This window comes from Toxotes jaculatrix, chromosome 24, assembly GCF_017976425.1.
Source record: "Toxotes jaculatrix isolate fToxJac2 chromosome 24, fToxJac2.pri, whole genome shotgun sequence".
Taxonomy (NCBI): Eukaryota; Metazoa; Chordata; class Actinopteri; family Toxotidae; genus Toxotes; species Toxotes jaculatrix.
Genome location: NC_054417.1, coordinates 6028825 through 6146311, shown reverse-complemented (window position 1 = coordinate 6146311; position 117487 = coordinate 6028825). Strand labels below are relative to the sequence as shown.

Genomic DNA, 117487 nt, shown 5'->3' with positions numbered 1-117487 from the left:
CCCATGAGCTTAATCAAATTCTAACTTATCTAAAATACAGATGATCTAGTAAGAAGACGTATGATTTTACCAACAGGGCACTTCTGTAAACTTTTGTTGAACTGAACTTTCCTTAATCACTATTTAATTGTAGAACTATAGAAATCTTCAGTAGCATTTAAGAGGGAAAGTCTGTCCTTTGTATTGGTCTGATCTGTTAAATGTCCCAGGATGAGATGTTTATGACCCCCAGAGACTAGAAGAAGCATGTCAGAGAACACGTACACACTCGAGGGCAGAACCCTGTCCCTCCATCTTAAACCTGACCTGCTCTGAAAGAGAAGAGAGGATGTATACTGAGAATCGGAAAGGGGAGTGAAGTGGTGGATGATAGCGAGACATGCAGAGAGGAAAAAGAAAGATCAAACATTTTTGTCTGGTGACCTCTGACATTTTAGCTCCTCCCTCTTCTCTCTGCAACCTGCAAGCATGCTGGGAGCAACAACAAGGGATTCTGGGAAAGACAGGAGGAGGGCTTTTTTTTTTTTTTTTAAATATAAACAACATCTGTGTGTATGTGTGTGAGGCAGATAGAGGGGTACATGTATTCAAGCACTGGTTGTTTTTTTAATTATTATTATTAGATTTTTTTTTTTCTCTCAACATTTATCCCAGATTTAGTTGTAGAGCAAGCTGTGGCACAGAAATAATTTTATTGTGATGAAAGCAGCTTTTTTAAAAACATGATTCAATGGAAAGTTAGTGTCCTTGTTTGGCCTTCTTGTGGGAGACTGACATTTTTTAGCTGTGGAGACAGGGGTCCATGGAAAGTAGCAGTTGCACTTGGCTGAGTAACAGACAGTAAAAATCAAATAATCAATAAAATAAAGGGCGAATGAAGGAAAATAACACTTATTACAGTCCCCTCATCTGACACTCAGAAGAAAGCTAACAAGCTTTATTCCTAAATTGTCAAACTATTCCTTTAAAACTGTCCTCAGTGAGTCACATCACTGCTTTGGCTGACATGTTTCTCCATTATGATTAACACATTGTTTTGGCCTTTGGGATCAGTCATGGGACAGCAATATAGAGTACAGAACAGGCCTTATCCTTTAACCAGAGCAGCCTTTATTTTCTGCCCTTGGATCCTTTGACAGGACTTATAACTGTCATGAAGATTAAACATGTGACCCTCAGGTTACAGCCAGCATTTCTCATATTCTGAACTCAATCTGCCAGCCTGTGCATCCGTCAAAATTTTCCATTCTCAGGGTTTGGTCTGCAACAGATTGTTTAAAAAATCCTCTATTCTTCTCCGTCTGTTTGGGTTTTTATTTTGAACTGTTGTGCATTGGTAAGAGGACTTGTATTTCAGATATGGATTTATTCTCTTGTTTACATTTAATCAAACGTTGCTCTTGTTGACTGAGCTCACAGCAGGAGGGGTTAAGATCTCAGAGCTGCATCAGCATTGACTCTCACCAGTTCATGTTTGTATTGTGTGTAAACCCAGACCTGTATTTGGTGTTCTGCTGCACTCCGATCCTGGATTTGGCCTTTAAGTCAGCTCCATATTGTGTTTGTTTCATTAATGAGAGTCAGATGTTATTGGATAACTATTGCATTACTTTTCAGGATCAGAAGCAGATGTGGAGCAACATGGAAAAAGGCTCTCTGATGAGGAAACAGACACACAGCTGATAGAGGGCAGAGGAGTACTATCATTTCTCTTTAGCGCTTTGATGAAGTTTTCAGCCGGAGTTTTGTTTGTGGGCTTGTGTTGTGTGTTGTGGGCGGTCAAAGTTAATGACCTGCAGCTGACCATCTGTTACAATAGAAATGCGTCTACTGAGTATTCAGTAGACGCATTTCTATTTTTAGCTTGATATTACAGTGTACACTATCTGAAGCTGCACATATATCAGTTCATTTATACCTTGTACTTTATATGTACATTTATTACATCACTAATCTGAATTTCATTAAATTCTTTGGATTTGAATCCAAACACCTAATCTATACATCCTGCTTCAAACAATGCAAATCAGAATGTACTTACACAATACATTGCATTGTCTTAATCTGTCCATCTGCATTTCACGCTGCTATAAATAGTTCCCTCTACACTGATGACAGTTCGTTGACATTTTATGTCAGTTCTGGACACAAAGTCTTGTTACTAGAACTCAGCTGCCCTGACCATAGCTCTGAGAGCGATTTACAGCACACTGTCATTTGCACTCAAGCACAGTCACGTAATATACAAGGAGGCTTTAGCGGCAGATGTAGATGTAAATTACATACGATCACACACACTCAGATGGATGTCATGACAGATGTGAGGAGAGCAGTAGATGCCGTCACATCACTGGGTCGCTGCTGGCAACCATCTGCTGTACGAGCTGACCCTTTACTCCATCTGATCTGTCTCTGACTCTTTCGCGCTCTCACTTCCTCTCTCATGTTTTATCCCTGTGCTGGTTTTGTCTCTCGTTTTCCTTTCAGAGAGAGGCCAACACCATGTTTTTTTTTTTTTTTTTTTGTTGTAGATTTCAAAACAAGAACTTGTAGTATTTTGTGTGTGCATACAGTATGTGTATTAATATGGCAGTTTTTAAAAGGAGACTTGTGTGTGTCTGTGTGCCCCTGGGCAGCATGTGTTCAACTATGCCCCCACCACATGTCAATCATGTGCTTACAAACACACATGCTCACGCACAGCTGCTCATTGTGAAGCCCATGTGGTTAGTTGGCCTTAATTTACCGATGTCTCTAATTAGTGGCAGGTTGTTTGACGTGTGTGTGAAAGAGAGAGTGAATAATTGAGGGAAAGGCAGGGAGAGATGTGACTGGTCCAGTGTGTGTGTGTGTGTGTGTGTGTGTGTGTGTGTATTTTGAATCTGCTGACACTGGTCGTGGCCGATACACTACTGCAGCGTATTTAAATTCCCATCTTTAAATTTTTTATGCAGTAGTGTGGAACAGGCTCTTGCGAGTTGAAAAAGCTTCACTGCAGAAACTTGTCTTAGTTGGAAAAAGATGCTCTGTTCAGAATTTATAGATAGACCGACAGATATAGATGATTATTTAAGGCTGCTGTTACCACAGCAACCAATTTGTGTGTGTGTGTGTGTCTGTGTACATGTGTGCACACGCTAGCTAAAGTGTCCTCCACATGAACCCTTTGCAGTTACTTTCCTTTCTGAAGGCGATGCCCATCAGAGACCTCTTCACACCTTTCATATTTACTTGTTGCTGTTTTCTGTGCTTTCCTGAGTGAAAACGAATGAAATGTTTTATGACTACATGAACAAGCCAAGCCATTCATAAAGATTTGTAATTTCTAAACAGTGATCGTAGAATAGCTGACCTGAAATGTAGAGCACTGAGAGAATCCAGAGTCAGTAAAACACACCTATGCACGCAAGAATTTCCAATAACTTTGTAGAGATTTGTTTAACATCAGTGCGTCTGCATTATTCATCAGCTGTTCTTGCTGACAGAACCTTTACTGAAGCTGTCACTCATGATATTTCATGCTTGATTGTGGATTTTGGCCTAACCAACTGAAATTATTAATAAGCTTTATACCCTGCATGTTAATATCAATGCCAGATTGTATTGTTGTGATTAGATTAGATTAAGAATTATAAATATAGAAATTGCTTATACTCCAAACTCTACCAGCGAAATTCACATAAATAAATGCAAAAGGAAAATCTACAGCTTCTTAGCCATTGTCATTGTTTTAGAAAAGACAGTGTCATTGCTTTTGGAGATATATTTCATTCCTTTGTCACTTAAATGAAATGTACTTACATTCAGCTGCAGCTGAACATTATGCACAATGGTGATTAGCTGTGTCATAATTTGTGGACTCTCATTATGCTAAAAGACAATCTTTGTACATTATCTGAGACATTCAGTACATTTTCTCCTCCAGTCTTTTGATTTCAAACTTCCTCTCCACATTCACCTTCTTCCCTCTGCTTCTCTCCACAGTGTTTCATTAAACATGAAGTTTAAGGCACACTTCTCGGGAGCTTGCAGCTCTGATGAGGAGAGATAATGATAGCGTGAAACTCTGGTTTCCCCTAGGTGGTGAGGCACACACACACACATTGTGCGTCTAACTGTACATGGCACACATGGCAGTGTCATCATTATTGCTCTTAGCGACACTCCTGAGGAGGTGTTTTATTGATGCGGCCTAACTGAAAATGGCCATTCAGCAGAAAAAAAAGAGCATGGAGAGAAAGGAAGTTTAATCTGCCATGTCAGTGTTTCCAGAGTGTGAATGTGTGAGAGAGAGACAGGATGCAAAGCCAAAAACATGGAGACCAGACGCACAGGACCTGATAATAATTTCCCTTCCCTCCTGACTGTGTCTAAAAACATCTTTCACCTCTCCTGCTATCTGATTGCCATGGTTACCTCAACACCTGTCACGTGCAGACACACACACTCTCATTCTAAAATTAGCAACTTTGCAACCATAGTCTGGTAGAAAAGCTAAACACTCGATCATTTTCCCCTGAAGCAGCAGCTTTTTTCAAAAACATCCTGTTTAGGAAATGTGATAATGATAAACTTCAGACTGTCTAAATTTTGTCACTGTAGGAAACAGAGACGCACACAGTCATTCTTATGTAACAGCATGTGTGAGAACTTCGTGTCCTTTGAACTCAATCCCATTGCAGCACTAAAAAACACAGCTGTTATATACATCTTATATTTGTTCTTAGAAAAAGAGGTCAAACAGACGTGGATCAGCCTTATGTTGGCTTTATTTGCATTTGTTCCTAGTGCAGCTCTAATTGACATGAGAGCAGATTTTTTTTATGTTGTGAAAAAGTCATAGATCTGAATTCAGGCAGATTGTTGTAGTTTTGGGAAAGAAATCTCTCAGATTTGAAAATATGAATGGAGAGCAGCTAAGAGCAGTGGTGCGGCTGTGAGGGAGTAATGAATGAAGGCAGGAGGGAGGCTGAATGAAGTACTTTTCCTGATTGAACTTTCTCTAAGCTCCATTCTAAATCTTAAGCCCACATTACGAACAGAAATAGATTAAATAATGACAAGCACAAAATCCTTCTTTGACATTTACAATAAAGATAAAGTGTATGGGATTACATTTATGTTGTGGTTTGCTCATTCCTGTGCACTCTAAATATTTACCACATGCCTTTAGCAGCGTAAATCAGAGGTTAAAGGTTGAGCAGTTTGAAAGAAAAGCTGCACTACTTGACCAGTAGCAGTACAGCAATCACTGTAAGTGGACCACTGATGCCACGCTTTACTTCATCACAGGAAAACATGATGTGACTGCAGTGTTTCTGGATATAGGAAAGTTTTTTTTAATTGTATGTATTCTGCATCAACACATTAAGAACTACAGTTGAATACTGCAAGTTTCAGCAGTTTTGTTTCTGTAGTTTGTTGGTGAAAAGTATTCTGGGAAATGTAGGAAAACATAAAGTTAGGGTCAGGGAAAGTGGATTTTCTTTATTTTATCTTTGCAGTAAATTTATAACATGTTTAAGTACAAATATAAAATAATCCATCGTACAACAAAACATAATTGACTGACGTAATTGATTTTTTTTCAGTCAGGACAGAAAGACTCATGCATTATGTTCATGATGACTGTGCATACATTTTTATTTTTCAAGCTGCTGAATTATAGATGTCGTTTCCATATTAGAATTTTACAGTGTGTTTATCATGCCTGTGTGACTGAGGTGATATTTCAGCCCTCATCACTTCCATATCCTCTGCCAGGTTACGAGCTGTTATCTTGTCTTTGGCTCTCAGGTTCGTGAAGCATTCTGTGCACACAGGAATCAGCGACTAATTACATTCTGATTAGATTGTTATGTAACAGGTTGCACGTGCGGGCTATATTAAACTGAGGCAGCTTGGTGATTCATTGCACACATGGATAAGTAAATGGCTGAAAGTCAGAGCAGGGAATGAAGTGTTACGCAATGTGAATCCAGCGCACACTTGTGCTTGATCTAGTAAATCGGGCTAAAGAAAAAAAAATCCCTCATTCACCGACAAGAGCTGCATGTATGAACGTGTGTATGATTGTTTGTGTGAGTGTGTGTGTTTGTGTGAGCGCATCCAGCTCTGACTGGCAGATTGTTCGCAGTGAAATGTCAGCTGCCCACAACCATACAACATGCTGTGCTGCTGCTATGTATATCCGTATCTGTGTGTGTGTGTGTGTGTGTCACTGCTTCATTCACAAGAGTGTGTACAGGAGTGACAGGCAGACAAACAGATGGGGAAGAGACAGCAGGGAGGGGAAAAATCAATACATAATGTCACAAGATATTCATTTTTCATCATATTTAACTGATACTTTGACGTGTAAATGACTTTTGACACAGATTTATTCCTCATCAAACATGTTAAATGCGGTTGTGTCCGTCGAGTAAATAAAATAAAAACGCCCAGCTTCAAAATGATAAAGCGTCCTGCAAATCCTGGATCAGATTGAATGAGTTTTCCAAAAACGAGGCTTTTCTGAAACGGCCAGCCTACAACAAAGTGTAATCCACAAATACATTCACGTGTGCTGATATTCAAGGCTGGTGAAAGAGATGACTGACTGAATTATCTGTAAATGTCTTGTTTAGCTGAAAAAAGTTTCTGCAATTTAATAACAGATCACAGATATTGATAGAATAGAAAGATAAATGGAGAGAGGTGGTCGATGCTTAACATCCTGTTCTTTTGCTGCCTCTGATCGACATGAACTTATTCACACTACGTCTGTCTGTCTGTCTGCCTTCTTAACACACACACCAGCACACTGTACTGTGTGCGTGTGTGTGTATATGTGCTGCTGGGGATACTGCTGGAATGGCTTTATTGCTAGATGGGGTGTGGATTGTTGTCATGGAAACTAAGTAAGGGGGTTAAGATAGCAAGTGTGTGTGGTTTTTTTTGGGCACTTGACCCTTTTCCAGCAGGAGTGTCTCTTTGGGAGAGTGTGTTACAGCATCGCCAGTGACTATTCTCTGTCTCGACACACATTGTGTTGGTGTGTTGTTTTATGTAAGTGCTTGTTTGTGTTTATTGAATGATAGTCGAATAGCAGAGAATGAGAAGGAGAGAGAAGATCAGGGCTTTCTGTGCCTCAGAAGACTGTTATTGATTTTCGTTTTTAACAGTCCGTTTCTGCTGACCATGTGTGTGTCGGTCTGCGTGTGTGTGTGTGTCTGTGTGTGTGTTTTTAGTGAAAACGTCCATCCCTCCCCACCGCAGTAAATCCATCTCTCTGGCTCCATCATCATTAAGAGGCTAAGATCGGTCCCTCAGGCCCCAGAGAGAAATCCATGCTCCTCTGTGTGTGTTTGTGTCTGTGTCCATGCATTATGTGTGTTTCTGCGTTTTGTTTTGGGTTTTTTTTCCTCATTTAAATCCATGCTCATGCTGTTTCATGTGTGTGGCCAGTGAGATGATCCACCAAGGCTGTAAGAGGAGTCCAAATCTAAATTCAGGTTTTTCCACAGCAGAAGCTCAGAGGGGATCTGGAAATATTTTAGTTTGCATCCAGCGTCATATTGGCCCCTAGAGACCCCCAGCTCAAATCCATTTCCATTCCTCTGTGCGTGCGTATGTGTGTGTATGTCTGTGTTCGAAGAATCCATCTGCTCTTTCCTTGTTAGGATCAGCCCCTGAGGGCCTCTTCAGCACAAATCCTCTCCTCCTTGCTCTCTTTTACCAGATATCAAGGAAAAGGAGAAGCATCTGCCTCAGTATGTGACTCTGTCCCATCTTTACTGCCTTTGATTGCATTTAATTTATTAAAACAATTTCATATAAAAGAATTCATCCAGGTTAGTTACAGTAATATTAATGAAGCAGACAGTTTAAAACATCTTACAAAAATAGAAATGTTTATTGCAGCTCAACAGCACACAGATGAGTTTAACCATTTTTCAAAGCAGTAAAAATTACTAATGCACAATTGCCCACTTGCTAAAGCCCCTCTACAACACAGAAACAGCCAACTAGCTGTGGCTGGTAAAATCTGCCTGCGGTCACTGTCATCTCAGCTTGCACCTGATATAACCTGTCACTGGTTATATCTACCGCTGCCTGGAATCAAGTTTCAAAAATGACAAAGGATTTTAAACAGTAAATCTGCCACTGTTATCATTGTAAACTGCCTGTGTGCTGTGTGAGATTGAAAGGGTTAAGAGGCATAATAACAGTAAATAAGGGTGGTGAATTCCAGTTCTTCAAAAACTGTGAATTTACTGTGAATTTACCTAAAGTAAAGTCTGATTTTAAAAAACAGATTCTATAGAAACGGTTTGCCCACTGTGGCCTTTTGCACTGCAGTCACAAACTGACATTAAGCAGAAAATGTTCCTCGACTGCGGGGACAAACCGACCCAGAGAGAATTGTAGTCTAACTTGTTAAGATCACAGTGAGGTCGGTCAGGACATTCCACGACTTTCATTTCACTGTCTTGCAAGTTGATTGTGTGAACAAGAAGAAGCTTCAGATGTTCTTTCTTTTGAGAATGTAGCTCAAAGCAAAGGTCAGAGCAGGAAAGGATGACAGTTCAAACTTAGATAAGGCCACACTTTGACACAGACACACACAATTTAACTCTATCTTGGGACGAGTTCGCAGATGCAGCTGTACACACCAGCGCTCCTCAACATCTCCTCTGTTGTCTTCCATGATTACTACTTTTTCTTTCTTTATCTCTCTCTCTCTCACACACACACACACCACCATGCCAGCAGTTTAGACAGTATACAACTACACTTCTACATCGTGCATGAGACCTTGTTGCTAGGCAACAATGGCATATGTCAAAATGTCCCTGCGTGAGAGATCAGGCTCTGGGAATGCAAAGTGTGTGTGTGTGTGTGTGTGTGTGTATGTGTGTGTATGTGTGTGCGTGTGTGTGTGCGTGTGTGTGAGTTGTGTGCAGGGGACATGAGGACATCTGTGTGTGTGATTTGTCACTAATCTGGATTTCTCTGTATTGTGTATCTGTATGTGTGTGTGTGTGTGTAAACTGCAGAGAGTAGAGTGTACACTATGTTCCTACATATTTCCTCTGCTAAACTTTGCAACAAATAACAAAAAATGGACTTTATTTTGAAATCTCTTCAGTGTATTATCTTTTTTATTTTTAGGGTGTATCTCTGTTGATGCTGTGGATAGAGACCAGCTGTCAGTCAAACAATGTGCTCCAGTGCCATGGTGTCCTTTGTGACCCTGTCCTCACTGGAGTTTAAAAGTTCTTGTGAATGAAAAACAGTGGTGATTCAGTCAGGCCTTTACAGTAAAGCTAGCAACACCATGGCCATAACATTTGCCCTTAGACAGGACATTTTACTGAGAACTTAACTAAAATAAATGGCTTTGAGTTGACCATGCAGCCTGGAAGGAGAACCTGCAGACACAATCCAGGGAAGAGAAAAGCACCACTTATTCTCTGCACAATTTTGGGGTGAAAATTAAAAGACAAGAACATTAGAATCAAATATCAATCAAAGAAGAAGACGGTAACACTGTGCAGTTTGTGGTCAAGATTCAAATACAAAATTGTCTATCATGAAGTACTGTTGATTTAAGTGGTTAGTGCAATATTACTATTGATTTTTTTTCTTCCCTGTTTGTGCTTCTGTGTGAAAGTCTGTTTTAGTGCCTGTCTCTTCAGAGGCCCCCCCTCCTGAAAGGCCCAGTCCACTTTGATTCAGCTCCCGCAGGCCTGAGGAGGAACCGCCCACAGACTGTCGTGTTTCCGGTCTTCTGCATCAGTTCCGCCAGTATCTTTTCAGCTGCACTTCTACCGTGACTACCACAATAACAACGCGAGTTGATTCTGATTCAATATCAGGGATAAATGAAGAACATTGGTTGCCAAGATCACAGGTTTCCCCTGTATTATCCTCAGGTAAATACTGCTGTCTGTCACATAATGTTTAGTATTTATGCATAAACTCTTCAAACCATAAACATTCATCCTGTTTTACGTTTCTCTTTATAGGAACATATGAGAAATGACCTACAGAGCCCAGTGAAGTAGAAAGCATTTGTTGTGAGGAGCTACAGAGGTAGCGTGATATCAGAGATATTAGGATTCCCAAAATACAGCATGTAAACACTTACAGTAATTGTCAGGATGTTGGGGTTAGAAAGTACGCTATGCAACGATGGAATATGTGAAACCCCATGTGTTGGGGTCATATATATCAGTTTTATAAGTATTGAAATGGTCCAAAATTTAGTTTTTAGTCAAATAACATCAGATTTTCCCCAAACCTCCTGACCAACGAGTTTTCAACCCTGATGAAAACCTGATAACATTACTGATAATCACAATATCAGTCTCTCTTTCTCATTCCTCTAATTGAAGCTGTAATCCTTAGCCAGATTAGAGTGATGTGCAGGGCCTGTGTGCGTGTGTGTGTGCGCGTGTGTGAGTGTGTGTGTGAGAGTCTGAATGAACGATGCATAGATCTCTCAGAGATTACTCAGTCATCATCAAACTGAGGAATCCAAATCCAATTTACTCTCCACCCAAGTTTAATAGAACAAGGAATGTGATCCAGCTGCTTGTGAAGCAACTAAACCAAACCACTGAGCATTTCCTCCATGACAGAGATGCTGTGATGTTTGTTGTTGATTGATCAGTTGTATCTCTTGCTGATACTGGTGCTGATTTGGATCCTGTTTGCTAATTGTACAGCAGTTTTAGGGTTATATAAAAGCCTGATTTCTGAAATCCTGCCTGCTCTCTCTCTGACACAGGTTGGCCTGGTAGGAACAGGCTTTCTAGCAAATGTTTGACCTATAAATAACTGTACTCTAATACTTACAGAAAAGCTAAATACTAAAAACAATGGTGTCATAATATTTTTTGTTCAGCTTTCCTGTACCGGCCCAATGACCACATCATCAGAAAAATCACCTTGTCTTTTCAAGGACACAGTGTATTTCAGGGCCATTATGTGCTGCGAGATTAAAGGTAAACTTTATAGCTTTACTTTAGGTTCTTGCAAACAACAGGCACACTGAGGTGGGGCTTCCAACTCAAGCCACAAACCTTTTGGTTCCTGTTAGTGTATCAGCGGAACTAATTAAATATATGTTTGTATCGCAGGCAAACTTTGTCCAGGTTTGAATGAGAAACCTACATTCTCTTCTCAGTCAGTGCTGGACTCCTATCAAATGCTATTATATCTAGTAGTATCAAACAGTAATAAAACATAGGCAGTTTTAGTTTGATTATTAAACACTAAATGCCTCTAAGGTACACTTGGTCCAAAGTTCATGACTGTTAGAGTACGACAAGGGCAACTGCAGCGGAGTGGAACATTTACAATATACCTTTCGTTAGACATTAGGACCAGCTAAAGAAAAATTCAAACGTACTCTCACCTCAGTCGCTTGCAGCCAGAAGCAATGATGAGTTTTAGCTTTGTAATGAAGAAAAAGTCAGAATTCAAAAAACCTTGTTGATGGACAAATTATCTCTGCAGCAAAGTAAAAAAAATGCAGGACAGTACAAAAAAAAAGGATATCTAAGTGATACAGTGTGTTTGTTAGAGGACTGGTTTACCCAGTTCACAGAAAACATATTATCTCATGTCCCGCTTGTGGTATTTAACCATGCATATACTTTCATATTCATCCAGTGAGGTTTTGAGATTTGGACAGATATCTAAAACCCTCCATACGCAAAACCCAAACTGTCTGCATGTTTAGATGCCACAAGATGCAAGTCAGAATATGTTGCTTTCCAACCCTTTAACTTCAGTTGTGACCACAGCTTTAGCCTGGAAAAGAAAAATATCTATGATGTGCCAACATTGGTGTTAAACAAAAGCCTAGACTACATTAATTATGGAACTGAAACCTCAGCCACATGAAAAACTCTGAGGGAGCCACTTAGGCTCAATCATGGTTTGATGTTTTGGTTTTATTGATGCAGGACTGAGACCACCGCTGTGTGGGAGGTCGATTTCCCAAAGACTTAAACATGCTCAGGTACAAATCCTGCAAATTAAATGTGTGTGTGCAAATGTATTTGAATAGAAGGTGTGGTCACATGTCATTTGAAGCCAGAGAGACAGGTAGTGGAAGTGTGTGCTTACACATCTATAGCTGCTGACAAGATGTATTGTGAAGCACATGTTAGTTAGCAACCCAATGAATTCCAGCTGATTATCACGACTTTCTGCACCACAAGCCAATTTCCTTGGGATTCCATTATGTTGTGGTGAACTAAACTATTATCTGAGTGATGTCTGGGTAAGAGGAAAAATAGGTTTTATTTTGTTTTGGGTTGAACTGTCCCCTTAAGGGTTTTCTCAGCCATTCTCTGTTTCTTTCTGTTCTCTGCTGCCATGGCAGGTCCTCTGGACTTGTGTACCACTAAAGCAGCAACAAAATGAGTTGCATTCATTGTACAACAGCTAAAATAACTGAGTATGCACTCTCAGCTCTGTCTTTTTTCGTGTCTCCTTAATTTCCTAGAATTCTTGTTCTCTCATTTTGCACCCCCTCTTCTTTTTACCCTATTCCTCTCCATCTTTTGCGTCAGCATCAACCCCCTCTGCACAGTCTAATGACTGTAAATACTTCGAAGTTTAATACAAACATGTCCAGCAACCACCACCAGCCAACCAGCAAGGACAATCCCTCTTCCTTCCTGCAAGTTTCAGTTTTCAGTTTCCAGTGATTAAATGATGATGCAGAGAACCATGGATGTAAAACTGTTGCTGATATATTCATGAATGAGATGCAAACTCATTAGATTGAATTGTGGAATTATTATTATTACACGTTAGAAAAAGGCATCAGAAGTTTGCTATAGATGCAAACAGGATTATGGACAAACCAAAAGACAAAGCCCTCATACAAGTACACCAGGGTACATTGACTTTAACTGTCAAGCTTTTGATCAGTGCCCATTAACGCAGCATGGGAAGCTGAAGTACAAATACAACCCATAATCCAGTGAAAGACAGGTGCAACAAATAAAGTTAATAGACTGCACCTGCATGTCACTTTTCAGTTGAGAACAGGGCAGAGAGCTTTACAATGGTTCACTTCAACATTTGGACAAGAGAAGGCAGGGCTAAACTCACCAGCACTATGATTAATCGTCAACCTGTTGAACCAACTTACCACATCCTTATTTTATTTCTCTCTATTTGGTTTCTCAGAACTCCAATTCTCCTCCTCCCCTACTACCCCCCCCCCCCCCCCCCCCCCCCCCCCCCACCCCGCTGCCCAGTCCCCATCTCCTTCTCTCTTTTTCTCAACTCATCTTTGTATCAACATCCGTCTTCTCCCTCTGGTGACTATGAGCCATCGGAAGTTTACAACAAACACATCTGAAAACCCACACCAGGCAGCAAGGACATTCCCTCCTCCTCCCTGCAGGTTCGGTGAATAGGAGGGGAACTTCTCAGGTAGCCCTTGGTTCTTGGTAGATCTGTGATGACGTTGTGACTGAAGTGTGTTTTGTGTTTGAGGAAACACACTGGACCATGATTTACCGTGCCTCTCTCCTGTACTCCTCCTCTGCCATTACTTCCCACGCCACAGCATGCCCCATCCCCTCCCAACACTATTACTCACCTGCCCAGTGTCACTCCACCCCCACCCCCCCTCCTCCAAGCTCCTCAACTCAGGGCAGGTGCACCAATTGTGGGTATAAAGGGATGCTAATGTGGAGCAACCCATCTTCTTTGCTCTGGAGAGTGCAGAAGACACGGGACACATCAGGGCTGAGAGAGAGAGAGAGGGTGTGTGAGAGAGTGGGGTAGGAAAGGTGCACTTTGAAAAGACAGTTGGATTCCTTGTTCTAAGATTTACACTGCAAGAATGGGGCTGGGAGTAAGTACTGGAACTTTGTTCATTGCATTTTGGCTTGGTTTTTAAGAGTCTGTAAATTTAGGTTCAGATGAGGCTGGCTGCCTCAGACCAAAGTGACTGATGGGTCATTATTTTTGACCTACCACTCCAATAAGACTAACTTACTGGTCACTAGGGATGACAGTGTCTGTCCATTCAGCTGTCTGTCCATCCATTTGTCCAAATATTTCATTAAGTTATTCATGGATTGGTATATTTTTTTAATAGACATTTGTGGTCCACAGATTGAGTTTTGATTTTCAGTGAAATATCTTGAAAACTGTTAAACAGATGTCTGGCAGGAATCAGGAAAAAGTCTTACTTTGTTTCACTTTGTTCAAATCAGAGAGGGAAGGATGATTACAAACTGGCGGCAACATCGGATGATGGGAACAAGAAAGTCAAACGTGGCAAGAAGGATCTTGAAGATCTGAAGAAAGAAGTTGACCTGGTGAGTTCACAAACAAAAATGAAACCTGTCATTAATTATGTTTAGCACTTGCCTGGGGTAATTTCAGTGTAGCAAGATGATATGTAGACACTTAAATGTGACTTTTTGAATGAGTTATAAAATGTAGTAAATAGATTGACTTTCTTAAAGTTCACACCTATGTCCTATCATACACATTGCTTGGCTCATAGTAAATGACGGTCTATCCTGATCAAATGGCCGATCTCATCTTTGTGTTCCCTTTCTCCCTCTGGACGTCGTCGACAGGACATTCTTCTCATCCTCAAAGGAGATAGTATCTGTGGTTTTAAAGTTATAGGGAATTTGGTTTGTTTTAAACAGTTTCTCACAGTCTCTCTCTCTTTATATCTCCATAGAATGATCACAAGTTGACCTTGGAAGAACTTCACCGAAAATATGGAACTGACCTAACCAGGGTGAGCACTATATATATATACATGTGTGTGTGCTTCTTTTTTTTTTTTTTTTTGGAGTGTGTGTGAGCCTATTACAGTGATAGTGCCTCGCTGAAGTTATCGTACTGGCCGCTGGTGATAGTTTCACCGAGGCAGATGGAGTTGGAGTGCAAAATGCAGACACAGAAGATTCATGTTACTTTGCTTTGACCTATACTATGTTATCCTCATGTAAATGTGGACAAAGACAGCTTTAGTGAAGCAAGGCAAAACACTGTTTTACACAGACATAATCTTACATGTGCTTCAGGCCAGACAATTCTCCATGTCTCCTCTTTTCTGTCAGTCTGTCACGTTGGTGTGGGGAAGCATGTGCTTTTAGCCAACACACACAATTAAACATTTTTCTTTCATCCTTGTGTCTCTTTTTAGGGTCTTTCCTCCTCCAAAGCAAAAGAGATCCTGGCCCGAGATGGGCCAAACGTCCTCACTCCTCCTCCCACGACACCTGAATGGGTCAAGTTCTGCAAACAGGTAAAACTCACTTCTTGGGTGAAGTTCACAGCTGGGAGTGCAATACTTTCCAAAACACAAACTTATTTAGATTATTTACATTTTTGGGAATGCTAATTTTTGTTTGCAGCTGTTTGGTGGTTTTTGCATCCTGCTGTGGATCGGTTCTGTCCTTTGCTTCCTCGCGTTTACTATCCAGACTATCTCAGAAGATGAACCGGTCAACGATAATGTGAGACAGAGTTTCTTAGCATATATGTAATTTCTCTACAAAACAATTGAAAGCAGTAATGTTTGCAAGGATGACCTGACGAAAAACCTTTTCTCTCTTCCTGTAGTTGTACCTGGGTATTGTGCTCGCTGCTGTCGTCATCATCACTGGTTGCTTCTCCTACTACCAAGAGGCCAAGAGCTCCAAGATCATGGACTCATTCAAAAACCTGGTCCCACAGGTGAGTTTTTTTTTCTTATTTTTATACCTTTCTATCTGCATGGTGATTTTCTTCAACAGGAACAAATGTCATTGTTATTTCCCAAATAGCTTATTTTCTAGCCTCCAGTGGTTTAAAATGTCGCTTATATAAAATTTAAAACAGTAACAAATAACACTTCTGTATGTACTGAAAACTGTGTGTAGCACAAAAGTAAGGAGCTGAGTTACTTTATCAATACTACTGATCTGATAACATGTTTTGCATTCATCATCTGGCCTCTTGCTGTTATGTTCAAATATTGCCCTAAAAACTGATATTTCACCTTCGATCTCGTAGCAAGCCCTGGTCGTCCGTGACGGCGAGAGTAAGAGCATCAACACTGAGGAGGTGGTGATCGGAGATTTGGTGGAGGTGAAAGGTGGAGACAGGATCCCCGCTGATCTGCGAATCATCTCTGCTCACGGCTGCAAGGTTCATACCTCAAAGACTTATTTTAATGTCACTCGACAGACATTATAGAGCTGTGGTTTGAAACAGCATTTATAACTTAAACATATGTTTATGTAGACATGAAATCATGATTTACTCCCACTGTCTGTCTGTAAGTCTTGTGGTGGTTAAAGTTGCTTAACATCTGATGGGAAATACAGTATGTTGACAGATGTGGTTTATTAAACAGGAGTTTACTTCCTCTTAATCACTTTAGGATTTGATTTTCTTTTACTCCCTTATACATTATAAACATGTTTTTTGATTCTTATATTAAATTTCTTTTGACCAAAATGTGTCAGTTTCTATTTTCCACTTGATTTTTGCATTGACCTGAAGACACCATGTGAATTTTCCTTTACAGAATATCTTTATTTCTTTCTTGCTTTATTTTCCCTCCTTCAGGTGGATAACTCCTCCCTGACTGGTGAATCAGAGCCCCAGACTCGTACTCCTGACTTATCCAACGAGAACCCACTGGAAACCAGGAACATTGCTTTCTCCTCCACTAACTGTGTTGAAGGTAAACAACTGGTGGTTGAGACAGATATCACAGGGCTGAAATTAATTTATGTTCAGTTCCAAAACTATAGAGAATGAAGCTTGCAAATATTCCATAAACTCCAAAATTGCTGGGTACATTTAAGGAGCAGGACAGTTAAAGATGTGAGATGAATTAATATAACATATTTAATGTCTGGTGTTTTTTTTTATGTACCACTGAAAAAATCTCTCCAGGTACTGCCAGAGGAATCGTCATCAACACTGGAGACCGTACCTTCATTGGTCGTATCGCCACCCTGGCTTCCACTCTGGAAGCTGGGAAAACTCCCATCGCCATTGAGATCGAGCACTTCATCCACATCATCACCGCAGTGGCTGTGTTCCTGGGTGTTACCTTCCTCATCCTCTCCCTCATCCTCGGATACACCTGGCTGGAGGCCGTCATCTTCCTCATCGGTATCATTGTTGCTAATGTGCCAGAAGGCCTCCTGGCTACTGTCACTGTGAGTTGTGGTGTCTTTGTTCCAGCATCTCTGCACAAATCACATTCTCTCATTGAAGTAAGCACTGACGACAAGGTAACTGTAACACTTGATTTCTGTCTCTAGGTGTGTCTGACCCTGACTGCTAAGCGTATGGCCAAGAAAAACTGCCTGGTGAAGAACTTGGAAGCTGTGGAGACCCTGGGCTCCACCTCCACCATCTGCTCAGACAAAACCGGCACCCTGACCCAGAACAGGATGACTGTGGCCCACATGTGGTTTGACAACCAGATCCACGGGGCCGACACCACCGAGAACCAGAGCGGGGCCAGCTTCGACAGGAGCTCGGCCACCTGGGCTGCCCTGGCCAGAATTGCTGGACTTTGCAACCGCGCCGTCTTCCTGGCTGAGCAGGGCAGCGTTCCCATCCTGAAGGTGAAACGCTGATTGCAGCTTCCTTTAAACACTTTTGGTGACTAAACTCTAAATGTTTTGCTCTAGTTCAATATTTTTTGTTCCCTAAAACATTTTGTTGAATCGTGTTAGAGGTGTCATTTCCGATTCAGGTGAACACAAACTGCTCTACAAATCTTTATGAAAAGCACTCAACATAATTAAAGGCTTTTTCAGAAATATATAGCTGGTGCTATAGCAAGAAGTGGCCAGACAGACCCATTGATTTATTTCTTAATGAGTACTGCCAAGTATATTTCTCTCTCGCACTGCACAGTGGGGTAAGAAATAAATGTGGCAGGGCTTTTCATTGCAAAATAGCTTATCAAGCATTTATTTAAAGAATTACCATTTCATTAGATGAAATATCTGTTGTTGGTCAAATGGTGATATCTTCTAATAGGGGAGATCCAGATTGATCCAGATCATCTACCTGCTCTTTTCTTCTTCAAAGAGGGTGACTTTTATAAACCCACAGTAGGGCCTACGAACAGATCGTAAAACTCTTGTGTAAATCAACAACAAACTTTTGTATAGACTTTTTGTCAGTGTCTTGCAGTCTTGTATTTTCAAATAATGTCACTTCCAGTGGAAATGAGGAGAAAAGCATTTTCAGTTTCAGTTTATAAATTGATGAGACAGTTCAGTGGTTCTAACAGTATGAAATATTTTCCTGTCTTTGTTACACTGGTCGTCATGTACTATTCTGACTCTTTTCAATAAACCCACAGAGAGATGTAGCAGGTGACGCCTCAGAAGCTGCCTTGCTGAAGTGTATTGAGCTGTGCTGTGGATCTGTTAGTGGCATGAGAGACAAATACCCCAAGATTGCTGAGATCCCCTTCAACTCCACCAACAAATACCAGGTAAACAGTCCACATAGTTTCCAGTGTAGTCATGGCCACACTGATTCCAGTGATTCAAAATCAGTGCCACCACAGTTGTGTTTTTTTTTTTTTTGTTTGATAGCAAAAACAAAACAAATATTTAAAATCCATCCTTCCACAGCTTTCAGTCCACATGAATTCAACTCCCGGGGAAACCAAACACCTGCTGGTGATGAAAGGAGCCCCAGAGAGGATGTTGGACCGTTGCTCCACCATCATGATCCAGGGCAAAGAGCAGCCACTCGACGACGAGCTGAAAGACACTTTCCAGAACGCATACATTGAACTCGGAGGACTTGGAGAGAGAGTTCTGGGTATGATCTAACGTAGTTATAATGTAATGTAACGTAATGTATAATAACCCTTGTGTTCTGAGCCCTCTCGTTAAATGAATGACACACATTTTCTTCCTTTCTTATTCAGGTTTCTGCCATTTCAACCTGCCTGATGATCAGTTCCCAGAGGGCTTTGCTTTTGACTCTGACGATGTGAACTTCCCCACTGAGAACCTGTGCTTCATTGGCCTCATGTCCATGATTGACCCTCCTCGTGCTGCTGTTCCTGATGCTGTCAGCAAATGCAGGAGCGCTGGAATCAAGGTATGAAACTGTTTTTATAGGTGTCAGAGGTTTCAGGTTTCTGCAAGACATTGATTTATAAAACTTGCCACAAAGATCCACAGGTTAAGTGTTTTGTCTTACCTCCTCCCCCTCAGGTTATCATGGTCACAGGTGACCATCCAATCACAGCCAAGGCCATTGCTAAAGGTGTGGGTATCATCTCTGAAGGCAACGAGACTGTTGAGGACATTGCTGCCCGTCTGAACATTTCAGTTTCAGAGGTCAACCCCAGGTTAGTCCTCTTACTGAGGCCTCACTTCACTAGCATCATGTTTTTAAAACACACACAGCAGTTATATAAAAGTTATATAAAATCTTCCCTCTAAATGTGGCCCAGTTGTTAAGTTTTGCCTAATAGCAGTACTAATAATGCAAAATTAAATCAGAGTTGGCCAAAGAGGCCCTGCAGTCTGCTCAGCCAAAAAGGCTTTTACCATTAACTCACTGCAGACAAATACGTCTAGATGTGGCTCTGAGGCTCTCGTCAGGCTCTCATCAGCGAGTTTAGTCTGTGGGTTCAGATCCCAGTCACACTGTAAAAATACCGTCCCAAAGCATGTGCATTACAGTTACTGTCAACCTGGACAGATTCCTCCTGGAGGGGATTCTTGTTCCCTGACGATGTGACTCTGATTGATATGATTCATCAGGTCACAAAGACACAGAGGACTTTTCTGGGACCATTCTAAATTAAGAATCTAAAATCTTGCTGATGAGTCCATAATTTTTCTTTAAGGTTGCCAAGGCTGAAGCTGTTTTCTGAGGGAATTTCCAATTTTCGCAGTTTAACTATTCCCTGTGATTTTCTTTTTGTGTTGCCCTGATTATACCACATTTTCAGCTCCCCTCTCAGAAACAGGGTGTTGTCCTAATGCTGCTGTGATTTCCTCTGCAGGGATGCCAAGGCCTGTGTTGTCCATGGTGGTGAGCTGAAAAACATGACCTCAGAGCAGCTTGACGATGTGCTGAAATATCACTCTGAAATCGTCTTTGCCAGAACTTCCCCTCAGCAGAAACTGATTATTGTGGAGGGCTGCCAGAGACAGGTATTTATGACGTTTTCACGGGGATTAAAAAAAAAAAAATCAACTTGCACTAAGTGGACATTTGAACACTTATTTCTTTTCTCTGCAGGGAGCCATTGTGGCTGTGACAGGTGATGGTGTGAACGACTCTCCTGCTCTGAAGAAGGCTGACATTGGTGTTGCTATGGGCATCGCTGGATCTGATGTTTCTAAACAGGCTGCTGACATGATCCTGATGGACGACAACTTTGCCTCCATTGTTACTGGTGTGGAAGAAGGTGAGACCTACAGCAAGACTCTGACCTGCAGAAATGTTGAAATGCAAACTGTAAGAAGCATCTTTGTTGCTGCTCGATTTGATCACCATTTATTAATTTCTTAATAAATTTGTCAGGTCGTCTGATCTTTGACAACTTGAAGAAGTCCATTGCCTACACTCTGACCAGTAAAATCCCTGAGATGTCTCCGTTCCTCTTCTTTGTCATTGCTGGCATCCCTCTGGCCCTGGGAACTGTCACCATCCTCTGCATCGACCTGGGAACGGACATGGTGAGCTCTTTGAATGATGATTTGGTTGATTTGATTTGTCATGCTGCCCACTTTAGAAATATTCCCTGACAGCCATGATGAGATCAAGATAAACAAAAGAGACGTAATGCAGATTTGGGTGTTCAATTTCCTTAATTTCCTTCTTTTTATTTACTTGTTGTCTCTCAGATCCCTGCCATCTCCCTGGCTTATGAAACAGCTGAGAGCGACATCATGAAGAGACAGCCCAGAAACTCCAAAACAGACAAACTGGTGAATGAGAGGCTCATCAGTATGGCCTACGGACAGATCGGTAACCAGAAGTTTTTTAATTGATCTTAAAGATGTCAACGTCTTGGCTCTGCAGAGGGTAACAGTGTGTGGAGGGTTATGGTCAATGACATTGTCAGTGCCAATGACAATATTCAGCCACTGCAGTTTTCCATCAGCTTGTTGTTGTGGAAAAAACATCAAACCTAACGTCTCCTTCATCATGATTGGTCAGCAGAGACAGGCACGATTGTCATTTCTTGGAAGCACAATGCTGTGTCTAAAAAAAAACTCACTAAAGTTGAACTGCTCTCCTCCTCTGTTAGGTATGATGCAGGCCGTAGCTGGGTTCTTCACATACTTAGTGATCCTGGCCGAAAATGGTTTCTACCCCATGGACCTGCTGGGGCTCAGAGTGCTCTGGGATGACAAATGTATTAATGACATGGAAGACAGCTATGGACAGGAGTGGGTCAGTGATGCAAATGTTACTTGCAATAATTTGGTCTGTCGTTGTGCTTAAGCCAAAATTTACAATGTAGATGACTCAAATTTCAATTTACGAAAGTGAAAACGTCTTTTCATTTTCTATTTCCCAGACATACGAGCGCCGGAAGATCATGGAGTTCACCTGCCACACAGCTTTTTTCATCAGCATTGTGATCGTCCAGTGGGCTGATCTGCTCATCTGTAAGACCAGGAGGAACTCCATCGTTCAGCAGGGAATGAAGTATGTACACATCAGTAGTTACTTTCATACATTCATAGAAAACATAGCTTCATAAAAATATGGTGTCGACTTTGTTAACTCTTTGCTTCCACAGGAACCGCGTCCTCATCTTCGGACTGTTTGAGGAAACGGCTCTGGCTGCATTCCTGTCGTACTGCCCAGGCATGGATGTTGCCCTAAGAATGTACCCCCTCAAGTGAGTGAAACACATACAACAATATACCCTTAGTACTGAGTACGGAGAGGACGCTCAAAGAGATTGACAGAAAACATCCATCAGTACAGAATCCTCATATTTAAAACATTTCTGCCTTATTTTGTGTGCACCAAGCTGCTGAATTAATTCTAATAGTTGGGTGTCAAAAGCCTGATGATCAGCCCCAAAGCTTTTCATGTGCTCTCAGCAAGACTTCAACCATCCATAATGGCATAAAAGTCTGTGTCTCCCTATTACTCACTACCTCAGCCTCTCATACAGGCCTTGAAGAGAGCTCTTATATGTTTTTGTCACATTCAAGTTGTAACTCAGTCTCTCTCTGTCTGTTCATCCAAACCTTAGGCCATGTTGGTGGTTCTGTGCCTTCCCCTACTCCCTCCTCATCTTCCTGTATGATGAAGTCAGGAAATACATCCTCAGACGCGACCCAGGCGGTAAGACACTTACTGATTCTACTTTTTGCTGCCGTGACTTTTTAGTTCAATACTGATATTAATGTAAGTGTGTTACTGTTTTACCAAGAAAACAAAGCCACCAAAATCAGAAATATTGAAATTCTGGCAGTAATGAACACTGTATTTAAATAATGACTTTATACTATGTGATCACTCCTCTCCGGGTGTGATGTTACAGTCATTATTACAAACACTGACTTTGTACAGAGATCAAAGGTAGTGCTCGTTTGGAGAATAGCGTGTTAGAAGTTTTGTGGCCAATAGTCAATATAAGAATGACTCACAGGTATGCATGTGTTCAGCATGAGTGCTGCTTTGTGTGTGTGTGCATGTGTCTGTTATCACTGCCACAACTGTGTCTCCACACACACCAGTGAACTATGGCAGGGCCCAGTGGGATCTGAACCCTCAACCTTGCCATTGTTAACGCCTCGTTCCACCCACAGAGCTGAGCAGAACCTGTATGCAGGCCTGGCTCTGATACAGCTGTGTTTGTGCATGTGTGTGTGTGAGAGAGTGTGTGTCTCCTACATCTGAGCCCCACAGCGCACAGACTGTGAAACATCCCATTGCTCATCCATGGTGAATAATGTGTTACAATGAGACACAGAAAACAAGTTAAACTGACACAGTATCAAACAACTTCTGTATCTTATGAAAGAAATAGGGAGACTAATATATTTCAAAACAAATTAGCATTTATTTATTTTAATATAGTTATTGCACACTTTCCACTGTGTGCATGGCCCAAAGCTGACTGTCCACCAGATTATTTTTAACCCTGGGCTCAGTGAGGTTTCACACTTTCACTCAGAAGTGAAAACATGATTCCAGCCCAGTGATTTTTTTTTAATCTCTGTCAAATATCCACATTGCTGAAAGCCTAAAAATAAAAAGTAGCTTTGGGCCATGTAAAAGGTGCTAAATCACATAATTCAGGCGTCCACACACTGGAACCACACTGACTTCTAATAAGTTTTATTAGAGAGTGTGAACATCTAATGATATAGGACCAATACACAGACGACTGCTTGAGCTACAGGGTCAGGTCAGTGTCAGCTGCTCCTTTTAGTCATTTCTTCATGATATCATCATGAAGACAGAAAGACTAGTCATGATATCATCATCTCATGAGCATCTGCAAGACAAAAATGTCACCATCTTTTTGTCCCTGCAGAACAAATCTTTTCATGTCAGTGTGGTGATTGCTCTAAATTCTGTGAGTGTCTTCCTCACGCTCTCCAGTCCAGTCTGATTTCTTGTGGCAGCGTGAGGGATGATATCATCCTGCAGCCTAAAGTTAAAGGGTGTCTCTAATTCAGTTTCCTTTGGTTTCTAGGTTGGGTGGAGCTTGAGACATACTACTGAGTCAACATAACACAGTCGCTGAGGGAGCATATAGTGTTTCATTGTTATTTACTGCCGTGTTACATATCTGTCTGAGACAGGCAGACTCCAAAAACGCACACAACATGGATAAATTAAGAATGTCTTGATGTATAAGTCGCTGAAAATAAAAGATCTCCGTGCCATTGTACACAGGAGCTGTTTGGACGTTTCTTTTGCACACACTTTTCTCTGACAAATGGAAGATAAAAACAAGGTTCAGTAGATTTGTACCAGTGAGTCAGGTCCCATGCAGTGGGATTATCCACCTCAACAGTTCCTACACTTCAGTCCTGGGATTGAATATATAGAGCTCAGAGGGGGAGAAGAATTTAATCTACATATGAGTAGCTTAATCAAAAATGAAGCACAGAAGTGATCGCGTAATAATTCAGAGCTGAGTGATAATCAGTTGATAGGCAAAATATGAACCATAATCATCAATCAGTCGTTGCAGGATTGGCATTAATCATCAAAATGAACAATCATGAGGAGACTAAAATACCAAATCAGTCAATCAATAAGCCAATAATGATATCAAAGCTAAAATCAATTAGTAAAAATGCTTAAAAAGTAACAAAGGAAGAAATGCTTTCTAATCAATCAAAAATGTAATCAATGAAATGATTGAAATATCTTATTAAATAATTATGGTAAAATTATGTTTTTCATATTACAGCAAACAAACAAAGCATCCATCAAATTCATTAACAGATTCAACACATTCATAAAACATGAGTCACAATTCATCTGAATAGGAAGTCAGCTAAGTTTAAAGTCAAGCAAAGAGAAAAGTAAAAACCAAAACACCGGACTTTTTTTATCCTCTCTGGACTAGGACTGGTCCAACGTTTGTATGTGTCTCCATTATCTCAACAGCCAGTCATAGTGGTGTTTGCGATGGATTGCTCTGTTGAGCACCAATGCAAAGAGGCCCTCAGTGAAAATTAACAGAGACCACTCTACTGCTGTCTCCTTGGTGTTTACCCTGCTCATTATAAATGCCCCTTTCTTCCTCATTAAGTGTTGTGTGTGTGTGCGTGTGTGTTGATCACAGATGTTCAGCTTCACACACACTTGAGCTAGTAGACAGAATATGGCCACGTAATGTACATCATCATTAGTTTACATGCTGCACGGCAAATCAGTTGAATGTCTGCATGTTCCACTCCAGCCAGTTTTTCTCTTCAGGTTTTTCTCCTTCTTCACCTTCACAGACCTGATTCCTTTCACAGCAGAGGGAGCTAGTGTAAGACAGAGAGCAAGAGTCTGCAAACAAAAGGATGGAGGGATGTAGAAAAGGAGGAAGAAAAGGAGAGTGAGGTTGATGGATGTTGAGAAGAAAAATTAGACGACTTGATATAGGTGAAGGAAAACAGCCATAGTAAGAGAGTGATTTTTTTTCTGATGCGTCGCCATGCCGATAAAACACTTCAGGTGAGATGGACTGAGCAGACAGAAGCTAACAGTCTCTTCCTGAATTTGGTTTAGATTGTGTTTGCCCCAAATAGAAGAAGGGATGGTCCAATAGGCAAGCAAAGAGTGTGTGTTCGTAAAAGTTAAGAATGAACTGAAGTCTCACAGTGAAATATTCCTGTCACTGTTTGATCCACAGTAAGATTTGCCTTTAATTTAGTACGATTTGGCAGATATAAGACAAAAACTCAACTTGATTTAACCTTGAGCCGCAGTTTGTTACAACTAAGTGTAAAATTAAATGGATAAAAAATTGAAATGGGTGATCTAATATAGCAAGGCACCTGCCAGCCTTAGGTCAATGAAAGTTTAGTCCATTGGGAGGTGGTGTTGCTTTGGAAGGGACAGGCTACACTCTCTGTCTCTCTCTGCAGCTTGTACAATGACAGAGGAGGGTCTTTGTCCATTTAACCGTCTGTCAGCCTTTCAGGGCTGTTGAGAGTGTAAATATTGGTGTTGTCACGTGTGTGTGTGTGCATGTGTTGGTGTGCGTGTATGTGGTGGAGACTTAAAACTTTCATGGTATTTTAAGGCATATTATCAAAGACTCTGTTTCTCTTTCCCTTTAACAGCACATCTCTCTCTATCTCTATCTCTCTCTCTCTCTCACACACACGCGCACATGCACGCTCTCTCTGTCTTTTCCCATGATCCTTCTGTCTGCTGCTAACACAGATCTCGTTGTGTGCGTCTTTGTGTGCGTGTACTGGTAGTTTTCCATGAGGGAAGGTTGTGAAGGCCCCAGGGGGAAAGTCTTCACAGAGGGGAGGAGTCAGCAAAGGAATTCTGTGTGTGTGTGTGTGGTGTGCAGCGTGTGGTGTGCGTAGGTGTGTGTCAGGATGATTATGATAATGAAGAGGAAGAGGGAATGTGGGGGGAGGGTACAGGTGTGTGTGTGTGTGTGAATGAATGTTGAGCAACGACAGCAATAAAGCGGAAAAAGCGGAAAACTCCAAAGTACCGAGGAGCTTCTGAGTGTGTGTGCTTTTTGTGTGTGTCAGGAAATGAAGTGACATTGTGCAATAGTGAAGTCGCTCATGTCTGTGCCGTGAGAGCTGAAACCCAGAGACAGATCCTTTTTAACTTTTCAACAGGAGAGAGCAACAAGTTTTCTGACGTGAAAAGAAAAAGGCTGTGGAGAGACAGAAAGAGGACGTGAGAGATTAGGACGTAGGAAGGAGAAATTGAGGGAGATGCGGACAGATAGGACAAAAGACAAAGAAATCGTTTGTTTTGAGATGCCAGTGTCCTTTCCAAGGACAAGCAGACATGCCACTACAGTCATGTGAGGAGACTCCTCCTCCTCCTCGTCCCCTCCTCTGTCTGTTCAGCTCCTCCCTCTCCAACTTCCACTCGTCTGACTTTCTCCTCTGCTCTTAACTCCTCGTTATCCAGAGGTGAATGAGAAGGTGAGAAAGCCTACAGCGGTATCAGAGACGTTTTCGTGTAGATTTAAATCCCTTTCTCTCACTCCCATAGATTTTCTCTCAAAGTATTCCTTCAGTCATTCAGTTTTTGCTTCAGTATTGTTCTGTACACTGTGGGTTTGGGGTTATTTACCCTTCAGCAAGCAGTGTAATGCTGGTGGTGTCGTCATGACAAACTAAACCTGTGCAGCGAGACTTTGTTCAAAACACTTGGTCCGACAATTATTTTAAAATCTTCAAACTTTTCAAGGATGCCAAGTATGAAGAGTTTTACAGAGTTAAACTGAAAGAGAACTTCACAAATGTTGGTCAGCTGTCAGTCTGTTCCATGCCCCGCAGTCAAAGACAATGGTTTTCCTACTATTCCTACTAACTCAGTGACCTTTGACCTATTTAGTGAGCAGACGTCCTGCCGCTGCTTTCTGTCAGGGAAGGGAAACAGCTTCGGTTTGAATGGCAGTTACAAGCAGGGGTGTTTTTCCTGAAAGCCTCGCTCAGCACACGCAATGTACCACAGCTCTGACTCAAATGACAGGAACAGTGCACGACCAGTGAAGGAAAGCTGACAGGGATGAAGTGACTCATTGATTAGTTATGCTGTATTTCTAAATACGCTTGCACTTCGCATTTTTCACAAATTGTACTTTTCCTAGTTGTCACAGTTTAGGACGTCCACGTTTCTTTTACTTTATTTGACTTGGTGAAACAGGCAAGTTGTGTCGTGCTGACTTCAGGTTTTGTTTAGCTCGATTTTATGTCGTAAATGAGCGGTTGTACTGTAACACACAATGAGTTTACTTAGCACTAAACGTTGGATGTACACGCTTACAGACATTTTCAGCTTCAGGCAAAACCCTTGTCATAACACAGCTGGCACAAAGGTAATCTCGGTTTTAAGATGACAATTACGTGTAGTTTTGTTTTGGTAGGTGAAACCAAAATGAATGAGTAGCAGCGTGTTTACAATTATGGCAAGTCATAATGACAACTTGCTGTATAAAGTAGGCAGCGGAAAGCCTGAGCTGTGGATGTTGATTTTTTGATAGCGGAGGAAAGATTTCCGAGTGCAGACAATTAAGCAACGGCTTCGCCTTATCGGGAGGCTGAGTTCATGACTCCTCAGTAATTTGCAATATTTGATGCTCATTTCAACACATTGACTCCCATGAACCTCTTGATCTTTTGACCCCAGTCTGAGTCACACCCAGACAGATGGAGGTGTGCAAAACTGAACCAAATGACAGACTGGCATTGCAATCCCTAAAGCTATGCCACTACCGTAGCTAAAAACCTTGCTGGTAGGTGGCGCAGGTTGAACTGGAGCTACAGGTGTGGAGCGCAGGTGTCAGGCCTTAATTCAGCATGACTTTTCTATCTTTAGAGAATCATCCAGAAGAGAGAAAATCACACAGACATTTTACACTTCTGCTTGGTCACTTTGTTGTGCGTCTGTCAGCTGGCTTGTTCGTAACAGGTTTACACAGTACAGTATGCGTGCATGAGTGTGTGATAGACAGAGTGAGCAGAGACAGAGGCTCTTTGTTGTCGTTGCTAGGGTTTTGGATCAGCCAGGCTGGAAGTGCCTACAGTGACTCTTTCTTTCTTTATCCTCTCATTCACTCTTTCACTCGTTTTCTGTGTCGCTGCTCTCCTCTGCTGCAAATAATGAAGACTATAAAACTATAAAGTCACGTATCCAGTTCTGAAAACATGATACTGAGCTCTTGCTATTTATTTATGCGTATAATGGAGAACATTTTAAAAGATCATTTGTACAGTTGCAAGGTTTTATCAGGATTTTCTGCACACAAGTTCTGCTCTGGTATTTCTTTAAGGACAGCCTCACTGTGAAGGGGTATCACACCTCTCCCTTGGCTGAGAAACAGATATTCAAGAGTTATAATTAACACGAGCAGCCAAACCTGTTTATTTTCACAACAGGATGAGCTTCAACATCTAGATCAAGATGAGCACAGAAATATAACTGAGAAGTGACAATCTGATGAACCTGATGAAGGCAGTGCTCTGTTCAAACTGTTAGCTTATTGATTTCAATAATGAACCTGCAGTCATGAAGAATAATGATACGAGCCGACCAGGGTGAGATGATTCACTTTTGTTTTTGTGCCACTTGCGTCGCGAATGCTGCACATGCAGGAATCCTTAGAGTTGATTAGATTCCACCTTATATCCACATTATGAATACCTGTTTGCAACTTTGACCGTGACCTTGCAATAATACTGACAATCACAATAATCAGAGTTATAAAAATACATCTCTCACCCTGTCTTTCCCTCCCTCCATCTCTGTTTCTCATTCCTCTAATTGCAGCTGTAATCTTTAGCCAGATTAGAGGGATGTGCAGGGCCTGTGTGTGTGTGTGATGCATAGATCTTTCAGAGATTACTCCCTGTCCCTGTCATCATCACACGGGTTGAAACTGAGGAATCCAAATCCATTTTGCACTCTACCCGTGTTTAATAAAACAAGGAATGTGATCCAGCAGCTTATGAAGCAACTAAACCAAACCACTGAGCATTTCCTCCATGACAGAGATGCTGTGGTGTTTATTGTTGTCGCCTAGTTTAATACAGTTTGATTGATCAGTCGTATCTCTTGCTGATATCCTGTTTATGGATTCTACAGCAGTTTTCCTCTGATATAAAATCCTGCCTGCTCTCTCTCTGACACAGGTTGGCCTGGTATGAACAAGCTTTCGAGCAAATGTTTGGGCCTATAAATAGCAGCGCTGTCTGTTTCTTTTGTGTCTCTCTCCTTGTCTCTCCTGCAGTCTGACCTGGAAACATTCTTACTCGGTGTCAGTTGCACTCTAACGATGAAGTTATAATTTCTCTGATGGGTTTTAGTTCATTATGGGATGACTTTTCATTGTCTTTTCAGTTGTCATGTGATGAGGGAGCAAAGCTGCTACATCGAGATATGAGACATATTGCCAAAAAAAATGCACCCAAGATGGAACTTTTATTTTTACCTATGCAGCCAGATCCTCAAACTTATTTCTGTCTTGCCTCCGTTTCATCCGACTAGTTTAAGGAATTTGTGTGATTTAGCTCTAATCACAGTCGTATCGTTGGTACTGCTGCGGAAATTGTCATGAGGGCCCCTGATGACATGACCTAAAAGGACCATGTGGAGTGAGAAGGTTCCCGAAATTTATTGTTTAAAAAAAAAAAAAAAACTCTTTAAAAAAACGTTTAGCAGTGGATTCTCGTCTCCTTTTTTCTCCAAACATCTGAATGTTTTCCCTGAAGATCGTCTTGTCTCACAGTAAGTACAACCTTGTTATGAGTAGTTATTAGTTAGTTAATTAGCAAGTTTTATAATAATTAAACAGTTTAAATGTCTTCTTTTTTTTTTCTAGACAAACATTTGAGATGTGTGTCCGATTTTTCAGTTGTCCTGACATGGGTGACAAAATACAACTAAGGGCCACTCAGTAACATCACATTTATCTGACCTCAGATATACGAAGAAAGGCAGCTGAAGATGAGGGAGCTCTTTATCAGAACCAGCCTGGGTAAGAATGTACTGTTTCCACTTTCTGTCTGCACTTTTATCTGTGTTTTTCAGTCCAGGAGAAGGATGTTGGACCTTGACACAAATATCCCTGGTTGCAGATGAGTGAGAAGACCGGGGTTGATGGAGTCACATGTCTGGTATCAGTGCTGTCTCTTTCTCCTTCATCTCTGATTTTTCTCTGTAGAGGAGGAATATTTGAGGCTATATAGCATATTTTCATGCAGCCCCTGTGTCTTTGTGCTGTTCTGCTGATAGACATCTGCACGCAAAACAAACCAAATTATCAAAAAAGTTTAAAGCTGAAACTACACATGAAGATGTTAGGCAGCAAGAGTTAATAGAAGAATTCAATTTTTTTTCAGGCTTGAGACAAACACCTATGTTGGGAATTTCAAGTAGATGTGTGAATCCTCCTTTGAGGAGTTCAGAGCTTCTGTTGGAGATTTCTAGTCCAAGTCACTTACCATACTGCTCAGTAGAGCATTTTACCAGTCTGCTCTTAAAGGTTCCTGGCTCTCAGCATCAAGCTTGCGTCTGGCAATAAGAGCAGTGTGTGTCAGAGAGATGCTGTCTTGGGAATTGCAGGTGTCATCAGCCAATACTTCAAACTTTGGCGAAGCAGTAGCATTGACAGGGAGTTCCTCCGGAACACTGTACATGTTTTCAAGCTTTACTTTCAGAGAAGCAGTCCTGGGTGAAGTCTGCGGCTGTTTTGACATTTTCAGTTCCATCCTGTTTGGTTTGACGCACCAGGAGTAAAGCATGAGATGGTATTTAGTTTTACACTAGGGAAAAGTCAGTAGCATGTGTCATCCAAATCTCTGACATGAGAGATATTGTGAGGTTCAGTAGGTCCACAGATTTTCTCATCCTCCTGTATCTAGTATAAGACAAGTTCTGCCTTCAGCTGCTGCCATAGTCTGAGAACTCTCTGTATTTTGCTTTCCAAATTGCCTGCAATCTTGACTCCCAGCTTGACACAGCCAGTGCACTCGGCAGAGGGAAAAGAGAGAGATGACATCTTGTTCAGTGTGATATAAAGCTCAAAGTCCTGTAAGAGACTTGCAGTGAGTGCAAACATGTAAGAGAAAGCACAGAAAGTCTCAAGATATCAACCGTAAATGAGCCTAAAATATTCAAAGGAAAATATTCAGATTGAGCCAAAAAAAAAAATCCATAAGTGAACTTGGATTCACCTACGAAATAACGCACAAATACGCTGTGCTGATGACAGATGGATTTACAGGTTAACCTTTAAGATGAAGGTATCTAGAGCATCGCGGAAGGTGTTACAGTTCACACACACACATACAGTATGTGGAAGAGTGTAATACAGGTCATGAGCACTGTAGTGGTTCAGAGGAAGCACAGAAAATCAGTGTGAAGAGGTCTTTGGGACAATTTTCCGTGAATAAAGGCACATTTTCCAGCTAGAAAACTCATTTAAGAGCGAAGAAAAGGCTCCTGTCTTTTGATATTTTGAAGTCTAAAAATATACAAAATGAAATATGTGCCCGGAAAACCTTCAGTGGAAGGCACCCAGGGGGCACCTCAGCCGACTTCTTTCGGTGCAAAGGAGCAGAGACTCTATTCCAAGCTCCCTCTGGATATCTGAGCCCACCCTGTCTGTAAGGGTGAGCCCAGCCACCTTACAGAGGAAACTCATTTGGCCCACTCGTGTTTGAGATCTTATTCTTTCGGTCACAGCCTAAAGCTCCTGACCAAAGGCGAGGGAACGTAGATCAGCTAGTAAATCGAAAGCTTTGCCTTTCAGTTCAGCTCCCTCTTCACTCCATTTTACCCTCACTCGTGAACAAGACCCTGAGATCCTTAAACTCTCTCACCTGAGGCAGCAGCTCACTCCAGGCCCAAAAGGAGCAATCCACCGTTTTCTGGCAGAGAGCCTAAATACTGAATTGAATTTAACACTTCTTGGCCTATTTCCCATGTCCTCTTTCTTCCTGTGGTGTGCTGTGTGGTGCAAGAACCTTAGGGGGAAAATCCATCAGAGTATAAAGAAGAATTTTTAAAAATAAAACCAGACAGAGTATAAATAAGAATGAGTTGTTACCAAAGTCACAGGTTTAGTAGTTGAAATCTTGTGATGGCTACTGGTGGAGACAATGGCGCTTTGTCTGTGCAGGCTCCTCTGGAGGAGGAGGAATGACTTAACAAGGCAAATTTTCTCCCCACATGAACTCAAGTTTTCACTGTCCCCAGCAGCTCTAAAGCAGACAGGAAAAGCAGCTCAACAATGGAAGTGTCACTCCACTTGTATTTCAGATTAAGCCAGCCACACATGTAGTGTGCTTGTGAACTGATGTTTTCCAAAATGACCGATCCAATGCGTTTTTACCGTATCTCAGAGAACAATCATGCTTTTGGTACATTAACTGACCAGATCTTTTATTGATATAGTCCATGACACCACTCACAGGAGACAGTGTCTAGTTAACATTTTTGAAAATATACATATCTGTAGCTGTTATTTTGGGATCTCCATTGTTGAGTGGCAGCTTTGTCATTGTGATCAGCTCAGGAATATAAATAGGACTTGAGCATGTCCTAATATAGGCTCAGTTTAAGGACCTTTGTAACAGTTTTACTGTAATGCATTTGGTGTAATTTGTCATGGTGCATTCTTGGCTTGTGTTCAAGCAAGTCAAGACACATAACAGAGTCCAGTTAAGCTCTTCAGCACCTCAAAGATATAAATTTTTCCATGCTGTATATGGCCAATGCACAATGTTTGTTTTAATAGTAACTGAGTGACACTAAGGCAGTATTCCAGCATGAGGGAAGCAGGTTCTGTAAACACACACTTGTACAGCACAGCTTGTAAATGTAATGTCAGTCAATGGTGTTGGAGTCATCATTCATATGTTTGGATAGACGCTTGCTATTTCTGGCTGTATTTACCCTCCTCCCTTTCCCTGTCTGTCTCTCTCCTCTTCAGTCAATCAGTGTTGGACTTCCGTCAATAGTAACAGTTATAAAACAGGCGCTTTTGGTTTGATTATTAAACATTTTAAAATGCCTCTACGTCACACTCGGTCCAAAGTTCATGACAGTTCGAGTACTACAAGGGCAACTGCAGGGGAGTAAAACATTTACACTGTACCTTTATATAGACATTTGGACGAACTAAAGGAAAATGAAAATGTACATTCTCTTCAGTCTGTAGCAGCTGGAAGAGATGATGAGTTTCAGCTTTTTAATGAAATGAGAAAGCTGACATTTGAAAAGCATTTTTGTTACCGAGGGGAAATTCTCTCTGCAGCAGGGCAAAATATAGCTAATACAACACAGAGGAGGATAGGAAAATTACATTTCAAAACCTCAGTACACAAAACCCAAGCTGTTTGCATGGCTATGTACCATGAGAGATAAGTCAGGAAATGTCTTCTGGTTTGTGTAAGTGCGTATTTAGCCATTAAATGGTAGTTATCCTACGTCACTTGCTACTAATGTGTTTCTCCTAATAATATTACTATTACTCTTTGTGCTCACTGCAGTGACATTCCAAAGGCCATGTCTTATGTCTCCGGGTCACACACTGTTTGTGTATAGCAGAGCATTGTTTGGTGTTAAACAAAAGCCTAAACTACATTAATTATGGAACTGAAACCTCAGCCACATGAAAAACTCTGAGGGAGCCACTTAGGCTCAATCATGGTTTGATGTTTTGGTTTTATTGATGCAGGACTGAGACCACTGCTGCGTGGGAGGTCGATTTCCCAAAGACTTAAACATGCTCAGGTACAAATCCTGCAAATGAAAGTGTAAACAGAAATTCTCAATGTGTGTGTGCAAATGTATTTGAATAGAAGGTGTGGTCACATGTCATTTGAAGCCAGAGAGACAGGTAGTGGAAGTGTGTGCTTACACATCTATAGCTGCTGACAAGATGTATTGTGAAGCACATGTTAGTTAGCAACCCAATGAATTCCAGCTGATTATCATGACTTTCTGCACCACAAGCCAATTTCCTTTGGATTCCATTATGTTGTGGTGAACTAAACTATTATCTGAGTGATGTCTGGGTAAGAGGAAAAATAGGTTTTATTTTATTTTGGGTTGAACTGTCCCCTTAAGGGTTTTCTCAGCCATTCTCCATTTCTCTCTCTTATATCACCATCGTCTTTCTCCTGGATCCATTTCATTTTCCTGAATAGATTTGGAACAAAGTGAATTCAATACACTGTCAGCTCTATTGCCATGGCAGGTCCTCTAGGCCTGTATACTGCAAAAGCAGCAGTGAAATGAGCTGCATTCATTATAAAACAGCCAAAGCACTAACTGAGAATGTTTCTCTAATGCCAATTCCTCCTCTCACTTTTTTCATTTTTCTCTCTTTTTCTACTTTTTGCTATTTTTCTCTTCCCCTCCTCTTTTACAACCTCCCCCCTCCTTCCCCCACTCTTTCTCTCTCTCCATCTTTGTATCAACATCCCCTTTCTCTCCTGCATGGTCTAGTAACTATAAACAGTTGGAAGTTTACTACAAACACAACCCCCACCAGCTAACCTGCCAACAAGGACGATCCCTCCTCCTCCCTGCAAGTTTCAATGAACAGGAAAAGCACACTCCTTGGTTTCATGAGGGACTTCAGGGTCACGAGTGTCCTTTGATGCAGCTAAGGTGGCCGCCATAGATGTGAGATGACATTGTGAGTGAAGTAAGACCCATAGCGCTGGGTCAGAAGAGCCTTTGTCCTGCACATCTCGTGCACAAACATGCACGTCATATTTTTTGGCACTTTCCAGTTTTTCTGTGCCAACCTGAGAGATCTCTGTGTGTGTTCAAGGACACGGTGTATTTCAGGGGCATTGTCCGGCTCAATCATTCATTGAAACCCTCTCTGTTAAACTTTATGGCTTTGATTTAGATTTCTACCAGCTGCAGGAACAATGAGGTGGGGCTTCCAGTTGTAACTGCAAATCTTTTTTTATTCCTATTAGTGTATCAGCTGGAGCATGTATTTGTATGCATGAGGGGTCAGTAGCAGCCAAACTTTACCCAAGTTTTGGCTGTGAAACCTGAATCTCACCTGAATGCTGAGAGAACTGCAAATTGGATCTCAGATGGGATTTTTTTTTGTTTTTCTCAAGATGATTAAAGTATATCAATCCATTAGCCACTGTGTGGGAGTAGCAGGCACTAGGCCAAGAGCCACTTTAAGCTCATTCAGTGTTGCAGCAGTATAAATCCATGCTAAATACAATGGTTTAGCATTGTGAAAGACATTCCAGTGCTGCTCTTTTGACTTTTCCTCAGGTGAGAGGACTTCAAAATCAATTACAAAGTCGTTTTTTGTTTTTCTTACAGGGCACATTGACCTCAGACAGAGAGGGGAGGCTAAAGGCTCAGTGGATTCCTCCCTTTGCATTCCACGTGTTATCTTTGCTGTGAGCAACAGTTTTGTCCAACCTCTTTTTTTCCCCGATCCCTCACAGGAAAAAACTCAGTTTTAATCAGCTTCTCACCTTTTCCTCTTTCAGCCTTTGTTATTCAAATGCCTTGTTCAGCTCTGGGCAATCAGTCACCTGCAGAACTGGACTTTCACCTTTCTAGCTCTGGCTTTATCTCTATCTGTCTCTCATTCACTGTTCCACCGTGTTGCCTGTCTTTTTTTCCCCGTTTGTACTGTAAACGAAGCACATGCAGACAGAGAAAGTACACACAGACACAGGGATTCACTCGGGTTTCTCTGATCCAAACCACCTACCTGTTGCAAGTGACGGTTGAAATTAAACTTTCTGGAAAGAGAGGAATGGATTGAGCAAGGGGAGTAAATGAGTAAAGAGTGAAAGAAGACGGGAAGCGCTGAGAACAAAACAGGGAAGTTGAGCAAGAGTTACCCCTCCCCTTTCTCCCATACTCCTCCTCCACCAATACCTCCCTCCCCCCACAGTGTACCCCCTTCCCTACCACTACTATCACCTGTCCAGTTTCTACCACCCCCCACCCCCCCACCAGCTGCCTCCCCTCTCCCAAACTCCTCCTCTCAAGGCAGGTGAGCTAGTTGTGGATATAAAGGTATGGAAATGTGAAGCAGCCTATCTTCTCTGCTCTGGGGAGACACAGGACGCAACAAGGCTGAGAGAGAGAGAGAGTGTGTGTGTGAGAGAGAGAGAGAGAGAGGCGGAGTAGGAAAGTTGCAATTTAAAAAGACAATTGGATTGACTGTTCTCAGACTTGCATTGCAACCATGGGGCTGGGAGTAAGTATTGTAACTGTCACATGTTTTGGCCTGGTCGCTGGTAGTAAGAGTCTTTAGATTTAGGTTAAGATTAGCCTGGTTTTGTTTTGTTTTTGTTTTTTTCACTTTTGAGCTGAGACCAAGTTTTGGTCACAAGTTATTGGTTAAGCTTGACAGTTGTGGATTGCCTGAAGTACTTTGTACCTTAGTTTCGAAATCTGTTGCCGCATACCGTGTCTTTCTTTTTGTACAGTTTGGAACCTGTCAAACTTGTCAAATTAGAATTTTTTAAGAGAGTTATTCACAGTCCTAACAACGATTAAAGCCTTTACAATATGTTTGAACAGCAGAGTTGACACTGCTTTTTTGCTCTTACTTGTTCAACAAAAGAGGAAGCTGAAGAGCAAATGCAGGAATATGTGCTCTGTCTTATTCGGGATCTCACTATGTCTCACTTTCTTCAATTCAGAGAGGGAAAGAGGAGTACAAACTCGCAGCAACCTCAGACGATGGGGTCAAGAAAGGCAAGAAAGGTAAAGACAAGAAGGATATGGAAGATCTGAAGAAAGAAGTTGACTTGGTGAGTACACAAACAGACCATCATCCTGACTTTCTTTAACTTCACTACCATGCCCTCCCATACACATTGCTTGCCTCATACTTAATGACAGTCTCATTCAGGCCATGTTAATACTTTTGGTCACTGTAAGTCGCTGCCATTGGTCACAGCAATGATACAGTCACAGCTGAGACGAACCTGCTTTGACCTAACGGCTAGTCACATGAGATGTAGCTGTTTGCCCTTTGTATTTCATAAAGATTGCTACTTACACTACTGCATGTACTGTCACATGTTATTAAGAAGCTCACAGCTATAATTAACTTCTAAATCATGCTTATCCAGATTGGCTTTCAGCGCTGAAATGTTGGGTGAGAGGTTCTGTTGTCATTATAGAGTTCAGCTTCTCAAAACATATGAACTAGTCCCTTTTCTGCAGCCAGTAAACATTTATTATTCTGCTTTATTTTACTTTCTAACTCAGATCATGGCCGCAGTCTCTAGCTGCAGTCACACAGATACGAAACTTTCACTGCGCTTAGCTCCTCTGGATGCACAGACATATGCAGAGCTGAAAAAGTTGCACACATAGAGGTGTAGTTGGGTTTGAAATGTCACGTGTAGATTAGTAGTTGACCAGTTTCCACTAGTGTCAGCTGTTTCTCTGTCTGAATCTGTAGCTGACTGAGGTCATTTCCCAAGGTCAGAGAGGCACTCGCTTTAAGTTCATCCCAAAGTCTACGAAAAGGGCCGGAGAATAATTTCACACCACCAGCTCTATGTTAAAGTGTGCAGTGAAGGCATTTTATAGGCAGTAATGCATTAATTAGAGTTGTTACGTGTAGTTAAGGTTTCATCTGTAACTTAAATTCTTTCTCGTGGGAGAAGTTTGTCATAACTCTTCTCATTTCTCTGTTTTTCCACAAACTACCTTTAAAATTGCCTGTTAAAAGTTCAAACGACAGAGCGCCTTTAAACATTTGTAGGACAGTGTCCTTGACAAGGTCAGTCCACAGAGATTCAGGTCTCATGTTCATCTCCGAGCACTAATAAGACATTAACAAACATGCTGTGCTAAAATGTCCAAATAACAATTCAGTAACATCAGAAAAGTGTCTAAATATTCTGTAATTTTTCAGTATGATGTACTGTAGATGCATACAGGTCCATGACTTTCACAAGGTCATTAAGTACAGATGGATGCTCTTAGTTTATTGCAGATGTGCTGTGTGTTTCTAATGCAATGTTTCAAAAACTACAATTACAGTACTACAATTATAGGAATATTAGTGCCATGGCTCGTTGCCATTTTTATAATTAGTCGTTTAATTACTGCAACAGTCTCTGCCCAAAGTCACCCAGCAGGTCACCGAGTCCTGCAGGTTATTAGGTAATAAAATTCCCATCTAGGTGACATATTAATGATTATTGTCCTCCTTACGTCTTAACTAGATCTCAAAGTCCTGCCGCCGCTGAAGGACATCTCAATGCCATAGCAACCGTATCACCTGTCTGCCATAACCTCCTCAACTTAGCATATCATTTACTGCAATTAACAGCAGGCACTGTCTTTAATGCGCCCCCCCTGCTGTTGTAAGTGCATTGTACGTCTTGAGAAAGGCTTTTTAGTTTAAAAAAAAAAAAAAAAGTTTGACTTTGGGAACAGAAAAAGGGCGACTGTGGTTTGCTGTCATGTATTGATAATCCACAGGTTCCAGATCTGAGCAGTCGTTAAAGTGTAATAGCCTATCGGGCAGTAGTGAAACAGTAGTAAGAGTGTAGGTGGGTCTCTATGGAGTCCATGAAGTTGGCATGTTAATGATTATTGCACCTTCATACTTGTATCATCATACAATTAACTGAGGCGTCAAAGTCCAGTTTAAGACAGTAGAAACTATTTCCATAGCAACATGAAGCAATGGTGATTTGGTAAAATGTAAGTCCCAACAGAAAATGCTAAATATAGAGCCATGTTTAATTCGAGTGACTGTTGTGCAGAATTTATTTATTTGTTAAACGAGTCCATATCAGTGTGTGGGCATCAGTGTGTGGTTGGCCATACAAACATGATCCCAATGTGTGTGTGTGTGTGTGTTATGTGTTGCAAGGCGTGGAATCAAAGCTTGTGAAGGCATTTCCTTTAGAGGCTTCAAAAGAACTGCTGACTAACAGATAAAAAAAGCAACAGTAGTTTGGGGCATGTGACAGCACATTATGCATGGCACATTTGGTATGGAACACTTTGCTTGCTTATTATAATGAAGAACCGTGACAGGCCAGGCAGAGCTGTGCAATTACACCCATTTTCTGCACTGACTGTACGGAGTGCATCTAAATGTAAAGGGACTCACGTCAGCCACTAACAGCTGAGGACTTTCAGCTGTCAAATGAATTTTATGCAAATGTCTAATTTCATACAGAATTTATATATACACTCCAAGCTGTGCATGACTGGGACATTAAACTTTAATAAGGTCAAAGTGAACTTGTACTTACATAATATAATGGGACACTGTAACTGACACTTCACTCGTTTATTCATTCATTCATTCAGTCACTCACTATGATATAAAATTAGCTAAAGCCAAAGCTTTTACTGCAGATCATAGTGTTTTAAACAAATAAGCATGTTGTTCATGAGACAAGCTAATGTAAACTCATATGATCCAAACTGTAGTCACCGATATTTTCCCCTCTGTTCCATGTAATAATAAGAATGAATGCATGCAGATGCAACCAGACATACTTTCCATGTATGTAACGATTCACACATTGCTGCAAAGCCTGTATTTCACAGAAGAGAAGAGAATTAATACCAGACTGAAATGGAGAATGAATTGAGATTATTATTCCTTTAGTGGTGTATTCAGCAGAGTTTGTCGCATATTTGAGGTCAGTGTATCACCACAGAAACCAGTGTGAGCATCATTACTGGGGATCTTTCACTCTATTGCATTTTGTGTAAAGATTACAATACTTTGCTGTTCCACGGCACCGCAAAATGGAAGGTGGGAGTCAGATATTATTGCAGATCATCCAAATTACATTGGAAGAATCTCTATTCATTCACTCGCTGTAGGCGTTATTCCAAAAACACAGTGTAGGCACATGGATGTGTCAGCTTCTCTGGTTGTTCATTTGCAGATCCACTTTTATTTGCATTTTCCCCCTTTTCATTGCTACTGGATGAAAACTCTGAAACCAACACTTCACCAGATAAAATTTTCCTTGAAATTCATTTTGTTGATGCTGATGTGAGTTCAGCGATGAGTCTAAAAGAGTGGGCTCCTCTCCTGGTAAACTGCACCGAAATGTCAAACACATGAGCAATACGCTCGGGAGCAAACATCAGTATATCAGTCGGGTGACATTGATTCGGCTGGATGGGCTGTTTGCTCACAGCAAACTGACTGTTTGGAGCTCACGTCGGCTCAGCCTTCGCGTTTGACTGCGACTTTTTGTGAGACTCTAGTTTTACTCGAACGTGTGCTTTGACTAATCTTAAAATGACACTGTATGGACCAGCATGCATCCATAATCCTGATCAAATAGCTGATCTCATCTTTATGTTCCCTTTGTCCCTCTGGAGGACATGACGGGACATTTTTTTTTTTTAATCCTCAAAGGAGATAATATCTGTGGTTTTAAAATCACAGGGATTTTGGCTTGTTTTACACGATGTCTCTCAATTTCTCTCTCAATCTCTCTCTCTCTCTCTCTTTATATCTCCATAGGATGATCACAAGTTGACCTTGGAAGAACTTCACAGAAAATATGGAACTGACCTAAGCAGGGTGAGCACTCTACATATATGTGTGTTTTTGGTTTTTTGGTTTTTTTAGTGTGTGTGTGAGCCTACTAGAGTGATAGTAAATCTTACAGTACAAACTGAACAGCATAATGCTGCACAGAGACACACTTTACAGTTGGAGATAGTGTATTGTATCTTAGAGCAGTGCAGAGTAATGCAGAGGAAGATGATTTAGCAGCACCTAAAACTTTTAAAGTGGGAGTTTTCTCTCCTCTCCAGTGGTATCTAGTGAAACTGGTGTCTCTCTGAAAAGTATTAGAAGATTAGAGCAAAGTTGTAGTAATAAATACGCATATTCTTTAATGTTGTTAGCACCAGAGACAAAATTCAGTTTATTTCCACTGAGGGAAAAAAAGCCGCTGCACAAAATGTTCTTGTCATGTTGCGACCATGGTCTTCATCAAGCTAAGGACACACACATGGAATCCCATTACACAACTCAATACAACCCCACAGTGGCTGAATGCTTGACTGATGCTGATTATCTGCTGAAATCTGATCTGTCTGTGTTTGGCCCAAAACAAAGACCTCATTCACACAGGAACACCGGCCTTATTGGCCATACCAACAAGAAAAAATGCAGCTTTCCACTTCAGGTATCCCTCCAAAGAGACCCACAGTCAAACTTTACTTTTAATTCACTCTTTTTTTTTTTTTTACTGTGTCAGAAAATATGACCTTGACCTTGTTGATATACACACTGTTCATTGATAAAACAGATACAGCCTGATTATCCTGTCTCAAACTATTATCATATCACAAGCTGTGATTTAAAGAGGAGGTTGTAATTGTAAGATTACTAAAATCTTCCTTCCTGCGGATGAGGTTTCTTCTGTTTTTCTTTCAGCCAAACTTAAATTCACTTCCTCATGAGGTTACTGCAGTTCAGCAGGAAACAAGTTGTTTGGACTTTTCATCAGGTTTCCCCCCAGTAAACAAGGATAAACATGTTAGAAGCAGGGCAAAAAAAAACGTGACTTACAGGTTTTTCTAGTATCGTTTTCCTTAGTCAATACTATCAACATCTCCCTTTGTCTCTCTCTTTTTCTGTCAGCCTGTCACTTTGGTGTGGGGAGACCTGTGCTTTTAGCCAACATAAACAGTTAAACCTTTTCTGTCCTTCCTTGTGTCTCTTTTTAGGGTCTTTCCTCCTCCAGAGCAAAAGAGATCCTGGCCCGAGATGGGCCAAACGCCCTCACTCCTCCTCCCACAACGCCTGAATGGGTCAAGTTCTGCAAACAGGTAAAACTCACTTCTTGTGTGAAGTTCACAGCATCCCATGGCTGATTGATTGTAGCCAGTCAGCCCAGCAAAGTCTTGAAACTTCAGTGTTGTTTCATCGTGTTTCCAGCTGTTTGGTGGTTTCTCAATGCTGCTGTGGATCGGCGCTGTCCTCTGCTTCCTTGCGTACGGTATCCAGGCTGCCTCAGAAGATGAACCTGCCAACGATAACGTAAGGAGGTCTTTGTTAGTGTATGATGTGAATTTCATCGACTGATAAAGAGTAAGTTCCTCCATAGATGAACTAGCAAACACTCTTTTCTCCCTTCCTGTAGTTGTACCTGGGTATTGTGCTTTCTGCTGTCGTCATCATCACTGGTTGCTTCTCCTACTACCAAGAGGCCAAGAGCTCCAAGATCATGGACTCATTCAAGAACATGGTCCCACAGGTGAGTTTTTCATTGAAAAGCTAATTCAGTTACAATTAAAAAATACACAAAGCTAAGGAGCAAAATTACTTCATCAATATTAAAACAGGAATGACACATTTATTTGCCTTGTGTTCAGAAATTGCCCCAAAAAAACATATATTTGATCTTTTGTCTTGTAGCAAGCCCTGGTCGTCCGTGACGGTGAGAAGAAGAGCATCAACGCTGAGGAGGTGGTGGCCGGAGATTTGGTGGAGGTGAAAGGTGGAGACAGAATCCCCGCTGATCTGCGAATCATCTCTGCTCACGGCTGCAAGGTTCATACCTCAAAGACATTATGGAGCTGTGGTTAGACTGGACTTTATAAACTGTCCAAGACTGATGCTTAGCTTAGTATAAAGCTAAAGAAGTTGCTTAAGATCTGATGGGAAATACAGTATGTTGACAGATGTGGTTTACTGTTAGAACATCAGATTACTCATCATCACTTTCTGACTTCATTTTCTTTGACTCACCACTCAAACATCAACAGTTTGTTCCTTAGATTAAATTTATTTTTCTGGCTTCCCGCTTTTGTCCAAGATCAGCAGTGTCGGTCATAGTTTTTTACCGTGTCCTCAAAACACCATGTGATTCTCACTCCTCTGGCTGTGGATGGTATTTTTCAGTGTTGTTTTATTTTTCTTCCTTCAGGTGGATAACTCCTCACTGACTGGAGAATCAGAGCCCCAGACTCGTACTCCTGACTTCTCCAACGACAATCCACTGGAAACCAGGAACATTGCTTTCTTCTCCACCAACTGTGTTGAAGGTAAACAACAGGCGGCTGACACCGAAATCGCAGGGTTAAAATTAATTCATGTACAGTTTTAATAATGACATGTGCCCAAAACTCTATGGAAATTAAACTTAAAAAGATGTCACAAACTATAAAAGTTACAAAAGGTTTGTTGGGACCTTTATGGGGACAACATAAGCTGGTGGTACATAAGTTTGACCTAAGTTACCTAAGCACTAAATATCATGTAATAGGTAAACTAGTCTGAAGGTTTTTTTATTTCCACATCTAACTTAAAAAATCTCTTGCTCTCTCCAGGTACTGCCAGAGGAATCGTCATCAACACTGGAGACCGTACTGTCATGGGTCGTATCGCCACCCTGGCTTCCAGTCTGGAGGGCGGCAAAACTCCCATCGCCGTTGAGATCGAGCACTTCATCCACATCATCACCGGAGTGGCTGTGTTCCTGGGTGTCTCCTTCTTCATCCTCTCACTCATCCTCGGGTATGGCTGGCTGGAGGCCGTCATCTTCCTCATCGGTATCATTGTTGCCAACGTGCCAGAAGGTCTCCTGGCTACTGTCACTGTGAGTCCTGGTGCTTCTTGTGTATTAAATGTCTAAATATGGATCCAAACGGTGACTCAGCTCTTAGCTAACCCAAGCTGTCCCATTTCTAGGTGTGTCTGACCCTGACTGCTAAGCGTATGGCCAAGAAAAACTGCCTGGTGAAGAACTTGGAAGCTGTGGAGACCCTGGGCTCCACCTCCACCATCTGCTCAGACAAAACTGGCACCCTGACCCAGAACAGGATGACTGTGGCCCACATGTGGTTCGACAACCAGATCCACGAGGCCGACACCACCGAGAACCAGAGCGGGGCCAGCTTCGACAGGAGCTCGGCCACCTGGGCTGCCCTGGCCAGAATTGCTGGACTTTGCAACCGCGCCGTCTTCCTGGCTGAGCAGGGTAGTGTTCCCATCCTGAAGGTAAAAAGCTGATTTCAGCTTGCTTTAAACACTTCTGGTGACTAAACACTAAATGTTTTGCTCTAGTGTGTCTAAATAATTCACCAGTGGAGAACGATATCAATAACATTGGCTTTTGGGATAACACCATCTCTTAGTCTTGGATGTAAACAAGTACAGAGCTGAATTTACCCTCATTTCCAATATTTTTCTTCCTTGAATCATTATGTTGAACTGGATACTGTAACTAGATGAAACATGAAATGCAGCAACTGTGTGGGAGGTGTCTTGGGATTATGACTTGGCAAAGAACTTTTTGGATCTAAAAAAAAAACAAAACAATGCAGCCAAACTGCTCTACAAATCTTTATGAAAAGCACTCAACATAATTAAAGGCTTTTTCAGAAATATATAGCTGGTGCTATAGCAAGAAGTGGCCAGACAGACCCATTGATTTATTTCTTAATGAGTACTGCCAAGTATATTTCTCTCTCGCACTGCACAGTGGGGTAAGAAATAAATGTGGCAGGGCAGGCTTTTCATTGCAAAATAGCTTACCAAGCATTTATTTAAAGAATTACCATTTGAAATTTTGTTGCATTAAGTGTTGTTGGTCGAATGGTGGTATCGCTTTGTGGAGAAGAAATTCTTTTCTTCTTCAGAGGGTGAAGTTTATAAACCCTCAGAGGCTGTGAGGCCCCTGAGGGCCTTGTGTAAATCAACAACAAACACTCAGAGTTGGTGTTGTTTTGTATAAACTCTCTCTCACTCTTTTATTTTCAAATAATGTCACTTCCAGTGGAAACGAGGAGAAAAACATTTTCAGTTTCAGTTTATAAATTGATGAGACAGTTCAGTGGTTCTAACAGTATGAAATGTTTTCCTGTCTTTGTTACACTGGTCGTCATGTACTAATCTGACTCTTTTCAATAAACCCACAGAGAGATGTAGCAGGTGACGCCTCAGAAGCTGCCTTGCTGAAGTGTATTGAGCTGTGCTGTGGATCTGTTAGTGGCATGAGAGACAAATACCCCAAGATTGCTGAGATCCCCTTCAACTCCACCAACAAATACCAGGTAAACAGTCCACATAGTTTCCAGTGCAGTTAAAACAATCAAGCTTTACGTTGTAAGGGGATATTTGTAGAAGGAAATGTTGACTTATTCCCTCTAGTGGTCGGATTCATTCATGTCATTAATGGCTTGTCATTAAAAGTCCATACGGGAACAGTTATGATTCAAATGAAGCTTTGCTTTACATAAATTACTGATGGTAACATTAGCATTGAAATCCAATCCTTCTCTTGTCCCACAGCTTTCCATCCATAAGAACTCAACTCCCGGAGAGACCAAGCACCTGTTGGTAATGAAAGGAGCCCCAGAAAGGATTTTGGACCGCTGCTCCACAATCTTGATCCAGGGCAAAGAGCAGCCTCTGGATGATGAGATGAAAGATGCTTTCCAGAACGCCTATGTTGAGCTGGGAGGACTTGGAGAGAGAGTACTGGGTACAGCATAGCTCCATCCAAAAACTATATCCTTAGATCTTTGTGAAGACAAAGGAATCTGTGAAGTCCTGACAAGCATTTTCTTCCTTTCTTATTCAGGTTTCTGCCATTTCAACCTGCCTGATGATCAGTTCCCAGATGGCTTTGCTTTTGACACTGAGGAGGTGAACTTCCCCACTGAGAACCTGTGCTTCATTGGCCTCATGTCCATGATTGACCCTCCTCGTGCTGCTGTTCCTGATGCTGTCGGCAAATGCAGGAGCGCTGGAATCAAGGTATGAAACTGTTTTTATAGGTGTCAGAGGTTTCAGGTTTCTGCAAGACATTGATTTATAAAACTCACCACAAAGATCCACAGGTTAAGTGTTTTGTCTTACCTCCTCCCCCTCAGGTTATCATGGTCACAGGTGACCATCCAATCACAGCCAAGGCCATTGCTAAAGGTGTGGGTATCATCTCTGAAGGCAACGAGACTGTTGAGGACATTGCTGCCCGTCTGAACATTCCAGTTTCAGAGGTCAACCCCAGGTTAGTCCTCTTACTGAGGCCTCACTTCACTAGCATCATGTTTTTAAAACGCACACAGCAGTTATATAAAAGTTATATAAAATCTTCCCTCTAAATGTGGCCCAGTTGTTAAGTTTTGCCTAATAGCAGTACTAATAATGCAAAATTAAATCAGAGTTGGCCAAGGAGGCCCTGCAGTCTGCTCAGCCAAAAAGGCTTTTACCATTAACTCACTGCAGACAAATACGTCTAGATGTGGCTCTGAGGCTCTCGTCAGGCTCTCATCAGCGAGTTTAGTCTGTGGGTTCAGATCCCAGTCACACTGTAAAAATACTGTCCCAAAGCATGTGCATTACAGTTACTGTCAACCTGGACAGATTCCTCCTGGAGGGGATTCTATCCTGTTCCATGGCACTGATAAAATCTAAAAATAGCTTTTTGAAAGATTGAGCCTTCATTTTTTTTTGTTAGGTGCCAAGGCCAGTGCTGACTGGAATTTCCTATTTTCCCAGTTTATCCATTCCCCATTTTTTATTACCACATCCTCATTTTTCCTCGCAGAAACAGGATGTGGGATTACAACTGTTGTCCTAATGCTGCTGTGATTTCCTCTGCAGGGATGCCAAGGCCTGTGTTGTCCATGGTGGTGAACTCAAAGACATGACCTCAGAGCAGCTTGACGATGTGCTGAAATATCACTCTGAAATCGTCTTTGCCAGAACCTCCCCTCAGCAGAAACTGATTATTGTGGAGGGCTGCCAGAGACAGGTATGTATGACATTTTCATGTTCATGTCTGTTGTCCTACTGTCCTCTGTTTTATAAAGAAATGAAACAAAATTACACTAAGTGGACATTTGAACACTTATTTCTTTTCTCTGCAGGGCGCCATTGTGGCTGTGACAGGTGATGGTGTGAACGACTCTCCTGCTCTGAAGAAGGCTGACATTGGTGTTGCTATGGGCATCGCTGGATCTGATGTTTCTAAACAGGCTGCTGACATGATCCTGCTGGACGACAACTTTGCCTCCATTGTTACTGGAGTGGAAGAAGGTGAGACCTACAGCAAGACTCTTACCTGCAGAAATGTTGAAATGCAATTTGATCAATTTCCTAAATAACTTTGTCAGGTCGTCTGATCTTTGACAACTTGAAGAAGTCCATCGCCTACACTCTGACCAGTAACATCCCTGAGATCTCACCCTTCCTCCTCTTCATCATCGCCAACATCCCTCTGCCCCTGGGAACCGTCACCATCCTCTGTATCGACCTGGGAACTGACATGGTGAGCTCTTTAACTGAGGGCATAACAGATTTATTTGTAAGTTTGGGTTTATAATTTACTAAATGAACTTGTCTTGTCTCAGGTCCCTGCCATCTCCCTGGCTTATGAAGCAGCTGAGAGCGACATCATGAAGAGACAGCCCAGAAACCCCAAAACAGACAAACTGGTGAATGAGAGACTCATCAGTATAGCCTATGGACAGATCGGTAAGTATACCTCATGATACTTAAGTGATATTTGGGATTTTATCTTTTCCAAGTACAATGCTGTGTCTAATAAAAACTCACTAAAGTTGAACTGCTCTCCTCCTCTGTTAGGTATGATGCAGGCCACAGCTGGGTTCTTCACATACTTTGTGATCCTGGCTGAAAATGGTTTCCTCCCCATGGACCTGCTGGGGCTCAGAGTGCTCTGGGATGACAAATATGTAAATGACCTGGAAGACAGCTACGGACAGCAGTGGGTCAGTGATGCTATGATCATAACTAGCAACCAGCTTAAGCAAAAATTAGTGGTTCATTCAAATTTCAAGGAAAGAGAAGAGCTTATTTGTTTTAATTTTCTATATCCCAGACATACGAGCGCAGAAAGATCGTAGAGTTCACCTGCCACACAGCTTTCTTCGCCAGTATCGTCATCGTCCAGTGGGCTGATCTGATCATCTGTAAGACCAGGAGGAACTCCATCATTCAGCAAGGAATGAAGTATGTACACATGGCAACATATTAGACCTTTTTAAGTACGGACAGTGACGTCTCACACAATAGATTCAGGAAAGGCTGCTAGACAGGGTGGGCATCAGCACAGCTCCAGCTTCAAACAGGTTTACTGGTTCAAGAGTTGTCATTACAGCATTTTTTATTGCTTTTTATTAAGCTCTTAATAAATAAACATAATAAACATAACGGATATTAATTGAATTGTTCTTTGCTTCCACAGGAACCGCATCCTGATCTTTGGTCTGTTTGAAGAAACAGCTCTGGCTGCGTTCCTGTCATACTGCCCAGGCATGGATGTTGCCCTAAGAATGTACCCCCTCAAGTGAGTGAAACACACAACCAAACATGCTGCCTAACAGAGAAAGCACTAAAGGCACGCTAAGCTCATTAGCTCAGGAGTTTCACACACAGCTGATATCCCCTTTTCGTCCTCTCCTCGTTATTGTTTTGCATCTTCTCCTGCTCACACTTTATAATCATGTATCTGTAGATTCTGAATTAATTCTAATAGTTGGGTGTCAAAAGCCTGATGATCAGCCCCAAAGCTTTTCATGTGCTCTCAGCGAGACTTCAACCATCCATAATGGCATAAAAGTCTGTGTCTCCCTATTACTCTCTACCTCAGCCTCTCATACAGGCCTTGAAGAGAGCTCTTATATGTTTTTGTCACATTCAAGTTGTAACTCAGTCTCTCTCTGTCTGTTCATCCAAACCTTAGGCCATGTTGGTGGTTCTGTGCCTTCCCCTACTCCCTCCTCATCTTCCTGTATGATGAAGCCAGAAGATATATACTCAGACGCAACCCAGGCGGTAAGACCTCTACTGACACGTTTTTCTTTGTGTTTAGAGGTGAATGTAAAGGAATGAGGAAGTTAGGATTGGCTCACTAGGATATCCTGTTAACTAACTGCAGAGGGATAAAGTATTGAAGTAATAAATGAAATACTGCTAGCTGTGAAAGGTCATGACCTCCTGTGTGATGCTTGATGTGGAGAGCAAAGGCTGTGGTACCTTGGTGATTGGACAGTGTGGGGATGAATCACTGGGTGTATATGTCTTTAGCACGAGCGCTATAAGTCTCCCTGTGTCTATTTTCGTGTGTGTGAATGTGTCTGTTATCACTGCCACAACTGTGTCTCCACACACACCAGTGAACTATGGCAGGGCCCAGTGGGATCTGAACCCTCAACCTTGCCATTGTTAACGCCTCGTTCCACCCACAGAGCTGAGCAGAACCTGTATGCAGGCCTGGCTCTGATACAGCTGTGTTTGTGCATGTGTGTGTGAGAGAGAGTGTGTGTCTCCTACATCTGAGCCCCACAGCGCACAGATCAGTGCACACCTCATTGCTCATCCATGGTGAATAATGTTACGATCAGACACAAAAAACAAGTTAAACTGACACAGTGTCAAACTATTTTAAACAGAAGACAAATTAATTTAAAAAAAAATCAAGTTCATGGTTTGGAAATTTTTTTTAGTTCAAACATAATAAAAGAAAGTGATACTTTCCACTGTGTGCATGGCCCAAAGCTGACTGTCCGCCAGATTATTTTTAACCCTGGGCTCAGTGAGGTTTCACACTTTCACTCAGAAGTGAAAACATGATTCCAGCCCAGTGATTTTTTTTTTTCTCTGTCAAATATCCACATTGTCTAAAAATAAAAAGTAGCTTTGGGCCATGTAAAAGGTGCTAAATCACATAATTCAGGCGTCCACACACTGGAACCACACTGACTTCTAATAAGTTTTATTAGAGAGTGTGTACATCAATGATATAGGACCAATACACAGATGTCTGCTTGAGCTACAGGGTCAGCTCAGTGTCAGCTGACACCATCTTCTTGTCCCTGCAGAACAAATCTTTTAATGTCAGTGTGGTGATTGCTCTAAATTCTGTGAGTGTCTTCCTCACGCTCTCCAGTCCAGTCTGATTTCTTCAGGCAGCGTGAGGGATGATATCATCCTGCAGCCTAAAGTTAAAGGGCACGGCTGTCTTAGAGCCGTCCTGTTATGCCCCTTCTTTTTATTTTATTTTTTTTAATTTAGCCCCCAAATCTTAGGCGAAACATCCCCAAAAACTCTGTCCCTAATTCTGTCTTCTTTGGTTTCTAGGTTGGGTGGAACAGGAGACATACTACTGAGTCAACACAACACAGACACGGAGGGAACAGTCAGTGTGTCATTGTTATTTACTGCCGTGTTACATATTTGTCTGAGATGGTCAGACTTCAAAACACACACACAACAAATGGATAAATTAAGAATATCTTGATGTATATGTCATTCACAATAAAACATTTCTGTACTATTGTACACTGAAGTTTGTTTCTTTTGTTCTTGTTGATTTCTTTGACACGTGGGGGGTAAAAACTGTATTTACGGGATTTGATGCAGGATGTTGTTACAAGGATCAGTAGATTTGTACCACTGAGTCAGGTCCGCTGACCCATGCGGTGGGATTATCCACCTCAACAGTTCCTAAACTTCAGAGAGAGACAAAGAACTACCTCCACGGTGTAAAGGAAACTAGATGTTTCCTATAAGAAGTAGTGAGCAGCAGTGACTGAACTGCAGCATTTAAAACCATCTCATACCAAACCAGCAGCTCTCGTGCAACATGCACTAAAATGTTTGCACTTCTAGTGCGTCACAAACAGAAAATTAAATCACAAATCTTAGATTTGCTGTGTGTACTTGTGATTAGAGTAAATAACTGATCATCAGAATCAAAATCAGTTAATACTGATAGACTAATCAATTAATACACTAATCGTGTCAGTGTTATCTGCTGCTGTTGGATTTTCCCTTTTTTAACCTTATTTTCCTCTGATTTTATCTTTACCCACCAGATATGAAGGACAAGCGTGCCAGATCAGTGTGTATGAGAGAAAGAGAGAGAGAGTGTGTGTGTGTGTGTGTGTGTCCATTATCTCAAGAGCCAGTCTGCTATAGTGGTGTTTGCAATGGATTGCTCTGTTGACCGCTAATGCAAAGAGGCCCTCAGTGAAAATTAACTGAGACCACTCTACTGCTATCTACTTGGTGTTTACCCTGCTCATTATGAATGCCCCCTTCTCCCTCAACCCCTCTTATGTGTGTGTGTCTGTGTGTGTGTGTGTATGTGTATGTGTGTGTACATCCCATCATCATACCAACCAGGTCACAGACGGCCAGCTTCACACACACTTGGGAAACGCTAGCATAGCAGAACAACACCAGAGCTTTGTGCCGCCCAGATCAGGCTGAATGAATAAATGTTTCAACCAACCAATCAGGTTTTTCTCCTTCTAACTTCACAGGTGATTCCTTTCACAGCAGAGGGAGCTAGTGTAAGACAGAGAGCGAGAGTCTGCAAACAAAAGGATGGAGATATGTAGGGAAAAGAAGGAGGGAGGGAGACAGAGAGCGAGGTTGATGTATGGTGAGAAAAGTGAATCGATGTGATGAAGAAGAAGGAAAAAAATCAGAGCAAGAGAACAACAGATATTGGAGATTGGAGAGATTTGTAGTTTGTAGTTTCAAGACGTAATTAATCATCTTATTGTGGATTAGTGGACGCATAAACTGTGGTTTCTTTGCAGCAGCTGTAATATTTTTCTGATGAACTGTCATGCTGATAAAAGCAATTCAGATGAGACGAATCGAGGGGGGGGGAAGAGAGTGAGAGAGAGAAAGGCAGCAGACATAGAGTAACATTGTCATGCCTTCATCCTTCGTTCACAAGCAGGGCCCCTGAACGTGCCAGTTGCTATGGCAACTCATTTGAGAGCCCTCTCTCTTTCTCTTTCCTCTCTCTCTCTCTCTCTCTCTCTCTCTCTCCAACATCTAAATAAAATCGGGGCTATTTATAGAGCAACACTGGCAACACGCGAGCTGCACTGATCGCACGATACATGGATGTGACCAAAACAAAAATCCAGCGAACTGACTGTACATGCATATGCACCTACACATGCACATGTATGAGCATTGCATATACACGCCACCACAAATCCAGGGCTTGCTGCTGTGTGTCCATCTGTGAATGAAGTCCACCTGTGGTTTTGTTTGTTTACTCCTGATTCTGTTTATTCTATGTGTTTTGCATTGTATTTAAGAAGAAGGTTAAATAAACCTAAATCAATAGAAGAGGAGATGGCTAGGTAATTAAGCAAAGAGCATGTGTGTGTCTGGGTTTGTAAAAAGTCAAAGATGAAGTCCTCGCAGTGAAACAATCCCGTCGCTGTTTGATCTATCTCAGGTTTATCTTGTCAGCTGGTGCAGAGTGCTCTCCAGGCCCCCTGATAAGCTCTATTAGAATACACAGAGAGCCAGACACTGAGTGACACAGTCTACCTATCAGGGCACAATAACACTCCAATGGCGGGCTCACTCTGCCGCCGGGGTCTACTTCATGGCTGAAGAGGTCGCTTTCAAAACGTAATCTATTACAAAACTGCTGATAGAGCTGGTTAAAGCTGCAGACGGGAGTGTAAAGCAGGGAATTTGTTGCATTTGGCAGATGCTGGGATTAGAAACTTGAGTTTTCTTACTGTTGGTTTGCCTTCTTAATAGCTCAGCTGCAATGTGATTATCGGTGGGGTCTCTGCATGGAAGCCCCCCTACCCTCTGTTGCCCAACTTCCATCTCCACATGGGGGTCAGGGGTCAGTGAGCATCCTGGTGCCAGCAGGGATTCAGAGTTACTCAGTGGAGGCAGAGAAATATGTTATAGGAAACAATAAGCAGGGGCTCTGATAGTCAGGGGGGGGGAGAGGGGGAATACTTTGAGGGGGCCCCAGAACTACAGGGGGCCCACACATGCTGTGGAATCTCAAGCAGCACTTAGGACATTTTGGTATCATAAAACAACTCAACAGATGTTTTCAACACATGTCCAAAACACACACAGCTGACATGATAATGCCAGGCATGTGTGGCTGCTGAGCATCTTATACCACAAGCAGTGTATCTATATGTGTGTGGCAGACGTAAATCTGCTTTTGCAGCTCTGGATTTAGAAACAGAGGGGTCAGAAGTTGACTGTCCGCTACCAGCACGCAACAACCTTGTCAAAGCAGCAGGGGAAAGGAGGTGTCTGCAACCCCAGCTGTTAAGCTGGGTGAGGTGTAGATGTATCAGGACTCTGTGTGTGTGTGTGTGGGGCAGAATAGGGTGGGGGTGGGCCTCTTTTCACAGAAGAGCAGTAAAGTTAAAGTTTAAAGGAATAGTTCCCCATTTTGGGGAACTGCTTTTTTCTGCTTTCTTGGTGACTTTTATGAGAATCACCTTTAACACAGGGGATAAACAGCTGGAGGTTTTACTTTATATTAAGATGGTTTGTGTGTGATGATGTGCTGCATCATTCTGCTTTATTAGTTTTGTTTATTTCCAGGGTTATCGTTGTATTTTCCTGTGATGTTGTAACAGTTGTTGATAATTCAGATCTGATATTTGAGTCTCATCGGTGCATCGTGTGTGTGTGTGTGTGTGTTGCATGATATCCTGAAAAAAAAAAAAAAAACGTAGAAGAAAAACGCCCAATAATGGAGGACGCCCCGCCTCCATCCGTGGGGTTACCATGGCAAACGGCGTCGACGTCACAATGGAAGGAACGCCGTCTATAAGTATTGGAGGGTCTGCCGCGGCGGCTCTCGAGCTCGGATGTGTGTGCTGGAGGAGTGACACGTGCTGAAGAAAAAAAATAAAAATAAAAAACATAAAAAAAAAAATAACAACGGGCACATCCAGGAGTTTCCTTTTATTTTGTTATTTTTTTTTACTGTACATAATTTTTAAGGTGGATTTTTGTTTCTCAATTTTTACTTGAACTGGGAAGAACTAAGTCCACATCTTGGCAACCATGGGAAGAGGAGTGAGTATAAATGTTCGCTTTGTTTCACTTCACAGATGCTGTTATCGCCCATGTGGTGGTGGGGGGGAGAGAAACAAATAAACATGGATTCAAAACTTCACCACTCGCACAAGTGGTTTTCTAAATCGATGTTGTTGTCAGAGGTGGAGAATCACGTGTTGAAATAAGCCTCGTTTTTTCTCTGAAAATGCCTGCGGCTCCGAGACGCTCTGATGACTTCCGTGTTTCCAACCCCGAGAGCTCAAGACCCCCTTTTCATGAGTTCAGCCTGGCAGGGGGAAAGAGAGGGGGAAAAAAAACCCCACTCTCCTCAGAAATAAGTTTCCATGGCGCACAAAGATGCTTCTCAGCGCCTTCAAACGGGCTCGGTGTCCGCTTACATAACGGGATGTTCTCAAACGCCTCAACTGTCAAAGTTTTGCAGTGTAACATCATTTGGTGCGACGCTGCAGCTGCGGAAATAAACCCGTTAGAGAACAGCGGTGTCTGTGTGTGTGTGTGTGTGTGTGCAGGGGTTATGTCACGGTCTGAAGGGAAATTTTAGTTTTAATTTGAGTGGAGAAAGTCGTGCGATGTGCTCCTGACACGTGTGATTTTTTTTCTGTGAAACTATGACAGATATGTGAAGTGGTTCTCCGCTCTCAGATGCTCCTTTTACTTTTAAGGAGGAAACGTTTCTAAGTTTGGGACATTTTTCTTGTTTTATTGTGGCTCTTTACAGAGCAGCTGAGTATTGTGGGTATAAAAGCTCGGCGGTGGGAGGGATATGTTAAAAGTCCAGCCCTTTTTGTTTTTTTCCTCTGCTGGGAGATTTGGAGCTCTGTGACCAATTATCTTTAACTTTATCTAAAGTCACATCTACACACCTTTTAGGGATAATAGCTCAGAGTGTGGCCGCTTTTTTAGGCTGACACACTTTTGTGTGACACAAATACACAATGTGCGTTGCAGTAAAGGGCATGAATGTGGTTCTGGCTGCAGGAATAAATTGTGATTTGACTTTATAAGCTTAGTAAGATCTCTGTCTTTCTGTCTGCAGTGGGCATCATCTTCAGATGGTCATTTTGTGTTATTTCCACTAAGAATATAAAATCTAGACCAGAGGCATCCTGTAAAGGTGCTCCTGTCAGAAGAAGAATGGTGCAGACATTGTTGTGTCCTTCATGTTATTTTAGGACGCACCACAGCTGTTCTTTTCCACAGACTTGAATTGTAAGGCGTGAAACTGAACCCGGTTGTATGAAATATCAGTAGTCGCCACACCCTGCTATGCTGCGCAATAGAAACGCTCATTATAAATTCAGCCAGCGAGGGATGGAGAGGTAGACGGAGGAAGCGAAAGGGAGAGAAAGATGGACCAAGAGATCTGGCGGGAGATGTGAAGCAGAGCGGCTCATTCAGTCTCGCTTCCTTCCTCCTTTTCTCCCTGACGCTCATTTACGATTCTGAAAATCTTTGCTTGCTCTCTCTTGGCTCCTTGGCTGCTGTTTTTTTTTATGTCCCATATGTGATGAAAGCCATGCCCTACCCCCATCCAGCCTCCCCCCACTGCGTCTCCCTTCCTTTTCTGCCTCCTCTTTCCTCCTCTTTCCTCCTCTCTCCTCTCCTCTCCTCTCCTCCGATGCATTCAGTGCTGGCACAGACAGATAGCTAGACTTGGATGAGATAATCGCTCATGCTTTCCTGGTGTGAGGACAGAGAGATGGAGGGGGAGGAGAGGAAGGATGAGAAGTTGTTTTGTTGTAATGGAGAAGAATCAGGGCAGTGAGAGGGAGCACAGGTATGAGAAGAGCCTCGCGGTGATGTTTTCTTTTTCCTCCTTCCCCCTTGTGTTTTGTATATGCACGTCCCATTCATTTCTAAAATGAGGTTACCCTTTTGCTGCCCTTTTCATGCTTTTCAGTGTTTTCTCATCACATACGCAGCACACTGCAATAAACAGACGAGAAGCAAGTGAGAGGAGAGGAGAGCAAGAGGAGGGACTGATTGCTTGAAAGAGGGAGGTGGTGCTGAGAGGGGGGAGTTGGGTTATATTAAGGGGAGCCAAGAGGCACCAGTTGCCGCATTGCCACTGTTCAGCAACTTGGCTCCCAGATATGATAGAGATGAGGGAGGAAAGAGGCGGGGGTGGGGCTTAACACAGTGAAATTTCTGAAGTTTAATATCAATCATTTACTCTCATGAATGATCCATTTTAAAGCTGTGAGTTGGTGATTTTTGGAAAGGAGCAGCAGGTAAATTAAACTATTTTAGAGGCTAATTTTCTTTTTTTTATGTTAAAATGAATGTTAATGCATAGAACTAAATTATATCATACAGAATTGATGAGGAAGGTGAGCGCAGTAATGCATCACTTGTCCTAACCACAGTCTCTCCACTGATTGGTTAACTGGGCAGCAATACAGAGCAGGAACCGGGAGACATCTGTCAAGCTCACAGGAGACCGGTGGACGAGGAATCCAACTAAATATTTCATTTTCAATCTTACCTGACTCAATCTTTTCTATCTTTTCTCCGTAGCTGGGTGAATCATGAATTTGGCAGCAATTTAAAAAACATACTTCACCCTGAAATTTCCTCCTTTGAGCAGATTTCAGCTCAGTAGCTATTTGGATATAAAAGTATAGAACGGAGACACAGCATTTCAGCTGCCAAATGTTTAAATGAACAGTGTGACAATGTTGGTTAATTCTACTATTTCAAAGTTCAGTTCATTCACTTGTCTCTCAGGCGTTTGTAGACTGAACTTAAGTGGACTTGAGTTAAAATAGTGATTCATGCATTTTGTCTCCTTGCACGGTTTAAGCTCCATTGAAGGACTTGTTGTAAGCTGATGCTCATCATCTCAGTCTTTGCTTTTTATTAAATGTTTGAGTGTAGCTCAGACCATGCAGCAGTCTCTTTTTAGAGGTTTAAAAGCCTATTTCTTTTCACTTAGAGCACAAGTGCGTTTTCCAGACATCCATGAATTGGTTTAAAGTAGGCCAGCCTCGTTGTTCCTCCTGCCCGTCACACTTTGCTCACAGACATGAAAAGGCATCTGTAAGTTTGTCAGGGTGGGAGAAAGGAGAAATAATATTCCCCTGATGAGGAGCTGTCTTTTCAGCGTCCAGAGATGGCAACGCTCGAGCAAAACTAAGTTTCAGAGTGAGGAGTCTGCCGGGTTATTTTTCACACTGTAAACCTGAACTAGCGTGTCAGCCCTCGGCCGCTTTTATCCTCAGCCAGAGGGGCACCCCGACTACACCTTCACATCCATTCTTTACAGTCTGTTTCCCTCTTGTTCTCTCTGTTTGTACCTGTTTTCCTTCTCTCTGTCCCTCTCCCTCTCTCTTTCTCTGAGGATTTAACATTCTTTCCGCTTGGCAGTCATTGTGTATTAACCGGGGCTTTTGTCACACGCCGCCCCTTGTATGTGACAGAACATGCCGTACTCCCTCTCTCCTTCTCTCTCACACACTCACTCCATCTCTGACTCTCTTTTTTCCATCTGTAATTCCCTCTGCCTCATTGTTGCTGTGCCTTGTTTCATCTATCCTTTTGCTGTTTCCCCTGCTATCTAGCTCCCTCCCTCCCACCCTCCCTTTCTCTCTCCTCCTCCTCCTCCTCTTCTTCCAATTCTTTCACACGCCAGCTCGCTCTGTCTTTGCCTCTGTTTGGCTAAGCAGCTTGAGCCGCGCGATTTGTTTTCTGTGGCAGCTCTTTGAACCCTCACTGCACGCCTGTTGCTCAGCAAAAGAGGAACATTCGCATTAAGAATAACAAACTCCAGAGCACGCTGTTCCCCTGCCTCTGTCCGTGCATCTCCCAGATGAAGAAATATGTTTTTTCCATGCCAAGATCAAGACATGTCATAATCCAGGTCTTCAGCACTGTAGCCTGAACTGTTGGGCAATTTGTCCATGTGATTATGAGAACACAAAACGACAGGAAGTGTGTATATTCGAGGCGATTACCGCATGTGTGACACAGTCGGCTTTTCACCCTCCTGAGGAAATGATGCAACTTGTAGCTATGGTGTCTTGGCTGGTTAATGTGATGGAGGTGTGGCTAATGTCTGAAAGTGGGAGGAAAAAAAAGAGCCATTGATTCACTGGTTCATTCATTCTGGTCCAGAGCTGCTCCAGTTTGCCTGTTCAGCTCTTTAGATTCTTGTTTTTCCCACCGAGAGAACAGTTTATCATGAATGAGTCCTTCTATACAATGAAATATTTGCCTGTGGGGGCAGAAAGAAAAAGATCCTTTGTGCTGTGAGATGATTTAAGATCTTTGCTCACACCAGTAGTGGTTACCAAGAAAGCCACTCGCTAAAATGTTCCTTACAGTGCCATTCTAGAGTCAGATACCCTCAGGGGATGTACGTCTTTTGTGAAAGTGCTCGGGTGTGAAGCAGAGTTGTGTGTATGTCCTCAAAGAGGAGGAATGTTGGGTGAGACTCATTGTTAACCATGTTCAGAGGAATGAAGGAGAATAGGACGGAGTGGTCATTTTAGATAGTGTCTTAACTGCTGTCTCTCAATGCTTTGGATTCAGCAGTTGTGGCCGTTTGAGAATTTTTCATTTCAGCGGTGCTGTGCGTCGCCCTGGCAGTGGAGGAGTGCCCGCAAAGTTTCCAACAAGGAAAGGCATTGATTCATTCATTCGCTTTTGTTCTGCTTTGGAGAAAGCTGACAGTCGCACAGGACGTGAAGGGAGTGTTAAACACGACCCCGTGTAAATTAACACACTTTCTTTTCACTATTAAAACAGAAGAAGGGATGGTTGGAGGAAATGAGAGAATAAAGGTGGGGGGGTGGGGGTGGGTGAGGAGAGAGGGGACAAGGGAAGAAGGAGGGTGAAGAGGGGGGGGCTACAACACGTGACTGTCCATTCACATATATCTCAAGAGGTGTGGTAATAGTCGCCGGTAGCAACCGGCCAAAGTCCCAGAACTCTGTGTGTGTGTGTGTGTGTGTGTGTGTGTGTGTGTGTGTGTGTGTGTGTGTGTGTGTGTGTGTGTCGGCACAGTTGAATGAGCAGCTTGTGTATCTGGCTTAAGACCCTGGCACCAGCAAAGACTGTTCATAAGAATTCAAGTCTGCCTGTAAAAAGTTTGCTCTTAAAAATATGCGACTGCTGTCCTCTGATGTGTGTGAGCCTTTAGGACGTTGTTCTCTCAGGCAAGACATAAAAAGAGGACGGGGGGTGGGGGGTGGCTCAGAGATTCTTGGTTAAGTTGTTTTTGTTTGGGGTGGGGGTGTTAGGGCTCGTTCATTCAAGTCTGATTTGTCCTGAAGGGGTTCTCAGTGTCCTGTTCACTCATATCTGCTTTTCTTGTCCTGTTTGTCAGTTTTTCGAGGTATAAAACTTAATGTGTCCCTTCACACTCTTCAGCTGACTCAAGATCAGTATTAGGCTTCATTCAGTAATAGAGCCGAACATGACGTCACTGTATGAGGGATTTTAGTCTGTAATCTGAACTAAAAACGTGATCAGATTTAGCTGTAGCCTGGTTTATGGCTTCAGGACAATGCAGAAAAGTGGTTTTGCATTAAAAAAAAAAAAAACAATCTCAGTTTTTGTTACGTTTTGTTCATTGGTCATAGTCCAATGTGATATTCACACAAATCTCCATGTGGAGTAAGGTGAAATGATGTCGGCCAGCGTCACTGGTGGATAAAATAGTCCACATATCCACGTTCCCAACAGTCACATGAAAAGATTTGAGTCTTTTGTTTGTGTTTTGATGCAGATTTTATGGAAGTAGCACAAAGGACCATTGTTCTGTGTCCAGTAGGCTTGTGTGTGTATGTCTGTGTGTGTCTGTGTCTTTGTGAGAGAGAGAGAGAGAGAGAGAGAGAGAGAGAGAGAGAGAGAGAGAGAGAGAGAGAGATTCAACACCAGTTTATGTTGTTTATTTTTCATTGGAGAAAATTCTTCTTGACTTCTGTTGTCTTCTGTCATCTCTTTGCTCTGGAGCATTGTTTCTGTTTCTCTGACCTCTTCTCATCTCCTTTCCCTTTGTTCCTCCTTACACTTTTATGTTTTTTTTTTAATCTTTTATCAATAAGTCCTTCTTCCGCTCTCTCACATCTCAACACACCGCTGGTTGGGTGCTATTGATGACCTTGAACGCTCCTCCTCAAGGTTAGGGCTTATTTTCTTGAACCCTATTTATTTCTGACTTTGTCGACCTGAAACACTGAGGACGTGTCCTCTGCCACAGGTGCAAACACAGTTTAGACTGTTGTGCACCGGCCGAGGTTGATGTCTGTGGCTGACTGTGGTCTCAACATTAATGACTCAGTACTTTAATATCTGATCCTCTCCTGTATTCTTTAAGTGTATTTTGCAGCGTCTGGCTGAAAGTAGACAGCAATTTGTCCAGGAAATGTTTTGGGCTGTGTGCACTCATTTCTGTACAGCATGAGTAAAATGTGCGAGCTGACAAAATCCCCCGCAGGTTTCACTGCAGCTTACTCCAGGGTGAGATGGTCTCACACTTGGTTGACAAGACCACAACAAGATGACTTGGTTGGTTTCTTTTAAGGTAAGAGTGATGCCATCCCCGTAAACAGGGATTTCCCCCTGAAGGCTGAGCAGGCACGCACAGGTGTTCTGAGTTTAGGCTGCAGTCACCAGACTCCACCTGTTAACCAGAATAATGAAGGTGCAGAGGTGGAATGAGGAAAATGTCAGTCACATGTAGAGGCTGTGTGCCCCATAAGCTTTTCAGAGCTGTTTGTGTTTATATTTTAGACAAATGGAAAAGCGAGAAATGCTCTGTTGTAGTGGTAAAATCTGTGCTGTTTCAGAGCTGAACATTATCAATTACAACGCTCCTTCTTATAAGGTGAATGAACAACAATCCAATGGCACTTGAAGTTAACAGAAACCTGCCAATCCAAAGAGAGACTGTGCTGATAAGAGAAACTTTGTCTGAGGTGCAGAGGGAGAAATCACAGTCGGCCACACTTTGAGGCAGCTCACTCGGGTAACTTGACTTTTCAGTTTGCGCCGTCTTTTAAAGGAAATGTCAAGAGCAGGCGCAGTGGGACCGTACTGCAGCTCCTGGCTTGACTGTTGCGTGTCGGATATTTAAACAACTGCTTGTCTAATGTGGGAGCAGCTTTCCAGAGCACAAAATGGCAGGTTCAGTTTGAATGTTTGAACATCAGTTCCCTCTTTTGAGTCTGCAGGGACGATGTGCTGTGAAACGGGTTTACGTTTCTATTCCAGCACTTGAAATATCAGGTGTTTGGATTTTGCAGATACATTGGTTGCTATGTAAAATCTTCAGGCAACTAAAGAACTAATAAGTGAGCTCTTCTGTACAGCATGTCTGTGCTCCAGCTTCGGGCTCTGGACCACTGTTTGTGAATTATTTTCCAAAAGCCAGATGGCCCCTGGGGGCCCGTGGGGGGTCCAGAGGCTAAGATGTGGCGATCCAGAACTCAGTTTCAGTGTTTTCCCAGCTTAACCAACCGGGGGGCTCGAACAACAATAACAACATGTGCTGGGATCACACACTCTACTCTGGTGGCTCCCTGGGAAACTTTAAAAGGCTAATGTCGTAGAACAACAATATTAGTTAGCATATTTCCATGACTGGGACCGTGTCCAGGATGTCCGTATTTGGCCACGTCAGCGTGGGTGAGACTCACTCGGGTCATTTTGTGTCCAAAATATCGCCTTCTGAAGAGTTTTCAAAATGGCTGCTGCACACTCTGGTGTTTCATGCAGACAAATAGCTCATTAGTAGTCACTTGGTCTTTCGGCAGCCTCCCTCCCTCCCCTCTAACACCTCTGATCCCTGTACAGAGCTGAATTATAGATGAGCCTTAACTGCTAATCGGTGTTGGCTTCGACTGTTGCGATCTCCTGTTACCTACCTGAAACACACACAGGCTTAACCTCCTCTCTGTCCCTCTGTGGTTAGCACACACACTAAGAAGCCTACACATGTTTTACCTGTTACCTGATGCTGTCCATTAGAGCGATGGCTACAAGCACATGAGCAGTATATCACACCTGGATGCTCATCGTGGATTGGCTGTCCAGGGTGGACAATAAGGATAAAATCTAAAGTCATGCTATATTAGTTTTATATAACAATATATATATATCTTCTTCTATCCCCCCCACCCTCTCCTGTGTCGGCTTCTTTTTCTTCCCCTCTGTCTCACCTTCTCTCTGTCACTTTTGTCTCACACACCCTCTGGCTAACAGCCGTCTGGAAGACACAATCTTCGCCCGGGCCTTTGTTGCTCTGTCAGCTACAGTGACTGCTGATAATGAGAGGGGATGTCTGCGGAGGGAGACAGCAGAGAAAGAGAGAGGGACAGAGGGGACAGGGTGTGCCAAAGTGCCGGAGCTGATGGTGTGATAGGGGATGCCAAGTGAGAGACGAGTGACACAAATTAAGGACATGTCTGTACCTTAAGTGTGTGTTCTTTATCACACAGCTTGAGTTATACATAGGACAAGTGACTGTCTTTCTGTGAGACATACTCTTCATTTAATTAAAAATAGTCTTACCTACAGTCAGAGAATTTGTGTCACAGTCAGAGTTAAAATCAACAAAATGTCCTCGGTAAACGACTCGAGTCTGGTTTGTTGTTCCACTCTGAGGTTTGGCTGAGGCGCTTAATTGGTGAGGTTATGTTTAGGAAAGCAGTTGGTGAGTGAACGTAGCCGTGTGGATTTAACCCTGACACAGTTACACCCTTTAGTGCCAAGAAAAGTGTTTGAAAAACTGAAATTTGTTTCACCCAGCAGCCTAATCTGTGTCACCATGTGGGGGGGGGAACAAAGTGCTTATCTTCCAACTGACCAAAAACCACATGACGCTTGCTCCACTTTTAGGTTTCATTTGTCATGTAAACAGTCAGAGTGTCACTCTCGAGCTTGACTGATCCTTTGAAGTCTCTTTATTTCAGTAGGTAAATGTCTGTAGATTATTCTTAAATTTGAAAAACATTGTACTTAAAAGCATTAAGAGTTCACTTGTGGAGCGGAGTGTTAATATCCTGAGTTTCACTTCTGTATGGATTACTCAGGTTTAATACCAATAAAGTACCTACATATGAAAAACAGCACATAAAGTAAAAGTCTGTTCGTCAGGTGATGAAACACAAAGTTGAGCTGAAACAGAAGGAAAATAGTTTTTTAAAAATGCAACTTCCACTCTCTGCTCGTCCAGGCTCTTGATATCTCAACCTAACTCTGTGTGACGCGTTCAGAGGTGACTCTATTTTTTCCTGGATTGTCTGTTAAACTTTGTGGCAGTTTGTCATCGCAATTTAGGCCACAGTTTTCTCGGTTTTGGACTGAACTGTGTTTACTGCTTTCTTTTTTTTTTTTTTTTTTTTTAATATCTGGTTCTGAGTGCATTGACCCACATGGAGGCTTAAAAAGATGCAGTGTGACAAAATGTCTTCTGGCATTTTGAGTCATCAGACATCAGACGTGCTTGCGGTGCATCAGACACACCTCAGCGGGAGTCAGCGTGTTACTTATGCATGGTCTCTTTCGTTACCATGCAGAAAAGTTTCGCCTGTAAAGTTTCACCTTGAAGCCACAAGGTGCACATATTTTTATAATCTATTTATACATTTTGTAATCCAGATGTTAAGACTGACAGAATAGAACATCCAAAAAATGTGTGAGACAAATGAGACATGCACAGGATTTCGAATGTTATCATTATAGAGATAATACAAGACCTTTGAGGGCGGCGGAGCATCACAATGAGATAAAATGAGAAACAACCAGCTCTTTGCCTCTTACTGCAGTTGGTATGACAACAAACAAAGGCTGTGTCTGACCCTTCGTGTTGCTCAGGTGGAAGGACCTGTTGTGCTTCCACTGCCTACGTTGTGTCCCAGTTGTCCAGTTTCCATCTCTGATGAAGACTGTGTTGCTCATCACTAAATATCATCCACAAATCAGCCAGCACTGGAATGATGGCGGCTTAGTGTGAGATGGGAGATGATGTTTTTTGATACAGAGGTTAGTAAACAGCTTTTTCTCATGTTTTGTTTTTCCCTCTCCCTTCTTTCTCCTCCGTTGTGTCTCCAGGAAGGACGTGAGCAGTATGAGCTGGCTGCGACCTCAGAGCAGGGCGGCAAGAAGAAGGGGAAAGGGAAGAAGAAAGAAAAGGATATGGATGAACTGAAGAAGGAAGTGGATATGGTGAGAGTCTCAGCTTCACTTCAGGACCTCATCCTCTGATTGTTCACCATCTACTGCTTCCAATATGACCATCCCATCCTCTCCATTGCCTTGCTTTTATTTCTCCTTCAAGTACTAAAATACAAGAATTAAAGCCTTTTCTATTACAGCTTACGTTTATAAAGAGAAGGAAGTAGATGCAGTTTGGTCTCTGGATCCATTCCTGCTTATTTTTTGCTGATACCTTGAATTTGTGTTTTTCCTAATTTTATCTCTGCCTACTTGTTTTTTTGTTTCCTACTCACCTCCCTCAATCCATTTTTTTCTTTACCATGACTATTTTATTCCTTCTCTTCCTCCTACTTGTTTCCATTTTATCCTTTCATTCCTTTTCTTTCTCCTCATCTCCACCTCCTCTTTCTCTCGCTCTCCTCTTCCCTCCCCGTCGGCTCCTCATCCATTCGTTCTTTTCCCTAAACTGTGAATGTTTATCTGTTGTTATGAGAGGTAGTCATTCTAAAAATGAAAGGTCAGCAGACAATGCCTCTAGATGTCGCTGGCTTTTGGCACGTTGAACACGCACATGCATGCATACATACATACAGTAGATGCACACAGACGTAAACGCTGGACTGATGCCACTGTCTTTTCTCTCTGTGTCCTTGCAGGATGATCACAAGCTGACCCTGGATGAGCTCAATCGCAAATATGGAACAGACCTCAGCAATGTGAGTGAGATAAAGAGGAAAATGTGCTGTATTATGTGTCTGTGTGTGAGTGTGTGTGTGTGTCTGTGTGTGCTTTTGGATGTGTTATGTGTCTCACCTGCGGCTTTGAAAGTCACACTGAGATGTGTTTTTGGCAGCCGGTGTTCTTGTCTCCAAACTCTGGCATCGTAATGTAATTTTGAAAAGAGTATTTCTATCAAAGTGTCAACATTTATCATGGAGATCAAATAAATATCAAATTGTTTGCTATTAACTCCCATTCCTCTCTTCAGTCTGACAGTTGACATTCAGCTGATGAATGATTAATGGGGCTGAGATGAATTAAACAGAGGACTTTGTTTAAAGAGGGAAGAGATCCTCTCTCACATCGTGAAGGGAAGAGTCACCGAGGGTGAGATCAGGCTCCGCAGCCTCAGCCCTCCCAGGGTTTATTGAACAAAGAGCGTCCATCGAGAGGCAGAGAGGGGGAGGAGGAGGGGAGAGACTGCAGGGAATAGGAGATGGATCGAGACAAAGGGAGAAGATTGATGATTTTTTTTTTCTAATTTTTCTTGTTGTTTATTGCTGAAGTCTTGAATAGAGTTTCCCTTCACTGTGCTCAACATCCATCATGAATAATGTTAAAACTAGGTGGTGTTCAGCACACAGCAGCTAAGATATGTAATTGATGAGCATTAGAGGTGGTGGTAGGTGGATTTTATTACCTTGAGACAGAGCCTGTTAGCTGTTTCCAGTCTTTTTGCTAAGCTAAGCTGACCGGCTGCTTCATATTTCCCAAACAGATATGAAGTGGTATCAGTTTTCTCATCTAACTGTTGGCAAGACAGCAAATCAGTGTATAAACTGAAGCTTAAGTGGCATAAATTGAATTTATTGTCAGAATCATATTACAAAAACTGATTACAGTAAAATATTGATAGTTTCAAAAGCTGCCTCTTTATTGCCACATCAGAACATATGGGAATGATTTGGCTCTTCAGTGTTGTCAGATCTTTTGTGATTGAAGCTTGCAGACTCCTGTATGGTCTTTAAAGACGACCCCCCCCCCCTGCCCACACACACACACACACACACACACACACACGCACACACACACGCACACACACACACACGTAATCACACACTCCAACTAGCCCTCTCAGCTCATGCAAATGTGCTCCTGGTCATGCAGGAAAGATCAAGGAGAATAGTTAATCAGTGCCTCTAAACTGGGGTCTCCGAGCTCTGCGAGTGCTTGCATGCAGCAGTTGTGAATAATTTATTAGCTGCAGAAGCCCCTCTGCCCTGATTTCATATGGTTCCATTTGCCTCATCTTTTCTCCTCTCCTCTCCTTTCCTGTCCTCCTTTACCTCACTCTTCCCTGTTGTCTTACCTCCTACCTGCTGATGAAGGAAATGGCCCTGTTTTTCTGTTGATGCTGTGTTGCTAGGCAACTAGTAGCACCTACAGTTCCACTTGGACTTTGATATGTGTCAGTGACTTCATGTCTACATGTGCAGTTGTGCTTCGGATGATTGTTTGATTGTATTTGTAATTATAAATGGCTGATTATCTGACTTCCATCGCGTCAGCTGTCAGTCACTACACACATCTTAGAGCATCTGGCTGAGAATCTGAAGTTACATCACTAATTATAACTGAATCTGTATGTTCTCCTCGCACCAGGGTTTGACTAGTGCGAAGGCTGCTGAGATTCTGGCCCGTGATGGGCCCAACGCCCTCACTCCTCCTCCCACCACCCCAGAGTGGGTCAAATTCTGCAAACAGGTAACATCAGCTTTGTTTTCACGGTAGCACAGGAGGCATGACTGATAAGAATAAAGTTTAGAAATTGAGAAGTTACTCAAACTGCTGTTCTGTCTCCATCCAGATGTTTGGCGGTTTCTCCATGCTTCTGTGGACTGGTGCCATCCTCTGTTTCCTGGCCTATGGTATCCAGGCTGCAATGGAGGATGAGCCCGCAAATGATAATGTAAGAAAAGGCCCTTGAAATATTAATGTAATGTCTTGATGTGACAGTATGATGTGGTTTAATCATAGGTTGATATAAAACTCTGCCAATGACATAAAAGGCTTGTTTTTATGGGAAAAGCAAAAAAGATTTGATTTTTCTTCTGTTTTAAGATGATTTTTGTGTGTTAGATTTGTTGGTGCAAATATTTCTTCATTGTTTGGAAATCACAGTTCAAGATCAGAGCCGACGGTCACGTTTGTTTGTTCACAGTTGTACCTGGGTGTTGTACTTTCTGCTGTCGTCATCATCACTGGTTGCTTCTCCTACTACCAAGAGGCCAAGAGCTCCAAGATCATGGACTCATTCAAGAACCTGGTCCCACAGGTAACCCTCACATTTCAAACCTCCATTCATTTATCTATTGATCATCGTTTAGTTTTGTTTCTGCGCCTGGATCTCTCTGATGTATTTTGTGCACACTCATAAATGTACTATAACTCGACACTGAAACCTCAGTATTGTCACCATGTCAACTCTTAATTGTAGTATCTTAATTCAAGGTCTTGCCCACTTTGCCGTACAGAAACGAGTCCTCTTGACATCTGAATCTCATTAGCACTGTTGAATAATTTAAAGGAGAATCATTAAAATGGTTTTCATTATTATGAAAATATTGGGCTTTGCATTCACTGAAAGACGTGGAAGCGGAGGCAGCTGAAATAAAGTCTCCTTTTCTCCTCCGTCTTACCTAAAAGTCTGTCTCCGTCACGTCCTGTCTCATAGCAAGCCCTGGTCGTCCGTGACGGTGAGAAGAAGAGCATCAACGCAGAGGAGGTGGTGGTCGGTGATTTGGTGGAGGTCAAAGGTGGCGACAGGATCCCCGCTGATCTGCGAATCATCTCCGCCCACGGCTGCAAGGTGGGTGCCCTGGAGACGAATTATTTTCACTGGTCAAGGACCCGTATTTAAGGAATTTAACCTGAAAAACTTTTCTCCATCAAAACATCAAATATAGTGCTTTGACTTTTTGAATTTCTGTCTGCTGCTGCTGCAGTTGGCACTTGAAAAACATTGTATTTGTCAGTGCCTTGAACCTCTTGAGACTCTCTGTGACATGTGCTTCTTTTTATTTTTAAATAAAAAACTCTGACTTTATAAAACCTCAGCGCTAGATGTGAGCAGTTACTACCTCTCTGTTGTCCTTAATTTGAATTTCAAACAATGTCAAGCCCTTTTTTTGTTCGTATTTCTAACATTTCATTATCAGACTTTGCCTTTTGACTGTGAAGTAGAGTTTGAAGCACCAAAATTGCCCTCTTAGACTTTTCCTTTGAAGTTACTATTTTAATAAATGAGCTCCTGCCTTATCATGTGACTAGCTGTAGTCTTATTATGGGGGAAAAAAATACGTCTGTGACCCATTTTGGGTCCTGAACTAAACTCAGGAACCAAGAGCAACCTGACCCAGTTATGCCCAGTGCTTCTCCATCAACCTCCTCATCAGTCAGTTAAATCTTGTCACCTGCCTGTGCATCATGTAGCTCCATCGTGGACCTTAAGAGTTCTGTTTGACCTGAATCTGCCTACTGTCCCTCAGTAGCTGTTTGAACCACAGAAAAGAAAGAAATACGGAAGAGGAGATTTTTTTTTTCCTCCTTTAGGACTGATCTTCTGTTTTTATGTGTGTTTTTTTGTCCTAAGCCAGATGTAGCCACCTTGTTTTTCTTGTTTTTTCCATCAATCACAGTCTGTCTCATTTCTCAGGTGGATAACTCCTCCCTGACTGGTGAATCAGAGCCACAGACTCGTACTCCTGACTTCTCCAATGAGAACCCACTGGAGACCAGGAACATTGCTTTCTTCTCCACCAACTGTGTTGAAGGTATGATGACAGCCTTTCAGAGACAACACTTCATTTTGTCTCTAGTGCAGAGACTCTGTAGTGAATCAGAGGTGTTTACTTGTTTTAAAAAAATACATAAATAATCTTCCTCGCTGCAGGAACCGCTCGTGGTATCGTGATCAGCACTGGAGATCGTACCGTCATGGGTCGTATCGCCACGCTGGCCTCTGGACTTGAAGTTGGACGCACGCCCATTTCCATTGAGATTGAGCACTTCATCCACATCATCACTGGAGTGGCTGTGTTCCTGGGTGTCTCCTTCTTCATCCTCTCCCTCATCCTCGGATACACCTGGCTGGAGGCCGTCATCTTCCTCATCGGTATCATTGTTGCCAACGTGCCAGAAGGTCTCCTGGCTACTGTCACTGTGAGTCCTGGTGCTTCTTGTGTATTAAATGTCTAAATATGGATCCAAACGGTGACTCAGCTCTTAGCTAACCCAAGCTATCCCATCTCTAGGTGTGTCTGACCCTGACTGCTAAGCGTATGGCCAAGAAAAACTGCCTGGTGAAGAACTTGGAAGCTGTGGAGACCCTGGGCTCCACCTCCACCATCTGCTCAGACAAGACCGGCACCCTGACCCAGAACAGGATGACTGTAGCCCACATGTGGTTCGACAACCAGATCCACGAGGCCGACACCACCGAGAACCAGAGCGGGGCCAGCTTCGACAGGAGCTCGGCCACCTGGGCTGCCCTGGCCAGAATTGCTGGACTTTGCAACCGCGCCGTCTTCCTGGCTGAGCAGGGCAACGTTCCCATCCTGAAGGTTTGTTTATACTTTGACCTTCGTTTCCCCTGCAGACGTTTCTCTTCTTCTGTTTACTTGAATAAATAATACCAAATATTAAGCCTTGGCTGAGACAACAACCCTCAGAACAGAGGGTTTTCATATGAATTCTGTTATATTTTGAGGGAAATAATTAGCTCTTAGAACTAAAAACAGAAGTCTGTATTATCTTTCATCCTTTGTTCAACAACAAGAAAGCTTTCTCTGTTGTTCTGGCTTTTAGGTTGTGTGCTCATTATGTGGGTAGGATTTAGAAGTCCTGTGCTGCTGACTGTTTTCCAAACTGAATGTGCCCTTTTTCAAACAATTTGAATATTGTGTTCCTCCCTCATATTGTTTTTTTTTCCCTGATTTTGGCTTCACTTCATTCCCAGTAATGCCAGCACCTGTTCAAGTGTGCTTCATGAATGCTGCTTATTCAAAGTGTTTATTCAAATGTGATAAAGGACAAGGGACTGAAACGTGATATTTAAACTCAAACCGGAATTTGAATTCTCCTCACTTTATGTGGAGAGAAACAAACTATAATGATGTTGCAGCTATTATTTTTTCTGAAGAGGTGAAAATGACTTGTGGACATATTTGTGAAAACAGTGTCTTAAACTTCACTCCTCTGTATTGGCATTTATATAACTAATGTTTGTTACGCTATGATTCGAATTATGACAAATCACAGATGGGATTAAGCAATGGCTAACGTCAACTAACCAGCTGGTTAACCACCTGTGAAGTACAAAGTATTTTTGTGCGCACACAGATCATTGTACAAATCGAAACAGAACCAAAACTGTCAGTTAGCACCAAAGATTCAGAGCAGAAAAAATGAATAAAAATAAGCACACAAGTCGACCTGTTTCTATTTGGATGGCAGGTCTTTTAAAATCTCCTGTCAGGGCACATCACATATTCAGCAGTCTGGAGATGAGAGATTAACTGCACGTTACTACAGCAACATTACTAATGCTTCGTGCTACATTAGCCATTAATTCCATTGTTTAAACTGAGCAAATATTTAAAATGAATAAATATCCAAACAATGACACGTTTTTTCCATTTGATAGCCATACGGCCATAAAAGGGTGAAGCTGATAACGTGATATTTCAGATTGTAAATTAAAAAACAAACAAACTGGAAAACAAAACATCTTTATTGTTTTAAATAACTGTCTAATTATAATTTCCTCTAATGTTGGTTCTACTGAGATGTTTACTACTCAGACCAACAGGCTTGTTTTCCAGTTCATATCGCTCTCCCTGGAGCTTACACACCAACACACACACACGTTGTAATCACATAATTATTCTTAACCCCACCCCCGAAAACACACGCTGACAAACACACTCCCAGTATGTCTCCTGGCTCCCAGACTTTCCTTGGAGCCCAGTCTCTGGTTTCCACCCTGTGTTAATAACCTGTTAACGTGTGTTTGTGTGTCTCTGCGTGTGTGTACATGTATCTCTGTGTATTAATCACCTGTAAACGTCTGGCTGGCATCATGGCTCTAATTACCAGTCATTCTCTCTCACTGCTCGTCAAGAGTGAAAGGAGGGTAAACATGGCGCTGGTGTTTATCAAGCCCAGTAATTATGATGGAAAAAATCTGGAAAATTAGCATTTTTCTTTCATGGCCAGCTTTCTAAAATGATCTTCAGTACTTCTTATGTTTTTTCACTCTAGATGGATTCAAAAAAAGTGTGTGCTATGTGGACTAATAAAAGGATTTTGTGTAAAAGGGCCATGATGGTCCATTGAGTAATTACAGTCTATTGAGGATGTGCTCAGAAGGCCAATATTTAACAAAAGTAATTGGATAGTCAGTTATATTGTGTCTGTGATTAATTTCCCCCCCCGTCTCCATCTTCCTTCACCAGAGAGATGTGGCTGGTGACGCCTCGGAGTCGGCTCTGCTGAAATGTATTGAGCTGTGCTGCGGGTCGGTCCAGGAAATGAGAGAGAAAAACCTCAAAATTGCTGAGATCCCATTCAACTCCACCAACAAGTACCAGGTATGCAAACAGTACATCATTTTCTTTAATCATAAGTCTGTGGAGCCAAGTTAGGTTTTTGTGTTGTTTTCAGCATCCATTACAGACATATTAATTTCCGGATTTATTTTTTTTTTTCACTAATAAATGTCAGGTTATTTCTTCTACATGTTGACAGTAAATCAATGAAGTAAAAATGATCTTGGCACAAGACCTATGGGATAAAAACTCATCCTTAGTCAGATTCTTTGTGTGACCTAATTAGTAAATAGACTTGTCTACATAATTTGTGTTCATTCCCTGATAAGCTTTTTAAAAGCCTTTATCTTCCCTTTTTGATACAAGTTGAAGTTGAAAATTAACATGTATGAAAACGTGGATGCTCAAACTTACCTGTTGTCCTTTTTCCTCATGTGTCCATAGCTTTCCATTCACAAGAATACTCCTTCTGAAGGAGAGACCAAGCACCTGTTGGTGATGAAAGGAGCCCCAGAAAGGATTTTGGACCGCTGCTCCACCATCATGATCCAGGGCAAAGAGCAGCCTCTGGATGATGAGATGAAAGATGCTTTCCAGAACGCCTACCTGGAACTGGGAGGTCTGGGAGAAAGAGTGCTGGGTAAGGATGGCAGAATGTTGGGTTTTTTTCCAGATCTGCATAGACACGCTTTCAGGCCACCTGTACAAAGGTGTAAGATGGATTAACTGTTTGCATGATGGTCAAATGCAATATGAAAAAAGAAATGTTTATTAAATGAGCTTAAAAATCCAAACAACTCCAAAAGAGATTGCTTTGTTGCCGTGATCTCCTCATATTAGACTCACTTTTTGTTGCGCTCCATCCAGGTTTCTGCCATTTCAACCTGCCTGATGATCAGTTCCCAGAGGGCTTTGCTTTTGACACTGACGAAGTGAACTTCCCCACTGAGAAGCTGTGCTTCATTGGCCTCATGTCCATGATTGACCCTCCTCGTGCTGCTGTTCCTGATGCTGTCGGCAAATGCAGGAGCGCTGGAATCAAGGTGTGTCCTCAGGGCCCGTATGAAAATAGACATGGCTTTTTTAGATTTTCTCTTCTCTTAAAAGCACACATGTCCCTCCCCCTCAGGTTATCATGGTCACAGGTGACCATCCAATCACAGCTAAGGCCATTGCTAAAGGTGTGGGTATCATCTCTGAAGGCAACGAGACTGTTGAGGACATTGCTGCCCGTCTGAACATCCCAATCAACGAGGTCAACCCAAGGTACTGACAATACTGAGAAACCCTGTTGGCATAAGCACAGTTAACACTATCACTAGGCTGAAGTCCAGTATAGTTTCTATCTGGGCCTGAGGACAGCTGTGTAACAAGTCTTATCTGTCTGCACGAGTGAAAGTCACCTAACAGCTCCGTGTTCCCTCCAGAGATGCCAAGGCCTGTGTGGTCCATGGCGGAGACCTGAAGGATCTGACCTCAGAGCAGCTTGACGACATCCTGAAGTATCACACTGAGATTGTTTTTGCCAGAACCTCCCCACAGCAGAAACTGATCATTGTGGAGGGCTGCCAGAGACAGGTAGGAACAAAACAAACGAGGTGTGTGTGTGTGTGTGCGCGCGCGTGTGTGTGTTGGAGATGGCAGTGTTTGTTTTACAGTTCGCCCAAAACAGCATGTGCCTGCATCTTATTATGTAAATGCCCGATTGAATATTTGATATCCCGATGCCCTGATGCTTATTTATGATTATTGCTTTGGTCTGATGACTAAGTCAGCAGAATAATCAAGCGTAGCATCTGTCAAACCTGTGAGCTCATCCACACATACGAATATTCATGAGTTCATCAGTGGGTGGAACAAACTCATTGGAGCGCCGCGTGGCCTTTGCCTATTATTTATTTATTTAAATGTTTTTTGTTTTTTTTTTGTTAATTATTGTCTGGTCACGTGCTGCAGGAATCAACACGCTCTTCTGATTCAGTGTCAGCTTCACCCGTTGGTCCTGTAGCTAAGAAAGCACGTTTCACTCCTGCTTATATTTTTACACCGTTGGGATTCAGGCGCTGAATCAGAGTGTTTGTGGCATGTCCTGCTAAATTCACACGTCGTCAGAGATGTGCTGTCACCAGTGATCCAAGTACAGTCTGTCAGAAAGCTGCGGGACTAATTAACATAATTTATTCCAGTGAGTCCCACATGCTTCCTGGAGGAGGATTATTGATGACTCTGTGTTGACATTTCATCTGATGAGCCCAATAACTTCAATTCAGTTCAGTTCCGCAGTAACTAAAGGCATCGTTAGCTTTAACTGTCCCCCCCATTCACTCAGAGGAGAATCTGTGTTTAAGCAGAATGAGTTATAGTCCCTGTAGTTTAGGCTTTTTAATGTGTATCTTTGTCCAGAAAACCTCAGTTTCTTTTTCACTTTTATCACATCTGTCTGTGCTGTCAAATAAAACAGGACTGCCCTGAAACCTTTTGAAACACGGAGGCTTTTCTTTCACACAACAGGAAATTATTCTGGGCCTGATGCAATGTAACCTAAGAAAAAGGAAATGTCACTCAAAAAAGAATGGTGACACCTGTTAGCTCAGCCGAATGTTTGTTTTTATTTTTGTAATGTGCTATGTGAAATGTTTTTCTTCTCTTTCTGAGTCTAATTTCCACACTCAGGCATTATTTTTGCTCTTAACACTTTCCTCTTTCCCGTCTCTGCAGGGCGCCATTGTGGCTGTGACAGGTGATGGTGTGAACGACTCTCCTGCTCTGAAGAAGGCTGACATTGGTGTTGCTATGGGCATCGCTGGATCTGATGTTTCTAAACAGGCTGCTGACATGATCCTGCTGGACGACAACTTTGCCTCCATCGTTACTGGAGTGGAAGAAGGTGAAGGATTGTGCCAAACAATTAAACATTCAGTCACAAGAGTTTGTTCTTATTTAGCTGGAGGGTTAAAATCATTAAAACAATGACTTCATTCATTTGTGTCATGTCCTCATCAGGTCGTCTGATCTTTGACAACTTGAAGAAGTCCATCGCCTACACTCTGACCAGTAACATCCCTGAGATCACACCCTTCCTCCTCTTCATCATCGCCAACATCCCTCTGCCCCTGGGAACCGTCACCATCCTCTGTATCGACCTGGGAACCGACATGGTGAGGATTGATTGATTGATTGCCTCTTACCGCCTTTGTATTGCAGTTATGTCATCTTGGTAGTTGCCTTTTTGACAACAGCGAAGCTATTTCAGTAAATTTTAATGACAACTCTAAATGTCTCTTTAACTATAAAAACTTGCATTGAAACTAAAAGCTGTTAAATTCACTTCAACTTTTATTGCAGTTTGTTTCTAAACATAAAGGCTTAAGATTTAATCAGAAATATAATAAAACACACATGTTCAATATATTGTTAAAGTTGAATCGATGTGTTCATTGATTAGTGCTGTGTCCGGTCTCTCTGTCTCTCAGGTCCCTGCCATCTCCCTGGCTTATGAAGCAGCTGAGAGCGACATCATGAAGAGACAGCCCAGAAACCCCAAAACAGACAAACTGGTGAATGAGAGGCTCATCAGCATAGCCTACGGACAGATCGGTAAACCTTGATTTCAGATCCAGTTTTACTGCTGAACTCTAATCAGAACCAGGACTCTGCTAACCGTGGTTCCTTAGTAGATTTTTCTGGAAAGGCAGCTCAGTATCTGGGTGGTCCAAGATAACCAGAAGAGTGGCGTGCACCAGAAATAGGCTTGTACTGATAAAGAACTAGCGTGTGTGTGTGTGTTTGTTTGAGGGATGATAGAGCAGTGCCTCTGACTTCGGCAGTGAAGCCAAGAATAGGTTTAAACCCGCCTGAAGTTCCTTATAAGAGCAAAACACAAGCAGATGTTTTCTCAGAGTTTGGGTGTGGGATCTTTAATAATTTAACCCTCTTGATTATCACTGTATGTATCTACTAATTCTCCTATTATGTGTCTTTGCATCTTGCCAAACATTTAAAATAGTCAAATTGCATCTTTGTTTTATTCATCTTAAACCATTTCAGAATGAGATTTATTAAAAAAAAAAAAAAACAGAAAATCAGTTTCATTTGATTAAGCCTCCAGTTCCTCTGAAGACAAGCTAATCTCATTTATTCATTTACTCAGTTATTCAACCAGTGACAAATGGTTTAGTCCTGAAAATTCCCCAAAAGACTGACTAATCAAATTTACTGACTCAGTCATTCACTTTCTCATTCATCTTATTTCCCCCAAAAGACCACAAGGCCAATTTGTCTGCCCAATCATTTATTGATCCCTGGTTTAATCTCAAATTCTGAAAAGATGAATTAACTATATTTATTTATTCATTCAGTCTGAAGCCGCTCAAACAAATTTCAGTCATTAATCAAAGGATTATGAAGCATCAGATTTCTTCACTTGATGCCTTCATCCTGTCGTCTCTCTCCTGCAGGTATGATCCAGGCGCTGGCAGGTTTCTTCACCTACTTTGTGATTCTGGCTGAAAACGGCTTCCTGCCTTCCACCCTGCTCGGCATCAGAGTGTCCTGGGACAACAAATACATCAACGACCTGGAGGACAGCTATGGACAGCAGTGGGTCAGTAACATTACACAGACCGCAAGTAAAGGTTATAATTTGGTCTTCAACTCCTGGTATGGACTCGTCTGAAATGTGTTGTTTTTCCTTTTGTCAGACTTACGAGCAGAGGAAGATTGTGGAGTTCACCTGCCACACAGCTTTCTTCGTCAGCATCGTCATCGTGCAGTGGGCCGATCTGATCATCTGTAAGACCAGGAGGAACTCTGTCTTTCAACAGGGCATGAAGTGAGTACAGAACAAGCCGCTGTTGGGCTTTTCTAAGAACTGCAGTTGACCTCTGTGTTTATTTTGGTCCATAAACAAGATGGACTGTGTTTAAAAGGCATTTCAGACTGCAGTTTGCATCAGTAACTTGGCTCGCTGTCCATAGTTCCTGGCACAGCTGATAAAGTCGTTAAAATGCAGCTATTTTCAGTCATTTGAATTTGCTTGTCCTATTTGGGTTTTAGATTTTATTTTCTCAAACAGTGAGTCTTAATTTCTCCCCCGTGTGTTTCAGGAACAAGATCCTGATCTTTGGGCTGTTTGAGGAGACCGCTCTGGCTGCCTTCCTCTCCTATTGCCCAGGCATGGACGTCGCCCTCAGGATGTATCCTCTCAAGTGAGTAAAACACAAAAACTCACCTTGCAGTTCACTGGGACTCCATGTGCACAGCCAGCTGACTCTGTAATCGTGCTTACTCCACCTACCACATGTTGCTCATCCAGGCCTGGGGGCTCTGGATCAGTTTCTCATCTCTGTTTGTGTGTGTTTTTCAGGCCCAACTGGTGGTTCTGCGCCTTCCCCTACTCCCTGCTCATCTTTATCTATGATGAAATCCGTAAGCTGATCCTCAGACGCAGCCCAGGAGGTGAGCCCAGAATCCATGCTTTTATTGTCTTTCCTACTTCTCTCTCTCTCTCTGCTGCTCAGTGTCCTCTTGTTTTTCCTCCCTGCCTCCCTCTGCCTTGTGGATAATATTTAAGCATGTTGAAGGCAGAGAAACTTGGGTCTTATTTTACTCATTTAAATCTCCTCCAGTTTCTTTGCATGCTTTGAAATAAAGTATGAAAATTAAACCAATCCAGTCTAACTAAGAACTTGCCTCTAAATTTTATGCGTGTGTTTATTTTCCCTCCTTGTACGTCCAGGTTGGGTGGAACGGGAGACCTACTATTAAAGACCCGTCAGCCTGTCAGTCCAGTCAGCTCGCATCTTCTCCTCCACTCCCGTCTTTGCATGAATATTGTCTTGCTGCTCGGAATAAAATTTTAACCTCTGTGAAAAAAAAAATTGGAACGTGTTTTTATATTAGGGAATGCTTGATACTACTATTAGACAAATACTGAGATGGAACATGCTGATGATGCTGATGATGATGTTGATAAATGATAATGCTAATAATGACATGAACACTGAACATTGACATGACTATGCGTGCCTTGTTTCTGAAACAGGACCAATTTTATACATGTTTTTAACAGTTATAAACGTTCAATAAAAATGCGCTCGAGTCAGGTCCCACAAACGTTTCCTGTGCTCATTTGTCGTGTGTGTGTGTGTGTTTGTGTGTGCTTGTGTGTGTCCAGTAACTGAACAACCAAAGGTTCTCCTCAGTCAAAAAGCTCAACAACACTGCCTTTAAGCTCAGTGCTGTGGTTGGGAGATGAGTCTTCATGTATGTTTTTCCTATTTCTTCTCTGAAAGGGGAATTAGATTAAACCCTAGTTGGATTTATACATAGTAAAAATCCATGCTTAGTCCTAATTAAACAATCCTACACAAATACAGAGGATTATGGACCAATATCCTCACATTCATTTAGTTTTTTACTTGCACTTTTCCTCTAGAAATACATTAGTAACTCCACAGGAAAACCTCTCTACACTTAAAGATACTCCCATCTAATGTTTAATAGTCTTGTTTGTGATTAACCCTCCTTTACAGGCCTCGGAGAAACAGCCTAATCTGACAAGAGGAACTTATTCCCCTGCAGCCTAACAATATATCAGCATGGGGCAAATTTCTTCAAAATAATATGACAACATACTGTATAAACCCCTAATCTGTTTACGTGTTGTAATTTATCTGTTCAACAATTTATCCAGATGACAGAATTGTCAGTTTTTTACCTAAAAATCAGTCCCCTCTGGTAATGTTATAGTCTTTATCTACCTCTAACCTATAACAGCCAACATCAAACCCACGCTGCCAACTTGGTGAGGTCAAACTGTGTGCAAGCTTTTTATCAGCAGAACAAGGAAAATTCTTATCAGCCAGCTGCTTTCAGCTGAGTACTGCCAGCGGATACGATATATGCTTACTGTACCACTGTATCAACTGTTCTGTAAGCAATGGAGCCCACATGGAATGAAGTCATGTCTGGACAAGAGCACTGTGATGTATTAATGAGACCACTCAAAAGGTGTTTCACAATTAATTACACTAAAATATTGTTTTTGTGTAATTCTTGCAAAAAGAAAATCATTTTCCTCATTTTCATACCCGTGGAAAACAGATTCATTTGACATTTTTAAGAGACTGAGTGGGATTTGGTTTGCACTGTGTTCGTATTAGCAATGTTAATGATTTATTATTTTTAATCTGAAAATGACCATGTGAACTTTGATTCATTTTTGCTTGAGAATATTATTAAACCACATATAGATATTATTTAACTGAATACAAAAACATGCACAAATTGACACCCAGAGTTTCTCCTTTGTCCACACACTGTCTGCAGTTTCTTTGGTTCAAACCACTGAGGAAATAAAACATTTCCTCTGTTGCATTTTTTTTAATTTTGCTTGGCTCTGTCATGCCTGACACCAAGCTAACCAGGGCTTGAAAACAGAAGTAAACATGGAGTCATTAGAAGCTTGAATATTGGTTATTGTATAAAGTCATCGTGCCAGGTCGTATAGACAGATAGATGATTTCTAAATTCACATGAACTTTGCATAAGCAGCCCTGTTCTCAATTGTTTAAGGCTATGGTGCATTGTGGGTGTTTTAGTTCACCCAGAGGGACTGCAAAGCTAAATCCAATATCCATTATGCTCAAAGCTGGGAGTTTCAAGCAACTGCTGTATGTGGTCTGCCCTCCCACTTTTGGAAACTCCCACGCGCTGCCTGGTGAGTCTTGACACACACACACACACACACACACACACACACACACACACACACACACACACACACAAGAGAGGAGACTATTAAGACTTTAAGAAACTGAAGGCAAAACTCTGCAGCTCAGCATGTTGATGCACAGGTAAAAACAGAGAGAGAAGGAGATTCAACATAAATCTGACAATGTGACAGTTCCATCTCTGTGCTGGGGACAAACAACAACCATGAGATGAACACAAATCACAAGCCAGCTGTAAAAAATAAATATGTTGCTAATATCAGGGGCCAAGGGATTTAATTAGTGCCCACAAAAACAGCTGGAAAGTCACGTGCCTTGTTGCTCCGCCCCCCTCAGGGAGAAGCGGATGGTTCAGTCCTCAGGTGTGGCTAACGATGCTACCTGAGCAGGACCATACGGTGAGGTGATGTTTTCACCTGAACCAGAGTGAAAAAAGGTGGAAAGTAATGAAATGAAATTAAGAAAAGATAAAAGGTGAGCTTGTCAATGCTTTACGACTGTTTTGATCCCATACGGACTAAGACCTGCCAAGCTGTGTGGTAGTTAAGATAGCTACAAGCTATACGCTAACAGTGATTTAACTGACCTCTCAGCGCAGACGCTGACTGGTTCAGGGGTGGAGGATGAATTCAAAGCCTTTACCTCACAAAATAAGGAAATTCACCGTCTAAAATTACACAAATACAAATGAAAATAAACTGAAAATGTGACTGAAGTAGAAGCGTATAAGCTACATGAGCAAGATATTCTTCAAAGAGCACTTGTTTTACGTTTTACTTGTTTGTTTGTTTTCTAAGTGCATCATGTTTTGCATGTAGATGTACAGCATTGCCCTCTGATGTTTGGTGGATGAGTTGATGTAAAGTGCAGGTCCCTCAGAAAACTAATGCTGACATCTAAGAAGCTGTTTGGACTGAAGTGGAAAGATCAACAGGTGAAGAATTAGATGTTTGTGTTTACATACATATATATATATATATATATAGATATAGATATAGATATATAGATATATATAGATAGATATATAGATATATTACCAAAGTGTCATGTAAGATTTTTATATAACCTTAAGACAAAAATGTGACATTATGTACATCACCCTCATGTTACAGAGACAGTGAAGCTGCAGGTTCCTGCCGTGTGATGATGATGATGAAGACATAACACAAGGTGAGCTCAGATAAGATGGCAGAGGCTGCTTACATTCATTTCAAACAGAGTGTTAGTGGGGAATAAAAGTGAAGCTGTGGGAAGTTGTGTCTTTAGACTGGCCATGAAAAAATTTACTGTAATGAGATTGTGTGGAGTGGGAGTGTACTGGATTGTCATATTGTTGTTGTTGATTTGTTTTTGAATATACAGAAGAAATACAGTAATTTCTAATGACTTATGAATTTTACCTTGTCAATGCAGTATAAGCACAGAAGTGAATAATGTGATAAAATTAATAGTGACATAATGTTAACGATGAGTACACAATTAACTGTTAAAAGTTAAAAAGAAAAACTCCCACTACTTATTATTGATTCCAAATTTTTCTTCTTCTACAAATATAAAATGCATCATCTCTGTGTCCAACAGAGCTGCAGACCAAATCACTGTGGATTAGTGACAGTGAGGAGGACAGAACAGGCAAGGTAGGTCTGTTAATGTTTCATACTCACAGACAATTCAGTGGATTAAAACACGTAAAAGAAAAACAGCAGAAAACATTGAAATGGAAATGAAGATTTTAACATTAGAAATAAAAATAAAAATTCCCAAAATGAGGATAAAGGAGAGTGTGTGCATTTTCGACTCCACGCAGAATCATAATTGGAAAACAACCATGTATCGACACCTGACTCTCATCCCAGTGAAATGTCTTCATATAGCATGAGGCCTCGTGTCCTGGGAGCTCATTAAATGAAAAATCTCTGGATGTATTTGATGTTGATCTACGTGTGACGCTTTCAGGATTTCTCCATATGTGTTGCAGCGCAGCAACACAGATGGCCACTTTTTTGGTAAAAGCATAGTTGTATTTTGTTCCCAGGAATTTAAACATCTGTGCCCTCATTCCACCTGCAGAGAGTCTCATCATGTTATGTAAAAAAAAAATTTCTATTGAACACTCAAAATGCATCAAAGCCTTAAAATCTGCTTGATCTAAAGATTTACTATACGTTCAAATAAAGATGGACACATCTTCCTGTGGAAAGGACACATACATCCTTTAAATATAAACGCATACACACTGTGGATCACACAAAGGGACAGGGACAGACTGTGAGGCTCCACAGTGTGTTGTGTGCGTTTCTGTGTCAGCGAACACTTAACCTCTGTCAAGATATCGCACGTCTCCCGACTGACCCCAGTGACAGCTCGGGCGCTCTGATCTTTAGGGTGCGTTTGTGTATGTGTGTGCGTGGACCCGTTTCTCTACAGAGCATTCGTTTGCGTGCTGACAGCGCGATGTTAACTCAGCTCATGTCTCTCCTCTCGGTCTCTGAGGATGTGCTTCATTCACAGAGGGTTAGTTTGTGGTGACACTTGTCGTTTAAGCTGGCGAGGAAGCAACTTATGGAGAGAGGGAGTTTGACAGAGACACGGAAAAAGATAAGGGCGTAGCCTGCAAGCGTTTCGTCTCTCTCTGTGTTGGTAGAGCGGACAGTTGGTCATTGTCTCATCTGTCCCGTGCACACACAACGACTTGATGACCATCTATCAAGGTGGTGCACATACATGCCAGTGCACATTCCTGGTAAATGACTTTGTAAAGTGAATGACAAGTTGCTGCTGTTCACTTTCCAAATAAAATAATTGCCGCTGTGATAACTTCACACGGTTGTAAAATCCTGTGTGTATTACAAACCTTTGTGCTGTATTTTCAAGTGTGACAAGCCTTTGAACACAGTCTGTTGCTCCAGCTGCACTTTGTGGTTCGTACTTAATTGTCTCATCAGATCCTTAAACAGCACGCCCCCGTCATGCAGCCCCCGCGTTGTTTTACAGCAGCGCAGGTTTCAAGTCTGGGTGCCACATTTTGCTGTACACATGTGCGCACAACCTGAGGCGTGTTTTTACAGTCAAAGTCTCCATTTTACACCCGCAGCTACAGTGATTGTGTACTGGACTGATAAATTCAGGTGACCTACTCTCAGTGCTGAGCCTGAATGCATCCTGTTCAGACACAGAGGACTGAAGCTGCTGCTGCTCTGCTAAAGTGTCGCTTTCACTGTGAAGGCTGTGTAGACATTTTGTTAGCACACACCATTGTGAGTGACAGTAAGGTGATCATGTCTCACTGTCAAGTGGATTATAATACAGTAGATTAGTGTGCCACTGAGTTGCATTGTGGGAAGTGTCAGGATTTGGAGCCTGACGTTCTCCTGCCTCAGGAAGTGCTTTTTTTTTTTTTTTTTTTAATTTCTGCAGCATTTCACGGTGGTTGATTGCCCTGTGCTATTGGCAGTGAGGCCTTTTGATGGCGAGTCATGTGGTTGGTTAGTATTTTCAGGAAGGCTACGTGTTTTTGTACATTTAGTTTCTGCACTGTATGATAAAAAAAAAAAAAAACATTAAGGTGACTTGCAGGCATCAGCTGCCATGATGTTTGTCTGTGGAGGTTCAGGTTAGTGATTGGTAGCTGTCTGGATCTATGTTGTATCCGTTATTGCCTTCCTGCCTACCCTTTAATGAAATAATGACTTTAGCTGTGACGTGTCGTGCTGCCGCCTCTGTTCTTGTTTGAGTCTGAATTGTGGCTCAGAGTATTCCAGTTGGATGGATCATCCTGTCTCTCTCTCCGTTGTGTAATATTTTAGTGATGTTACAGACATAATCATATAAAGAGGAAACTTATCCCGGCTGAGCTCTGAGATTTGATATCATTGAACATTAATATCATCTCATCCAGTACCATCCATGTGCCTGACCAGCAGATTGTGTCAGTTTTTGGATCAGTTTGTGCTGATAATACACCAAGAACACATACTGTACTTACTTTGCTTGAGAAATTAAAATATAAACAGTTTGAATTGTTCGTCTGAAAGATAACACTGAATATCTGTGTTTGACAGGGACACGGAGCGTTCTGTGTTTAGTTTTGCCTCTGCCCTGTCCCTGGCTCAGGGCTGATAGCTGAGGTTTTAATATCTGCACAGAACAAAATGTGACTCTTCCTTTGAACAGAGTGTAACAGCAGGCCTCCAGTCCTGGAGCCGGATGGTGCTGCATCATGTCACAGATTTCTTCCTGAAACTTTTTGTGACACAGACCATGGTTTTTATTTTTAGACTGTAATGATCCATTTGTTCTGTCATGTAAGTGAAAACTTTTTACTGGTTGAAATTAGAGCTATAATTATTGTTTATTTTCGATACTGATTAATCTCCAGGTTATTTTGTAAATTATAGACAATAACCTGAGTTTTATCTGGCTTTTCAGGATCAGTGTTTCACAGCTGATCATATGACATTTTAAAACAAAGAAACCTTAAAGAATCAACTCTGAAGAAGTTGATTTCTTGTTAAGTTAAAATTCAGTTGAGCAAAACATCCATTGTCTCTCGTTTTAGTACATCAGATCTTTTATTACCATCATTTATGCCGCACATGTCCACAAATCCCCAGATAAAGCTGAAGCATTATCTTTAAAACCTCTGTATTTCAGAAGGGGGCCACCTGTGGATATCCACAATATAAAAAAAAAAAAAGGAAAACCTCTACTGAGGGGAGCTTCACAAGATGATTGTTATAATAATCCTATTTCCAGTGGGCCTGTTTATTCTCTTATTCAGCCTGCCAGCAGCTGAGGGAAGTCCTCTGCAGACTGGAAATGCTCTAATACACTGATGGTATAGCTTTGGAGGAAACATTGACAAAGCCATAAAGCAGTAAACTGCTCAGTGGAGTTAGCTGAGGTGGCAGCTGCCTGTTCCACTTCAAGCATCAACGAAGCAGATGACAGCAGCCAGAAATTAACCCGTGTAAATGCCTTTTGGTATCTCTATCCCAAAGAAACCTCTGATCCACATATTACTTTGTTTTTCAAGCTGTTGCTAACAGTTGACTTTGAGTCTTATGTGTGGAACATGTTAAATGACTCCTCCTCTGGTCAGGTCCTGGAAGGTGAACCTACCTGAGATGTGGGGATGGTTAGGGACACAATTGCCAGGTTATATGAAGCACGAATGGACACGAGCCAAAAGAAATAGGACAATAAATAGACTTTTATGAGTTTATGGGTCTCATTCTCGTTCCAGCTACAGGCAGAGCCTTGTAACGGCTGCTGCCCACCATTTCTAAAAGGACGCAATGAGCCAGAAAATTTGTCCAAGAGCAAAGACGAAGCCACTTGTCTCTGTGTTAGACTGTTGTATGACATTGTGTGTGTGTGTCTGTGTTTTGGAGTGGATAGGTTTTTGTGTTGTTGGTCTGTTCAGTTCTCCTGAGGGCCAAACCGAGTCGCAGAAATGTTTTCCCTCCTTCCATCCTCTTGCACTCCTTCTTCCCTCCATCTACAGTGCTCTCAATCTCTCTCTTTCTCTCTTAGTAAGAGGCAGGAGGCAGCCCTCAGGCAGAAGTTATTTCTCAGACAACTGCAGCTGCCTACTCTCAGTGCAACACACACAAACTCACACACAATCGTACACGCTGGAACTTCACAGATGAATAAACCATGTCACCGCTGCAGAAATAATAACCGGAACTGCAGTAGCACGAAAAAATCTCTCTAATGATGAAATTGTCGGCTGCAGGAGTGTAACAACATGGAGTTTAGGGCTGAATTAGAGCACACTGAAAATGCAGAGATCTGCTCGGACAATCCAGGGCCTTCCCAGATGAGACTAGCTCGCTTGCATTGTTTGGCATTTCTCTATATTCCTGCTAATGTTATCACATTTTTAACTCTCAGCGTTTTACTGTAAGTATTCACACTACATGCTGCTGCAGTAAAGTGTTACTGAATATATAAATTTATGACAATAATTTTCTGATATGACAATCATGAATCTGTTGTTTTTAAATTGGTGTGGTTTACAAACCAATTGCTTAGCCAATCTCTGCTTTTGCTGTCTGACAGGGACATGATTTATACAGATGTAAACCCACTTGCCTAAAAACTCCTGAGACGAGGCTTGTGCACTGTCAGAGCAGCCACAAAAGCTTGAAATTTAATTGGACCTGTTTCAATGTGTGGAGTTTGTCTTTACAGCACAGTGAGCGCTAATTAATTAGACTTTTCTGCTAGGACAGAAACACAAATGGAGCGCGAAATGTCTCTCTGAAGACTTCAAGCTATTAATATTTGCTGTTTAATATTATTGAGCAACCCTGCTGCAGGTGAGCTTCAGATATATCTAAATAAGGGGTCGCATCCAGGAAAATTTTATATCTGCACTGGGTCTATTAGGGCATACTAAACCTGCATGATTATGTGCTGGCACTGTTTAACTCTGGTTAACTTACTTTTTTTAATTTCGTAAATTTTATCAGTCAAGTTCTGTTCACTTCAGTTTTCTAGTTAAGATTTCCACACACAATCCATCCCAGCCCATGAAAAACAGTGTTCCATTATAGAAGCCGAAGAGGAGTAGACTACACCCAACAGGAAAATAATAGCGTGATAACAAATAAAAAGATGTTAAATGTGATCTGTCACAGATCCTAAAAATAGATGAACAGGTGTGCGTTTAAATTACAAACGTTCCAGGCAAAAAAACAAAAACAAAAGGCAAATCTGTGTTTAGCTGAGATGAAGGGAGTGACGGAGGAAAAGAGTGAAGTGGATGAAAGATAAAAAAGGAAAAGTGTTTGTGTTTGTGTGCGTAGCATGTTGTGCAAACCCATGGGGGAAATTGAGGCTGGGTGGTTTGATTAGATTAAAGCTAGCTTAGATCTACAGACTGTTAATTACCTGACCCAGTATGTGTGTGTGTATGTGGGTTTCTAGTGGGTGTGCGATGTGTGTGTGTGCGCCCTTGTGTTTGTGCGGCTGCAGGGCTGAACAGAATTACTGAGTCCTGAGTGGGGGGAGCATCTGGTTTAAGGAGGATGGGCGATTATCGCAGCATGCAAATGATAAGCATGCGTGTTATGTGCATCTGTGTGGTTTTTGTGTAACTGTGTGTCCTTGCGTCATGAACATAATAATAGGACGAACACTTTTCCCTCAAAGGGAAGGAAAGTAAGGCACAGAATGTAGCCTTGGTGTGTTCACCTCGTTATTCACCTCGTGCTGATTTTGTTGTTTATTTTGGTCTCGAAACACCTTGTCACGTCTTTAAGTAGCAATCCTTGAGGGCCTCTTTCGGCCTCCATGCTGTTTTTTTTTTTTCTGGAAAGACAACTAGATACCAAATGAGTTAGCGACAGCAAATGTGAAAACATCCCTGAATGGTCTGTGTTACACAATGTTATATTAATGTTGATGTAAAATGCTAATTGTAAAAATGAGGCCCACCCATGAGAAGCAGATGAGATTTGCATAATTTCATGCTCTTTTTCTTCTTTCTGCTAAAAACTTTACTTACTTTATACTTTGAACTTCCACACAAACCACAGTGAGTTCAAAAACAGAATGTCTCTGCTGGAGCCAATGAAAGACAGAGAGAAAAGACAGACAGAGGGGAGGACTGTTGGAGAGAGTGTTTAGTCAAAGTGTTGAATAGGTTTTCAGGAAGTAGTTTGTTCGTCTCCACTCTGCCAACGTCATCGTCTCTGGCTCGCACATTTTCCACTGCCTTGGCCAAGTAACTCTCTCTCTTCCTCTCTCACATGTACTCACAAACACACACACACAGATGCACTCAGCTGGGCACAGATATACAGGCCGCAGTAACACATGTGGACAAACACGTCAGCGGACATGCAGGCTTTTTAAACCAGAAAACTGTGTCTGGCAAACTACCTCACTCTGTCCTCTCTTTAGCAAACAAATGCAGACACACATGGACACACACAAAGCAACAAACCTGCTCTTAGCTGCAAATGGAAGCTCTGTAGACCTGTGTGTGTGTCTGTGTGTGTGTGTGTGTGTGCAAGTAAGCAGAGCATTTAACCACCAGTGATGCTGGTGGCACCACAACAATGTGGTCATTATTGGACTTGACACAAAGCCAGAAGAAGAAGAGCAGGAAAAACACAGAAACAGAACTCACAGAATATAAACAGCATCCCACTAATATGTCTGGGTACATTAGGACATAATGAGTAATGGTCTATCAGTGTGATACAGTACGTAAATGTTCCTGTCTGACTGTTGTTTCCAGAAATTGTGAAGTTGAGGGAATATCAGTGTAAGAAAATACTGTAAATTCATCTCATAATACCTGTAGTGAATTGTACTTATGATCAGTTCTAAGTTTTGTATTTCTATGAAGGTGATAGGGTTCAGCCACAACAGGAAACAGTTTGTCATCCTGGCTACGCTCTCCTCCACTTTCTCTCGTTCCCATTCTCTGTGGTCTTTGTACTTTGGGGTTCCCCTCAGTAATTACTATGCCTAGTGGCCCCAACAACAACAACAGCCCACTGTGGCTTCATGTCAAGGCAGGAAACTAACTTTTCTGCTCAGCGGCCTCGGTAGCAGGCTGAGACAAAGACAGCCTCTGTTCGATCAACAGTTTATTTCCCTGTGAGTATTTTGTTAATGTTTACTTAGTCAAATCTGGGATGAAGTGCGACTTGATGGCAGCTTCTATATTGTGATGATGGACATTTTCCCCGTAAACCACTGTCCTCAAGCGAAGCAGCCTCACAGCTACTAAGCAGAATGTTGATGCAGTACTTTGTACACTGGAGAGCTGTTTTCATTTAAAACTGATTAACAACCAAGTCTAGTGCTCCATAATAATGAATGATATTTGAAAGAAAACATTTGCACAATAGAATATGCTCAGAGCTCCGTAGCACTGATTATACAACACCTGTGTGTCTTTCCAGGAACTCTGCAAGTGCTCTCCTGAAGGAATAAACCCAGTTACCATCAACCTACGTGGGTGAACTGATACTTAAGAAGCATTTCTAAATGTGGCTGAGGGGGCAAGATCCACTGTGCCAGTAAGTGATAACACATCATGCATCTCCAATTAGTCTCTTTTATATTGATTTTATGCAAAATGTTTAAACTTTGGACTTTTCTGAGAGATTTCTGCATGACAGAGATTTATAAAACAAAGAGAAGAGAAAAAAAAAAGGTCTATGAAAAGATGGTTGGTGAATTTGTTAATACCACATAAATGATTTGGCTTCATCTCAGCAGCTGTCCACTATAAAGACAGTGCTAAGTAGTTAAACAGAATCAAATAAAGCCAAAATATTATTTTAGGTCACCAGTGATGTACGTATTCATGTGCCCTCCACTTTGTTTTCAGTATTCTGTTTGCAGCTGTTGTGCAACTGGCTTTAGGGGTTAAGGTTTTGGAAAACCCTTCTCGTTCCTGGTAGTAGCCCGGTAAACTCGGTTAGAGGCTACCGGGGGATGGGAAAATAAGATTTAATGGCCATTTGAGCCTGGGTGAGCCCAGATGAAATAAGATTTGACTGTCATTTCTTGATATCAACCCTGGGGCCAAAGCAGATAACAGATCAAAGATCACAAGTAACAGGAAACATAAATTCACTGAGAAGATGATGGAGGGTAGAGAGCAGAGGGGGAGAAGGCTGGATGCTATTTGATGGTGCTGTGAGTGGAGGGTAGATAGCTGTAAGATTAGACTGTGGCTCGATGGGGATAAGTGAAGATGTTTCTGTCAGAGAAAGTCCTGACCCATTTTCGACTTGCATCTTTTTCTCCGGTCTCTTTCATAATGCATCTTTGGATAGATTTCTTTCGGTGGTTTTTACTTGCAAAAAAAAATCAAATGAATGGTGCTGTTTCACACATTTCACTCACAAATTAGATTTACTTCAGCCAAGAAACATGTCAGAGGGATCCTGTAGAACATACAGTACTCAGCAGTCATCAGATGTGAGTGAAATCAAGTCTGTCATCTAAAAATCTTAAAATACTCAGCAAGACTGTCTGGTTTTAATCGATGGTTAGACGTCAGAGTACTCTGTGCTGTTATTAGCTGCTTCGCCCAGAGCTGGGCTGTAACTAATGTCTGTTTTCACTGACGATAAATCTTGAGATTATTTTCTTTATTAATCGATTGTTTTGTCTGTGACTTATTAAAAAAAAAAAGGTTAAAAAATGTCATAAATTTGTGAAAATTTCCTGTCAAAACTTCCTGAAACCGAAGGTGAATTTTTCTGACAGTTTGGTTTAATTGATTACTCATTTCATCTCTAAAAGATATTACAGGTTATTTTGTTTGCATATAGCTGCTGCAGCCTTTATCTTCTCTACCAAAACCTTTATATTAGCCATTTTTATCTGTCTAGAGTGCCCAGTTTAATGTTGAGCTTCACCATTTAACCAGCTTACTCAAGTTCTGAGACTCACATTAATCATCCATATTTATATTAGGAACATATATTAGAAATTAATGCTAATCCTAATGATAGTGCATGCTTGTGTGGGTGTCAGTGGTGTTTGTTTACTATTTTACACATTGACAAAGAGAAGTAATAGATTTCCTTGTTTGTGTGCTCGGCCGGCTCTCCTGCTGTCATACGCGCTCACGTGGTCCCGTTCGCCAGGTGCTGCAGGGTGCACATTAAATATGTGTATGCATGTGTGCACGTATCATGATGGATGTGTGTTTATGAATAGAAAGAATTATCGCAGTGGATTTATAGGCCACGCAGCCTTTGGCAAAACAAGCACCCAGGGGCCGCACACACCCACACACCCCAGCCATGGCCAATTCTCCCATGTCCTGAAAGATGTGTGTGTGTGTGTTCATGGTTACGGGGGGAGGGGAGAGGTGATCACACCTTGGGACTGACACAAAAAAAGAGTAATTATTTTTGCTGTAATTATGAAATATTGCCGTACAGCCTGGGGAGAGGATGGTGGGGGGTGGAGAGGAGAGAAACTGGAACAGAATGGGAATCGAATGAAGTGACGTGAAGAGGAAACAAGGAGCAAAAGGCTAGAGAGGAAAAGAGGGAGTGAGGATAAAGAGACAGGTAAAGCCTCACCTGGAGGCATAGAGATGTAAACATTCCTTTTGCTGCACGTCTGACATGAAGCTCCAGTACTTGGGAAGAGCATGAGAGGATTAGGGACGAGTCTTTTCAACCAAAACCAAGAGGTGTCGCTTCAAATATGTCCAGAAAGAAGCAATTTAAAAAAATCTTATTTCTTTTCAGACGGTTTCGCTCTGTGAGAGCTTCATTAAAATCTGAGAGCAGAACAGATAGCAGAGGAGACAAGGCATTATTTTTGTCTTAATTATGAAATATAGCCTCATTAATTGTTATATAGCTTCAGGAGAGAAAATTGAAGGGTTAGAAAGTGAGCGAAGAAGCAGCGGCGGCTCAGAAGATGAAAGGAAAAGGCTCGAGACATTATGAGAGGAGAGGAAGAAAGCAAACAGAGGAGCAGGTGTGAATAATGTGTTTGGGGGCAGATTCACACCTCCAGGTTGACAGGAGCCATTATTTATGTTACAATGATGATATAGAGCGTCTCCCATCTTAAGAGTGCAGACAGTTTCATACTCCATCAGCTGAGGCCGGGGTGTTACTGCGATAACAGAGCTTAATCCACATGGATGGTGCAAGGAAATAATTCCCTGAAGGAGCGTTTCTGTATGGAAAGGACTCAGAAATATGCAAGTGGCAATAAACTGAGTGCTGCTATACACAGTTTTACTGTAAGTCATTTATGTCCTTCTCAATATAGTCAGCACTTGACCCCCCCCCCTTAAATAAATATGACTATGACAGTATTCATGAGCGTGGACCTTCTTGCCTGTGTTTTTACTCGTCGTAGTGTTGTGCTTTGAAGAACACTTTCTGTGCAGTTATGCCATTGCATGACAGTAGTGGAAATGGAAGAAAAGAAAAGGAGGGGAGGAAGGGAAACAGGGCAGGAGAAGGTATTATTCTGGTTCGTAATGAGGTGCAGGATTTAGCACCAAAACTGCATTTTGATCGGGATGTTTCATTCTAATGAAGGGATTCATTAAAAAACTGTTGGCTCTGTAATTGGTTTGGCCGCTCTGGGCGAAAGAGCCGCTGCCGCACTGTGATTATGGAGGAGAGATAACTTATCTCACATCTTCATGTTTCACTTTAGGAGAGCGTGTGTGTGTGTGTGTGCACGCATGTGTCCATTACCTTAACCCTGCTTAAGACGACTTCTGCAGAAATTATGTCAAAGATTTTTTTTTTCTTTGTAGAAAGAGTTGTGAGACTAACAGAGGTGACAGAGGCATATGTGTCAGAGAGAGACGGAGTCGGGCTCACTGAGCATTTTTCATTTGCTTACTGTTTAGTTTGTTTGGTAATTATCATATCCACCATCTGTCACAGAGCATATGATAAGTAGGAGAAGGAGCAGGGCTGCCAAGAGGACATGGAGGGGAGAGAGGGAGCACAATGGAGAGAAAGGGAAGGAAGAAAGATACAGAGAGAAAAGAGAAGAAAATCATGTCAGTGTAGCAGCGTGTGTGTTTGTTTATGTATGAGAGAGGCGGCTTGCATGCATGTGTCACTGCATACATTTCTGCATGAATGTGTGTGTTTGCAGCGTGGTGGGTGGGTGTGGTGGGGGAGAGCGAGAGCTATTTATGGAAGCTACCTCACCTAGCTGTTAGCAGTGTGTTTACAAGGAACCGATAGGCATCATGGGAGTCCCAGCAGACAAAGCCCTGCCTGACAACATTATGTCACAGCTCACCCCATCTCACTCCCGCTGTCTTCCTCTATTCCTCCTCAGCCTCTGCAATATTCAACATGAATAGGCCTCCAGATATGCCTTGAAATAGTTAAAGTCTCTCTGCGCTCAGAGCTGCAACAACTCGAGTGCTTCCTGCCAAACTGAAAGTCATGCCACCGTTTGAAAAAGCAGACTGTCAGAAGTCTCGCTCGAGAAAAATGATCAGTCATTCATAGAGCAGCGTGTTACCATGGTGAAAATACAATGTTTGGGCTGGTGGGGGGCTGATTTCACATGGGGGAAAGTGGAGACGCTCGTTTTCTCCCACAGAAAATAAATCATAGTTCAGGTCCTGCAAAGTACAAAGACATATCTTTTCTGAGTAACAAACACTTCTTAAAGCAAAAGTCACAAAGTTCTTTACAGGATGAAGACAAGGGAAAGATGGAAAGACAAGGGAAAGATGGAGGTAGAAGACGTCAAACATAAAATGAGAGAAATATGTGTGTAAATCACAAAAAAGTAAAAAAAAAAAAAAAAAAAAGATTTAAAAATTGGCTTTGCTTAGACTTTTGTGGAATTGCCTTCACTGAAGAAACTCAGTCTGAACAACTGAGAGTGATATATAAAATGACCAGGTCTGCCTTCCCTTATGCTACCATCTGTTTGTTGATTGGTGTTGCCACAAGAACAGAAGGCAAACTTGGCAGACAGCAGCCACTTTGTGACTAACAGCTGAAATTTAGGACAGATTTCGCACCAAAAAGCACAGCATTCATTGGTTACCTGCAGTGGCAAAGCACTTTCAGTCAGAGGCGTCAAGTATTAAATTTAAAATTACCATAAGGTCGGACCCTCATCAGGAGGAGATCCGGGGAATGGACACTGGAACCTATTTTGAATAAATAACCTGACGAACAATAATAAGGAATCAAACATTAGTGGAAGGACAGAAAGTTTGGCCCAGCATAAATTAAAAATACTGCTTTTGTTTTAACATCATCTAGTTCCAGTACACAAACAACCAAATGTTTGAAATTTAAGAACCTGAGGGACTAGCTGGTGGGTTTAATAGAGGATCGGTGGAGCCTTCGGAGCCCACTGAGAGCATTTAAAGACGATCAGTTTCATCATCAAATCCCAAAGTAAAGCATCATATCCTTTGGTTAACTGTTTTGGAGAAGCAGGTCTTACTGTCTCACAGTTAGACTCGACATTTATACACTGCTGGGGTGGGCAGAGAGTGCACAGCATTGGCCAAACATTCCCAAATGCATTCTGTAAAGTATCTCAAAATAACCGGCCTGGAGACAAACATTACGTGGACCAGTGGACAGAGAGGATTTGGATTACAAATGTAGGCACAAATGCTTCTGGGGGCCTGAGTGTGGCCTAGAATGTGGAAAATAAAACATTTACAAAAACATATTCAAATGCAACCTGATTTTTTCCTGTTAGTGTTTGGTTTTGTTGTGTAAAATTATTCCTGTGCTAAATTAGGGTGAGACTTAAACACCACCACAAGGGCAGGATTTTCAAATTTGACTTCTAACAAAAATTGTAGTAATTGACAGGATATGAAGGAGCAGTTATACCTTTATTTTCCCTGTTTCTTACTCTTCATTTAGTCTGAGGCAGATAATCCTAAATATTTTTTAGAGAAGCAAAACAGCTGTAAGAAAATGTCAAGGTGGTGATGAGGATTTGTTCTTATACCTTTGCAAAGTAGAACAAAACATCTTATCACACTGATTTGTTTTCATTCATTATTTAGTTAAATAACCAAACCACTGCACATTAGCTGAGGTGGACTGCTTTTTGCAGGCACTAACGTGGGTGGAAGTGAGAATCAGGTTGAATCCACTTATTTCAAAGGTTTGTTTATGCTATTACTGACACTCATTGAGAATGAGGGCTATTTTTAGCCACTGAAAAGCAGTTTGATGCGGCACTTTGAATGGATTGAATTCAGAATGATCGGAGCCCCTTTGAAGCTGCTTCAAACAGCCTCAAGAGTGGACACAATACTTACAAGGTATGATAAAGCAGACGCTGCTCTTTTAGATTTTCAGGAAAAGGACAGAGTGAACACGGCTGGACAAACTGATCTAATGAGCAAAATTCATTGATTCATATTAAAACCACATTAACCCCAAAATAGTTTGAAAGCTTTTTAATCATTGCTGACGCAGTAAAAAAAAAAAAAAAAAATCACTGAAGGGAGAAACTTTTGAAAAAGGAAGGCTCCTGCCAAGTGTGGCTAACACACTCCTGCTTAAGCTGCAGATATAGTGATTCTGTCATATTGATTAAATAGCTCTCTCTATGCAAATCTTATCTGCAAACGGTTTGTTGCTTGATGAACAAGAGTGGGCGAATTTAAAGTAGTGGGAGTTGTGCGTCTGTGTGAGTGTGTGGGTGCGTGTCAGTTTGTATTACAGGGGACAGGAACAGCCTTGGGCACAGCAGGATGTAAACATGGTGCAAAGTTTATTTGTAGGCATATGTATTTAACATCGATGTTGAATATTAAACATCCCATACATGATCAGAGGCACCTTTTAGTTGCTTGTGTATGATTTCGTATCATCAGGTAGTTTACTTTTTGTCATGGAAGTGACAAAAAAAGGAATTACAGTAATTCTGCATTGAGTTCTTTTACTTTTGTAACCTTAAATACTTTTTTTTCTTCATACAGACGTATCTTTTACATAAGGAACATTTTCAGTAGTATTGCTTCTTTTTCTTTAGTATAAGATCTGAATACTTCCTCCACCGCTGGATATCATTTGTGTGAAACATTTTAAACTCTCACGATGGCAGAAAGCTGTCAGACATGTGAGGCAAACTGGAGGTAAATACCCGAGATGTCTGGTATTTACCCAGCTGTTAAAGCCTATAAAGATCTGTTGCAGTTTATATGAATACAGTTTATTAAATTGAAACACCTCAGTATAACACCCCCATACTGTTACTGTAATATATGTACTTGCAGTGTGTAAAACATCTCCAAATAATTGTGCTTTGTTCCAAACTGGCTGAGCATGTTAATCATAGTCATGCTGCTGCCTCACTGCTCTGCCAGTCCAGAGCCCAGCAGTTGCCAGACACACATCCATACGCTGGCAGAGGGGTCCTCTTGAAGCTGCAGATGCATCTTTATTCTTGTTTCTCTCTGAACCAGATTCATGAATAATAAAAAAAAAAAAACGGATGGAGAGATGGATAGATAAAGCAGCAGGGAGATATGATGAAAGAGAGGGATCAGAGGGTTCGACAGAGAAAAGAAAAAGAGGGAGCATACCATTAAGACCAGCGACACCATGGAAAACTGGACCACTGGGGAAAGAGAAGATGGTGTGATTAAGGTGAAGAGATGGAGGCAGAGGAAGAGGTAGCGAGGCGTGAAAGCAAGAGCGAGACAACCGATATGTGCCCGGGAAAAAGAGTGTGTAGCAGAGTAAAAGAAACGAAAGTGCATGAGAGAGGGGGATGGGGGCGGACAGTGAGATGGAGAGGTATTAAGGGGAAGATGGGGAAGAGGGGGAGGAGAAGAAGACGAAGAATCAGTGGGAGATGAGCTTCTGCTTCTGAGCCAGAGAGTCAGTCAGGAATGAGTGAAATGGTTTTGCTGATTCGTCTTCGGGTCTTTTCGCTCCGTGTCTGATGTAAAACAGATTTTCGTTTCATAATTGCCCCGAAATTGAAAAAGAATAGCTGCTTAAAAATTAACATCCTCTTTCTCATGTTGCTGTCGAGTCTCTTTCTGTCCGTTGCCTCGTACCTCCGTCTCTTCTCTGTCACTTCTCTCATTTCCTTCGTCATTACCTATAAAACAGAGGAGGAAGCAGAAATACTGAGTGCTATACAGCCTCTATAGCGCTCACGCTAATGGTCATTAATGGGGTCTCTCTTGTTCTCTTTCTCACACACATAAACTGTGTTTTCTTTATAATGGACAGTGAGATTGAATGGGGGGAACATGAGGTGAAACAGAGGCTATCACGTTATCAGTTTATGGAAGTACAGTTAGAAGGGAAGTAGAGGAGCTGCAGTAGAAGGAATGAAGCTTGTTAGGAAGCAGGAAAGGAAGGTTGGTAAGATACTGGATGGAGGAAAGGAGGCGGTGGGATGGCTGACAGCAAATTAATTATATAGAAGAAGTAGTTTGTACAGGAGAGAAACACAAGTGACAACCGGTCAGAGTGGTTTAACACTAATGCACCTGAGTGTGGCTCATCTGCTGTGGTAGCCATAATCCAGAAATTTGGAACGAGCCAAATATTGAAGACAACAAATTAAAAATGGGAAACAGGTGTGTCTCCACCGTGACGAGATTGTGTTAACGAGGCTCAAGAAGAAATAGGCAGGAGTTTGCACCAGTTCAGGAAACGAATGAAGTATTTCAGTGCTTTTCTCATTTGAAGTATCATATGAGAAGATTAACACAAAATTGATAATTAGGCATGTAATTTCCAAATTATCATAGGTCCTTTGCCCTGAAGCTACCTTTAATGTTTAATACCAGTGAGCCTTCACTCTGTTGTTTATTTTACCATCGTGCTGCATATGGCAGGCTGCCTCACTGGCTTTCACCGTGCTTCAAATAAACAATACAAGAAAGGATGCCAGATACACACATATTCACAAAAACACACCTATATGCCACACACAGATTTTGGAGGAGCATGAAAGAGCTTCTGTCTGATTAAGTTAATTAATTCCCTTGTGGTTTTTGGTGCAGAGACAGACAGAAAGTTGTAACAAACCCAGAAAACAGATAAACCCCTCAACACACACTCATTCTCATCCTGCTTTCTTTTCATCTTTTTGTGTCTCGAGCCAAAGATGCGGATGCAGCAACCCAGTCCTGTAAATCCTTTCTCTTTTTTCTTTTTTTTTTTTTACCATTTCTTGAGTGATTTTAGTACCAACTTCCTGAAAGTAAAAAGCCTGCAGGCAGAGAGAGAGAGGGAGAGTCAGAAATGTCATATCCAGCAGGGGAGAAATTGACCTGCAGGAACCTCTTCTGTTCTCCCTCCGTCTCCCCTTCATCCTCATGTCTTTCCTCTGCAGTTGCTTTTACTATATATCACCATAGATACACCCAACGCCCACACAGCCATGCAAAATCAATTCATAATTTACAACTGCTGGCCTGACTGTATGCAGTACTGATGAGCAGTAAAAAAACGGAAAACTGAGAGAATATTATTATTCCATAGAGATGTTTCAGAGAGAGAGAGACAACAATTTGGAAATGTAACACCTTGTCATGTAATATGATTACAGATTTTATAGAATGATGAGCAACCTTTGACTTTAGTGTCATATTAGATAATACAGTGAGAGTCACTGTGGGAAATCCTCTTTGATTCACTTATCATGCATTAAAGATTCACTTAACTTTGTGGTTTTCAGTCCTGGGCTTCATTTCCCAAATATCAAGACTTTGTCGCTAAAAAAAAAATAATCAGAGCAGTTTTAAATTACAGTACAAGAGGCAAAGACACTTGTATGTGGAAAGAAAATGAAACCATCGTCATGGTGCATGGTCATGGTTTAGATAAAGGATAAAATCACTGGTAAAGATGAGTGGTATCTCGTTTCTCCTCTCGTTGATCCTGTTCCTGTTCCGGTGGTGTTTAAAATTCAGACTCTGTTGTATTACTGTACCTTATTTAGGGGCTAATTTTCTTGTTTCCTGTTCCTTTCACCACCTGCTGATGCCGTGCTGTGATATTTCTGGACCGTTTGGTCGTTTACCATCATATTTCTATCAGTATGTGATCTGAGGACATCTCAAGTGGACAGATGAGCAATGCTGAGTGTCTCACTTCCACCTGACAGTATGAAAGATTCCTGTTTTGTTGTATATACCCTCTGCCTCTTACCATATATTGCATATAAGCACTTGTAAATCTTGCATGTTCTTCCATATTTGTCTGTATTCCTGCTGCACCAGCTGTACTGAATGAACAGAGGGAGTGCTTTCCCTCTCCCAGCACCGGAGTTATCTGGATGCATGTGGGCTGCATCATTATAGATGCATGAGAAATCTAATGGAAAGTGAAGGATGCAGCTGAGTCACACACACACATACAACACACGCTTACACATGCATGCTTGGTTGCGTAAACTGGCATTTTTTTTTCTTTTTTTACTGAAATGCAGGCACACACAACATGTATCAGTGTGTACGCAGCTGGGTTCCTCTAAGTATTGTGTGTATGTGTGTGTATGTGTGTGTGCATGTTAAAGCATCATTGCATATGGGCGGCACGTACACATATTGGCACAGAAATGGCTTCCAGAGAGACAGCGCGTGCTATTATGTATGGAGGCGTTTTATAGAGATGATCAATATGCTGTTGATTGATTCCCTGACAGATAAATCACCGTGCTTACCTGCCGCTGTGGCCTCAAGCACTTATTGATCACACAAGCACATGTACACAGATCCACACACACACACACAAAAAGCACAACGCACTACTCTCAGACAAAAACAGATTCACACACTATACATATGCAAACAAAACAACAACACACACATATGTGCACAAGCATGTGACATCTGATCACAGGCCTTTGAGCTCACACTAGTTATTTATAAGCGCTGTTGTTGTTGTTATATCTGTATTGTGATTGGGTCTCAGTATTCAAATAATGTGGGCGGAGTCAGGTTTTGGCCAGGTGTACTTGAGGTAGCAGGAAGAGGCTGACTGCACAGGGGGCTTTGTTGCAGGGTAGCCTGCAGTAACAGTCCTGGTGATCTCATCACCGATATGTCAGCTTGGGCTTGAGACTTAAAGCTGTTAACAGGAAGTTTGGATTACAGGTTGAAGCTAGGGTGGAAAAGCAGGGGTCAGTGTTTTAACCAAACCAGGGACTGAAAGTCAGGATATGTCGGCTCTTTGGGAGGTGCACTGCAGATGCACCACAGCAACGGGAGCTTAGCACCAAGTTGATGCCAAAATGAAGATAAAAACTTCCCTCATTGATTATCACTTTAAGCTCACTTGGATGGAACTTTCTGCTGAGTCCTTTAAGAGGAGCTGAGTAAGCAGAAGCATAACCAACCAAAGGACTACAGCTATTAATCGCTAGAGAGGCAATAAAACTACAACATCCATCAAGGCATGGGCTACTAAACGGCAGTGTTCAGCAGTTTGGATCGGTGAAACATAAAAGCCCTTCGCTTTTTCAGCATAGCTCAAGTAAGCAAATGCAGTAAAAGGTGAAATAGTGTGAATTTTTTGTCGTGGACTTTTGTTGTGCGCTCATATGCACACATCCACAGACACACACCCGCTGCAGTAACTGTCACATCTGCAGTCCAGGAGATTTCCTGCTGAAAAGGGACTGAAAACCGATTTTCTAATCACCCTCTCCCATCCTTCATCTCTCTTACACCACCTCTTCCTTCTCCACTTCATCCCTCTCTGCAGCAACGCATATTTTTTTCTTTTATTTACTATACCGATGTCTTTCATTTTCTCCAACCCACACTTTTGTCTTTCACTTGTTCACTCTCTCTCATGCAGACTCGCTCTCTCTTTACTGCAGGGTATTACAGTATGGTGTATGGGTGTGTCTTTCCCCTCATTTGTCTGCAGTGGAGGAAATTTCCCGTGAGGCTTGCAGATGCAGAGACAGACTGGGGAGCAGTGCAGTGCAGTAGCTGTAAGGCGATGATCCATTAGCCAAGTTTTTACAAGCATTTAAATGAGGGATGCTGCCAGTGAGAGGCGGTGTACTGAGACATAATCAAAATAATGAGGCAGCAAGAAAACACTTGAAATCTGTGTCCAATCAAAGTTAGACAAAGATTTTGACTTAATAAATAACTCTGCGTGATTTAGATGATTATATTTCCGATGATGTGAAGAAGAGGCTCTTAGAAAAACTTAATAAATAGGCTACACTTATTAATATATTTTCTTATCTGCTGTGAGAGGAGCTATTGTTCTTCCTTTTGCACAAAGCACTCTATGTCAGACCACACTGCACATTCATTGGTGATGACTTGATCTAGCAGTTTCCACTCATCTAGTAATTGCCTGAGTAACACTGATATGGTGGAACAGGATTTGTCTCAGCTCAGGAGCTGATTGATCGATCAGCAACATTGTTTGCTTTATAGTAATAAATCAGAGGAGGGCATCGCTGTGTTAGGAATTAGAAAACGTAGTTTACAAGTTGGGAAAAGAAAAGACAAATGACCAGATCAGTCACAATGACTTGTTAATGTGTGAGGGGAAAAAAATTACAGCTGCAGTGCAGATCAGACACCTATCTGAAGTTTGTCTTCAACAATTGGACATATTTTTGCCAACAGTCATCAAGTTGAAGTTAGTTTAAAGTGTGTGTTGATCATTTGGAGGTAAATCACCACATCTGCTAACCAGTTTCCTGTAGAAAAACCTGTGCGCCTGCTAAATTCTAATTTAACTCTAATTATTTAGTTGAATTTGTGTTGTAGTGTGTATTCTTTATGCTGTGTGCATTTTAAGTTTAGGAAAAACAAATAAAAGAGAGCAAGAAAGAGGCTGCAGCAAGTACAGTATGTGTACAGTGTGTGTGTGTGTGTGTGGGTGTGTGTGTGGGTGTGTGTGTGGGTGTGTCGCTGAGGTCAGACCATTACTGACAGCAGAGGGGAGGAGGAGGAAACAACAGAGCGATGATGGAGTGGAGTGGTTGATTAGAAAAAGAAGAAAAGTCCATCATCAGCAGGAAAACTCCCAGACTGTTGATTACTCTGTTGCTGCAGTGTGTGTGTGTGTGTGTGCGGTGTATTGGGAAGCCCTGCCCAGCAGAGCTGTCTAGCTGTCTGGTCGGGGAAGTTGCCTTCTAAATGTAATCCATTTACCGATGGCTAATGTCCTGCTGTAAATGGAAGAGGTTCCTTCCAAAACAAGATACCCACCATTAGAAAAAGACACAAACACTCACTCTTACTAAACGATCGCTGGCATGAAAGCGAAGAACATTACAGTTAGGAGACTTTGTGCTTACAGAGTCATTCTGTTTTTGAGGTTATAATAATATTTACTGATGCGTTTCCACTCACTACGCTTTAATTGCAGTGGCAAGTTTTTTTATTTCTTAATCCAGTTATAAAACTTACTACTGCAGTGCTGCAGTGTTCTTTTGTATTGCTTGTATTGCTGCAGTTCATTTTAAACAACATTCATAGGCTTCAGCACCAGTGGCTAATGAGCATTTATTTTATTTTCATTAATTGCTGTCTTTAGAGTGTGAATGCATAAAAAATAAACTTGCAGTTTTTGTGTTTTGCTGAATAGCATGTGATCTTTCATGTTATTTTGAGAATTAGACACTAATGAATTATTTACACTGTTATTATTTACTTTGCACTCCACATTTGTATCTACCAGTCTCAAACAACCACTTTCATTTATGCACAAAACTTTATCCATAAGGAGCCGTTACCAGTGTCAGCCTGGCTGCTGTTGTCTGTCAGCTTCACTCCTTACCTTTCTCCTCCTTTAATTCTTCGTCCCACCATTGTCTCTTCTGTAACAGGGAGATTTGTGAGGCTGAGTGAAAGCAGAGATATTTTGAAGATAATGCGGCTTTACTGCGGGCGATGTCTCCGTCTTTCAGGCTGTTTTAGCTGGAGCAGATTGATGAAATCATAAATTAGAGCCCTGCCTCGCCCTGTCTGGCTTTATTGCTGCAGTAAAACACAGCAGCTACTGCTGAGGGGCAGAGAAAATGCTGTGAATCTTGACCAGCATCTAGTACCATGAAACAAGACCTTGGTTAGTTGAATAGAAAATGAAGCAGACTTTCTCTGCCTGGCAGTGCTGAAACAGAACAAAGAATAAAATGCATAGGAATTACTTGCATTGATAGATATTTACTGGCATTTGTCTATCACAGCCAATAGCTCTCCTGTCACATTTAGTTTCTGTTGCATTGTTTACTCATCTTTTTATTTTATGCTGCATCATAAGGGAAAGAGATTGCAGCACAGAAGCATCTGGAGACACCTGGAGAAAGATTTCTGCTCTTTCACTCCATCAGTTTCAGCTCAGATGAGGTGAATCAGTCATTGAAAAAAGATACATTTTTAAACTCGTGAGTTGTGATGAACTCGTCACTTTCTTGTCCCAGTTTTGAGACGATCTGCATCATCCTCATTTGGTTCTTCTGTTTTTTTCCCTCGTAGTCTGTGTTGTCCTTTAATTAGAGGCATTTTTTGCCTCTTCCTGTCGTCCTTAGTTGAATTTGTAACAGAACTCTCTCAATAAGCTTTTCGGTTTCTGAAACTTCATAAATTCTTCTGCAGTTTCTGAGCAGCACAGTAGTAGTAGAAGAAGTAGCTCAAGTGTTATTTATATTTGTAGGAAGACATTTTGTCAAAAGTTCTTTTCATCACCGTTGTGTGAATGCTTTAGATATCATGTCACTTTACCCTTTAGTTTTTTACACACACACAGTAAAGTCAATGAATAGCTCGCTGTTATTTGCATCTGGCATTATCAGTAACGTTCTTCATCAGTGTCATGGTCTTTGTCCCCGTCATCCAGCTTCCTTCTGTATCAGTACAGTTTGTTTTCATGGAGGAAATGATGTCTCATCTCTTTTCTGTCTTACAGTTTAATCCATTTCTTCTTTGATGGTGCTTTGACTGTGAGAAATAAGTTCATTGTTGAGGCAGCCCGGCTGATCTAACATGCACCCCCCAAAACAAGACTGGGTCCTGGTTCTGAGGATGTTGGAAATGTTATATTTGATCAGCAATTGGTTATCGTGCTCACATGATGCCAGAAATGAGCATTTTGACTGTGAGACTCCAGTGTTGTAAAGGTTGCAGGTGTTTGTGAAGTACATGAAAGTGCTTCTGAACCTGTAGGAGTGTGAGTTTTCGATATTGTTCATCTTTGTACTTTCCGTTTCTTTCTTTTATCTTCACTCCTGCTTGTCACATCCCTCTCATTGTCCCTCTCTCTCTTCCTGGGCCTCTCTCATCTTTCTTGCTGCAGTGCCGTGTAAAGCCCCTGGTGTATCCTGCACAGCTCTCAGCCTCTCAGGCTATATTGACCATTAAAGTTTAATTATTAATAGACAGAGGAGGTCTGATCCTGCTGCTCTTACCCTAAGGCTACACACATGCATGCACACTTACACATAGCCCTAGAAAATAGTTTAAAAAGGTTAGTGTACAGAGTAGAGGCTTAAACACACAGCAGGGTCTTAGAGTCTGAAGTGCTCTTCAGATCTTAGTATGATGTCTTTGAGTCTGATTCAAGGTTTTAACTTGGTTAGCTTTAACATCAGGGCTGCCTTTTAGAATTATAAGTGGATTATGAGTGGAGAAAAACAGTTTTACTGTAAGTGGCTGTTCTGATGATTAGAAATGACACCTTTGTACAGTGAAAAAGAAAATGAAATAAAGCAGAAAGTGTTGGATGTTTGCACTATCCACCTCTTTTTCATACCTGCAAATCTGATTCAGGAAGGATTCATCCAAGATTCTTGAAACTGTCTACAGGTGTAAATCTTACAATATGCTTGCTCAGTCTGGACAATGGTTTGACTCATGTCACTTTGCTTTTGAGAGCATGTAATGCAAGCAAGCATGTAGTGTATGCTTTGTCAATTTGTCAATATTCTCTCGGAAAGAACAAGGAAACAAGGACAAAGTGAATTGATTCTGAGGACGTGAGTATGATGTCCCACCGTCTTCCCTGGATCTCCATCCAGCTCCAGGCCTCATGTTGTCATTCCTGTGTGTGAGCTCTGACCCTGTGTCACATGGTCTTCGACAACAATCTCTCTCTCTCTCTCTCCCTCACATGGTTGTGAACAATAGGACTTCTTTCTCAAATTCCTGCAGTCTAATCGTGTTACGCAATCTCCCACAGACCACAGTTGGTTAGCCCCCCCACACACACACCCCTCACAACCACACACAGTCTCTGACTCTCTCTTCACTTCGTCTCTTTCTCACACTCCCTCTAAAACCGACTACTGACTAGGGAAACGTGAGGGAAATACAAAGTGCTTGTGTGTGTGTGTGTGTACGTGTGAGCTCAGTGGTGCCAATGGGAGAAAAGATCTTTTGTTTTAAGGCTTCAGCCGTTTAAAGGAGCAGTGCAGGCAGTAGACGTGCATTTTGACTTGGAGATAATCTTGGAAATAGGTTGGTTGATTTTTAATAATTCTGTGAACTGGCAGAATTTGAACTATCGCTCACTGAGAATTGTCTAAAAGAAGACAAGGAAGTCTCTCAGTATATGACTGTTTGAAAGATGTGCTGCAAACTTTATTTCTAATGAGTAAACTGCATGTAAACACTGGTGCTTTAATTCCTCAGATATTCTCAGAAGAAATCAGCAGCTCAGACATCTGATGGAGAAAAATTGCCACGTTGCCAAGGTTCATTTCCACTCGAGCAGTTGTTGTCATTATGGTATATTATCAGCTGACTAATCGATTAATGGATTAATCGTCCCAGTTCTAATTTCCATGACTGTGGGGTGAATATATGATCCATCCATTTTGGTGCCAGTGTGCTCCAGAACAGGCTCGCCCTCTGCAGCTCATCCATCATCTGACATTTATTCAGTCTCTGTATCTTACCAGCCAGTTTCCACACAGTGTAAATAAGAACAAAGCCAGTTTGGTTTCATAAACATACAAAATTGATGATTTCAGCACTAAGATTACATATGGAAATATGGATGAAAGCCATATTCAGAAGAAGTCACAGGGAATGAACACAGAAGCATATCAAACTAGAGATGAAAGGATCTAATGATTGAACTATTTCAATAATTGATCAGTCGGTGAAGTGATTTGACAGATAAAAATGCCAAACGTTTGATCTTTCCAGCTTCTCAAAAGTGGTTTTCCACGTCAAAAGTATTGCAAAAAAGATGAATCCATAATGGAAATAATAATCATTAGCTGCAGCCCTATAATAAACATGCATGAGCATGCAGAAAGAAGTAGAACATTGATGCTATGCTATGCAGATTAAGTAATTTAATTACTTAATAAGTTTTAATTTACATTCTAGTAAACCATAATAATTGTAACGTATTTTATATTATATCTTATGAAACAGTGCAGATATAAAACAGGATGTATCTGTGTCTCTAAATGAATCAGGCTCTGTCTTTCTCTCAGTCTGTCTCTCATACACACACATGCAGGGAGGCAGTGAAGAATCAAAGCATAATTCATTTTGCTGGGAAAAAAAAATGACCCATTAATCCGGGTTTACATTTGCACACCCTGCAGGGGAGGAATCATTTAAACACTCATCACAAGGAAAACTCTAATAAATCAGGGAGGGCAGCAGCAGCAGCAGCAGCAGAAAATCTCACTGTTGAAGCCAAAGTGGCTGCGAGGTTGCTGGTTTAAATCCGTGCAAAAGCAGGAATACAAAGAGGCTTAAGGTCCCCGTCTTCCTTCATCGTAAACCGATTCACCCCGCGTTGGCTTGTGTGGCCTCTGGAGGCCTTGTGCAGTCGATTATATAAGCTCTTCGCAGCAGAATCCCTGCGTGCAGATCTCAGTGTCGCTGGCCCTGATGGGACAGAAACCACTTACACTGGTGATGTTGACAGCATTAGACCAGCCAGTGGTGCTACACGGCAGCAGCCTGCCAATCTGTCTTTTTGAACGAGGATTGAGCTTTTCCAATCTGTCACTCTCCCAACCCCCTGCTTTAATGTTGTAGTTTGTCTTTTTTTTCTCTTTCCAGTTGTCGCTTTGAATGTTGAGGCCAAGGACGCTTTAATTCTTTGTTTTCTGTATGAATGAAAGACTGAAGAAAAGAATGAATGGGGGGAAAAAAAAGCAGTGGACATGGATGAAAATAGCCGGACAGCTCTCAGTAACACACAGTCCGTGTTGTTTGAGCTGTCATGCTTAATTGAACACTGTATGTTATTTTTTTCTTTCATTTTCCTGTCACTCAATAATCCTCAGGAGTCAAAAGGCATTTGTCAGCTGCTCGATGGTTTTAGCAGACGCTGCCTCTTGGATATTGCGGCTGTGGCTTTCCAAACAGCCGCTGAACATAGCTGCTGGGATTGCGTGACAAAATACAGAAATAGCTTTCGCATCCGCTCACAGCTGATTGTGAATAACAGGACTGAGCTGTTGTCTGGCATCTACAGAGATAGATCACTGCAGATCACTGAGGGCCCCTGGTGGTTCATGGATTTAATCCTCTCTCAATCTCTCTGTCCCCAGATGCAGCAGATGTAACAGCAGATCAGTAACATGATTACAACCAACAGTAACTGTTATCTATATATGTTTCTCACAAATCACAGAAGATGCAAACAGATGGATGATAGACGGTGAGATCTGTCTGCTGAGAGAATGACTGATAAAGGTGTGAAGTGATTATAATCATTTCACAGTCTCAGATCACTTGGGATAAATAGATTATCTTCATTCTCCACAGACCGAACAAACAAACAAATTAAAGTAATGCAGTTAACAAATGCTGCAACTGAGCAGTGCTTGTAAGTAAAAGAAGACTTGTTCTGTGGCGACACCTGGTGTTTGATATCAGAAACTGCAGACAGAAATGTGGAGCTGAGCCAGAACAGCAGCAGCTACAGCAACAAAGGGGACAGAACAGAACCAATATCCTTTAATATACTTTGCTCTCATGCAGAGAATATTGAGGGTAAGAGGGTAAAAGGACAATAAAAATGGCCGCCACATAAACTGCAGTTGTTGCTGTGCTGTGGTTGAAGTGCCTAATATTTAACTTAATATGTCTTTGCCATGAGGATGGTGCTTTTCTCAGCATACAGCAGCTGATGCACCACATTTTTACCGATTAATGTCAGCATTTGTACTTTCTTCTACTTTCTCATGCCTGTGTAATTCATTTTAAATGCAAAGAGATTTTCTGTCTTAGGTCAGATTCAGTGACTCAGCATCCTGACGTTAGTTGTAGTGGTGTTTTCTGCAGTAGTGCTTGATAGGAAGAAAGTCTGGGGTGTTCAGGATGTACAGTGCCATCTTATGGTTAAAGGGCTTATTCATCATCATTCTCAGTGGCTTCACAGTTACATAAATGTTTGTATTGCAACAAAATGCTGCTTTTATGAATAATTTACCAGATGTTTCCAGAAAACATAAACATATAACACAGCTGGTCAGTTGTTTTTAGTTTATCTCCATAGAGGATTCATTTGTAGATGCCTGCATCTGATGCAATGCCCTGTTTTACCCCTAGAGGGTACTCTTGTCTTGGAAACAGGACTGAAGCTTTGTTACTGAATTGAAATTGAATTGTTGATTCTCCCCCTCTGGTTAAATTTGTTTTATTTTTATTTATTTTATCCTTGTTCTGTTGAAAGTGGCGACAGATAACTGATAATCTTCAGATGCTCCTGTGGTTGAAGTTTGAACATGATTTATTTCTTATTTCTTTATTTTCTTTTCCAGTCACATTAGAGAGGCTGGGACCAGAGGTGGATGAATCTTTTTACAGTTTTTGCTCAGAAAATGTCTAAAACAATTCACGGATTGACTAAAGAGCTGCTGCATATTTTTCTCTAAGTTGACTTGAATTGTTTTAGTTGTGAAGCGTCTTTATCACCTGCTGATGTGGAACCTGGCATCACTGACTTCAGATAGGCTGAATACACTCCTGTAATGTGTACACTCCTCTCTGTGTTGAACAGTCTGGTCAAAGCTTAAACTGATTGTTGGATTTGGGATTGAAAGAAAAGCAGGCCGAACCACACAGGTGATGACCCCAGCATCTTATCTCTCCTCCCTCCCTCCATCCATTCAGCCCCCACCCCCCCTCCAGATATACCCTATTTCATTTTTCATCATTTTCACCCGCCTCCCCCCTCCCCTCCCCTCCCGGTCCGTCAGAGATGAAGATTTGGCTCTCGCTTATCCACTCGGCCCCTGCGCAACCGCCGTAATTCAATTTTTCCAATCTTTCTAATCTAAAGATTTCGTTTTCATTTTTCTAATACTATCAAGGCTAAAGGATGGGGCGGGTGCGGTGGTGGGTACACAGCTCGGCCACCATTTGTGAATATTACAACCTCGTTTTATTCCTTGTCTTGATTAATGAGAGACGTCTTTGGACTCGCCCCAAAGACGTCTCTATCCTTTTTCCTCGTGTCACTTCATCTCTGTTCTCTCTGTGTCATTATATCACTTTTTCTGCTCCCCCACATCTTTTTATCCATCTCCTGTTTCTTTCACTCCTTGTCTTTTCCCTTTTCTTTCTTTTTCATCTCTCTCTCCCTTCTATCCCCCTTGAGTCAAGTCCCAAGTCCTAAATGATTACGAATATTTGGCTCTGGGAGGGGCAGCAGAGCGTATGGGGAAATCGTTAAATCCATGATGGATTACGACGTCCAGATTGTCGTTTTGAATTAAAGAAAATGATAAGGAATATATGAAAAAGAAATCTAAAAACAATCATAAGTAGATTTAGTTCTCAAGGAGAAACTGTGTTATAATGACAAGAGGGTGGGGTGGGTGGTGGGGTGGGTGGTAGGGGGTGACGGTACTGCATTCAATCAGTGAATATCGGCTCGGCGTGTCCCCTTAAAACCTTCCCCTGGTAAAACGCAGCCAGGCTTAACCGGGACCTGCATCCACTCAATTTAGGCTCTCATCAAGAAAGCACTCGGCAGCCATCTTGTTTGTCAGTTTGTGTTATTGCTCTCCTCCTTCAACCATCTGAAGAGCAGAGCAGCTTTATAATAGTCGATTCTGCCGTGTGTGTGTGTGTGTGTGTGTATGCCAACAAATGGTTGCATACTTTATCTTCAGTACATCATGTTTTTTGTATTATCTCCAGTTTTGCGGTTTCCTTTTCCATGTCTTTCATTTGCGCCATTTGTTGATTCAGCCCAGTTCGAAAACGTCAAGTTTCCAACCAAATGTAGTTTGTGTGTGTGTGTGTGTGTGTGTGTGTGTGTGTGTGTGTGTGTGTGTGTGTGTGTGTGTGTAAGATCAAGCTTGTGGTCTGAAGATAGAGGGTGAAGAGGGGGTGAGGATGAGGAAGAGTGGGATTAGCAGAGGAAGACTGAGTGGTCTTTTGGGAGATTATGCCCTCAGGTCACCAAATGCTTAAACTCAGATTATATTTATGAAACAATTTTCTTTCTTTTTGTAATTCCTGGCATGTGTTCTTACTTAGAGTGCAGTGCTGGACTTGGTCTTATTCCAGTCATGACCAGTTCATGTTCACCACATCACTGTGCTGCATGTTTATTGAGTCACGTGTATTTGTACAATATAATGATTTAGATTATCACCAATTTTAAAATGATAGTTTCAAAATCTTTCATTATCATCACTGACACTGGAAACGAATGGGATCTTTTAATGGCCAGTACGAGCAGTTTTACTGATTTTGAGGTAGCTAACCACAGGATCTGTTCTAGCATTCAATTTCACTCTCCTGTCCACCAGTCTGCTGGAGTAATCTGCAATGATCCTTAAAGCCACGGCGGTGTAATCTGCCAAATATTTTCATAACATTTCATTATCATATGTTTGTCTCTATTATCTTTATCAAAGGCTTAGATTCTCTGTCTGAAACAATGGCCTTTGTCCTCTCTCTCGCTGTCTTACTCCCTGACTCCTATCTGTTCTCTCTCCATCTCTTATAGACGGCCAAGCAAAGACAGGGGGCAGTAAAAGAGCATTACATGGTAAAATGCTGTACTGTGCCCCGCTGCATGATACAGTGTGATGCCCTGGTAATATAAGAGGCTTTGAGCAATAAACCCTGTAACATATTGTTATGCATAAACAATGTCCAGTTGATTACACTTTTATTTTGCAAATTTTTTTTTTTTTTTAATTGACATTTTTTTTCCCTTAAAAGTGTATTTTAGAAAACTTCTGGTCAAAGATTTTTTTCGGTTCATCTGTTAAAATCTGACAAATTAAAGGAAAGTCTCAGGTTGTTATTTTCTGACAATCCAGGAACCAAACAACTAATCAGTCAATACCAAAAGTAATTGTTTGTTGCAGCCCTAGTTTTCACTTTAACATTTTTACCCCTTTGCTGACTTAACTGCTTAACATTACTTTCTACTCTCCCCATCGCTGAAGCCTTCAGTTTCTCGCGCAGCGTGTTAGAGACTGAGAATTCCCCAGTGTCTCATAATGTTCGCAGTAACTGTAAAAAGAATTGGTGCTAGAGGGAGTTTGTGTATTATAAACACACATAAGATTCCTGGCATGTCTCATACTGATTTACTGTGGCACATGCCAACCTGAGAGCTTAACCTTGTTTTAACCCCAATAAAACTCTTTGCTGTTCTCCTTCAGCCCCATTGTTTCACATCAGACCTGCTTAGCTGCCAATTGACAGCTGTCCACAAGTGTCTTTGTCTGTGTGTGTGTGTGTGTGTGTGTGTTTTATTTTCCATGCTCTGTTCACCCAGTCCCCCAGTTGACCTGCCAGTGAACCTTGACCACTACATGTTCAAAGAAGCCGCACAAGCTTATTTGTAGTCGGTCTGTGTGCGGACAGACGAGCACGGGAGGTCTGAGATTCTTCCCCTCTGTCACTTCTCTTTCGTGCCACTAACCAAGCACTTGTTCACATTTCTCTTCACTTCTTTCTCCCCCTTTTTTTCCCGTGTGTCTGCCAGAATTTCTCATGCTTTTCGTCCACGCTTAGAAACCAACCCATTTCCTTTTTCTACCCGTTGTCCTATTGTAACTCTACTCTGTGTACTAGTAAGCAGTTCCACTCTGGCATTGCCCATTGTCTCGTCTAGTTATTTATAGCATGTGCAGAGGGCTCCTCGAGGAGCCATATCCATTTCTTGACAAATGAAATTCCTTGGCCCACTCTGGGGTCTTAACAATAGGGCAGCGCAGACACTGAGCTTAAGTGACTCAGAACATTTAAACACACACACACATGCACCTGCTCCACACCTCGAACATTTGTCTTCAGTCACATACACACTTTATCCACAAATAGTTTCACAATTTCCTCTCTGCTCAAGGTTGCTTTAAGTCAAAAAGACAACATGCAGAGATTTAAAATACAGGGGAGCTGACATTTGAACCGGGTTTCAGTCCCTGTACTGTTACAGACGTGAAACAGAAACTCGCAAACCAAGGACACAGACACACTCAGACAGAAACCAAAGACTCCTCCAGAAATAAGATTTGGAATCAGAAAACTACCACAGCAGTTGTCCTCCGAGTCCTGACAAGAACTGGTTCTAAATGTCATTCTCTAAAAAAAAAAAACTTGGTGAACTTAATCCTTAGTTACAGCCCAAACTCAAATAGCAGTTAAGACTTTCGGGTGAGATGCAGCTATCTCTCTGCAAATGCACAACCACTCATGTCTGACATTTGTAACTCGCTGTCCTTCATTTTAAGTTCACATTTTGATAAGAATTTTTAATTTGGTTGGGTGATTGACTTTGGCTCTTTGTTGCTTGCACGCTACATAGCGGTTACCATTTCTGTCTTACTTGCTCTGTCCTTTGTTAGTTGTGTAGCTTCCTGCTTTGTCAAACTTAACATTGACAATTGTTTTTTAATAAATGGGTGGCATTTTACAACAGTGCCTTTCATTCCCCCCCCCCATTGTTTCATCATTCTCATCACATTAACTTCTCCTGATTTGATGCTTTCTTCACCCGTGAAGGGAATTTGCTCAGTTTTTGTTTCTGTCAGGACCCTCACAGAATAGTAGCCCTGAACTGGATTTGGTAACTTGCTCAAGGACACTTCAGTGGGCTGGATATTCCGCTGCAGTCGTTTCATTGTGTGTGTGTGTGTGCGTGCGTGTACGTGTGCGCAGATGAGGGTGTATTATCTGTCCTCGTGTGTATCTGTGTGTCAGTTGATAGAACCCCTGGTATTCTTGAAAGGCTCTTATTGACAGACTTAATGCCCTTATTGGACACGAGACACGTGGCTGACGCGCTCCCTCAAGTGTATGTGTGTCCAAGCAAATGCTGAAAGTGTGTATATCTATGAGTGTGTATTAATGTGTGTGTGAGCCCCCTGTATCCTCCCTGTGTGAGCCTGGATTGATTTCCACACCAGAAGTCTCCTGTGTCCAGTCGCTGCCCTCAGGATGTCTGATAACACGCAACAGAAAAAAAAATTAAATCATTCGACGAATGAAAAGTTTAAAAGCTTTGATTTGAGTGGCTAATGCAGTGGCTACCAATCTTTAATCATGTCAATTAACCTCTAAAAATCTTTAGTCTATTAGTGCCTCTGATTCCATCTTTGTAGAAGCCTCCTGCTACAAAAGTTTAAATGCACAAGTCATTTTTATCCATTTTCTCTTCTTTGGTGTTGTATGTGACAGCGTGACATTGTTTTAATGACTTTATTCACCTATTGAGCAAAAGCTTATCAGGTAGCATTAATTGAAAAGCCCTGACTGCAGCAAAAGATGATTTCGATGTGTCCTCGAAACATCATTTTCAATAAATTAATTCCTGTTATTCTTTGAAGCAAAGAGAATTGGGAAGCTTTGAATAAATCCACCTCTCTGCTTTTTTTTCCAGCTGGATGGGGCTTTTGTTTTATTAAATTAAATCATTAAGAGAAAAGGAGGCACATAATTCTACCAGCAGACCTCAAAATGTTAATCTGTGGGGAATTTTCTTCAGCCAGTTGTCCACACATAAGCTAAGTCAACATACTTTATCGTGTGTGAGCATAGAAAATCAATGTTACTAGACAACTTTTTTGTCCACATTCCAACAAGACCATCTTCCAAACAAGGAAGATTCTAGCCCCAATCATGGCAGCCATACGCCACTGAGTTCGAGAGTCTCAGCTTCTCTCTCTTCTTTTTCTGCTGCCTCAACAAACTCACTCAGAAAACAGAGATCAATCTACAGGATGTATGTAAATGTTCCCACTAGGTGGCACAGTGAGGCGTTATTACTGACCTGAAGCACCTGCATCCTCCTCTGCTGCTTCACTGTGATAATAAATCTGCCTCTATCTGTTCTGTCTTTGCCCTCTTGACCCCTGTGTCTCAGCCTTTTACCCACACTCGTTTTTTTTGGGGACTTTGTCTTGTTTCACTCTTCCTCCTCCATCCTTTATTTCTTTCTCCCCTTCTCACCCCTTTTCCTTCCCCTTTGTGTGATGAAAAAGTGCAGTCTTGGCGTTTCAGTCTCATATCAAATGCTCATATGCGTAAAGGGAGAGCGAGACAAAGATGCCAGCCAGTGTGCGTGCATGTGTGTGCGTTTGTGTGTGCCAGGATAACATTGCATTGAAGCACCAGTGAACATCTGGCCTATGTGCCAATGATTGGTTGGGGAAGTTCCTCAGGATATAACACTTGAAAATGTCTTGGCATGTTCACGACAACAGCAGTGCAGTTTGTGCAGCGTGTGTGTGTGTGCGTGACGCCTGTATTTTGCGTGTGTGAATATTGGTAAGTAATTATATTTGTCGTGCGCATGTGCGTGGGATGATTGTGTTATATGTGTGAGAAGACTGTTGTGTTTGAGTTTAAGATGATTGTGTTCTTGTGAGTGTGTTCGAGTGGTGTTTGTACAGTACTTGTGTGTAAAATTGTATTCTTGTGTGTGTTGGGAGCTTTTACTTCCCACCATTAGCTCTAAACCCTTTTTTTGAGCAGGCGGCTGATTCTTCCCTTGATTACTATTTAGACTTCCATTCGTTTACCGTGTGCCATCTCTCCTTTGTTTTATCTCTCCGTTTATACCTTCTGCTCGCTCATTATGCCTCTTTCTCTGGAATAATTTTATTTTCTTTGCCCGTGGTTCATAATGGTTCTACTTAGGTTCAACGAGAGGCGAGTAGAAGTTTTTGTTCTACTTTTTTCTGTCTTTACTTGCTGCCTTTTATAACCACCTCCTCCTTTCCTTCTTTCTTTTTACTCTCCAATGTCTCCGATCCAGAATTTCCATCTCTGCAGTTACTGTTTCTTCTCTCCTTTCTGACATGACTCCCACACCCTGATCACCTAATACACTTCTAATAAGCTACACATGCCTTACTTTGTACGCCGCTGATTGCAGGTGTCTGCTGTGCTCGTGTGTGCCTGTAAAGGAGGCTGCGGTGGCCCCGATCGGCGTCGTCCATCCGGTGCAGGAGGCGGGCGGCAGGCCGTGGAAGATGCGGCAGGGTTGTTAAAAGTGTTGTTAAGAGAGCGGCTGGCAGCTGTTCCTGACAGGTTGGGGATGGAAGGACAGATGGTGTTTGATTAGCGAACAGACCGCTGATGGAAGGAGAGATGGAGGGATGGCGGGAGGAATGAGGGGAGGGGGGAGGATGTCAGTTAGAAGGGGGGTAAAAAGAAGATTGGCTGGATGGAGGGATGGATTCTTGGACTGGAAAAAAATTTACAGTAAAAGGAAAATAGATGATCGATCAGTGAATGGATAGATGGCAGATTGTTAAATGATGGATGAATGAAAGAAAATACGGATAGATGGATAACTTTTTGACGAATGGAGGGATGTTTTTTGACAGATTAGGGCCTGATGAAGGGTAGTTGGTTGGCTGAGTGGCTGAAATATTACATAACAGACAGAGGAATTGGTTGAATGCAATGAGAGATGGAATACAATTGAGGGATAACAAAATGGATGAACTGGGGTGAAAAAGAAACATGTACTGATGGAGAAACAATGATATGCAGAGCATGCTGGGAGGGGGAAGCGAAAATGCTGTCGGGGCAGCTGTTCTAAACAACAATTAGCTTCATTCACCTGGGTGCCATCTTAAAGAACTGATGCAAGTGAACATGCAGCGCTGGCTGATTAAAGTCTGTTCAACAAGCTAACACTGATCGTTGCAGCGAGTGATGGTCCAATTCAATCAGTCATTTATTTGAATGATGTCTTAAAGTCAGTGTGTTACAATGAGTTATAATTAAAGCTGTATTTAGTTTTCTAACAGGTCAGTCTGAGGTCAGATGGGGCTCTGAAGTCCTACATGAGCGGCATGAAAACACCAATGAACACAATATCAAACAGCGATGGAACAAACGAGCTGTAATGTGCAAATGTGCAGACGAGACAGTTTAGATGAATCAAAAAAAAAACTTGTCTACCAAACTTTGCGGCTAAATTATTCTTTGCAGATGACCATGGATCAGGTTCCACAGATGCAAGGATAACATAGCGCTCAGGTTCTCAAAGACCCTGCAGTTTAATAAACGGTTTGTTGAAATTCTTATGCTACTAGAGATTAACTTTGGAGAATAAAGCAAAGGTCCAGTGAAGCAGGTGCATCCTGCACCCTGAAATCAGAAAAAAGGAAAACATTAACAGCAGAAAAACATCAGGTTGAATGTCTTTTCACAATTTCTATTGTACAGGTTTATTTCAGATTTCTTGCCTGAGTAAAAATGTAAACGAGCGAGCTGACCATTAAATTATATCCCAGAAACAGAGTCGTCAGATATTATTTTGCAGTTGCGACAGTGAAATTAGGCTTTTTGTGATTATTCTCATTGCTGAAACTGTAATTTTGTAGCTGTGGAAATCAACTGATGCTCAACACAGGCCATTGCATCCATCTACCACAATGGCAGTGGATGTGAATAAAGAGGGGAAAAAAAAATAAAAAGATCTGACTCTTTCAGACACACACACACACACCACAGTTCACTTTACCAGCAGTTAACACAAAGAAGACAGTTAAAGCTATTAGAATTATGTTGAGGAGAGATTTTCTCCGTAATAAACTCTCTCCCTACTCCATAATAACAGCAGCTATTACCCAAGATGTATCACTGTCATGCCATCTCTGCGGACAATAAGTGTGTTTGTGTGTATGACGGGGTGATTGAGAATGAAACGATCAGCAGGCCAACACAAACACAGCTGTTTTATTGTTGCGCTGCTCAGATGTGCTTTCACAGGCAGACGGCGTGTGTGTGTGATCATATAGAGCAAAGAGTGACCCCACCTCCTGTTCAGCCCCTCCTGTTCTAATGAAAAGCTTTGGCAGTGTAAGCTAACGCACAAGATACTGCTCGTCTCTCCCTGTCTGCGTATCTGTGTTTTTTTGTTCTTAAAGCTGAAATCTGCAACAGGGTTTTTTTTTTTATGTGTCTTTATTATATCCATCTGTGTCGTCAAGCCCTGCATATCATTAACTACAAGATTAAGCAACTTCCCAACACCTCACTAACTTATAGTCTTTAGTTTGACATGTGTTAGGTGTAATAAATATCTAACATCTTCATGACCGCTGGCTGCTGTTGGTGTTTTTTTGGCACAAGAAAAGCGCAGCTCTATTATTAATCCCGCCTGAAAAGCGGCTCTGATTGGTCGATACTTTGTCTAAGTGGTGGAAAAAGTCGTCGGTGTGATTAACAGTAGACCAGAATGAGTCACTTAAAAAAATAGGACATGTAGGCTGAGTTCAGAGGTCTAAAATCAGATTAGACTGTATTATATTCTTTGACAAGCCTGGTTTCTAAAAGTTGACCTAAATTTCTGAACATGAATCGCATGTAGGTTAATTAAAAACAAATAAAACCGACCAATACATTTACCTAAGAAAAACTAATACTACGATATGACCCTTAGTATTGTGATTATTGTCTATACCTGCTAGCCACTGTACACTCTCCTCTTATTGTAAGGTAACACTAGCTGCGTCTCAAACACTAATTTTGTACAAGTTTATGCTTTTATTTTGTAGGGTAGCTCCTGTATTCCTTTTTTTATTTTTATATTTTTGCTTTATTCGTGTTTGACTTCTTCATAGAGAAAAACAATCTTCATGGAAACTGGATTATTACAGGAGACACAGCTTTACGGCTTTATTGTGCTATTATCATCATTGTACTTCTGGGAATCGTTGCATTATTACGTGCAAATGCTGCAATATCATTGTTGGAATTGTATTTAAACTTGTGCACAGAAGAGTTTGTGGCTATGTTTTGTACACACCTTGTGTTTTTTTTTCTCTTTCGTATTTTGTGTGTGTGTGTGTATGAGACAGAGTATAAGAGGAGAAAAAAAGAGAGGCACATTGAGTGCTGGCACTTTATCCCATGCTGGTGATGGTGGTTGGCATTGTCTGATGCCAGTTAGTGTTTGGCGCCAGCACACAGAGGGCATGGTGTGTGTTTGTGTGTGTTAGGGAGGTAAGTGGTGTGAGAGGAGGGTAGATGAAATAAAAGCTATGAGAAAGGAAGCAAAGAGGAGACAGGAGAGGTAAAAAAAAAAAAGGGGAAGAGGAGAGAGTAATATTAGTGATGAAGGGCTGAGAGAGGATGAGCAGAGGAGGGACAGAGGAGTGAGAAGGATGGTAGGGCATCGAGGGCAGACGGGCCTTGTCCCTGCGCCTTTGTGTGTGTTTGAGTGTGAGTCTGTACCTATGTCTTTTTGTGTATATGTATGTGTATGTGTGTCTGTCCCCGTGTCTTTGTACTGGCTAATCTAGGCGTCAGCAGCTTTTTGAGGCTTTTGTGCTGACAATAATCACACAGCGCT

At 41.8% G+C, this 117487-nt stretch overlaps 3 protein-coding genes and 1 long non-coding RNA gene across 4 annotated transcripts; all 4 read left to right on the top strand.

Annotated features, from left to right (window-relative positions):
* The first annotated feature begins 13710 nt into the window (after positions 1-13710).
* LOC121178193 (sodium/potassium-transporting ATPase subunit alpha-1-like) lies at positions 13711-23899 on the top strand. Its single transcript, XM_041032737.1, has 23 exons — positions 13711-13870; positions 14235-14339; positions 14717-14776; positions 15188-15289; positions 15399-15500; positions 15607-15720; positions 16039-16173; positions 16597-16714; positions 16930-17198; positions 17304-17612; positions 18362-18496; positions 18639-18831; positions 18941-19116; positions 19233-19369; positions 20033-20183; positions 20272-20440; positions 20557-20711; positions 20880-21003; positions 21287-21432; positions 21560-21690; positions 21785-21886; positions 22250-22341; positions 23702-23899. The coding sequence occupies exons 1-23, from the start codon at positions 13859-13861 to the stop codon at positions 23728-23730; spliced, it is 3066 nt and encodes a 1021-aa protein (XP_040888671.1). The 5' UTR covers positions 13711-13858; the 3' UTR covers positions 23731-23899.
* A 5873-nt stretch (positions 23900-29772) lies between these two features.
* LOC121178194 lies at positions 29773-35580 on the top strand. The gene is made up of 3 exons (XR_005893495.1): positions 29773-30329; positions 33896-33951; positions 34669-35580. It is a non-coding gene; the product is annotated as an uncharacterized LOC121178194 (long non-coding RNA).
* Positions 35581-36248: 668 nt separating this feature from the next.
* Positions 36249-50491, top strand: LOC121178192 (sodium/potassium-transporting ATPase subunit alpha-1). Its single transcript, XM_041032736.1, has 23 exons — positions 36249-36415; positions 36864-36974; positions 40688-40747; positions 41905-42006; positions 42116-42217; positions 42321-42434; positions 42596-42730; positions 43107-43224; positions 43510-43778; positions 43871-44179; positions 45100-45234; positions 45473-45665; positions 45765-45940; positions 46057-46193; positions 46790-46940; positions 47056-47224; positions 47302-47456; positions 47539-47662; positions 47774-47919; positions 48030-48160; positions 48396-48497; positions 48894-48985; positions 50291-50491. The coding sequence occupies exons 1-23, from the start codon at positions 36404-36406 to the stop codon at positions 50317-50319; spliced, it is 3072 nt and encodes a 1023-aa protein (XP_040888670.1). The 5' UTR covers positions 36249-36403; the 3' UTR covers positions 50320-50491.
* A 3316-nt stretch (positions 50492-53807) lies between these two features.
* On the top strand, positions 53808-77631 carry LOC121178058 (sodium/potassium-transporting ATPase subunit alpha-1). The gene is made up of 23 exons (XM_041032558.1): positions 53808-54031; positions 64091-64204; positions 64852-64911; positions 66578-66679; positions 66783-66884; positions 67137-67250; positions 67650-67784; positions 68631-68748; positions 68868-69136; positions 69229-69537; positions 71431-71565; positions 71968-72163; positions 72391-72566; positions 72653-72789; positions 72951-73101; positions 74242-74410; positions 74527-74681; positions 74997-75120; positions 75981-76126; positions 76224-76354; positions 76629-76730; positions 76889-76980; positions 77261-77631. The coding sequence occupies exons 1-23, from the start codon at positions 54020-54022 to the stop codon at positions 77287-77289; spliced, it is 3078 nt and encodes a 1025-aa protein (XP_040888492.1). The 5' UTR covers positions 53808-54019; the 3' UTR covers positions 77290-77631.
* Positions 77632-117487: the final 39856 nt, after the last annotated feature.

What these genes read in the sequence shown, in the direction of transcription:
- LOC121178193 (XM_041032737.1), top strand. An exon ending in TGAAGAAAGAAGTTGACCTG is followed by an intron (nt 14,340 to 14,716) that starts GTGAGTTCACAA and finishes ATATCTCCATAG; the next exon opens with AATGATCACAAGTTGACCTT. An exon ending in TGTTACTGGTGTGGAAGAAG is followed by an intron (nt 20,441 to 20,556) that starts GTGAGACCTACA and finishes TAAATTTGTCAG; the next exon opens with GTCGTCTGATCTTTGACAAC.
- LOC121178192 (XM_041032736.1), top strand. An exon ending in TGGAGGGCTGCCAGAGACAG is followed by an intron (nt 46,941 to 47,055) that starts GTATGTATGACA and finishes TTTTCTCTGCAG; the next exon opens with GGCGCCATTGTGGCTGTGAC. An exon ending in TCGACCTGGGAACTGACATG is followed by an intron (nt 47,457 to 47,538) that starts GTGAGCTCTTTA and finishes GTCTTGTCTCAG; the next exon opens with GTCCCTGCCATCTCCCTGGC.
- LOC121178058 (XM_041032558.1), top strand. An exon ending in ATGGAACAGACCTCAGCAAT is followed by an intron (nt 64,912 to 66,577) that starts GTGAGTGAGATA and finishes TCCTCGCACCAG; the next exon opens with GGTTTGACTAGTGCGAAGGC. An exon ending in CATAGCCTACGGACAGATCG is followed by an intron (nt 75,121 to 75,980) that starts GTAAACCTTGAT and finishes TCTCTCCTGCAG; the next exon opens with GTATGATCCAGGCGCTGGCA.